The 111,577-nt window shown below is 38.4% G+C and overlaps 3 protein-coding genes across 9 annotated transcripts; all 3 read left to right on the forward strand.

Annotated features, from left to right (window-relative positions):
• Positions 1-1,155: 1,155 nt before the first annotated feature.
• Positions 1,156-36,774, forward strand: LOC126038061 (macrophage mannose receptor 1-like). Of its 3 annotated transcripts, XM_049799161.1 has the most exons (30): positions 1,156-1,301; positions 3,207-3,608; positions 4,785-4,958; positions 6,496-6,654; positions 7,522-7,635; positions 8,118-8,252; positions 9,090-9,272; positions 10,938-11,095; positions 11,758-11,871; positions 12,206-12,321; positions 12,623-12,771; positions 15,113-15,312; positions 16,645-16,772; positions 17,412-17,499; positions 18,725-18,869; positions 19,874-19,909; positions 20,029-20,204; positions 20,798-20,865; positions 22,484-22,584; positions 24,580-24,716; positions 25,765-25,879; positions 26,462-26,658; positions 27,895-27,985; positions 29,338-29,570; positions 30,397-30,562; positions 31,752-31,904; positions 32,349-32,465; positions 32,685-32,846; positions 35,191-35,223; positions 35,881-36,774. In XM_049799161.1, the coding sequence occupies exons 1-30, from the start codon at positions 1,244-1,246 to the stop codon at positions 36,009-36,011; spliced, it is 4,239 nt and encodes a 1,412-aa protein (XP_049655118.1). In that variant the 5' UTR covers positions 1,156-1,243; the 3' UTR covers positions 36,012-36,774. The 3 variants fall into 3 exon arrangements, with proteins under 3 accessions (XP_049655118.1, XP_049655120.1, XP_049655119.1); XM_049799163.1 differs by lacking the exons at positions 30,397-30,562; positions 32,349-32,465; positions 32,685-32,846; positions 35,191-35,223; positions 35,881-36,774 and having other exon boundaries at positions 31,752-31,833; XM_049799162.1 differs by lacking the exons at positions 31,752-31,904; positions 32,349-32,465; positions 32,685-32,846; positions 35,191-35,223; positions 35,881-36,774 and having other exon boundaries at positions 30,384-30,530.
• Positions 36,775-38,945: 2,171 nt separating this feature from the next.
• Positions 38,946-73,200, forward strand: LOC126038062 (macrophage mannose receptor 1-like). Its single transcript, XM_049799165.1, has 29 exons — positions 38,946-39,079; positions 40,283-40,456; positions 41,654-41,815; positions 42,769-42,882; positions 43,992-44,138; positions 45,360-45,542; positions 46,409-46,563; positions 47,820-47,933; positions 48,892-49,007; positions 49,919-50,067; positions 50,919-51,118; positions 52,429-52,556; positions 53,877-53,964; positions 54,571-54,715; positions 57,026-57,061; positions 57,162-57,325; positions 57,822-57,889; positions 58,783-58,883; positions 59,230-59,369; positions 60,542-60,656; positions 61,313-61,494; positions 62,150-62,252; positions 63,748-63,977; positions 65,954-66,119; positions 67,530-67,676; positions 68,705-68,821; positions 70,171-70,338; positions 71,841-71,870; positions 72,285-73,200. The coding sequence occupies exons 1-29, from the start codon at positions 39,019-39,021 to the stop codon at positions 72,527-72,529; spliced, it is 3,948 nt and encodes a 1,315-aa protein (XP_049655122.1). The 5' UTR covers positions 38,946-39,018; the 3' UTR covers positions 72,530-73,200.
• A 1,811-nt stretch (positions 73,201-75,011) lies between these two features.
• Positions 75,012-109,079, forward strand: LOC126038059 (macrophage mannose receptor 1-like). Of its 5 annotated transcripts, XM_049799156.1 has the most exons (30): positions 75,012-75,159; positions 77,506-77,904; positions 78,745-78,918; positions 81,059-81,217; positions 81,801-81,914; positions 84,195-84,341; positions 85,227-85,400; positions 85,938-86,095; positions 86,499-86,609; positions 87,778-87,893; positions 88,280-88,428; positions 89,477-89,676; positions 89,975-90,102; positions 90,720-90,807; positions 91,376-91,511; positions 93,634-93,672; positions 93,779-93,942; positions 95,068-95,135; positions 95,573-95,673; positions 96,327-96,469; positions 97,642-97,747; positions 98,561-98,757; positions 100,395-100,497; positions 101,181-101,413; positions 102,601-102,766; positions 104,351-104,503; positions 106,030-106,146; positions 106,414-106,581; positions 107,783-107,818; positions 108,171-109,079. In XM_049799156.1, the coding sequence occupies exons 1-30, from the start codon at positions 75,090-75,092 to the stop codon at positions 108,368-108,370; spliced, it is 4,317 nt and encodes a 1,438-aa protein (XP_049655113.1). In that variant the 5' UTR covers positions 75,012-75,089; the 3' UTR covers positions 108,371-109,079. The 5 variants fall into 5 exon arrangements, with proteins under 5 accessions (XP_049655113.1, XP_049655114.1, XP_049655117.1 ...); XM_049799158.1 differs by lacking the exons at positions 75,012-75,159; positions 77,506-77,904; positions 78,745-78,918 and adding an exon at positions 78,928-80,971; XM_049799157.1 differs by lacking the exons at positions 106,030-106,146; positions 106,414-106,581; positions 107,783-107,818; positions 108,171-109,079 and having other exon boundaries at positions 104,356-104,449.
• Positions 109,080-111,577: the final 2,498 nt, after the last annotated feature.

Consider the following 111,577-nt stretch of genomic DNA (forward strand, 5'->3'; position numbering starts at 1 on the left):
TTTATTATCATCTGAAAAAGAAAATTCAGTTAACTTTGCCCATAACTTCCTAACATCTGTATCTAGCATTTCCTTGTAATTTCTTGTTTCACAATTCAATTTCTCCTTTTTATTTTAATCCTGTAGACTTTCTCAGGGAACAAACTCTCTTTTTTGCATTGTCTTTCTGCTGAGCAGCCAAGTAGGAACAAATCCTGTACTTAGAAAATGCAGTCATCTTGGCAACAAACAGGAGATGATGCTAAATTTCCTTGCTATCACATTTTTGCTACAGGTGCTGAACAAATATGTTACTACACTTCAAATAATATTTTCACACCACAGACCTTTTTTTTCCATTCAGCAGTATTTCTAAACAAAACAAAATATTTCCATGGTAAAAATCTACTGTGATAAAGTCAGGCCTTTATAGGGACAGTCTATAGTAGTCAGGAGAAGACCACTGTTTCTTTCAGGTTTCCACCTATATGTTTGGAAAACAAACTCCTTGAGTGCTTGCTCTGTGATCTGGGAAAGAAGATATACGTGGCATTTCCTGAAATGTGACTGGCTCTTGCTATGACTGTCTGACAAGATTGACCTACTTCACAAGAAAAAGGGGGATTGTTTTTAAAATGAGCCTTTTTTCCAGGTAGCTTTGGGTGCTGGTCTCCTAGCTGCATTTACACAGAAATGAATGTCAGTAGGACAATGGCAATCTCATTTGGAAAGGAAGAAATTTTTATAATGTCCTGCAGAGTGAATTTCACTTAAATCTTCTAAAATTCAATCCTGCCTCATCTCACACATGAAAATATGAGACTGTTGTGTTTTCCTGATGGTACTTTTTCACTGTGTAATTAAGGTGTAAAATTTAAAAACTGTCTGAATTTCCTTCTTTGGTATTTCACTGTTGATTTGATCCCATGAGCTCCCCAGATGAATCTTCAGGAGAGATAGCAGGAAAGTATTGAGATATAACCTTCTGGGTATCACCTGCTTTCCCAAGGCAGCACGGTTTGCCCTCAGTGAGAAGTCATTCTTTTTTGAAGGCAAAATTTGTGGTGTGTGGTCTTGTTTTTTTGAAATGTGGCATGTGACAGAATATTTCCTTATTTAGCACTCAGAGCTTTCTATCCAACCATCCAGCCTTCAAAACTGAGGAGGACCGGTCACTGTCCTCTCTTCAGCAGGACTTTGTTGCCAGCAACTCTCATCACCCAGCTTTTGGTGAAGGGAAGAAAAGAAAACAGCCTGTACAATTATGTTCTTTGGGTTGTTGCTTGTTCTTTCTCTTGTTCACAGTGCTTTGCAGCTGGTGGGTAAGTGCCTCCTGCTTGTCTCCTGTGAAGGTGTCTGTGAAAGTGCCTCCATGTCCTGTGGCATTTCTGGCTGATTTCTGTTTCTGTGGCAGTGCCTATATGTATGTTATTAGTTTGGGACATATAGATGGGGAGCCTCTTGATGGCAGGCAAGAGGCAAGGACAGGACCTAACAGAAGAAAAAGAAATGGATAGAGAAGGAAGCAAAGACTGAATTCCTAATGGCTTTATTCATGTATAGTGGCACTATCATTTCAGCAACCCCAGAAGGTCAGACCCAAGAAAAGCATGAGATATATTTAAATGTCTTTTTGTTTGTTTGTTTTATTTTTTTACTCCTGTGTTCTGATTTTTGAGCTCTTGGTGTCTGGATAATGGTTAGCAAACTCAGGCAGGAAAAACTTAGGGAGTGGTGAAATGTGGAATTATTTGTAAGACATTAAGGTGTTCACAGATGATGGCTCCAGAGAGACTTAGTGCTTATAAAGAGGATTATTTTCATTCTTTGTTTTGAACAAACTCACTGAATTCACTGGCATAGATAAAAGGGATGAAGTAGAATTTTTGTGGAATAAAGTTGGGTTAAGTTTAGGAAAGTTTTTGTAGAATTGCAGTGACAATATTACTGCCATCCCTTTAGCTGCGCTTCTATTGTAGGTGTTAAATAGATGGCTTCTGGAGACCTGAATGTTTAAGGTTCAGTCCTTTTAGCTTTGTAACTCCTGAGTAAAACTGCTATGGATTGCCTCAGAGTATGTGGAGTTTTTTTTAATCGCCCATGGTATCACTGCAGGCCAGAATAATTAGTGTACTGTGTATTATCAACTAAATTGATTTCAACTTTTTGCAGGATTTTTATGAAATTTGCAGGATTTAATGAAATTTCTTTAGCTTTTAAAATACATTTTAATTAAATATGAAGCTCAGTGATCAAGAGATGTGTCAGGGACCAAAATTGATTATGAATCCCACAAGTTTTGGAGGGAAATAAAACCAGGTGGGTCACAAAGTACACCGCAAAGCAGCAGAACAAATTCACAGGCATGATTCACTACTGCTACTGACAAACTCGCTGTAGGACTGAAATTAGCTCAGCTACTTCCACTTCACACTGGAGCCAACATGGTAGACATGATCAGAGAAACTACCTGGAAAGCTAGGGACCTGATTTCTAGTACAGGTGGATCTTCTAACTTTCACCAGCCTTTCCACACTGCCAAGTAGTGGTCAGATGCCACTACTACCCAGTCCTTTCTGCTTTCTCAGACTGCGATTGGTTTCCCAATGTCGTTCCTAATTTTACATTGTAATGGCTCATGGTAGGTACTGCAGGTCTTGTAGGTCAGCAAGGCCAATTAGCCCAGAGTACCTACCCCCTGTGAGGCCCAGAGGTGTTCACCCACATTTATACAGTGAGAAGGGAAGGAAATGTGGATTTGGGAGCGTGGAGACAAATGGCTCGGCAAAAACGGCTGTGACCCCGCTAGGAGACCTGTAAAATCTGGCAGGGTGAGGAAAGCTTGTAGAGATCGGAGGTCTACAAGGCCATGCATCTGAGGACAGATGGAAACAGGGTAATGGTAATAGCAGTGTGGTTGAGGGAATTCATGTGACTGATGTAGATCAATCCAACAAGCTGTGCTCTGTTCTGCTGAAGCTGCTGACTGCCATTAATCCACCGTATGGTGACATATAATAATGAAATACATATCCTGTTGTCTACTTTATTGCTTTTTAATCAGTAAAATTGGTGTTCCACTGGACTCTGTTCAAGAACATCATGTTTTTGTCTGATACGAATGCAATAACTTTTTGTTCACGTGAATGGGAAGCAGAATCATGTCACATATGCACTATACATATATTCTGTATTAACCATTTACTATGCATTGTTTTGTTTTACAGACATTGAAACATTTTTAATATATAATAAAGTCAACAAGCTCTGTCTTCAGGCATCTATTGCACAGTCAGTTAGAACTGCCACTTGCCATCAAGACAATGAATTACAAAAATTCAGATGGATCACTGATCATCAGCTTATGAGTGTGAGACTGAATCTATGCCTGGGGGTGCCATTGAAGGAGGATCATGCTGTGATCACCCTGTATCCATGTAATCAAACAAGTGAGCTGCAGTGGTGGGAATGCAGAAATGAAAGCCTCCTTGCAATCCAAGGAGAAGATTTGTTTTTCAGTCCTGGCAATGAAGAACATGATAATGTTTTGTTAAAGAAGGGGCTGAGTGCAAAGAATAAGTGGAAGATCTATGGGGCCACGGATGTTTTATGTTCCCGGGGATATGAAGGTACAGAAAATTGATTCATTCATCTTTGCACTAATTTCTTTGTGAGTATTAGAGTGTTTTGGATCTTTGGCTCTGACTATTCTGATTTCTTCGGCGACCATCAGAGTTTTAGAAAATCGGTATACTGAGGGAGTTAGCCTTGAATTTAATGTCATATTTATGGCCAAGTATGTATTATATACATATTTTATATATATATTTATATATTATATAATACACACACTATTTTGGTGTATGTAGCATAGTATATTAGTATTACAAGTATTATAAGTATCACATATATTCTCTATTCTCTAAATATATATTATATATTAGTATATACATATATACATACTTACTTACTCTTACACTATATATATAAGTTTTCTCTGAAGTCACTATTTCTCACCATACTGTGTCACTACATTGTTAATAGAGATTATAAACACTGATAAGTTTCTTATACAGCAACATGGAAATGAAATTACATCCTCAAGAAAGAAGCACAATATGGGTGAGCTGAGAAAGGGCTGGAAGTACCAGTGTAGGCAGAGGAAGTGTGGCTTTTGTGGCTCAGCAGATGAGGATGCTCGTGGAATAATTATAATTACCAGTGCAATTACCTTTTATGATTAGCTGAAGTCTGATTGTTCTGAATGGCTTTCCCACATCCGAATGAATAGTCTAAAAACCACGTCACAGGATATTTGAAGTATTAAACTCTGAGCCTTGCATGTGGGAGCTGCTCCACTATATGTGAGATACTTAAATGGTCACTGGAATAAAAACACAGACAGATCGTCTAACCTGATGTTTACTTTTTCCAGGAAGTAGGACTTCTAAATATTAGTTCACTCTCTTGCACTTTTTGTATAAATCTTAACATTGTTTAAAATAGTAGTATCTTAGGGTAGAGATCTGGAGCCTTATTAAGTTTGTAAAAGCGTTTTGGTCAGAACAAAAACCTAGTTGTAGACTTCATCTGTGAAATATTACATTAGAATAGCACTGCTCTAAAATGTATGTCAGCAGCTTCAGTCTGAAAAAGTGTTGAAATTAATCTTGTTATGGTTATGGGAAAGGTAACATGGAAAGCACTTTGAGATGCAATTCGGCTATTAGCATAGGTTTCACGTTTTTTACAGTTTACACTCATTTATTATTTTCCGTACTATCTTTATCATTTTGCCTTCTCAGAGACCTTTACACTGCTAGGAAATGCCTTCGGGGCACCCTGTGTATTCCCTTTCATGTACAATAAGCAATGGTACGCTGAGTGCACAGATGCTGGCCGGTCAGATGGCTGGCTCTGGTGTGCAACCACTGCAGACTACGACACAGACCAGCGATATGGATTTTGCCCGTCAAAAGGTAAGTTACCTGTTCCCACACAGTTCCCCTCAGTGTGGTATTGGCCAACCAGCACTAGCAGAATATGGGTATCTTTATAATAACACATAGTTTACAAGAATGTATTTTAGTATATGATGCATTGCCACATCCTGCAGCTCTCTACACAAGAAAAAACCCACATTGCATAAAGATGTGGAGAAAAGCATGATTAAAGAGTAAAACAGCACGCGGTTCCCACCAATTGTGGGGGTGTTGCTGAGCAGCACGACAATTTCGAGCTCCTGGCTGTTTCCCAGCCAGGATGTGTGCTGTCATCGTTGTACAACCCTTCTCTGAGGACCCCCGATGTGATGGATGTGGGCACAAAAATGAGTGCTGTAGGAAGATTAATGATGAAGTTAACATTTCAGTCTGCATGATTCTCATATGAATATTTTTTTTTACTTAAGTGGAATGTGTCCTTTTATCCATACTATTAAGCCCTATTCATATTGCCTGGGAAGCTGCCTTTCCACCCTTTCTGACAGCTGCCTCCCATCCCTGTCATTTCTCTACAACTTCAATCAGTTTCTGAAAACCGTCTTCCAATTCTGTGGTCACTTCCCCCTCCATCTCCCTTTATGACCTTGTTCTTGACAGGGGAGGTTTGCATTCAAGGCGCTGAAGACTCCTCCTGACACTTCTCAGCTTTCCCCTATATTCCTCCCCATTGCTCCTGTTCAAAATTGTGTCTTATTATTAAAACGCCCCTTTATTCCAGTTGATTCAAAATGTGCTTTTGGTGTGGTTCAAATCCATAGTCAAATATGCTTTCCAGGTCCCTACAAAGATACCTAGGACACTGAGCCCAAAAAGCATGTGACATAGAGTGAATGAATAATTTTCAAATCTTTTGGAAGGCAGTCCCAGCTCTCTGTTCTTTTTTAAATTCAGCTTCATACTGACTTTTGGGAATGATCAAATACCTGATTCAATTCTGCGTTGTGCTTGATAAAGCATGTATAGATCTTTAACAGACAAAAGACACAAAGATAATCGGAAGAGGAGCACAGTGCAGCTTGGCACCATTGCAGTGCCCGGGCTCTGAAGCTGTGTGACAGGCACATCCAGGAGCTCTTTGCAATGGGGGGGGGGTGTGTGTGTGTGTTTATCTAAGAACTGGTTTGATGCTAAATTCAGGTCTAGAGCTGGTTCTCAGAGCTCTCAGTGAGAACAGCTGTCCAGAAAGAGGAGGAGATGTTGCGTATCTTTTTATAGACTTCACTAGGATTTCTGCCACAGCACTCCATGCAATATATATTTTTCTATGCAATCACTTCCCTTGTAGTAATTCCTGAATTATGTATCTTCATGGAACAGGAGGCAATATTTTCCAGCTCTACCTGTTTACAGGCCTTAACTTCATCCTTACCCATCCTGCTCATAACATTTTCAGTGCTCTTGAAAGAACAGCACAGGTGACATTTAACGAGAACGCCATGCATAATGAGAACCTGCAACTCATCTTTCTGTGCGTAAGTTACTATCACCCCCAATATAATTATTTTCTCCACAGATAAAGACACCACCTGGGCTATAGATCTGTTAACAAATGTCCACTACCAAATAAACTCTGAATCGGCTCTCACGTGGCACCAAGCCAGGAAGAGCTGTCAGCAGCAAAATGCAGAATTATTGAGTATCACGGACATTCATGAACAAACTTACCTTAAAGGTAAGGAAGTAAAGCAAACTCTGACTTACATTCAGGATCTGTTCAGTGCATCATCACAGCTAAGGAATATTTAGTATGGTTTTGGCTAATGTCTATGGACCTAAATATGCACAAGTAAGTACACAAAATCTTTTAGGATTTGCAAGTTCACATCAAAATCACTGCCAAGTTTAAGCAGAATTTAAGGTATTCCAGCATTCTGCAAGTGTAACAGTTTGACTTTCTATTTAAAAACCAAAAATCTGAAAGGTAAATGAAAGTTTCATCTTTGGTTAAAAGGAATCTTTAAAACAAATTGAAAATAAGAGAAAAGACATATCTTTGTGCCAAAAGAAAGATGTGTTTTGTGTCAAATGCAGCTTGACATCTGATTTTTTCATTCATTTCACAAACTGAAAAACATCAATAATTCATAGGTCCCAAATCATGGCTCTACCTACCCATGTATTGCGGGAGAAATGGTATGGAAGAATCTCTCTCCTGTTATTATTGATGATGAATGTAACTTCTAAGAGCTTTATTATTGTTTATACTTACACTGTACCAATATTTCTGCTTAAATAAATTATGTTGTACGGAATTTAGCCCATTCTACAGAAACACTTTCATTTTGGATACACTTTGTGGCATCTCATCTGTGCTTATTTTGCATTAGGTGATATGATTAGGTGATGGGGGGGTGGGGTGGTGTTTGTTTGCTTTTTACAGAAATCAAAAGCTTCAGCATATTTCAATTTATCAGGTATCTCAGACCTAAAGATATTTGTAGCTAGGTATTTAAGAACTGTAAGTCTTCCTAGAGGCATGACTAATGGCTATTGCTAATAAAAAAGTGATTTATCAAATCGTTTATCTTTTGTTTCTTAGAGTTAACAGAAGGTACAGATTCTGCACTGTGGATTGGACTCAACAGACTGGACTTGAGGAGTGGATGGCAGTGGATTGGAGGCAGCCCTTTCCAGTACTTAAACTGGGCTCCAGGTAGCTGTGACTTTGTTTGATTGTGTATTTCCAAAGAAAAAATATACATGCCTCAAATACTGCTTTAAATTCTATTATCAGATAGATATGCCGTGAGATACGTATTTTAGCTTTTCTTCTTTAGCTTTAGAAAAAGCTTTTTTGTCTATAGTAATATAAGCCTGAAACTTCTATGTATTGCAAAACTATTTTAGCTCTGAAAGCAGTACTGTCTTTCACAAAAATATACTGTCTGCCATTTGTTGTCTCTAGCAACAAAACCATGAGGGCGTTACATGTTCATATCCACATAAATTACACTACATTTCATACAGACAATCCCACTACCAGAGACCTACCTCAGTTCTTGCCAAAGCTGGGAAAGATGTGATCTTTGGGGGGGTCTCACTTCAGCCAGGAATCATTTCTCCTGTGCATTTTAGAGCTTAGAGCTGTATTTGTCTTTCAGAAAAGTTCACTTTTTTCCTGTACCTTTCCCAAAGGAAGCCCTTCTCCAGAATCTGGAAAACTCTGTGCAGTTTTGAATCCTGAAACAAAAGCTAAATGGCAAAATTGGGAATGTGATCAGAAACTCGGTTACATTTGTAAGAAAAGAAACTTTACTTTTGTTCCCTCAGGTATGTTGATATATGTTGCTAGTTAAAAGTAGAAGCTGTTAACTGAATTGCTTGGCATTCACATTGAGAAAGATGAGCAGGAGGATTTCATTAGAAATAAAGACTATTTCTTGTTTATCTGGTTTGCTTTCTACAACCATTGCACCCTTTCTAGGCCTATCTCCAGTCCCACAACACACGGAATGAAACAGGTAAAAGCAAAGAACATCCAACTGGTCCCATCTGTCTGTGTTTTGGTAGTCACCTCTCCCCTTTGAATACACACCCTGCTGAACATGAAAAGGGACAACAAACCAAAAATTATTTTTCTGAAGAGTGATGTCAGTAAAAATAAGTGAAAGGAAGAAAGATCGACACATTGCAAATATTAAAGATATTTTAAGTGTATAAAGATATCCCTGTTGGTGTTTTCCTATGTATATGTCTAGCTGTGAATCTGTCTAGATGACTTTTATTCTATCAATATACTTAATCTTTTAAAAATTCCTAAGCATTTTATGTTAGGTGCAGATAATTTCTGATTTCTGTTATCTGACAAATAAGTACTAAGTAATATAGAAGCTGTTAAAATTAATACATTAGTGTATTTGTTACAGACATTTGACTATAAAAAAACTTAGAATTTGCATTAAAGTTTTCCTTTTCCAAGCCAAAAAATCCAGATTTAGAATCATATTTATGTTTACTGTATTTTGTGTCCATCATTTCCTTATAATGAGAATTTCCAAAGAAAATTCTTAGTTTAGAACTTTTGCACAGAATAAGTGGAAATATTGTCAGTGTCATGTCCCTTGCATGGCATTTGAACTCCTCTAAAACACTGGTATTTGTTCCTAGGTGACACTGGGCCTGTTACTTGCCTAGAGGGATGGGTACTGTACATAGATCACTGTTACAAGATCTTCAGGGAGACCAAAGGATGGGAAGAAGCTTTGACCTCCTGTCAGAAGGAAGGGAGTCACCTGGCCAGCATCCAAAGCCTTGAGGAGCACAGCTTTCTGGTGTCTCAGCTTGGGTACAGTGAGTGTTTCGGGGGGGGGGGGGGGGGGGGGGGGGCTTTTGCCTTTGTCTGCATGTGAGAAGCACCAGCCAGTGCTGGTGAACTACAATTGAGGTGTAGTAATTGTATTAACATGAAACACTGCAGCCAAAGACGTGCAAAGAGCCAGAGGTCCAGTGGCGTTAGGCGGGTGCAGTGCTCTGCCTCCTGCTTCAAAACAGAGGCCACCTTCGGTGCTGCAACTTGCAGACTTAATCAACTCTCTTGACTTGTGCTTTGCTTTGCTGAGGGTAGAAGGACATCAGTCATCCCAGTGAGAAGCTTTCTTGGTGAAAGGATTATGAAATATAACTTCCACTTTGCAAGAGTGCTTTTTATGGAAAACCAACGTATTTGTACTGCTTTCTATGCATTTGGGGAACTTACAGTGTGGCTCTAAGCCGTCCTCCACATCTTGTGGTCAACCAGCACCCAGATCAGCAAGTTCACAGGTCTCTGCAGTAGTGATGGAAGGAACCTATTAAGGAAAAGTTTAGCTCTCTGCACTGCCAGACGGAAAAGATCAGCAAAGCTAGCCAAGGTGATTTCCAGGCAGCAAGGTATGGAATGGCCTGGGCTGCCTAAAGAATCGTACTCAGGTCACTGGATCTAACATGTCAGCATGGTCTTGCCTTTTTAATATCCCTGGCAGAAAAGTGAGGATTCTGTGGATATATTGTTACTTTTTGCCCCTGTTAACTATTTGCTTTTTTTTTCATGCTTAGAGGTAGTGAAAGCCTTAATTAACTATTGAAAAAGTGAAAGATAATCAAGACAGCAAAAATTCCTTCTTCAGAAAGAGTAATTTGTCTGCTTAGTGTCCAACCATGCAGGGAGATATTTTTTGTTTCTTATACTTTTTGATTCTGATATCGTATCCCAGTTTAGAGACTACTGAAGAAAAATTGTGAATATCCTTCCGTATCTTTTTCTTTCTTTCTTTCTCATTTTTGTGAATGGTGCCTAAATTTACCTTTCATTTTCCTTGCTTTCCTTTCGTTAAGAATGCTTAAAACCATAGGATAGTCTACTGGTTTAGGCCAGAAGGAACCCTGGAGGTCGTTTGGTCTAGCCCTGACTTGGAGCAGGGCCAGCCTCAAAGTTAGATCTGGTCGCTGACAGCCTTCCCCTTCTGAGTTTTGAATGTTGTCAAAACTCTGATTTTACATACTGCCTAAACAGTTACTAGGGCTGGGGAGCTGGGCTTAGGGGGTTTCTCTGTTTTTTCCATTTTGTTGAAAGAAGCTTAAAACATTCATGCTTCAAGTTACATGAAAACAGTATTTTAAAATCTGACCAGTGCAATAGAACCTAAAAAGTAATTATTGACACAGTTCTATCATACCAATATAGTGTTATAGCATTAGGCTGGTAATTTACTCTTCTCCCACTGCTATGAGGAAGAGAAGTAAAATTTTTTGATCCAGTGCAGGGATTACATTACAGCCTAGTTTTCCAAAGCATACTGTCTTTATGCTAATATTTATGTGAAAATATTAATTTATAAAATGATCATGCAATGCACTAAATACTTTTATGTTTTGTAAGTTTATGAAAGGGATTATATGTTCTAGAGCTTGAGGGTGCTGTGAAAAGGATGCAGTGGCATAAGAGGCCTTTTCTAGTCCTGTGTCTCCATGTTTTAGAGCCAACAGACAAGCTATGGATTGGACTGAATGATCATAAGGTTCAAATGTATTTTGAATGGAGCGATGGTATGCCAGTGACGTACACAAAATGGCACCTGGGAGAGCCATCCACTACAAGCAACAGGCCAGAAGATTGTGTACTTATCAAGGGCCAGGTAACATTATTCAATACATATTTTACTTTAATATTGAAACTAACTTCTTAATGAAAGAAAAATGTGCCCTGTTATTTCAGCAGCTGACCAGGGCCAGAAAAAGGGATGTGGGGACAAAGGATGAGATTAAATATTACCTTTCATTTATATAAAAAAAAAGAAAAATAAAATTAAGGAGTTACTGCATCACTGATGAAATTGTCTCTTTAAGTTCATCTGAAAGTCACCGATGAAATCATTAGGGCTATAAAACAGGTCTCTGAATGTAGTTTGAGTACATTCTCCTGCTCCTTTTTCTCTGGTGGTAATGGTGTCACGCGGGGCTCCCCACTGCCTCCTTTGTGCCTGCTTATTTGCCCATCCTTGCATGGCACAACTGCCTGTGCAGGGTCCTGCAGAAGGACCAGCTCCCTGCACCCTCAGCCCTTCTTATCACTGCCAGTCGTAGCTGTACTACTATAGCCCAGCCTCCTATTTCACTGGATGTGAGCAGATTTATTTTTGTTATCAACTAGGGGAATTGGATCAGGAAAAATAATATTTCTGTTTCAAAATGAAAGGAGAAAGAAAATGAACAGTTTTCATTATAAAGAAAGAGCTTATTCATTTTCTTTAGTATTCATCTTAATCTCATTGTTATTTCATTCTTTTTCCTGACACAGGATGGCTATTGGGCAGACGATGTCTGTGAGAAGAAAGCTGGCTACATTTGTAAAAGAAAAGCTATATCACAAATAGTTAGAGAAAAGGAAATTACTGATGTAGGTTGCAAAAAAGTAAGTATATAAGAATGGAACATCAATTTCCCAGATCAAATAAGTACCTTGTCTGACAATCATCTAGAATTATTTATATTCTTTATATTCTTTACATACAGGGGTTTTTTATTTTTATTTATTATGAAGTTTCTTTCTCTCTCAATTACTTAAAACTTTAGAAAGCCATTTACAGAAACTGCTCAGAAGGAATCTGTAATTTCACTGCAAATGTTTCTAATTCATAATGTTCATGATTATTGTGCTTCATTCATTTTGAAATGGCATAGCTCACTTAATACATGATATCACAATTATTTAAAAGTGATACTGAAATCCCAAAATCATGTTACAGGGCTGGAGAAGATATGGGACCTACTGCTATTTTATTGGACATGTTTCAGCAACATTTTCAGAAGCAAACACCACTTGTGAAGGAGAAAAAGGTTACTTAGCCACAGTTGAAAGTAGGTATGATAATAAAATTTCATTGTCCTTTAAATAGGTCAAGGTTGTATGTTCTGAAATATTTCTGGAAGTACAATTCTAACACAACATCAAACAGCAATTTAGCTGAGTTACGGATGAGGTCTCTGGTTGAACAATAAAAAAGGCTCGCTCTTGTTTGTTGATGAGTCAGAATCCTATTGTAAGACCCTCTCCCCTAGTCTGCGGGAAGGAAAAGGAGAAAAGGATTCATCATCAGATTAGACAAGTAGAATTTGGATAAATGACTTTGTTTTCACTTGCATCTTTATGATCCCTTTTACAGGTATGAACAAGCCTATCTGATCAGCCTTGTTGGGCTGAGGCCTGAGAAATATTTCTGGCTTGGTCTCTCTGATGTGGAGGACCAAGGCACTTTCAGGTGGGCCAACGGTGAAGCAGTCTCCTTCACGCACTGGGATGCAGCAATGCCTGGTAGGTGCCGTGACAGTGGATGGTAGGTGCTTTCTGAGGTCGTGGTCCCTATTTGCGTTTGCATTGGTGAAGTCCTCTGAGTTTTATGCTTTAAGCTTTCGGTATATTTTACAAGAACTGGCAGTTCTCAAACCCCATCTTTTAATTTCAAAAGGAACAATTTGAATTGCAGTTTTATATTAGGACATCTGACATATTTACCCATAAGATTAACCTTTTGGCTCATGTTCACAAAGAGATAAACAGGGGTTACAGGAAGTTCCTGAAACTATTCCACACTCATCTGTCTAGTGGAAAAGTTAGCCTGGGAGAAGAGTCTGAAACAGAGCAACTGTAATAAGGATTTTAAGTTAGAATTACAAAAATCACAGTATCAAAAATGATCATACCATTATTATTTTTACTTATGATGCTAAGAAAACTGCATTCATGGGAACCTATTGTGCAGAAGCACAGAAAACAAGATTTCAAAATGCCATGAGGGAATCTGCTCTCCCCATGATATACTATGTCCCTCCTAGTGATCATTTGTCTGAAAAGTTGCTCAAAAACATTCAGTGAGGTTACAAAATGTAAAATAAAATAAAAATAATAAAAAATTGTAAAAGACATAGCGTAATAAACCTTCTGTAAATGCCATGAGAAGAAAGCTTACCAGGGAGTCTATGGTGCCAGCAGATAATCAGAGTATAAAGGGAGCACTTGGAGATCAGTCTGGAACAGTGATGAAAAATTAGTTACCTTGCATCTGTGTCCACCGAGGAAGAAAATGGGCTTTCTGTGCTGGAAAGTTTCTTTGTGAGGGTATGATTGGAGAGTCTATTTCAAGCTGAAATACCAACAGAATAGATTATGGAACAAATAGATGACCTGAAGAATAGCGAGTCAGGACTAATCACAGCTGCAAAAGCATCCAAGAGCTGTAAAAGTTACATTAAGTGAACTGTTCACTTTAATGTGTAACTACCTGCTAAAACTGCCTTGACAGCTAAGGGGTGAAAAAAGGCAAACTTGGTGCCAGCATTTAAAATGTTTCCAGGGAGATGTGGGGAAATACAGACCAATGAGTCATTGGTAAATTAGCTGAATCTATAATAAAGAATTGAATAAAGAAGATATAGTGGGAAAGATATATAAAATCCCTTGTGTAAAGGGAGGTCATGCTCACAGATCTCCTGGAGCTCCCCACGGGACCCAAAAGCATATGAATAACGGAAATTTAGTTAGTGTGGTCTATCTCAATTACCAAAACCATTTCGGCTAATCTGACCTGACACAGGAAAGCTCTTACATGAATAAAAATTTTGATCAAAAGGCAGGGAATGGAAGGTAGTTGTTTTTATGGAGGATATTTTTCACTGGAGAAGAGAGTTCACAATCAGAGTCCCTTAATGGTCTGTGCCAATGCCCATGCTGTTCAACATATTTACAGACAATCCGGAAAAGGTGAAATAGTGAAGTGGCAAGATTTGCTCATGATGCTAAATTATTTCTGATAGTGAAGATGTGCCTGTGAGAAAACACAGGATGACCTCAGGAGAATAAGTGACTGAGCATGATCTGTAAAATAGTAGGTGAACTCTGATGCAGACAGGTGATGTTCACAGGAGTAAATATAGGTCTTGATTTGACAAAATGATGGACTTATAGCTGACCAATTCATTTCAGGAGTCAGTTCTTGGCACCATGGTAGACAGGTCCATTAAATATCAGGTCTGTGCTCAACAGGAATCAAAAAGCAAAGAAAATGTTAAGAACACTTAGGAAGTTAATAAAGAACACAAATAGGCCATTATATAAGCCCATTGTGTGCATGTGACTGCATCTTGTGTGATGTATGCACCTCTGGTTCCCTCTGAGAGAATACACTAAAATTACTGTAATTGTCATGGGATAAGCTTTATCACATCCGTTGAGGTTTCTGTGCCTGCCCTATGTATGCACCAAGGGTTTTGCTTCCATCTATATGAAAATTACTAGTGACCAAGGTTACGCTACCTGATATAAAACAGGCTTAATGTAAGTAAGAATGAGGTCCTCACTTGAAAACACAGGTTTTCACTGTAAAAAATCAAACAAACCACAAACCTTACTTTCTACCCATACAATTAATTATGCAGGACATTCAAAATAAAAAAAAATAGGATCCCAAACTGATCATGACCTCCTCTAACAGAAAATACTACTCTTTGCCTGTGTGAAAACCATCTAAAATATAACTCTGCTATTCAAGTGTTATTGTATGGCAAGAAGCGAATGTCCGCTGCTCAAAGATTTTAAGTAAGAATTAAACAATTTAGATTGTATAAAATATCCAACATCTTTTTTGTTTCTCATAAAGGAAGTAATCCAGGATGTGTAGCCATGACAACTGGGACTGCAGCTGGATTATGGAATGTTCTTGACTGTGAGACAAAGCAAAAATATATCTGTAAACAGTGGGCAAAGAGTGCAACAGCTCCACCTATTCCAACTACTACTCCAGTCCCCACATGCCCCGAAGGCTGGGTATCAAACAGCCATAGTAGTTCCTGTTTTAAAGTAAGTGCCTAAATAGTTAAAGAAGAAGAAAGGCTTTGAACTGCTTGGTTGGTGTCAGGGAGAAAGAAAAAGGGAGCGATATCTTCATTTTGCAATATCTGAGCTTGGAAAAACCAAACCCCAAATGTCTTGGGGAATTATCCGTAAGAGGGGAGAAACTAAGGAAGAAAGATAAGGTTGAAGAGATGGACACAAGGGGAGGGAGAAGGACACAGGAAAGAAAATGAGGAAGTTTGTGCTCCAAGGGTTGAATGAATTGGAGCAGAATATGGAAAAGAGAAAAAAAGAAGAAACAAGAAAAAACTTAATATTTGCAAAATTTTTGAGAGAACAATGTCAAAAAGCTGTATTAAACAGTAGGACCAGCAAAGCTTGGCTGTTAGCGTGGCTCTTTATATCAGCTGTGGTCACTAGGTTCTGCAAAGATCCCATATTTATCTGAGGTGTGAGAGAGTTCAGGGAACAAAGTAGAGAAACAGTGAAATGTATCCACAAGCAGCACAATGCCCAAGGCTGGACTTTGCTAAGATAGGCACATTACCCCCTAAAATAAAGCATAAGAAATCATATGCAAAGTTAATTAAACCAGTGTTTATGAAGGATATTTATTAGAGAGTTTCTGATGCAAAGCTACAGATAACTCGTATTTGAAGTACACTCAGTTATGTCTGAGCAGGCATACAAAAGGACTTTGAACAAGAGATGAGGGTAATGCGCAAACATTGATTTGGGATCACGTAGAATAGAAATGTGCTAAGTGTGAAGTGTTAATATTTCTTATCACTTTATTGAATTAATGAGTCCTTCTCTTTTTATTATGGGTTTTTTTCATTCCTTTCAAAGTCAGCTGGAATGTTATTTACTTGGGCTCCTTTATTCCCAAGTCATCAGTTTTAGCTGTGGTCAAACTTGCGCTTATTCTTTATTAAACTACCAAAACGTTAGACATCATGTTGCAAATGTAAAGTGAGAGCTGTAAACCACCATGAGGTCATTCTTTTGCCTGTATCTTCAGACCCCTCCCAGGCCACCTTGCCTCTCTACCACAAGTACTCTCCTTACCCTTCATCCAGAATGTGGCCTGGGCCCTCCTCCAGCTAAAACAAATTAAAGGGAATTGTATTCCCCTCTAGCAATTCCTTCCCTTTATCACTGCTAAGCTAACCAGCTAGACAACTCTAGTGCAAAAATTTTATGAACACAGTAATTAATTCTATTTCTTTTACAGACTTTTACTTGGCTTGTATGAAACCTCATTTATAGGTGACTGAGACTATGATTCTTTATTTTATTATAACACATATAATATGTTTTAAAGTGATTTCTCCATAGTGTTTTTACAGATCAAATATTAAAAAGAAGTCATGGCTTGAAGCTCGAGATTTTTGTAGACAAATAGGAGGGGATCTGGTCACCATTAACAGTAAAGAGGAGATACCATTACTAATAAAAGCAATGTAGTGAGTATCTGCTGTATGTCTATCTTAGCAGATTTAAGAGACATTTCCTATGAACAATTATGAATGTTCTTAGATGATTTCTGAAACATGGATTCCTCAAGAGCCAAAAAAATCTGCGATACTTCGAAATTTTGTCTACTCATGAATGTTTTTAACTGTTTCATGAAAAAAAGAGTTGTTTATATCCAGGAAATAAAAAACCCCAACAACCTTGTATCATGATTACTAGATATAATTTAGAAATACATGAAATTGTGGGGGGTGGTATTTTAGTAGGGTAGAAAATGTGACCAAGATATTTACTTTTGAGTCACCTTGAAGTAGGCAATGCTGAGACCATTTTCTGAATCTGTGAAGGCATTTTCTAAGAAAACAGAACATAGAGGAAATACAGGATCAATACCGCTAATAAGTCTGATAAATAAGCCATTGCCACTGAGCAATAGAAATATTAGATATTTCTATGAAGAACATATGCATCTGTATGCCCTTCACCTAAAGTAATAGGGTAATTGTTACAACTTCACTGAGCTTTACGATGCACTCTAGAAAGTTTAATGATGTGTTTCTGGATGTTTTTTGTGTTGCTGGTTTTTGTTTTGATGTTTATACACTGCTCTGCCTTGCAATTTTTGTTAGTGCCACTCGCTGTAGCTTTCAAAAAGTTTGGCTCGGTATATTTTCCTTGAATCCAGATGAAGGATTTGCCTGGAGTGATGGGTCTCCAGTAAGTATTTTAATTTTTCATCAAATTTGTTTGCTTACGATGTTATGGGGTTTGAACACGTACTTTTTGGGTTTTTACTGTTATCCTCATCAATGAAAACACTAATCCTGCAAACATTTACATGGCTGTTAACCTTTATTATCATGAGTAAAATCACAGCAACACATTTGAATACATGGAAATCATCTGTACCTCATCAGAATCTGTAGCCCTCTGCACAGCACTCTAACATATTTTCTTTTCCAAGAATATAATATGAACTCATAATGTCAGAACATATAAATTCATCATACTGGATCCTGTACCCTGTCTCTGGCAGTGGTCAGAAGCACCTTAAAAGCTAATCAAACAGCAAGCATATTTCCCAGTATACTCCTGCATCCCCCAGTAAGTGATGGCTCAGGGTCTTTCAGAACCTGAGCTCAGATCTATAATCTTAACTTATTTATTTCCATTAATTTATCCACTCATGTAAATGTGTAAATATCCACAGACGTGTGAAATGTTCTTGCAGGATCCCACTGCCTATTACCTTCCCTTTACTCCTACTCTCTATTCCCCTTTTTTTAACCCAAGTAAGGACTTTTCCTCTTATCCTGTTGCACATTAGTTTCCATAAAATTTTGGGGAAGCAATCTTATCAAGAACTTTTTGAAATTCTCGAGTTGGTTACATCAAATGGTTCTGCCCTCCCATTTGGATGTTAGTTTCTTCAGCAGAAACTCCACTAGGATTTTAGGAGCTCCCAATAGCCACACTCCCATCCTCATTAACCACAGGGAAGGGAGGGCATGAATGATGAATCAATGCACAATGTGGTCACTGCCACTGGACAGCTGTTAGAAAATGTAATTTTGAACCACGTCACAGGTGATGAAGTGAGAACTAACTTGTCTGCACATGATTAGCATGAGTGGAATGGGGGTGAACTTCATAGCTAGGTGAAGTTCATTAGCAATAGTCCATTTGCCTGTTTCTATTCTGGCTGTGTCTAGGGCTTGAGGTGCAAACAAGAGGAAAAACCCTCCACGGCAAGACATCGATTGTCCACTGACATCATTGACCCACTGTAAAAATTCTTATACCTATTGCTTTCCCCATATTTGCACCTCCTTTTAGTGACAGACAGAATCTTTCAGACAAAACCAGTTTGTTTCTGTTTGCCAATGGAGAGTATGTCTACTGAAACAGATGAAAAGAGTAACAAAGATGATTTCTTCTATAGGTTAGGTACACAAACTGGGACGATAGCCCAAGAAATTCAGGAGGACGCAAGTTCTGTGGCGTACTCAATGGTGGGAGTTATTCTGAGCGATGGTTTCTTTCAGTCTGTGAAGTACAGCTTGACTGGGTTTGTCAAATAAAAAAAGGTACATTTATTATTCTCTTTAAACAAAAAGCTTAAATAACTTTATAAATAGATGCTTTCTAATATAAGTTGCTGGAGAAAGACACAAAATTTCGAAGAACTACTTTTTCCAAATGGAGGTCAAGAGCATTGGGTAACATAATATAGACCAGGATTTTTCACTGACAGATGATGAAAATAAATAAATTTATTTCTTCATGTAAATAAGGATGTGTAAATAATCCATGTGTTTGCAAGGGTTTCATAGATTGCAAACTTTTTTAATATTAAGAAGCTTTTGCTTGCATTTTTGTAATGTAGGAAGTAAGGAGTTGTGAATTCCTTACAATACTGGTTTTTACACTAACACAGGTAAAGCTAAAAACCAAATACAATGTTTGTAGACCAAACACTTAGTGGTGCTCCAAGTTTTCCTTTAACATTATTCAGGACTCAACTGCTTTTGGAAAAGCAATGGTTCAAAGCAGTGGCATTTCTTCTTCTATCAGAACCAGAAATAACTCACAGTCAGTATATAAAGTCACATTTCCTTTTGCTTATGAATATTTGGGACAGAGAGAATTTTTTGATAGAGCTAAAGTAAATCTAGTGGAAATTTTCTCCCTCTTGATAAAACGACTCCTCTGGAGGATTATGGAATGTCTACTGATGGATCAGTAAAGAGGCTGTAAAACCAAAGTTTAAAGTGTTTCAGATAAATCTACTGTGACTTAGAGACTGGAAGAGCAATTTTTCCTTTCATTGCTCTGTGCAGGAATGTGATCCAGCCAAAGCTATGACTTCGCTGATGTGAAGCACAGCTTATGATACAAAATTATAAGTAGATGACCATGCATATTGCGTAATGTCTAACTGAAATGTGTGGTTAAGCCTGCCTTCTAGTCAATGGCAAAGGACTGCAGTGACCTGCTCTGTTCCTCACTCTGCTCCTTGCAGTTAGTCACAAGCTGCATCATAAAACACGCTACATGGATGTGCCACACCTTCTATTCTCTTGTTTTGCAGGAGTGCCATTAAAATCTGAACCAACTGACACGTATGGTAGGTTTTTGCATACATTTACTGATCTTGTTCATTATTTTTTATTAAAATCGTTATTCTGAAATAAGCTTTTGTGTTCTATGGATACAGAATTTAAGGCTACCTTATTTATCTTTCAGCATATAAAACCACTGCGGATGGATGGGTCATATATGAAGATAAGCTATACTACATCAGCAAAGAATATGTCTCCATGGAAAAAGCCCAAGAGTTTTGCAGGATGAATTCTGCAGACCTGGCTGTTGTTAATAGTAATAGTGAGAGAAGGTTCCTACAGAGAGCGCTAAAAGAAAATGTAAGAATCATTTTAAAGAGACAGCCTAAACTAGAAATGCTTTTGACAATCTGCTTGCAAAACTTGAATTGCCTCAGAAGTAGAGCCATCGGCATTTTCACTAACGAAATCCGCCCGAGCTGAGATCTATGAAATTTTCCCCAAACATGCCCTTTGGTCCCAAGGGATTTGGTCTCTCCTGCTCTGTGCTGCTGTGCTGAGGTGGTGAGGCAGGCCAGTGGGAAGAGTGATGTGGGAAGGTGCCAGGCTTGGGAAGTAGCTGGTGTGAGAGGGAGACTTGAGGTTGGCATTAGACGGTGCTGCAGTCCTCGAGGCACCATGAAAGACGTGTACCAGTTTCTGACTCAAGATCTGCTTTTCTTCTACCCCATCCTAAGGGCCCTCAGTGCTGCAGGACTCGGCGCTGATGGTCCAGATAAAACTAGGCTTCTGTGCCTGAGTGCGTAAACACATCGCTGTGCCTAACTGTAAGCATGTGCTTTACGGCTGTCAACTTCAGTGACTGCTCTGTGAACCTAATCAATGGCACATCCATTTGTGCTTGGTTTACCTCAAAGGTTTTTTTTAATTAAAATATTATTGTTCTCTTTTAGGAGGAATCCTGGAGTCAGTCAAGAGGATACTTCATTGGTCTAAAAGTGAGTCTTGATAAAAAGTTTAGGTAAGTTAAGATGATCGCTGCAGCTCCTAACGTGTAGAAACAAATACAGTATTTTATGTAGCTGGAGGTACTAAAAGTGTTGTTTTCAAGGACTGAAGGCAGTTCCACATAATGAGTGCAAAACAGAACAGAATAGTCCTAGAATATTCTAAAGTCCAATAGTTTTCCTCAAAAAGAAATAGGAAAAGAACATTTTTTTTCTTGAGCAAACCCTTACCCAAAGAAATGCTTGGCAGCTGTACTTTCCATAGACACTTTCTCAAGTTTCTTTCAAAGATTTGCCCCATAAATTGGAGTGATACTTTACTGTGTTGGATTTTATACCTATAAACACCCACACACACTCAGAATACGCTCTATACCATAAAGCCTAGCTTTGTTATGCTTTTATAACGTAGCTTCAGAGAGGCCCTCCAGAATTAGAAAGATGTGGACAATGCATACAAAAGCTGCTTCTGACAGAGATTTTTAAGGTAGCCTTTGCAAACTCCCATTCAAGGAGAAAAGTCAGCAGAAGTTTACAGTACAGTAAAATTAACAAGTATTGCGAAAAGACCAACACCCAAATAAACTCAAAACTAAAGTAAAAGATACTGAAGAGCATGATACTGACACTGCCTGCTTTCCCATCTGCTGGTTAGGACACGTCTGGGAGGTGAAAGATCATGCTTCTAATCTTGACCTGAAACAGGTTTTGAGGAGATTTGAATTTAACTTTTCTATTTTAATGCCACTGTTGAGTGTCTGTAAATCACTAACCTTGGAAAGGGCAGAGGAGGAGTGGGGAGAGACAAGTTGGTAGTCACTGAGTCAGTGCATGATTCTAACCTCCTGATTTAGGACACAAATTTGGGAGACAGGGCATTGCATGGGTCCAGTGAGCATCTCCTTTCTTTAGATCAAGTGTATCATCAGAAGCCAGAGAGAGATGAGGGAGCTGAACTTGGTTCCCACTTCAGGCTGAATGACCTAAATTCTGAAATATTGATTACAATGCAGTGTCAACTTCTTCTTCCTTCAATATCAATGTATTAAAGTAAAAAGCTCGTAAGCAAAAAGAAAAAATGTCAATTTTTATACTTTAGAAAGGGTGTTTTTAAAGCTGACAGAATGTCCATTAGTTTCCAGACACAAGACTTAATAGAAATAGCCTATGGAGATATTTATCTTCAGGGTAAAATCCACAGAAAAGTATTTTTTTCCTTGTTTGCATCTATGAAAACATCAGGAATGCTCAGACTGAGAAGAAGAATATGGACTAGGTGATACAATGAAATCAGTTAAGATAAATAAAACTTTTAATATTCTTCTCTGTATTACATGTTACGGCTCACGGAAAATATTTTATGTTATTAAATGATGTCTGATCACTCCTGCCCATCAATGGAAAATACTCTTCGTGTTTTCTTTTTCTATTTTGCAACCAGTAATATTTTACATAAATGTCTTCAAATTAGAATAATCAGGTGAGGAGAGGAAAATCTGTGTCAGTCCTTCCAGTTTTAGCCAGTTCTCATTAATGCTCATGGACCTTCTTAATTCTGAGAAGTTAATTAGGATTCTTATCTCACAGTTGAAGTGTATTGATTAATAACTCTTTGTATATCTTTTCTTTAAGCTGGATAGATGGGACTCCAGTAACCTATGTGGCCTGGGCTCCTAATGAACCCAACTTTGCAAATAATGATGAAAATTGTGTGGTAATGTTGTCAAAGCAAGGTAAGTAACAAGGCTAAACTATTAGATTTTACTTGTTTCTGCTTAGATTATAACTGATGCTGTCAAACTTCTGCTGTCAGCTGTCACACAGTCTTTTATGGCTGTTTTCTGCAATTCCTTTCCAGTGACAAGCCAGTAAGATGCAGTAAGTGGCGTAAACACCAGTCACAGAAGAGTCTATGTCCTTAGAATGGGGACATTTCAGTACCATGTGTAATTTAGTGCAGATGTCTCTATCTGGATTTATAAGATTGATATTGCACCTTTTTTTACAGGGCTTTTCACTACTTCTCTAAGTAAAAAGTTGAGTGGAGTCTGTCTTTGCTCCTATGAACTTAAGAAAACATTTATGACAGCTAGAGGAAATGGGGGTGTTAAAGGTACAAGCCAATGAGGAGAGGAGACAGACAAATACACCTAATGACCTAAGACTGTCTTACATGCTTATAAGTATGCTTAAATGTAAATATCTTGCAAATCCTAGAGCTATTTTTTCCTCTTGATTGTATTTCTGTCACTTAGCTGAGGCTAATGAGAATTCAGTAATGTAAGTATAAGGAAATCAATCTCTCGGTTTATGTTATATAAAGAATTCGCTTAGCAAACCCACCTGAAATTCTGCCTTTATATGAAGACACCAAGAAGAAGATTCGCTTTTTTAAACACAGGCATCTGGTCTGATTGAGGTGCATCCCTCCTTATTTAGTTGTTGATCCAGAAAGGGGCAGCTATTCCACCGGTCCCTGCTGTATCTATCAGCTCTGCATAAATGGCTCAGCATTCCTGAGCTTGTCTCGGATGATGCTAGAAGTTCACATGTGGGCAACTGAATTGGACCATAAGAGAAGCGTTAAGCTTGAGTTGACAACAAAATGTAGCTAATGTGAGCTAGACCTCTGAAGTCTCATTATGATCAAACGGAGATCTCACCTGCACAGCCAATGCTGCCTGAAGAGCAATTCAATTTACTCTAGTGCAGTATTCAGTTGCCTACATGTAGGTGACTGTAACCACATGCGATGTCCTAGAGTTAGCCCACCTGACTGTAAGTTTCCCACAGAAGCAGTGCCATATCTGTCAGCTCTCTGCAAGTACCTTGCACAGCCTCTCAAATGGCTCTAAGCACCCTGTTTAGACAAACAAATCCCTAGCTCTCTATTGACTATAACAGCAGCTTAGAAACCTAGTGTATATCTTGACAGCTGAAATGAGGTATTTTAATCTTCAAACTGAATCCCTAGATAACATTATATTAACTGGAGATGTTGGCTCCCAGGAGATGGCACATATTTCATAATGTGTGTTTGAACACTATACTGTACCCTTAGATTGATCTGGTATTTCCTATCTAATCCATTTCTGACCCATTCTCTTTTCAAATTTGCTTCCTGGTGTATTTCCCCTGCTGCCTGCAATGTGATGATGCCATAGCTTGAACAAATCACAAACAGGTACGCACACTGTGGAGAGACCTGGATGAGGAGCAGAAGGGTCAGGCAGTCCAAATTAAGCTCAAGGGGCTACTGCTGTGCTACTATTAGAGCTTCAACTGGCTCATTCAAAGCTACCATGGTTACTTTGCCTTCAGATCAAGCTGCAGCCTGAAATATAAAACAGAGAACATTGTGTTCTGCTAAAAATAAGAAGTTCATTTTTTTCCTCATACTCTTTGTCCTGTAATTCTCCTACTCAGAATCTTTGATGACAAAAGCATTTCTTCTGAGCCACCGGCCCTTTCTTCCCAGTCTTTTATTCTTTTTGTCAGTTGCTAGACGGTAGCCCAGTAACTAATAGTGCTGAGCAGCTAAAGTCCATAAATGTCTTCTGTTTGTAAAAAATAGTTGCGTGCATAAATGTGGTACATGGCCCTTTTACTCACTTTTACAGTCTGAACAGTAGAGATTAGCCTCTTTCTAACTCAAAATAAGAAGTGATAAATTATTGTTACAAATACTATAACATCTTCACTTGCTTATTCAATCTAAATATTTTTAGGCTTGTGGAATGATGTAAACTGTGGTTCCTCCAATAAATTTGTATGTGAAAAACATAACAGTTCTATTAATTCAACATTTGCTTCTCCATTGCCTCCTGGAGGATGTCCGGAAAGTTGGCTTTTCTTTAACAACAAGGTATGTCAACAAGTAGCTTCAGTAAATTGTGTAAAGCAGTGGTACTGAAAAAAAGAACTGCAAAAAATACGTTTTTTATGATTATAAAATAAATCTGGAGAGTAATTATCCAGTCAGAACATGCTGGCTGAATGGCTGGGCTTTTTTGGAGGTGACTATAGACATTTAACTTTGCAGAGAAATACAGCAAAAGTAGATGTATGCTGAATAAATGTCAGAGAATGTAGTTTGACAGGCTTAAAATACACTGTTACTGTTTGAGAAAACCCCTCCTCTGTCTGCTCCTCTCCTGTTTTATGTATTTATGTTAGAAACTGAAATTTGTAACAGTCAGTCTTGGAAAAAAAAGTCCTTCAGGTGGAATGATTTAGAGAGAATGTATTTGAGCAATGCCTTTGACTTGTACAGGGTTCCCAAAGCTTTGAGTTCAGAAAGATGATGCCAAAATACAGTTGTTTTGAATATAGTTTCACATTTAGACACGGTCTGGAAGTCCTCATTGCTGTAACAGAAGAATTTGTACCAATTTGAGTTGAAGCTCCATTTGCCAAAGTTTGTTTTGTCTACTTTATATACACTGTGCTACTGTTGCATCCTCAGAATATTAGGTGAATTTGTCAAAGGATATTTCATACACTTTGGGGAGATGAACAGTCTTTAACGACAGTCATTGGAAGCAGGACAAGGCACAGTAGAGATCATTCCCTGCAGCTGTGTCACCCAAAGCCACATTTTCTTGGTTTTAAATGATCCCTCTGTTATTGCAGGAAGCAGGCAGATGAAAATGTGAAAAGGGATTATGTACTTGACGTCATTACAATCGTTCACATGATACTAGACTCCTGGATTACACCTTGTGCAATGAGAGGGTCTAAGTATCTACCTGGGTAGACATACACACTTTCTATTCTTGAGCTCTGTCTGTCACTTATTTTAGCCCTGATTTCTTTTTCTGGAGATAGGTACATCCTACAGCTAATTGATATTAGTCACATAAAACAGCTCCCATCTTTGTGAGTTTGAATGACGTGCTTGCTTTTTTTCCCAGTGTTTCAAAATATTTGCTTCCAATATAACAAGAAAGCTCACGTGGCATGCTGCACGAGATGCTTGTATCGATTTGGGAGGAAACCTGGCTACCATACCAAATGAACAAGTGCAAGGTACATATATGGCCTTTACTGAAAGAAAAAAATATTAATCTCTCACTAAAGAAATTGCTACACTCTCTAAAATAGATTATGGGATTGTCTGCTGAAAATAGCTTATTAGCCAGCTCAGTTTATGCTTTGTTTTAACTCCGAAGTGTGAAACAATATCTAAATTATTGCATATAAAAAATAAATTGTGTGTTTCTAGTTCTTTCGGCTGCTCATTTCTCATGAAGCTTCCAGTCTCTTTTGAGTGTGGTTGCACACCTCCCTCAAACTGACAGACATCTGTATTTTCTGTCTCCCCCACTGGCAGTATGATTTGCTGAAACACTACGTGTGCATACGCATGGGGAAGGGGACTTTTCTAATTTGCTCCAGAGCTGTCTTTTCGGCAATTTTTTCAACCTGAATGCTTGTGTAACTTATATTCCTACAGATGCTTATCTAAACATTTAGTTAAAAGCAGATGGGCTCTGTAGTGGGAAATGTTATTCTTTTAACATGGCCCCAGTTCTGGGCTTTTACGTATTTTTCCTGTTTGGGTAAGTCATGATGAGCTTTCCTTAATGAGAAATTTTTGCTTCCCTCCAGCTTTCCTCTTCTACCATTTAAAGGATGCCACAACTAATGTTTGGATTGGGATGAATGATATCAACGAAGAGTCCACATTTCTTTGGACAGATGGAAGCACTGTTTTCTACACCAACTGGGTTAATGGTGCACCAGAACAGAAACAAAGCTACTTTGACTTCTATGACTATGAAAGGTTGACAGATATCACTGTGGAGGTACAGGAAACAGTAACCTGTGTATCTTAGGCAGCTAGATGATTTTCCTAAAAAGGGAAGTTACAGCAGCAATAACAAGGTGCTGAAACAAGTCCTTCTGTAAGCAGAATGGGGCTTAGCAAATTACCTGATAACAATTCCAAATACACCAAAAGTGTTCAGAAGAGGTTCTGAAGAAGAGGGACCTTGTGCTTTCCATCTGACCGATTGCAAAATACCAGTTCTGTAAAACAAGCACAGAGAGGCATATATTATATCAGTTTCCCCACAAACTGCAGTACCACAAACATTAAAATTACAACACCAAACATAGAAAAGTTATGATAAGCCAAAATTCAGGATGTTGGTGCAACATTAATTTGTCTATGTGTACGTCCCATTCCTGGCTGATGTGCTCCCACACTGCTTTACTCGTTTCTGATCGTACAAAAGGATATCTTCAATAAAAGGGCTATTTCTCTGCTGAAATTCAATCTCTTTTTCAAAGGAGGTAAACATGTAGTTTCTGAGGAAATAATAGGCAGCTAGTCACCTGAGATTTTTAACATCTACCATCAGTCAACTTGCTTATGACTAAAACTTGTTTGAATCGGCATAAGATAGGAGCTCTGGTGAAATGTTGAAAGGCAGTCATGGCCAGTCTTGAAATCAGGGGAGCCATGAAGAAATCTTGAAGCAATTAAACATAAGGAAGTAAAGGGAAAAATTGGTTGTCTAAAGACAACTAATGACTACAAACAACTGGTAAAGAGTACCTGCTTTCTGCAAGAAGTCTGCTTCAGTTAAGATAAATCCAGAATAGTGCTTTTAATAATAGTTCTTATATTGTTTTTCTCATTGGTGGAAATGTTTTGAAGCAGTTCTACATAATTCTAAATCAGAACTGAGAAGACATATTATAGGTACCCTAATCATTTCTGTAGTCATTAAAGAATTCTTAATAAAACTGGTAAGATTATTTTTTATAGACCAGACCTTTCTTTCAGATCTTGACTGGCACCGGTGGAAGCCTGTTTCAAATTTAAGGGGTCACTAATAAATACCAGGTCAAGCTATTTGTCAGAAACCTAGGAAATTTGAACTAATTACACAGGTGCTCAACGAGTTCTCCTCCCCCTCTCCCTCTTCCTCTCCTCTCCTGTCTGCCATCAGGCTTGCACTAGGAGTATAAGAGCTTCAGCTCAAGACCTCCTGATTGCCTTTTGTAACGGCTGTGTATCTTCCCCTCTCCTTCAGACAGATTGCGTCTTCATCATGAAGTCAGACGGGAAATGGAAGGATGATAGCTGTGACAATGAGAGAGGCTATATATGTCAGATGAATTCACGTGAGTTCTGTTTAACTCAGTCTCCTAAATAGAAAAAGCATCTCAGATAAGCTGAATATATAAACTGATGTTATTTCTTTCAGCTTTGAGTTTCTCAGGCTTTCAGAGCTCCACCAGTCTTAAGGCTGTACTATTTTTAAAGTACAATTTGTTCCACAGAAATTGCTGGAGAGGAACCACTATCTTAATTGGGGTTTTGTACTTAAATCATGAATAATACTAGAGAATAATAAATGGAAATGAATTTCTTCTTAGTGCAATAGGAGGCTTTTAGATATCCTTTTTAAGTACAGTGTAAAACCATGCTCCTGCAGTGATCCCTCCATACTCCTGGCTGTCTCTGAGCAGAGCATTTAATCCCTTCTTAACATTTCTACTGAATGCCATATGATGTCTATTAAATTGTACAGCCTCTTGGCTGTGTCTTTACTGTAGAATATTGATTTGATTTTTTTTTTGTCATCAAAATGAGTCATGAATGTTGACCGTCCTGCTGTAGAACTGTAATTATGCAAATCCCTGCTGCCCAGCCATATGATGGAGGTAGGGAAGGGAAAGCACAGATAACAAAACAGTTTTGCCTCACCTTTATCACAGCGCTAGTAGAAACTATTCCTCCCCACTTCAGTCAGCTCTTGCAGCCTGTTCACTCTCAGCGTAGCTAACTTTTTTGTAAGAACCCCCTCTACCTGCACAGCAAATATAGTTTTATGGAGGCATTTTTAGTTTGCTTAATCCCAGTTACAGCTCTTCTGAATACATTTAGAATCTCAAAGGTGGAAATATACGCTGCCTGACTCAAATGTGCAGGCCATGTTCAGGCAGCCCTTACAGATAGGCTAACAACTTTGAGTCAACAGCGAGCGGTGATCAATTAACATCAAGTATCAAAGTCTCAGGCTGTGACAACAGGGTACAAGAGTAAATGCCTTAAACGTGTAGCCCTAAGTCATCTCCACCAGTGATCTGAAATAGGTGTATACTCGGATATCCAGATTTAGACAAAATATCTTAAAACACCGGAACTCAAATATCCAATTATGAGTCTTAGTTTGCACTGGTCAGGCCTCTAGTAGGTATACTCTTTACTTCAGGGTGTCCAGGATTTCAGTCTGCTTTTTACATTAGCAAATTTGGTTCATGTTTTCCAACAAGTTTGTTTTGGGCTTTTTTGTTTTGGTTTTGGTTTGTTTTGTTTTTTGGGGTTTTTTTTGTTAACAAATTGTTCGTGAGCTTAAATGAAGATTTTGACTTATTCTTAATACTGGACTTTTTGACCTATTTTTTTATAGTTTCCATGGTAGAGATGAATGGTATGTTGTAAGTTCATGCATTCAGTTTTTCCTCCATAGTTACCATGCAGTTTGAAGTACCAACCACAAATCCATCCTCTGGCTTTGCTCGTTATGGTGATGGTAGCTATTCAATCATCTCATCTGAAATGCAATGGGAAGAGGCCAGAAAAAATTGTCAAGACAAATCCTCAGAACTTGCCAGCATTTCAGATGCTTACATTCATTCATTCTTGTGGATCCAGATGTTGAAATATGGAAAACCCGTATGGATCGGTCTTAACAGCAATATGGTAAGTGCCAGACAGGTGGGAGGTGCAGGTGCTTGGTGAGCTCTCCTGCTCTTTATAGACCTGCTGGATGCCCAATTTATAACAGTGCTGAAACAACTGTACTCTGAATGGCTTTACTGTGTATATGCATAGATTTCTAGCGGTCCTGTTAGAGTTACTCAAAGACTTTCATGCACCAAATGGAGTAAAGAGTCACAGAAAAGAGTCCTAAGCAGGAAGCAATAGGTGTAAGTACAAAGCTCTAGAAACAGTAAAAGAAATAGAGGTACAGACTGAAAGTCACAAGCCAGGACGTGCAGCTATCATGAAGCAACTGTTAGGTGTTCTGAAAGTCTAACTCCCTGCTATAGAGAGGGCTACTTATAACTATTATGTTAATAAAAGTTATTAGGAGTATTAGAGAGATATTTTAAGATTATTTTGACTGTTTGGTGTCAAGTAATCTTTACTTACCAAATAGCTCCCAGTTTTAATTTAAATAAAGCAGAGCAGAGGGGATGAATTCTCTGTAATTTCTTGTCTTGATATGGGATTTACTAAGTGACCTAAGATGGACTAATCTGAGTTTCTTGCGATGTAGAAGTTTGTGTTACTTCAGAAAAACCCTCCCAAAAGTGATGCACTGTTGAACACTGTTCATATGTAGTTCTTGTGTAACTCGGAGCACCCAGTGACATTACTTAGAACAGTGAATGGCGTTTAAAAAAACAGACCAGCACAGGGCTTTTTTTTCCCTGCAAAACTCAAACAAACATAAGACACTATATTTAGGTGTCAGAGCTTTTTATGTAAAAAAAACCCCTCTGTTACCAGAACTTGTTTTCAGACTGGCAGCTATTACAAATGGACCGATAACTTGAAGACCAGGTACACAAAATGGGCAGCAGGGGAACCAAAGGAGAAAAATGCTTGTGTCTACCTAGATCTTGATGGTACTTGGAAAACAGCATCCTGCAATGAAAGCTACTTTTCAGTTTGTAAGACATCAGATGGTAAGCAAATGAATGTAAAAATTTTAAAGACACATTCCTAATTCCATTAGCCTGCCTAACCCTAGAGACTTTGCTCTGGCTTGGGCTAAAACCCTCAGAGGAGTATGCTTCAGGATACCGTCTACCTCCCTGCAGAATCTGGAGGTTTGCTATAGCATAATATATGAATTCAGGCACATGAAACCCTCTTGTGCAAATGGATATGGCTGCGCTGCTTTCATCATAGTCGTAACTGTTTGCATAAGATGAAGATCTGCCTTCAAGGTCTTTTGCTTTTTCTGAGATGTAAGCATAAATCACACTTAAGATTGTGTGTAATATAAATAAGTGCTGGAAACGTGCACTGACTGTGTGGGCTCCAGCAACTGGGTAAGTTCACACACAGGTGTCACTGAGCCAAAATGCAGTCAAGAGTTTCACTCCCACTCACTATTGCTAGAGCTAAAGCGGTTCTGATGTACATGTAAAAGCCTTGGGAATGTGAATGCTACTTTAACTCTTCGTAGAGGTATGCAGAGGTATGTTTGCTTGTAGATTTTGTAGAACTGTGTCTTTTTCCCTCCTTGAGGTTTTAAGGCTACGTAATATAGTCTGTTCCTGATGTGAAATTCAAAATAGATTTTGCCACTTGAAGGTGCCTTCCAGGTTAAACTTTCCAGCTGTCCATTTGGTCCGCATTGGCAGTGCAAAAATTGCAGACCGATAGAAGTGAATTGGAGTTGCACACATGATCAGAAACAGAGACTAATTTGGCAGAGGCATGCTCCACTGATGGCTTCTTTGTATGAAGTGACAACATACAGAGACCAGGCAGCCATACAATATGGGACTGTGGTGTCAGTCATTCATTAGCCTACAACAGCTTTCTGTGTTGTGAGAATGCAAATTCAAGATCTGTATCATCCCTCAGGGTTTGCTTTCCTCACAGTACTGCCAAGGCAGCTAGTTAGGTGCTGCATGATGTGATTTGTTTCCTTGTCCTAAGAAATGTGATTGGAGAAATAAGATGTTTCACACTCTTGACTGCCTGGCTCTCCCCATTGTCTGAGCTGGGGACCTGGAACAGTCAGGAGTAGAGGTCCAGAGAGTTAAAGCTGGGTGAGAGAAATCCCACAGTATTTACACACATATCCTACCTCATAGGTTACTCATAACACAATACCGATTCCATACCATATGGCTTCTTTAGCTATAGCTCCTACTGACCCTGCTCAGCTGCCCGGAGACTGCCCTGAAGCAGCTGAACTCCAGGCTTGGATCCCTTACCGCGGCCACTGCTACTACCTCGAAGCATCAGCTGGGACAAGCTGGGCACTGGCCTCCCTCGAGTGTGCTCGGTTAGGTGAGAGCCTTCATTATCAACTGACAAGATTTGTATGCAAGTTTATACAAAACTCACCTAAAAATGTAAAAACATTGATTTAAAAAAAAATAATTATTAGAAATACTTTATTTATTTACCAAGCTATTCTGAATCTGGCACAGTGAAAATAAACCGACACAGCGACTTTGTGCAACCTTCTGTACTCCCAGGGGCTGCAGCCTTCCCAGGCATAGAGCTCCCCATCAGCTCCTGGCTTCTGGGGCACCATCCTAGGGGCAGCGGTGGGGGCCGCAGCCACTAAGCACCTCCAGTTCTCTGTCCTCCACAAGAAGCAATGGGGAAGCCAACAGAATAGCATGCATAGTACTTTCAAAAGTTATTGTTTGTACAGACTTGAAAGAGGAGGTCATTCCAGTAGTTGCTCATGTAGGTTATGGTTATTTGCTTGCTAATGCCTTTCAGGTGCTACCTTGGTTTCGGTAGAAAGCATGGATGAATCTGACTTTCTGATCCATACAATACAACCACTTGGAAATAAAGTAGGAGGCTTCTGGATAGGACTTTACCGAAATGTGGATGGTAATGTCTTACTTTCAATATTTAATTGAAAAATGCTTTGCTAATATGAGAAAATAGAGGATAAGCATATTTTTACAAAAAAATTACGTGGTCTTCTGCTGAAAAATGGGTTACAATTACATATTTTAAGTCCTTTGCTGAGCTAAGGAGTTAATATATCCATGAGATGATAGATACATTTTTAATTTTATTTTTTTCACTCTGTATGTTGCTCTTTAGGCCAGTGGTTGTGGCTAGATAATGCTGCGCTGGACTTTGTCAACTGGGATGAGAAAGAGTCCAGTGTGGAGCATCACTGTGTCGAAATGGCTGCACCATCTGGTTATTGGGACAACACTGACTGCTCTTCTGAAAAAGGATTTATCTGCAAAAAACCCAAAGGTAAGTCCTTAGTGACTCAGCCCTTAGTGACAGAGCAGATCTGTTTGCTAGTAACTGTTACAGCCCTCCACCCCATGTCTGGAAGTAATTTCTGACAGTTTCGTTTGGCACATCCCACTTTTCTAAACATTTGTAGTTGCCTGGTTTTGTAGACTGCGAGCTCTTCAGATCCCTGTCTGCACTCACATGGGAATGGGGTAATATGTGCTTTTTGCACCTTGGGTTGAGAACGAGGCTTTCAGAAAACTTTTGAATACCTAACACCGGCATTGGTACGGCATCTGTCAAACACTTATGCAAACTTATGACTTTTCCAGGAACTAAGTATTGTAACATTTATTATACTCTTGCAAGAAGGAATTAATGTGAACAATCAAGCTTCCTCTTCAAGCTTGTTATACTCAAAAACTATATTACTAGCCAATATAAAAAACTGGATTCATATTGGGCTTGATTCAACAATCTTTAATTCAGTAATTCCTCAGGGATACTAAAGGCCATCTGTTTGTGTTGCAGTAATAATATAAGTAGTACTTCCCTATTAAATGAAAACTTCAAGTCACTACAGAAGCTGTCTTATCAGTATTTCTAGAAAATTTCATGCAAGACTGTATATGCCAGACTAACGTTTCAGAGGTAAAACCCCCACATGTAGTATTCCCAAGTGGAGATACAAAACATATAATTATCTGAAGAAAGCATTATCGTTCCATTCCCTTAATTTAAGTGTTAAAAACAATCTTACCTAAAAAATGGTAGGTTGCCATCTTTAAAGCTTTGTACTTTCTTTTGTAGTAGCTGTGAGATCAGGTTTAATTTTCCAGCTTTTGCACTGTACATTGTCCCCAGTAAATCATGAGGAACAACTCTTTCCTATGCTGAAAACCTCGTTTCCAGTGTAAAACAATTTTTAAGATTCCTTTGTTTGGATGAAAAGTTGAAAGGATGTGATTTCAATACTAAAGACATGGCAAGACACTGTAGTTCTCAGAAAAATAATTGAAAATTTGGGGTTAGCTTTTAATAATTTTTCAAGTGTAGTCTTTAATTAAAAAAACAAACTGAAATGTTACAAAGAAACAGTCATCTCCCATGCACTGTTAATTTCCATGCTTAAATTAGCACGTCCATGGCAGTAAATCAGTTAATTCTCATTCAAGATTTACTAAGAACATCCAAATTATATTCCATCTCATACAGTACTAGAATAATAAGGAAGAACTAAAATCCATCCACTGAATCATAAGATGCTCTCATATCTTACTATTTCCTGCCTTAGTGGGGGTTACTGTTGCTTTGTACCTATTCATTTGTCTAGGATGAGAGGAAATGGCCTCAAGTTGCACCAGGGGAGGTTTAGATTGGATATTAGAAAAAATTTCTTTACTGAAAGGGTTGTCAGGCATTGGAACAGGCTGCCCAGGGAAGCGTTGGAGTCACTATCCCTGGAGGTACTCAAAAAACGCATAGATGAAGCACTTCAGGACATGGTTTAGTGGGCGTGGTGGTGTTGGTTTGACGTTTGGACTCGATGATCTTAAAGGTCTTTTCCAACCTAAATGATTCTATGACTCTATTTTACATTCTGCTCTGCTTTCATTTCATTTTACATTTTGCCTTTAGAACTTCTCCTCTGGGTAGCAAGTGTGTTTGCAAACTGTAATGCAAAAGAGCTAAGAGGAGAAATATTTTCTTGATAACTTAGGGAGTCTTGATTCAGAATAGTTTTTCTTACTTTATGAGAACATCCAATATGTTTAATTTTTTTTCTTTTCTGCGTGTCAAAAATTTTTTGTGCATCTTCAACAAAAAAGATTTTATAAAGGTCTTTTTTTCCTCTGTCTTTTTCTTATGCATAGGCAAATAGGAAGATTGCAGCCTTGATTCAAAGGTCATTTTCTAGGAAAGAAATTTAAGAATCTTAAACTTAATTGTAACATCAGCATTCTGCTGGACATGCAGAGCTTCCTAAAATGTGCTAAGTGAAATCAATCTCCAGAGTTGTACATCATGTTCTCAGTAAATTAAAATTAATATTTCACGAAAAATGTGAAAAGGTATTTTTGAGTGAACATAGAAAAGAGTCATTATTTGAATGTTGGTAGATATAAAAACAAAATAAAGTTTTAAATGAATGAATATTACAGTTTGGTAATGTTAAGTAGAAAGCTAAAACCTTAGTAATGTATTTTTTGCCTCACTTATGTTGCGTTTTGTAACAGACATATGTTATTAACGCAATGGTAATACTTCAGGTTTTTGTTCCTGTATAATTTTAGCAAAACAGTTAAATTTATGAATTCTAATGAAGTGTCATATTATTTCTCTCTGCTATTCATTGAAGTTGAGCCAAGTGGGAGTCCTCTACAGCAAAAAGGTAAGAGCTTTCAAAAGAAAATTAACAAAAATCTAAATACAAGAAGAACTTAAACTGAGTTTACCCAAATCACTCCCTTTTACAGAGCAAGTCCTGCTGACAGTTACTGGAATACATGGTTATAAATGACTCAGGGTAATCCCACAGTGCCTTTTTACATGCACACGAGCACCTGCATGTTCTTGGTCGACTGGACTGCTGCAGGGCTAACCATGAGCTGACAAGCTCAGCAGTGACCCGACTTGTGACTAACTTAGAGAACAGGCACAGAGAGCTTTAACCAGGCTGTTAAAACCTATGTAGATGTATATGCAATTTTCTTCCATAGATATGATTGTAAATAATGTAACATAAAAATATTGTAAAACTAATTTCCAAATAATTAGCATCCCATATCCATATCAAAAGCATGCACTTTCATTAAATTCTTACAAGCATCCACTGCATGCGTTGTATATCACTCTAATCCAGACTCACTAAAACCACCTTAGCTTTAGCACAGAGACCTGGCTACTGATCAGCAACAACCTAGGGCTTAGATTTTCACCAAACAGACTCCAAGTTCAGGCAAGAGAGAACATCTCCTCCATGTTTTTCATGTTGTATGTGGAATAAAAAATTAGTAAGGTTTCTCACAGTTATATGCATTCTTTTCAGGCAAGGAAAAGAATGAAGAGACTCACCCACCTGTTCATGTCTCCGTTTGGCCACTCATTTTCTTGGCTGTTCTCGCTCTTCTTGGAGCTGCCCTGTCAGTCTATTTCTACAAGAGAAAAAGACACCTCTAACTATCAACAGATTCTGGCAATGAAACACTTCTAAAATGATGTGTCAGTGACTGAGGAATTGGTGAGAAAGGGTTCTGTAGAATGTACCAATTCAGAGGAGCAAGTTACTTGCTGAAAATAAAGGCTGTATCTGTTAAAAGTCTCTAGTGAGGTTATCCGTAATCTTAAATTAAATCCCCTTTCTCTTTTTGCACTAGCAGATTCTTTTGTATCATGCATATTTTACAAAATTGGAATTAAGGATTAATGTTATAGTCTTGTAACTGTCAAGATGTTCTCAAGTGCCTTAGCAAAAGCACTAGTGTAAATAGCTTGTCAAGAACAAATAAACATAATGAAAAAGTACTATAAAAGTCAACTAGTGAGAACAAATGTTCAAGAAAGTGTGATTACTATTTAGAACTGTATTCCCATGAATTTGTGGACACTGCAAAGAACTCCAAAAATAAAATATGCCCAACTCTATGGCAATCTTGAACTTGTTTTGCTCCACAAAATTCACTCCATCAGACCAGCAATTTTATTGTTTCTTAAAGCTGTATCCTATTACACTTACTCATAAAATGGTGCTTCATATACTTACCTTGGATAACTTAGGGATAGAAAACCTTGCCATTTTCATTTTCTGCTATGGAAAAATACAGTTCATACCAGCAAAGGATATTAAGCTCACGTGTAGGTCTTGGTCTTTTTTCAATCTGATAATATGATTGTTAACTGTAGTATGTTCACTAACAGGAATTAAAATATTTTCACTCTTGCATTCTTCCTTCTTTTTGTAATGCTTTGAAATAAATAAAGTTTTTATTAATATAATTTTCAACTTCTGCCTTCCCTGTGAATCAAGTGAGAGAAAAGGGGAAGGGAGGTGCTCCTGTCTGCACAATAACTCTTTCGTCAATAACAAGGAGGGCTTCTCTCCCCACCACTTTGAATTCAGCTTGAATAAGCACCAACTTGCTGTTTTTAAACATGAGAAAAAGGAACTGAAAACTAAGGAATGCAGCAGATGATACTGTACTAGAAATCTGCAAGAAGTTTAAGATGTTAGAAAAACAGTGGAAAGCAGTACAAAATAGCACTTAGGTGAGCTGCAAATACAATTTAAGCACTGAACGCTTTATGGGGGAAAACTGCTTAGCAGATAGCCCTGGCAAACAACCTGCCTTCTCCAGGCTGCATAGTGTCTATACTGAGCAAGCTGGAAAGTTAAAAGAAATAATAATAAAAAGTAATGAAGTTTCTTTTCTAGGCACTGGACTCCTGTTTTCTTGGCATAAATACACTCAGGCATTTAGCACGCCGGTGAGAACAGGTTATTGCACAAGTGAAATGCAGCATGCAGGACACTGACCCCCAAAAGTCTGTAACCAGCATCAAGCTGGTTGGTCATGTGAAAGGGGCAGCTCTGAAGTGCGCAATTCTTCTTTTAGCTTACCCCAGTGTCTGCACTAATCTCCCCCCCCCCATCACTCTGTAGCCTTGGAGAGCTGAATCCTCACAAGCATCCATTTACACAAGTGGGTAACTAAAGCCCAGTTTGGGCCAGAATGCAGCTGGCACTTCGTGAGGCAGAGGAGAGAACTAGGCAGGAATTGCGTCCTCCAGGCATTTTCTCTTGGGATCCCCTCTGTCGGAGCCATTTCATTTTGTGATTTCAGCTGTACCCAAAACATGGTTCTATTCAGTAAACTCAGCTTCTATTTCTCTCCCACCCCACTGTTGAGCACCGCTCAGCTTTACGACTTTGGGCTACTCTTGCAAGTTTTGTTCACACTAAGCTGTCCCTAAATGTCACCTGCAAATAAAATAGTTATTATTAAACTATTTATTCAATTCCTAGTTTTACTGAAATCCAGACATTTTTCTCTGAAAATGTATTGCTTAGTGCTTAAGCCAGTTCTTGCAATAATTTTCCCTAACACGTTATGAATAAAAGCAAAGATAGTTCCTCCTCATGTGACATCTGTTCAGCTTCTATATATATCTTACTACTGACTAATTTCCTTCTCACTTTTTTCAATTTCATTATCACAACTTCTTTTAATTTCACTAATGTAAATAAACAGAAGGAACAGTAGGGCTTGTCTGCATGTGAATATTTGCCAAGACAGCTTTGCAGTGTAATTGTACAAGAATTGCCATGACAATATAAGTCTTCAGATGGGCACTTTGCTCACAGATTAAAAGGAGCATTTCCAATTTAGCTTACGTTTGGCTTTGTCCTGGAACATCCCCATTAGGAATTTCTCAGATAGATGAACACATTGTTTTGCTTGACAAAAGTATTCCAGGCAAAAGTTTCCCTCCTGTTACAGGGAAGCTTACCACTAGCATGGCACTGAATGAATTCACTTCTTTCAGATCTTCTACAAGTAGTTATAAACAGCACAGCCTCAAACTGTGACCAAAGTAAGCAGTGTAACACTGCAGAAAAAAAAGCAATTTTAGCCCTCAAAGTGAGCAATAATTCATAATGCACTGAATACTGCAGATCCTGTAACGTTTGCTCTCTTCTAGTTATGTAGAGCTGTGACTTTATAGCAATGTACTGAATCACTAGGGGTTTGTCTCCCTTTGTTTCTGAGATGTAAGGCTTGAAGAGTCTGAGTTTTTAATCAACAGTATTTCACTGCAGGTTTCTTGTCATCAGTTCTCAAGCTGCTTTTTTAGAGGTCTGTCCTGTGTAGCACCCCAACAACTGGCCTATATATAATACTAGCAAAGTCTCAGAAAAAGACAATGTCACCACCTCTAGTGACAAGGATGGAGACTTCAGTTTTGGAAGTGACTTGGTCATCAAAGCGAGCAGTGTTTGCAATGTGCACTCTAGTTATTTCAAAATACCATGTGACAGGATATTTCCTTATTTAGAGTACAGAGCTTTATCCATCAACCCCTTGACACAGAGAAGGACCTCTTACTATTCTGACTCAGAAGGATTTTATACACTGCCAATCTCATAGTCCAACATTTGGTAGAGGAATGAAAAGCAAGTACATTTGCAATGAGTTTCTCCAGGTTCCTAGTTTTTCTTTCCCTCGTACATGGTTCATTACAGTCACTGGGTAAGTTTCCTGTTGGTTTTGTGTTAAACTAGATAGGAAAATGCTTTTCCTTGGGCAGCTTTACAGTTTTAATGCATAGACTGATTATTTTGTGTTTGTTATCAGATTTGATACATGATCTAAACAGATGTTGGGTATTATCCTGGCAATTCTTGATTCACAGAATAAAAGAGGTGTGATGTAGGGATGTTGGGGGAAATGGAGGTAAGAAGAGCAGGATCTTTAAACTGGAATTTCTTTCTGTGGGAATATTAAATCAGATGGCACTGCATGAGAGATGAGGAAGCATGGAACTCTTTCCATTTACCCTCTTCATCACACCCATGGTGCAGTAATCAGTCAAAGGGTTTTAGAGCCATATTTTCATGATAGCTGTGCAAGTTTCTCTTTCTGCTACAAAACAGGAGGTATGAGAAGGAAGAACTGGCTCCTCCCCTCCAGTATGACCAAATAAGAAAAATAATTCTCATCTGAAGACGTATGTCATTCATTGGGTATAGCTATAGAGAGAAATGGTAAAGCAGTAATATATGCAGAACTGAGCAGATGAATGTATCTGCATGAATGTAAGATTGAGAGCGTATATCAGACATTTCAGGATAAAAGAACGCTCCCGCAATACTGTGATAGTTTAAAAAGATGAAGTATTATTAATCTTACAGAATCTGAGTTGAGGGTGAATCTGCAAGATGTCTCCAAGTGTAGAAATGTGCGATTGAAACCTAAAATTTTTACTGTGTAAATATGCTCATGACAACCTGATCTGTATTCTCACTGGTCAGCTACCCTTTTCCTTTAAACAATTAATGAAAAGATGGAGTGATAAAGCAAACCTACTTAGCCGTACAGAATACAACAATGTAGTGAACTCATTGTTGTCTGAGATCTACTTGTGGCTTTTCTGTCTTCAGGAACCACAACTTATCAGCAACTTATCATCACAGAATTTTATTTTTCTACAAGGTATATATATCAAACTCTAAACACAGTGCTTAAACCCCAGATTTTACTAAAACAACATTTTATTTAAAATCTCTAGCAACATGAGGGGTAAAAAATTATAAAAATTAATTAAAAAAAGATGGTGTGACCTCTTGGTTTAGATAGACAGATATACTGATAAGATAGATCCATTACTAGGAGGTCAGATTTATGATTTTATTATTATTTTCATATGTCCTCTTAACCCTTTCTTCCTCCTAGATACCTTTACATTACAAGGAAATGCCAATGGACAGCCATGTGTATTCCCTTTCAAATATGAAGGCAAACAGTACAACGAGTGCACAGATGCCGGTAGGTCAGATGGCTTGCTCTGGTGTGCGACAACAGCAGACTTTGATGCTGATAAACTGTATGGATTTTGCCCACTAATAAGTAAGTCCTGCATTTTATTTATTATCTTGTCATGAAATGTTATTGGGAAAACCATCTATTTAGCTACCAGGTCCTTCATTGGGTACCAGCTGCACACCCTCATGACAAACCTTGTCAGAGTAGCCCAAATGAAAATCATCTGATTGAACATTAGCCCCAGTAGCCCAGTGCTCCCTCTCCAGCAAGTGGAGAGGAAGAGGTGCCTCCAGAGTGTGGTTCAGCCCAGCCAGGTTCTGACTCAACTCCTGGAGGTGCCTGTTTCTCTTTGTGGGCCAGAGAGGTGAGGAGGCTCTTTGATAGCTCATTTTATGTGACTTAAGTACACAGCAAGACCAGCATGAATTTAGACTGATATCTTCCTTTCAAAAAATTCCCATTGCTCTTTATTCCTCAGCCGTGCCCTGTCGGTCAATTCTCACTTAAATTACTATATACTGGTTTTTGCCCTTAACATCCATTTCCTACCTTGTTCTTGTCTCCTATTGCCAGCCTACCCCAAAATGCCACTGCTAAAATTATCCTCCTCTCCCATCTTTGTACTATCTTCTGCACTGAACTTGCATTTGGATCCCTCCATCTCAGGACACAAACTGTTTTACTTTTCTCGCCACCTGCCTTCCCAATAACACAACAGTTTCACAGGGTTTTTTGAGTTGTTCTGCAAACAAAGACTGCAGCTGATTTGCACATTGGTGCTACACAGACTGTTTTTGTAGCTCCTCAGGCTGTCAAGGGCCAGGTTCTGCCATTTTTGAAAACACCGCTTCTCTTGATGGCGAGCTAAGAAGGAGTTCCTGCCCCACGACGATGAAGAACTTCCAGGGTCATAGTTCACCTACACACTTACTTTCCTCCTCTGATTTTACTCCAGAATCTCTTTTCTCAATCAACAGATACATCTGGTTTACCTAGTACTACATTTTGTGTAAAAGAAAATTTAAAAGCAAACATTGGAAAATTATTCACTCCCGTCTAAAAACTTAGAAATTTAAAATAATATTTTTAATTTCAAAAAAATTACACTTTTAAAAAATTGATGCCTAATCTGATTTCAATTTTTCTGGTGCTTTAAAATTGATGACAGCATACAGTTATTCCTGTGCATTTTTAGAGATTTTTGCATCATTACATACTTCATTTGCTTTTAGTTGGTGTAGTGTCAATCCTCTAACAGCATTATGTCACTCCTTCTTCAAGATGCCACAGAAAGATTCTGGACAGAAGATGTTTCAACTGGCATTCACTATCAGATAAACTCAGAATCAGCTCTAACATGGCACCAAGCAAGGAAAAGCTGTCAGCAGCAAAATGCAGAACTATTAAGCATCACAGAGATTCATGAGCAAGCATATATAGGAGGTAAAACGATAGAGAACAAGACCTTAAAAGATGCTGCGCCAGAGCTTTAGATGATGGAGTTGGCTGCCTTGTCTGCTGTCTCAGCGAAGAAGACAGGTTGTCAGGGGTGGTTCAGCAGCTGCCAAAAGGGAAATGGTCTGAACTGCCCTTCCACTAGCTGGTGGTTTTTTATGAAGGGGTGGTCTCAAATCTCCATAGGGGGAGAAATGGCCCCATCCCACCTTTGTGCTCCAGGTGGGAGCTACTGCATCGTCTGCAGCCTCTCCCAGGGGGAAGGTTTCCTCCGCTTGCCTTTGTGCCAGTGCGCTTGTTCCTGAACAGGGCTACAGCCTGGTCCTCAGATTTACTTTTTTCCTCCGTGTTTCAAGGATTATTAATCTTCCTAGGAGAACTTATGATGATGGCTAGATTGGTCCTAATATGGGTACATTTGCATACAGAAACTCCAAATAAATTCGGTGGATTTCAGATACAAGTATCATGGTATCAGTTTGATTATAAATGGTTTGAAGGAGACTTTGAAACCACTCACATCATAGAAAAAAATCTGGAAGCAACTAATTGAATTGGCACACTGTCTTTGTATTTTTGATGTGTTTACTCCATGAAATCGGTTACAGAAACATTTTAGCACAATTTCCTAATGAAAACAAGGTATATTTTACATCTCATGTTTTAGTGAAACAAAGACAGAGAAGTAAACTCTTATTTAAGTAGTGAAATAAGATGTTCATTTGCTCTTTTAACTACTGACATCTCTGCTACATCAGTATTTGTTCATTTACATATACTACTTTTCTAATCTGTGCACCTCAGTAATGCAGAAAGTACTGGTTTGGGGGTGGTTTAAACTAAGAAATATATATTTCTTACTTATAACTTTATTTCTTTTAGATGAACTTGCTAAGAATGAGAATAGGGAGATACAACTAACTTTTTTTTTTCTAATTTAGAGCTAACTAAAAAATTCAGTTTTGCATTCTGGATTGGATTGAACACTTTGAATTTCAACAGTGGATGGCAATGGGCGGGGGGCAGCCCTTTCAGATATTTAAACTGGGCTCCTGGTAAGAACTGTATCTATTTTGTAATCTTTGAATGGATTCTGATAAGACACCAACTAATAAAACCTTTCCTAACTACTTTTATTTCAGGAAAGCCATTCTGACTTAGAATAGCTGAAGATCTAGATCTTTATTTTAAGAAGTACACTTCCAAATTACAAAGTTCACTGTGGATATCAGCTATAGCAAGGTCTTTTGGTTTCTTACATAACCAAAGAGCTTGTTTATGAAAGCAGAGTATCATTTGGGGTGATATATAACCCTGCAGACCAGAGGTCAAAATTTTTCCATAACATGTTGCCGAAGAGTATAAATATAAACCAAACCTTCCAAAAGTAGCAAAATATTTAGAAAATAATGGTACTATGTTGTCTGGAGAAATTCTAAATATTACTGAAAGGCTTACAGAGCCAGCTCAAAATTCCTTAGCAATTTATGCAAAATTGCACTGGGCCACATCAAGGAAGGGAGACAGGGGTGGGTTTGTGGTGCTCCTCACACGTGGAAAGTTCTTCTGTTTGCTTGTTGGTTTGTTGGTACCATGTTTTCTTTGTGCCATAAGTATTTCAAGCCATCTCCTCTTCTGGAAGAGTTACAAGGTGGTAAAGGAATAATTAAACTCTTCTCTAAGTTTTCAAAAATTTTGTATCAGGCAATTTCTTTTGCTGCTTACAGAGGTTTTTAAACACTGCAACAGAAAAGTGAAAAGTTATTTTATAGGAAAGTAGAATTGTGCAATTCTTGAGATATACTGGAGGGATCGTATACTTTAAAACTGAATATTTTTAAAGAAGTTTTTGACACAGGACAACGGTCCAGCTTCAGCTGTTCTGTCTGTGAGCACCAGGATATCAGTATCAGGAACAGATCCAGAAATTTCCCAGTACTATCCTGACACAAAGTCAATGGAGGGTCATTACTTCACTCTGAATGCATAAACTAAAAGCAGTATCCTATAAACTACAACACCAGTTGTCCTATGGGAGAGGGCTTCTTCATATTAAGCATTGAAGAAATCAGAATAAGTTGATGTTTCTACTAATAATATGATGGTTTTGTTAATCTTTTTATTTATTTTCGCTGTGAGATTCTATTGTCTTTCTTACTCAAAGGAAGTCCTTTCCTGCTGCCTGGGAAAATCTGTGGAGTGATGAATCCCACAAAGAATGCTAAATGGGAAAACCAAGCGTGTAACCAGAGACTCGGCTACATTTGTAAAAAGAGAAACTTCCACTCCGATTCTGACATTATACCCAAAGGTAGGTTAGTCAAATAGAAAGAAAGATTTTTCTTTGACTTCTAGAAAGAGCAATCTGTAAAGATCTGCGAACGATAAAAGGTATGCAACATTATTTTTTCAACCAAGACATTAGAAACCTTTGAAAAACACAGCTATACATGCACACACAGACTTTTAGATATTGCTTTTGTCCTCCCATTGTGTATTAACCATTCATAGCAGAATATTACTAGTTTTGTTCCATCATTCTATCATTCATTCTTGCAAGACAGATAGAAGCTGCTCTGTCATGGTAACCAGTGCCAGCAATCAAATTTGCATAAATACAGTAGAAATTTTATGCTTCTCATTTTCTTCTCACTTGCTCCAAATGAGCTATTGCAGTTATTCTAACATTAATGCAAAAAATCCTCCTCTGATGACAACAGTACGCAATGCATTGGGTTCATATGAGCAGGGCATGAGGAGCAGCAGTATTCGCACAAGCTACATTTCATCCATGGGCCACCCCGACCTGAGCCTTCGATGACACAACGTGGCTACGAACATGCCACACGCAGGAGGGATCTGCGGGAGGCTGACATCTGGGAATGTTGTAAAAGCTACTTTTATAAAGAAGTAGTTATATTAAAGAAAGTAGAGAAATAATTTCAGAACCTTTATTCCCCTATCAATCTGAAAAAGAGATGCAGGACTCTATTTTTAAAACAAGCTTAAGGTAAGTTTTTAAAGATAATTAGGAATCTAAGTAATAATAAAGCCACTGAGTAAATATGAAGACAAAACGACCAACTCTGCACTAATTGCACCGTTTCCTGACAGGCAGTTACCAGAGACTTACTTCATGCTTTTCCACATCTGAAAATTATGTGAGTTTGCAAGAAGACGTTGAACAGGAGGTAGAGGCTAATGTCAGCCACCGCATGCAGCATGGGAGACCATGACATACTGACGGAACTGCTCCAGGGGGCAAAGAGCATTATTTCAAACTACATGTCTCACACGATGTGGGCATTTTTCATTGATTCTCTGCTTAAGGAGACATCATTCTATTTGCATATTTAACATACTGTGCCTTAATGATATTTGTTTTTCATTTGAATGTATTTGCATTTCTAACTACAGCTTTATGTTTATTCATATAGTCCTACTTTTGTAAAGAGTGCTCAAGAGACCTCATTCTAGTGTCCGTTATCTTCCACTTACAAAATTGCTCTGAAAAATTGTGCTTTAATTTTAGAAGAATTGAGACCTATGAAGTGCACAGACGGTTGGCGGCCATATGCAGGCCACTGCTACAGCATTCAGCGAGAACCCAAATTATGGAAAGATGCTCTGACTTCATGTAAGAAGCAAAACGGAGATTTGGCAAGTGTCCACAACATTGCTGAATACAGCTTTCTAGTGTCACAGCTTGGTTACAGTGAGTATATATGTAGGCCCATATTTTGTTTGCCCCATCTGTAACATAAAAGCTGGGCTTCCTATTAAATATTAATGCTTTTTTCCTGAAATGTCACAAGTTGAAGGCTAAATCTAACTTATGGTATTCTTTTCTGTTGTTGCTGTTGCATAAACATAGAAGTATATTTATATTTATCAAGACATAATCTACATTGTAAAACATAAAGCAGGAAAAGAAAAAAATAGACAGACATAAAGATCTCTAAAAATTACACTTTTGGCACCTTTATTCTATGTTCAATATCTTCAGCTCCAAACCTATAAGAAATTTAACTTCTTGCTGAGATTAAACCCTTTTGCTGAGGTTAACCCCTTGCTGTATATCCTTCTAAGAAAATAACATCTTGTCACTTCTGATTTTCCTTGGATATGTAGTAACCAGTCCTGCTGCTTGCTGGACTTGGTGAACACCCCTGATGGGCCATTACAATCCCTCTAATGCTTCCCCATGAAGGAGATGCATTGGCAGATGCCTTCATGGCTTGAGCTCAGTATGATTGCCTGAGAGGTGGGACGCTCACTGTCCTACCTTCCATGCTAGGGGCCATTCTGTTGTTCTGAATCACAGATACCCAGAAAGTTTGTAAAAATCTTCCATCAGCCATAAAGAGCCTTATGTTTATTAAACTCAGTATTTCTGGATGGAATCTGAGGCCTTTTAAGTACAAACCAAGACATCTCTTGCTGGAGAACTGAGAGGAAACCAGCATTTTTCTTAAAGCAGGAAGAACAACCTGTTTGGGCTCCCTGTTTGTTCCAGGTGTGAAAATGTTCACCATGTTGTATAGCGGCCCTTAAGCAAAACTATTTCTTTTCATGCTTCAGAGCCAACAGAAGAGCTATGGCTGGGTCTGAACGACCTGAAGGCTCACTTCTATTTTGAGTGGAGTGACGGGACTCCTGTGACGTTCACCAAATGGCAGCGCAGACATCCCACCTACACAGGCGGTCTGGAGGACTGCATTGTCATGAAGGGGCAGGTATAACCATGCAGTCATTTTACGGTAATGCAAACTAATAACTATGTTGGGCTGAAATCATTTGCCATTATATACTTATTCAGGAGTCATTTTTTTAAATTAACTTAAAATAGTTTTCCCAATAAACTTGGCATCAACCAGAAGAGATGTTTAGAGGACAGAAGAGATTAGAAGTAGAGAGGTAGCATTTTCTTAGTGCTGCCTTTTGAAATTTCTTATCTGGTGAAAAGTCCGATCCAGAAATTTTATATTAGATTCATTCTAATGCTGCAGCAATGCAAAAAGATAGCTCTGGGAGAGGAAAGGGAATGAACTAGTTAATACATTGTGTGGTTACCATAGATGCTATTTGCATACCTCATTTTCTGATCCGATAGACCAATATGTCCCTCAGTGTCACTTCATTGAGACATGGAGATCTGGCACTAGGGCATGTTTCTTCAGCCGTGACATCGAGAGAGCATTAACACCTGCCTGCCAAATACCTAACCTGAAATCCTATAGTATTTCTGACTGCTTAGCTCACAAACTTTATTTTCTTGCAAGACATGGTTGGTTGACACATTTACATGCATGTGCATGCACACACATACACGCACAAGAAGTGTCATGAATTTTAAAAGAAAGAGATTGAAAAGGCTGTTATGAAAGAAATGCTGTTATTGAAAGAACTGTTATGTCATAGAATAGTACTGATTTTTGTCAGTATTAGACATCAATAGAATTGATCCTAAGCCAGATTTTATGGGGGGGAAAAAGCTCCTATTTAAATTTTATTTTTTACATAATTCTTTTTTTAAAAGAAATCAGTAATTTTCAGAGTTTTCTCCTTGATGGATAAAATAGTTAGATTTACTGCAACACACTCAGATGTGCTTTATTTCAGTTTCATTGATCTTTTTTTCCAGAAGTATAGTGAAATAATCGTGCTCTAAATGCAGATCTATTAGCCCCAGATTAGATGTATCTTTACAAACCCTCTCATTAAATAGATAGTTATGATAGCAAGTAATGCTGAGACTTCAAGATATTATTTATTTCCTTCTTTCACCTCAAAACAGCATCAGATGGATCTTAAACCAATCCTGACAGATGTGTCTGGGTTTTCTTTCTAATAAATCCCCAGCAACAATCTTATAGCCTTCCTAGGTAACATATTTCAGTGGGCCTTGTAGTGAAGAAGGAGGAAAACACTGGTTTTCTTATATTTATGAATGCCACTTCTTTACATTTGTTTCTTCTCCCTGCTATTCTAGGATGGATACTGGGCAACTGATGTTTGTGATAAGCAACTTGGCTACATCTGTAAAAAGAAGGCTTCAGCACAATCCTCTGAAAAAGAGACAATCGAGGACCCAGGCTGCCAGAAAGTAAATACTGTCTCATAAATTAATTATGTGACAAAATTACATGTATCTTTAAAATCATAATTTCACCACTATTCTCTCTGTTTATGCTCTTAGCCTAACAATACATGTAAAATTACCAAAAGCCACATTGTCTGTTCTCTTAGGTCTGCTGTCTATTTCTTACTACATCAGAATGATAAAACAAAGAAAATAATTTCAAAACATTAAAGGATCAGCTTTCCTGTACCATATTACTACCGATGGACTACTTAGCTGGCCTTTGAGTTTTATCAGCAGGTTATTTTTTTCTAAACAAGTAATTTTTCCAGAGTTGACCTCTTCAGAAAATCATTATGTTTATATCAGTCAGCATAGCTCTCTCTAAGAGCAGGAAGAAGCAGGGGTGGGTGTTTTACTGATATTCCTCCTTTCTACCCTCCCCTCAAACAAGCACTGACTGGATTCCTCTTGGCTCAGAACATCTCCTCACCCCTTGCACTGAGGGCTGGCAGGGGCAGCTCTGGGGAACTGTGCTTGTATGTGAATTCATTTCCATATTGCAATGTTTTTGTGTTTCATTATGTCAGATCCCACAGCTCTGGAAGGCTGGAGCTGCATCTCCCCCCAAATGAATCACAGGCTCGTTACGGTGCAGTTTTGCACAATCTCAGCCTTACAGAGCCCTGGAAAGCAATAGCAAATAGCACAGTCACAATTTTCTTTGAAAAGTCACGTACATGTAAAAGAGATGGAAACTAAGATCTTGACGTCATCCATTAAACAAAAAAAGGCCTTCTGTAGGAGCAAACAGCAACAAAAAACCAGCTTTTGTTTATTAACAGATCAGCCCAGTCTCATCTTGTTTTTAAGCTTAGCTGCAACAAATTGAACATCAAATATTTATACACAAAACAGCAGAGCTAATTTCTATATTGAAGTCTCTTTCAATTTCACATTAAGAACCTTATGTTTGTCACAGGGTTGGAAAAGATATGGTTTTCACTGTTACTTGGTAGGCTCTGCACTTTTGACGTTCTCAGAAGCAAATAAGACTTGTGAACAGAGCAAAGCTTATCTAGCTACAGTGGAAAGCAGGTACGAAAATATCTTTCTTTATATTTCAAAATCAGTGCTTCTGATGGAGAAACTTGCAAAACTTGTCCATTTTTTTGAAGTCTTCAAAGTGCTTTATCAGCACTTTTCAAAAATTTTGTAGTAGTAAGCCAAATAAAATTATCTGTGCAGGAGGAAAAAAAAGACTCAATGATTTAGGGCTTTCTACTTAATCTATTATAACAGTTTTCAAATTTGGGGGGTTCTTGAGTTAAACAGTTTTATCTTTCAGTTCCTAATTAAAGCAACTTCTATGTGTTTGGTTTTTGGTGTTTTTTTTTTCCTCTTGGAAAATAGTTACTACAATTTTCATCTATTTACTGATGGGTGTTATCTCATTATGATAGCTTTAATAAAAGCTTTAATAAAAATATTTTCCTAAACTACCTTCTAAGCCAAATTCTGAACAAATGTAGGAAACCTTCCCCAGGACCTTTCCCACCACAGCCAGAATGTACCATCTCCAACCTACCCTTATCTCAGTCAGGCTTTGCAGACTTTGTGGCCTCTAAGGAACATGACTGCCTTCAGAGGGGATGGCCAGCAAAGCTGACAGTTTGGTCCTGACTAGGTGGTCTGTTTGTGGCACCTCGAAGATTTGGAAAGACAAGGAAAACAGTAAAATACAACTAGAATCCCACGTGAGTGGTGATTTGTGACATTTCACAGAACTTCTTGGAGAGCAGAGAAGATGCCTTCAGCTGAAAGGAGAAAGTTGTCCCTCACCAAATTCTTTTGACCACACTTAAAAGCCTGCTGAGGTTTTGCCCGAACTTCACTGAGGAGCTGTTGCCCTGCGGTCATGCTCGCATGATAGTGACACCTGTGTTTGTACCACTTAGATTAATCTTGCAAGGTAATAGGTTGTGAATGACCACTGTTTTCCACTTCAGAAATGAGCAAGCCTTCCTGATTAGTCTGACGGGGCTGAGGTCTGAAGAGTATTTCTGGATCGGTCTCTCTGACACAGAAGAACGAGGGAGTTTCAGGTGGACCAGTGGTGAAACTCCTCTCTTCACACACTGGAACACAGCGATGCCAGGTAAGCTCTGCACGGGCTCAACCCTTGTGATAGGAGTGCAGCTGCAATTCATGCAGCTTTCTGCTTTCCGTCCCCTGGTGTTAGAAATTAGAGTAGGCACTTTCTTCTGTGCTTGCATCTGTAAGTGGCCAACACCACCAGACCGTGTGTTTGATGCCAGTGCAACTAGCACTGTCACAGCTGAGTGTCAGGTCTTGCATAGGTCAACCTCCTGCGAAGTTGTATAGAAACACATATTTAATGCGTTAGACTGAAGGCAACACTATGCAGGAGTTAAAAAGGTCCATGGTCTCTTTTTTTTCCCAACTTTTTAACACCAGTTAACAACAACTCATCAGACTGAGAAAAACTATTACGAACAGTTTTTTGACCCACAAAGTGCACATGTGAGAAATGAGCAGTGAACGTCCAGCTTTTCTGCGTTTCAGCAAAAGAGATTAGCTTCTATGTGGGAACTCTTGCCTTCACACTAGCTAGTTATGCCTTCAAACAAACTTGTTGTACTTGATATCAGCCTTCTTGAAATTGAATTACCTGGATATTGAGAACCCCAAAGTAGTTGTCTGGCCATCTGCTGCATATGTAAATAAAATCAAATGCCATTTGTCCTGTGATTTCCCTGGAGTAGAAAGATAAGGAAGATTTCTATTCTAAAGCTGCAAGTCTCTGTTTTTGGCAAAGCTGTGTCTGTGAGACTCATTGGCCCATATCTTGGCTCTGGCCAGATATTTTAATCTGCATAATCTGCATCTTCCTTTTGATAATTTTCTATGAATAAAAGCAAAGGTCTCATTTCTTAGAGAGCAATTAAGACTGGGGGTTTTTTTTCATTTCTTTTCCACATCACAAAGGAAAAAAGCAAGGCTGTGTTGCCATGGGAACTGGAGTTGCAGCTGGATTATGGGATGTTGTTAGCTGTGAGAAGACAGCAAATTATCTTTGCAAACAGCAGGCAGCAGGAGTCCCATCTTCTGCTCCTCCGGTACGGATCCTTGCATCTCCCTGTGCCGAAGGCTGGGATGGAGCATTCCAGGCAGACTCGTGCTTCAAAGTAAGTGTGTGTCTACCTTCATGGCGAGCCTGAGCACAGGGGAGCCCAGCGGTCACTGTGGTACTCAGGGATCCAGGTGCTAGGTAATTTTGGGGGAATTATCTTCTCTATGGTATTCAAGGGCAAAAAACCATGAGAAAATCCATCAAATATAATGGAAGTCAACAATGGAAAACCTGAAACAATGAAAACAGAGTCCTAGAAATATGCTTTCTTTTATTTAAATGCCAGGTGAGAATCTCACCTAATTTATTTACTTCCAGAATTTGGGACTTCAGAAAAACATAGTATTGCATCTCAAGAGCTGGCAGTGTGACTTGCATAAGACAATGTTTGTGAGAGAAAACATAAGGAAACCTGGCCCTCTGCCACCCTTTTCTCACACAGCATGTGATACTTTTAGTGATACGTTTAGATCCGGGTTTAGTTTGATATTGGTGACTCTTCAGCAAGTAAAGGTTTTGGGCATTCTTTTGATTTAGCTAAAAATGCCTTAAAAAGCCTCCTTTTTGAAAAGAAGAAGAAAAAGTAAAGAGAAGGCAAAATAGATCAAGTAAAAGTAAATATGCAACATTGCTCTTCCAGATCTTTACATAAGTATCCTCATTTTCTTTCTTGAGACTCTTTGCCTCTTGGGAGGCCAGAGATGATTTTAGGCCCGTATTTGAAAGAGTCTAACTTCTATGTCACACTTAATTATTGTTACTAACATTATTGGTTCTGCCAATTACCAAATTGTTGATTATCCTCTCCCTAAAATGTGAAGCACCCAGTTCCTTACTTCACGAATGTACGTACTTCATAGCAGAAAGTGGAGCTATTTGTGTGCTTGCACCACCACACAAAATCCCTTTCTTGGCCAGGGTCAGCACCTTGCCAAATGGCTTTCTCCATCCATACTATCTTTTCTATTGATCTTCCTTCCACCTTCCATTCCTCAAAAATCTCCTACTTTCTACTGCAAAATACCGCAGCTGAGCTATTCCTTCTTTCCTTGAGCCTTTCAGTGGTCAAAGTTCCAATTAAGTTATAAAGTATTTTTTCTTCTCTGTACATTGTGATACCTTTTGCTCTCCTCAGACACCTATGCTACTCGCCTTATTTCAAAATAGAGGATGCTAAGAAAAAAATACTTACGCTTTATATTAACAAAGTTTAATATTACAGGTCCTGACAGACATTATGTTGTCTCACTCAAGAACAAAGGGGTGCTAAAGTGATACTAATTTTAATTACATAGGCAATTATGTATTTTTATATGCCAAACTTTGCACATTTAGTAATTTATTTTTACTTTTTTTTCTCAACAGTTTTTTGTGAGAGAGGGAAACCAGAAGAAGTCTTGGTTTGAGGCTGAAGAATTCTGTAGAGAGATAGGAGGAAATCTGGTCACAATCAATACAAGAGAAGATCAGATTTTATTATGGCAATTAGCATCGTAAGTACTTGCACAACAATTCTTTTTCATGTTCATGCTATTTTACGTAAGAATTCCTTCAAAATACATCTGGAGCTGGGCAAGTAAGTGAAAAAACACAATCAAATTTTAAATTAAAATAGAAATTTTTTATCTGGAAATATCATCCTGAAACATTGCTTTTAAAAATACTAATCTTGAATATTTCAAAGAGGCTTTGATATTTTTGAAATTTTCAGAACACGTTTTTATCAAGACTGTTCTCCAGATCTGATCAACTTTGTACATTTTAGTCCCTCTCCCAAAAGGGAGACAATAAAATGTTCAGCTCCAACTGTGCCTTTTTCTAACTGGCTGAAATTCATATTTTAATCAATGTGCCCAAAAAACCCCTTGAGTTAATGTGTAATGTAAACCAAAATGCAAGGAATTAATGTGGAAATTTCTGACCATAAACCGACGACTCCTGAAATCAAACAGGAATTAATTTTAATTAATTTTTGCTGGCACTGTAGATGCCATGTCTTGTCCACAATGTAGAAATTATGCCATTATTTCCCTCCCAAATTAGACCACTACATTCTGATTGTATTCTGTAATGTCAAGACATCCCAATGGTACGTAATATATAGCTATTTAGCTAAAACTGTTTCACATAGTGGTGAAACCAGGTTTAATTTCTCAAATAGAATTAAAATTGCCATATAGAAAAGTCTTTGTGATCTCACTCTTCCTCATTTTATTATTTTTCAGTATTGTGAGATGCTGAACATGTTTTTACTTCCCTGTTAAGTCTCTTTGCTTTAGACTATGAAATCTTCACAAGGGGAAATCTTCACGTTATGTAGAGAATGAAATAGGACTCTATGTTATCTGGTCCATAAGTACGATAAGATAAATAGTGTGAACTATTAAATAAACTACATAGGAAATGCCAAGAAGCAAATCAAATCTGTTGAAAAACAACTGCCATTATTTTTCATTAGTTAAATTGTGTTATAGCTCTCTACTGATGTTTTACTTTTGCTAAAGCCTCTGTCCGTGAACTCCTGCTACAGCGAAGAGCTGTGTTGCAGCCACAAGGATGGGAGCCTGAGCTAGCTCTCTGCCACATCACTTGTCCTTTAACTTACCTTCAAATATGGCAAGTCTCGTCCCACCGCAGAGCACTATCAAACCCCTTGACAGAGTGCAGGCGGTGAGCCTGGCTATGGGCCAACAGTGAAGGAGCAGCTACCAACTCAGATGTGACAGCAAGTGGCATGTTTCTATGCTTTCCAACACTTATATCATGGCCCCACTTTCTACACTCACGTGTCTATATTGTATGGATTATTTTAGGGATAAAGGACTACACACTCAGGCTTTCTGGATCGGTTTGTTTCTCTTAAATCCTGATGAAGGATTTGCCTGGATTGATGGTTCCCCTGTGAGTACTTATTTCCTGGATATTAATTGACTTTCTGCCCTTTAGAATATATAAATTTTCATCTTTTCATGCCTTTTTTCCCAATCTCTTTAAACCTTCGGCAGGTGCGTAGCAGTCCTTTATCCATCAGCTGAACAGCTGCAGTGGTCAGGGACAGTGCTGTCCTAACACACTAATGGAAGTCCAAAATTGCCTGTTTCATCCCTGGTACCATGTTATATCCCATCATCCACAGTCCATGCTCTTAGATCTTCACAGCATCCCAGACCAGGCACTGCTGTATGTCAGTACAGAGAAGTCAGGCCGCCATCTTTCATAAAGCGAGATAAATAGAACTCCCTCCACCCCATCAGTTTTTCCTCCATCAGACACATGCTTTTCTCTACTGTGTAATCTTTACACCTTCTCCAGGGAGCACTGGTGAAAGTGAGCTGGTCTGGTCAGTATGACTTTCACAGCTCTCTCAGACCTATCTGAACTCCTATTGATCCCATAAACAAGGTACTTGAGATGATGAGATCCTGAAATTGTGTTATGATGGCAATCATCTCAATTACTTCCACTCAGCTCAAATCACATAGTAATTGGGATGTATTTCCAACCCAGGTAATTTATGAGAACTGGGATGAAGATGAACCCAACAACCATGAAGAACTTGAACATTGTGTTATGTTTAATAGATCACCCCAAATGCGCTGGAACGACTTGCGCTGTGACCATTTACTTAATTGGATTTGTGAAACAAAAAAAGGTATGATTACTTCCCTATTTAATTGGACAGATAAATCCAAGTTCAAAACCAAATTGTATGGATTTGAACAAATTGAAAAGAAGAAAGATACTGGGAATTGTTCATTTTAAAACCAGCTGCAGTGAAGGCAACATATAAAGCAAGAGGAATGAATTGAGATCTTTCAATTGTACTCAGATGCAGGAAGTTAAAGAATTCCCTATTACTTCGTCTCTGGCTTTATCTCTTCTGCCATGGGTTGAATAAAATTGCAAGGCTAAAGTACTTATCTCCTCTCCTTTCACCCCCTCCCTGTATTTCTTACCTGCTCCAGGCTTACCCAGGAGAGCTGAGGATGCAGGACACTAGAGTTCTCTGTACAAAAAAGAAAAAAGCTTTGCTTCCTGCTGTGAAACGAATAATGGGAACCAAAGAGAGGGATCAGTTGCTATAGGAGCCAGCAACTCTGAAAAAGAGATCAAAAGTAAAGGCTGGTGTAGCCTTGAAGGAGCCCCGCACCCACCAGCTTTGCCTGGGAAGCAGGGCCTTAATGCCAGGTCTCCTGCACCTGGTGCCAGGGCATGAAACGGACCCGACAGACATGTTTTGGGGTGCCTGCCAGAGGGAAACAGGGCCTTCATGGGCTGAGGACCCTGAGCGACAACTGATAATGAATGGACTTTTTTTGCTTATTCGGCCTTACATTTTACATCCCTGCTGCCTGGATGTAAACTGAATACTTGTCTGCATCTCTGTGGATCAGGAGATTCTTAAAAGCTTCTTGAAATGAAAAGAAAGCTGGACACGCACAGGGAACTAGTAGCAGGCACAACAGGGAGGGGAGAAGCAGTTATAAAAAAAACCACTGAGTATATCTAATATTTGATGACTCTGCCGAAAAAAACATTACCCTGGAACACCGAATAAGGCACCATGCTAACATTGAAAAATTGCTTAACTGAAAAGGAAGAGTCACTGTTCCCTTGTGGGTAGATTAGTCATAAAAATGCACCATCAAAACACTGACTTCTGCATACCAGCTTGAAGCAGTACATCCTGTGCAGCCGTTTCTGGTGCGTTGGGCACGCCGCTATGTACAGATGTGGCTCTCTGCTCTTCGTGAGATTACCAAGTTCAGCGTTCAGAAACCAGGACATAAAGACTCTGATCAGTTTATCTTGATCCGAGGTGACCTTTCAAAAGTAAAAAAAAAAAAAAAAGAATTAGATGTTGTTATTGTGAATCTAGATTAGCTGATGATCAACCTGAGAGGAGAGATGTTCAGCTCTTAATTCCCTCATGTTCAGATGCATATTTACTTAAGATACTCCATTTTTTTTAAAAAACAAGGAATGTCATAGTTATGTTAGGATTAAAAAATAAAATCAAAATGAGGTGAATTATGTAACTTAATCATGAAGATATCTGAATGATTTTAGTTCTATTCTTCACTAAATACTTAAGAAGAAAATGTTTAAAAGCTCCCAACAGAAGAATTTTAATTGCTTTTTCATGTTTGCTTATTTCTCATCTAAACTGTTCCTGTCATTCCTTTAATAATGTGTTCCTCTCCATCAAACCACAGAAGAAATGGAGAAAGCTAAGAGCAGAATTAGTAGTCCTTGTGAAGAACAAAGTAACAGGCATCCAAATGAAAGCAGAGCTGCCTTTGAGGGGCTATAGCTGGTTCTGGGAATAGCAACAGATTAATTACTTCCTCCTGGTTCATCCTGTACTCAGAAACTTGGGTTTGGTATCTATTGGCTCTCCAGGACTCTCAAAAACAGATTTTCCTAGTAAAAGCCTAAGCCATTAAGATAGGAGGAATGCATCGAGACACTGGAAATGATGTGTGGTATTAACAAAAATACCAGCATTAACGCTTTCAGTACTTGTGAATGGTTTACTACTATGTAGGTAAGTCTGAGAACTTAATATATTAGCTGGATTATGTTGGTTGGCTCTTGTCCCATGAATATAAAAAAAAAATATTAATAGCATGCCAAGTAAAAATACTAAATAACTTTTCAAACTGATGTGAGTTTCATCTACAAAGTATTTACTGCACATCCTGGATTGTTTAATACAGTGCTTTTGGAGATATGTATATATGCTTTAAAGATATATATTTTCACTAGATAAATGTTTCTAAATTATACATATTTTTAAAATTAATCCATTGGTATGTACTCTAAAATATTGAAAATGCATTAGGTAATTCACAGTTCAGGGTTTTTTTCTTTATTATAGAAAGCATTTGCAACTACATAAAGCAAATCTCTCTGAATTTTTTTATATTTGGAATGTTGCTCATGATCTTTTGTTTTACAGGTACACTGCTAAAACCTGAACCAAACTACAAATTTGGTAGGATTTTTTCCTCTTTCAAAGAAAAGTTTACTATATAGTTTTCAGATTTTGTACAGACCAGATATGATTGTAATATATGTGATTCTTTATCTTTCAGAATATCAAGCCACCAATGATGGATGGATTGTGTATGAAGATAAGCAGTATTATTTCAGCAAAGAACGTGTCCATATGAAAGAAGCACGGAGAATTTGTCAGAAGAACTTTGCAGATCTTGTTGTCATTGAGAATGAAAGCAAAAGACAATTTCTATGGAAATATGTAAGCACTGAGCCTATTAATTATAATTGATTTCTGAAGCAGAGCAGCTGATAAAATAAAGGGAACAGCATATTTAGGCAGGCTATTGTCCTACATTACTTATTTATATAACAATATATTTGTTCAGAACCTGTAAAGAAATTACTATTGCTTTTAGTAGGTGGGGGATAAAGGCATGCAAATGTTTAATATGCAGCAAAGGACAGTTCAAGCCCAGGTTGCTTATCTCTTCCAAGATACATAGTGTTCAGCACAATGATTATTGCTTTCCTGTCCAGTGGGTTCCTCACTCCAGAATGTTCCCCATATCCCTGTTGCCTGCTTGAAACCTGGTCTGAACCTACAATGTTCTTGTCTGAGGCTCATATTGGGGGGTGGGGGGGGAGGGGGCGAGAAATGGAAAAAAAAAATCACAGGCATGGTTAATGGGTTTCCAGATTTTTGCTTGATGTTGAGGAACTGTTTAGTGCATAACTGTTAATCACTTTTGCTTTAGATTTACACAAAACTCAGAGTGGAATCATATTTCATTGGCTTAGTTGTCAGCTTTGATCGGAAATTCAGGTGAGTAAAGGAAAACTGGTAACGGACAACAAATGACGGTAATTTTGTTGTGCTCTATGGGAGCATTTCTGTGAGCTTTCATTTTACAAGTTAGTAACTGTTGTGCAACTGACCTCTGGATAGTTTTCAGGAGATGTCTCAGATCAGAAGTGTTAAGTTCTTCTATATTTAAGCGAGCAATGTGTTTTCCTTCCAAATCTGGGAGGGCAAGCCAATAGAAGTTCATGGCTAAGATTAATTTCACTTAATTTCACTTTCTCTCTCACACTGGAAGAACTGAGATAAACAACCAAGCAACCCTTCATAGGCAGTGAGGAGAAACAGCTAATTTTAGGATGTTATTCACCTGATTCACTTTAGACATCAAGCTTAGGATGAGATTAATGCTGCCCAGATCTCCAATGGCTACAGAGAAAGCCCAGGAGGTTTTGATAACATGTGGATGTGGTTCAAGTTATGGGAGCTGGAAGCAAGAAGTGTAAGCAACATCTCACCCAACAGCTTTCTGAAATTGCTGGTAGGGAACCTGTTTTAGAAATCTGGTTGCAGAAGGCTTCCAGGAGGACACCTTACTGGGATGAGAGGGAAGTCCGTGCACTGGTGAGATCTTGGGGTTTCAGTCTTGTCCAGACCATAAGAAGCCTTCCCTTCGAGTATGACATTGTTTATCCAAGCTCTGGCAAAATGAGACACTGATGAGACTTGAACGTGATAGTACTAAACAGATGAGAAGCAGCGGTAATGCTGTGGATATGTCCTCTCCAATATATGTAGAGCCCTTGCCTTCTGGTCACTGCTAATACCTTGCTCAGGCCTTTATCTAAACAGAGCTTGTAACTAAACGACTGCTGGAGACATCTGTCTGGCAGCCTCTGTCCTCTTGTTTCTTTCAGCTGGCTGGATAAGACCCCAGTGAACTATGTTGCCTGGGCTCCGAATGAACCCAATTTTGCAAATAATGATGAAAACTGTGTGATAATGTCAAAAGATTTTGGTGAGTAAAATAGCAACAAGAAATATTTGGTTAAAAAATCAGCATCAAAATCCAAAATGTTTGCTACATATTTAAATTTGAGGCTACCTTGCAAATAGGCGGTTGAACAATACTGACAGTTTTTCATACCAAGTACGCTGGGGTTTAAAACCACACCATCACTATATGGAGACAAATGTACCGCAGAGGAAGGGGGAGTGTATCTGGGTAAATGTGTACATGGCAGCTGTTTCACCTGCTTCTGGAAGGCTTCATTTGGGCTTTATGAATACTGTTTGGGGCTGACTGCTGTAATGGTGGTACGAGAGTTTCAGACAGTGATTCTCTGTATTCCACTTATTTACAGGCTTTTGGAAAGATACAAGCTGTGCTGTGAAAAATGCCTTCATCTGTGAAAGGCACAATTCAACTTACTCAGGATTTGCTCCTACTGTACTTCCACCTCTGGGAGGATGTCCTGAAACGTGGCTTTTGTTTAACAATAAGGTGCAGAAACAATCTCAGCCATATTTAGCAGATTTGCTATAGGTAGAGAAAACAACTATCCCTTTTATGTCACTAAATAATACACCAGTTTATTAAGTGGCATTCTAAATAGCAGAGTAGTTCAATTTTCATGTTGGCCAGTCCATATCTAAATCTCAGAAAAGGTGAATTTGAATGTTTTCAGTTAAAATTCTTGTAAATGTCCATGTGCCTTTAGCCATAGCTACTTTTTCAGTTTCTAGAGTTTTCTGTTTATTTTAGACATACTTACTGCAGGGAAATCCTGTTCCATTGTCCTTATCTGTAAGTGTAAGCCCCTTTTCTCAGTAACATGGAGTTGAAAAAATGAAAGGTCACACTTCTCATATGTAAACGGCTATCACAAGCAAAGGAACACACACAGCAATAAATGTCAAATCAAATATAGAAAACAAGCAAGCATTGTTTTTTTGCTAAGTTAAGCAAAAGTACACTTGGCCATATGAACTTAAAAAAACCCAGCCAGCAAATGAAAACCACAAATCAATCCCACAGTGCAATCAATAGGAAAGGTTTTTATGCATTTAAAAGGCATAAAAAGGGAGAAGCATCATATGCCAGTTAAAAACCACGCCTTTTGCCCCTCAGAACATACACAACCACAACAACAATTTTTTACACTGGTATTCAGGAAAAATCCCCGTGGGATATTAATACACGGTACAAAAGAACACTTCTTCCTGACGCTGTTCTGCTCATGCTGAGTGCTCACAAAAGCTCAGGCTTCAGCACTAAGTCTGTGGTATATAATTGAAAGAACTTGACCTGAGAGATGGCTGCCCCAAATTATGTTCCCAATGAGGAAACAGTTTCAGTCTCTCAAAAATTCTACTTTTCAGTAACGTGACCCGAAATCTCTATCCATGCACCTTGGATGTCTACTTAATTCGTCAAAAGCTCTTGGATGTTGCCCGCCCTTGCTTAGCACTAACCCTGGACAGCCCACAGGTTTGGAAGTGCTGCACACACATCCCCGTGGTTAGCTGGGTCTCCTTCTTGCTGGCTGAATGCATTCGCGTGTCACAGATCTGCTGGTGTTTATATGCAGGGACTAGAGCTGAATTAATCAAAACCAATGGTTTTAAGACTCTTTGACACCTGAAATTTTCTCTATTCCTTTACTCTCCCCGCAGTGTTATAAAATATTTGGATCCCGAGAAGAAGAGAGACTGACTTGGCACTCTGCAAGAAGTGCTTGTATAGAATTAGGGGGAAATTTGGCCTCGATACACAATGAGCAAGTGCAAGGTATGACATCTGAACCTTTTGGCACTAAGTATGAAGCCAGTGCATTTCCCCATCCAATGACAAGGCTGAACTAGCCTCCAGATCTAAATAGCATCACCTATGAAGGAAGACCTGGAGCTGCTTGATCCAGACAGAAGTCTGGAGTGAGATATTGTGACACTTCCCATGTCTTGGTAAAAGTGTCATGTGGAAGGAACAGAATAATCTGTTCTCCGTGGCCTTGGAAGATGGGATAAATAGTAATAGTCCATAGTAATGAAATGCCCACATATATTCAAGTTAGACAGTAAACACACATCCATCAGAAATGACGTGTGCAGTTGATGCTACCTTGGGGAAGACTGATTAAGCCTTTTGAAGTCCGTTCTAGCCCTAGCCTCTATAATATTTCCAGGAAGTCTATATAATTTTTATCTAAAAAACTTTTCTTTTTTTTTTTTTTTAATGAAATCAAACTGCTTCAGTACAATTACCCATTGTAATTTTTCTCTTTTACCATTAACTCATAGTCTAACAATACTGAACTTGATATTTCTAATATTTTTAAAAGTTGATTAGTTGTTTTATTTGGAATTTGGTTTACATGGAATTTGAAGAAAGGCAACTACTCAACTACTCTCTTTCTCTGATTCTTTTTTTGTTTTTTTCTTTAATAGCCTTCTTTACCTTCCACCTAAAGGATGTTGCCAGTGAAACATGGATTGGACTGAATGACATTAACAGTGAGGATACATATCTTTGGACAGATGGAAGTATTTTTGACTATTCGAAGTGGGCAAGACGTTTCCCATTTAGAGATAAATACATAGAAGTTGACTGGAAGTATATTACAATACAGGTAAACAGAAAAAAAAATTGGAAAATGTGTAACTTGGATAACATACTCAGGGTTAGAGTAACCAGCCTGACTTCTATCTCAGCTAGGATCCTATATTTCAATGCCTTAAAGCAGAAGGCGACCAAGTATTTCAGAGATCAAGTTTTTAAAGCTGAACCCAGAGATTAATAGGCCTGTTTAGAGCCTACAGCTACTGTCATTCCTTTGCAGAATTCTCAAACTGCAGAAAAGGAGTGCTGTATTATAATTACTGCTAGAATTAATTTGAATTATTAGAATTATTAGATTTTACTGAAAATATTCAGTATTACTAGCAATTTGTTATATTGTTTCTACTTGTACAGCATAAATCCAAATGAAAGTTCAACAAATTAAGTACAGATTACCATAAACTACATAGTAAAAATACCTTTGGTGCACTCCAAGAAATTTTAATAAACTGACAAAAGTTCTTGCAGTAATCTCCCATGGAAAGTACATTTGCTTAAGATATATAAAATAATATGTTTAATTTCCAAGAAACACGAAATGAAAAGAAGAGCCAGAAAATTAGAAAAGAAAGCTATTAACTTTGTCTCCTGAAACCTATTTCTATTATTTTGTCAGACATCTTGCACTTTATCAGCTATAATTTTCTTTTTTAAATTTTCCCCAGACTGACTGTATTGCAATGACGAAAAGATCCGTAGATGAAGCAGGGTACTGGGAAAACACTGACTGCCAGCATAAAAAAAGCTATATATGTCAGATGGACAGCAGTAAGTTTTATTTTTCACCTTCTTTGTTGGAAGATATTTAATGAACAATCTGACCATATGAGTCCTCAGTTGGCGGTGCCTGTAGCAGCCAGGGTGAGGGAAGCAGGGCTACTTTCCCAGCTCAGGAATTCCAGACACAAAACCCTCTCTGTGATAAGGATTATAGCAAAGTTTTGGCTTTACGTCCTCTCCCCTATCAGCATACCCACCAACACTCACAGAGGCTGACTTCACCTACCCTGCAGACATCTACACTTAAATAAGTTGCCTGCACATGGCAAGTAGACACTTTGAAGGCAGGACTCACCTGCCTCATAGTGAGGCAAATGCCCCAAACAGGTTGTTAGCAAAGCTGTGCCTTCCAAACGCTTTTTTTTCTCTATTGACAGAAAAGTTTCGCCATCTGTGCTTTATCCAACTAGCATAGATATAGGTATCTGAATCAGGTTATTCTGCAAATGCAAATACAAAGCATAAAGACAAATCCGTTGGTGACCTCGACCATAGGTGTATTAGCTAGACAGACAACACACTAAAGGATGCTTCCCCACCCTCACCCCCACATCTATCCCCGCCTCCCTAAAAACCCTCACACATACTCCACTGGGGAGTTGACTAAGGTCAGTCAAACTGGTTAGTTTGCTCATCAGTCTCTAGCAGTGCTTTTATATCACAAGACCAGCAATACTCAGAAGGGCAAAAGTTCTAGTTTTCATCGTGTGTCCTCAGGGTGGGAGACACATCCGGAGCACAGCTACACTGCAGAGTCCGCAGGAATAGAAACAGGGAACTGCTAAGCAGCAAGTAAATATACATGAAGAAGCCACAGCTGGGCCAGATGTTTCATGGCCTCATCCCGTGTGATTGCAGAAAGCTGCATGGGGGCATCACCAGCAAAAATAATTGCCAGGGTGTTCTCTACACTGACTGAACACAAAAGCAGTTTTTGTCCTTTTTTCTGTCCCCATCACTAGCTCTAGGTCTTTGTCTTCCACTTCTGCTTGTATCATTTAAGGTACAACTACAGTTTCCTTTTTCACTTCATCCTACATGGGAAAGAAGTAGCAGCAGAGTCACAAACTTTGCTTAGAATGAAATTCACCCCTATTTTGAGATTGAAGTGGTGTGGAGATCCCGCACTGTGCTTGTGCGTGGGAGGAATCTTACCCGCACTGTGGGAGCTAGAGAGCTCTGGGGGGAGGATCACCATGTGACCAGTATTCACACATTTCATCTGGTGCAGTATATACGTTTATAGGTGTGCACAGTTCATTCTCCTAATCTCTGAATACACTGTTTACACTATAGTTAAAAATAATCCCAAGTTACCGTTAAAATATGTCTCCTGTGTTTTAAATAAGAAATGTTTTTATTTGATGCTTGTGCTCCCACGCTATATTCATCTGTTACTCAAAAGTAATACTGCTATTCAGGTAGCTAGTAATTTTTCACTGTTTTCTCCCCTTCCTCTCAAAATTGTACCTCTTTCTTACAGAGCCTGAACTGCTTCATTCCACAACTGCTCCAGATTCTGATTTCATCCGTTACGGTAACAGCAGCTATTTAGTCATTCCTTCTAAAATGAATTGGGAGGAAGCAAGGAAAGCCTGCAAGGAGAAATCTTCAGAGCTTGCCAGCATTTTTGATTATTACAGTAATATATTCCTGCTGCTGCAGGCAGCACAATATGGAGAGCCCTTATGGATTGGGCTCAACAGCAATGTGGTAAGATTAATAAATTGATAGGTGGTGCAGTTAAATGCTATGATTGGATTACTATCAGCAGGGAGAATCATAGCATGAACAGATTTAGGAACCTGGGACTGGTGGACAGCACTCACTTCATTTAACTTTATCCATCTTAAATCATTAAACTCTATCTCAGGCAATGGAGAAGGATGGGAACCTCTGACGGTGCTGGCCTTTCTTTACTAACTCTATGGAAATCTTTGACAGTTAGGTCAAACTACCTGGTTAACTTTTAGATGGCCATTTTTAGGAGAGGTGAATTCTACTCAACGCGACCAACAGGGTCATTAAGGCTAGTGCCTCGTGATCATTGGCAGCTGTAGCTTTTTCATTACTTTTTGGTTCAGAAGGGTTCTCAGGATATACACCATGTGCCTCTGAACACCCTCCTTGTTACACCTGCTAAATCCCAAAGATTAAAAGCAGTAAAAGCTACACTGTACCAGAAGTGAATACAGAGATCCAGGTCCCCCACTGTGTAAGGGAAAACTCAAGTGAGCATCAGTCTTACTAGCTCTGTGACTGTGTCAAAATGAGCATCGGCTTCTAGTGAATATGCAGTTGCTCATTGCATTTAACTATCAAGTTTCTATTGCGTTGTTCTTTGAGCTGACTAAACTACCTTGACAATAAGAAAGTGCTCTTCAATCAGCAATCATCTTTTTAGCTAGTGACTGTTTTTACTAACTGTGATTCCACACCGATATATAACATAGCAAAACATATCTGAAATTCAGTATCCCGAGGGAGAACTTATAATAAATGTTGTGTAAAAATAGAATTTCTGATTATACGAAGCAGCAGCACTCTGATAAAGCCTCTTACAAGGCTACAACATCTGAGACAATGAACTTGTTGCTGAACAATACATATTTCCATGATTCTAACAGTGCCTCTCCCTACCAGACAAAATGCTTGGTCTTAGAATATGTAAGTGATTGGTAGTCACCAACCTTGACATGAATCCTCCCACTTGCACAAGTCCACGGGACATCTCTATACAAACCAACATAATAGTGTTTCAGTCCATTTGATATCAAAGTTAGTTGTTTTTACAGTCATAGAGACATGGTTTAGAAAGCAGGTAAAATTCCATTATGACCACGTTTGGATCACCAGACGTTCTCCTGGTCCTTGTAAATGACCCGGCCCTGCTGCTGCAGAGTGAAGCTCTGTGGTTCCTCCTGTTCCCCAGGCAGCGATCTTGCCCTGATGGTGCCGAGCTCAGGAGGGGTTTGCATACCTGGCCTCTTGACACATCTAGACACTAGAGTGGGATTGCATTTTATCCCTCAGTTCTTAATGTCAGCAATATACTGTCTGGGTTTGTTCCCTTTTGCTTGTAATGATTCTGATTCTTCCTGGAAAAAAAAAACAACCCACGTGGTGGTGGTGGGGAAGACTTAACGAAGCGAAGTCTCAAGACTTCCTGCTCCTCCATATTTCTATCTTGCTCCTAACAAACTAATAATTTTCTCAGATTTTTCATAGTGATAGCTGCAGTTTACTCCTGAATGGGTGTCCTCAAAACTCTACTTGAGCTTACGGCCCTTGTTTGACAGCCACCCTCTGAGACCCGCTTCCACCTGAGCTTTCTACAGGTTTCATGTTCCTGTGGTCATGCTGCTCTTCATGGTGACCTGACTCCTCTGGGACGGCAATTCCACCTCACAACGTTGCCTGACAAGGGACTGAGCACCAGCAGCACCCGGGAAGCACCATTTAGCCTTCAAAACACATTCATGGGCTGTTGCAGCATGGGAGGCATACTGCTGTGTCTTACTTTGATGGTGCTGAGCCCTGATTCAATTAATGTTTTAACAGTATTAGCACGGATATACAAACTGAGCCTTATATATCACTGTGAAAATGTGCATTTGTATAAACCCACTTACCTGAAACAGCAGACGAGAGTGTAGAAAAATTACATTAAATGTCTGTTTCAATTTCAGAGTTATGGCTATTACAGATGGACCGATAAAAGGAAATTAAACTTTTCTAAGTGGTACTATGGAGAACCAAAACAGAAAATAGCCTGTGTCTATCTAGAGCTCCATGGGACCTGGAAAACAGCACCTTGTAATGAAAAACATTTTCCTGTCTGCAAAAAATCTGACGGTAAGCTATGATGATGAGTTTCAGTTTTATGGCAGAAACCTTGCTGGATATGCTTTGACCAAAATACAAATTTCTGAGTATATATTAAGGAATAATAAGCTTGAGCATGTAATGTCAAAACCTTTATTTTATATGAACAATGTTTTATTTTGATGGAGTTGTCATTCACGAGCCAGGATACTGCCATTTCACTGGACTGGGGTGATAACTGCTGTAGGAGTTATCCTACGTCACAGGCAGACAGAACGTAGAGTCTGTGGGAGTACTAAACATTTCACTTTGAGTCTAGAAGGTGAAACTGTTTGCTGACAGGGATTTTATGGGAAGGGTTGTAATCAATAAAGTACACTGAGTATAAAATAAATTTTGTTCCTTCAACATAAGCAGTGTTCATAAAGTGGTTACAGCTTCACTGTTACCAGATTCTAAAAACTGGAGAAAGGAAGAAGTTTCTGGTTATTCATGCACCAGTCTGGTGGCTGCTGCTAATATATTATGGTGTTCGGAAAAAAAGAGTGTTATTGGCCCAAATAAAAGTTCATACTTCATAGTGATTCTATGGGTGCCTGAGGCATACTAAAAATTAAAAGCTACAGGCAAACTTTAGGATGGAACTGAACTTTTTTGCTTTCTCATTTGTATTAGAGCAATCGCTGTTAGCTCTAGTGACACCAAGTTAATGGAAATTCTGAGTTTCTTTTGATCTGTTTTTGTGTAGTTTTTCTTTAACTTCTTTGCCAGGCCATGCTCTGAACTTCAACTCCATTTTTTTACAACTTTTGTTTTAAAAATGCATGTACTAACTGACAATGTTACTGTTTCTTTCCATGATGTCATTGCTTGCAGGAAAATAAAAGGCTCCTACTCAAATATTCAATGCCCTTCAGATTATTCCACGCATTGTCAGAGTTAAAGCTGTTCAGAAATTTTATGTAAGGATTACTATCTTGAGGAAAATACTAAATGGGAAATTTCCACAGTAAACTATGATTTAGATGATATTTCATTTAAAATGCAATTATTATTTGAACCTCCTGAAGGTCTGGAAGTTTTCTGGGTTTTCTTTTTCTGCTTTTTACTGTATCTTTTATTTACACAGCTTTGTTGGTTATAACAAAATAAACTAGAACCAAAAAGCCTTGAACACTCAAATATCCTTGAGACAGTCCAAGATTGATTTAGTTGGTAGCACAGGCTCACATTTAATCATTCAGCTGTGACTGAGCAGCTCTGCTCCTCATTGTCACTCTTGACATAGTTACTGATAATTCTGGCACTGTATGCCATAGAATATTTTAAGTACTTTTAAGAAAGGTTGGGTTTGTTTTTTTTTTAAAAACCTTGATTTCATATCTGAAGACCTACAATCCCTACTGAATGAAAGCATCCATAATATCTCATTTCTTTTAGACATACTTCCTTCTGATCCACCACAGGATATTGGAAAATGTCCTGAATCTGATCACACATCTTGGATTCCTTTCCGAAGCCACTGCTATAATTTCAATGACAATGAAATGAGCTGGGCTCAGTCTGTGACTCAGTGCGTTCAATCAGGTAATTATTATTTTTACCCAAATATAGGATTTCAGTTTTGACATTAAAAAAAAAAAACACTTAGAAAAAGTCTTGCAAACTAATGCTGCAAAATCTACACATATCAAAAAAAGGAAATCAATGGCTCATTTTTCACCATTGATGCTGTTTGCTTTTCAGGTATGTTGAAATTAAGGTGATCGATTTTCTGTGTTTTATTTTTTCCAGCTGTGCTTTTTTCTTGTTATATTTCTTCATTCACAGACTTTCTCTTTTTAGTAAGATTTTAAAAAGGGTTAACTTCTTTCCAGCCTTATCCCTTCTTTTCCATATATGGGGTGTGTGGGCCGAGAGGGGCTGTGTTCTGCCTGAGAGTCCTCGCTCTGCCAGCGCGGCTCCCTGGCAGCCTGCAGAGCCAGGGGAGGGCAAATGCTTCCCTCCCCTGTCTTGGAGGCATCTGGTCCTGGCCAAGACCATGAGCTGCTCCTTGGCCCTCTTCCACCTATGCTGCTGAATCATCAGCTACCTCATCCATGCTTCAGGAGGCTGTGAAAGAGAAAGGGAAGCACTATACTGCCCAGAAGAAATGGGTCCTTTTGTTTCATATCTTTTTCGATCCTTTAGCCCTTTTGCTCCACGACCATTGACAGAAAAATTAATACTTAAGTTTGAATTGCAAATTCGTGTTTGCCGCGCAGTATTACATGCTATATAATATCCTGTCAAATCCATGAAGAATAAATAATCACCCATAATACCTTTAAAAAATATTATCCAATCACTTGAAAAGAATGTGCTCTTTGCTCAGTGTTTCAAAATCATCATCTTCACTGGGCTTTCCCACTTTTCGTTTCGGACAACATCACTCACAGTCTGAGCTGTTCCCCTGCAGCTAAACACTACTTTCTGGTCTCTTTTTAAATCCTTGCTTACTCTCTACCAGCAGGGGAGGTTTTATTATTAACCTTATCCTGTATCAAAGGCTCTAACTACCGCTGACTCCTAAGGCAAGGGATACCTCCCATCATCTTCTGTTCGTTTTCTTATAGGTGGTACATTGGCTTCTGTAGAAGATCTGGCTGAATCAAACTTTTTAGTAGAACATGCAGACTTATACACAAGCAAGACAAGTGGCTTCTGGATAGGAATATACAGAAATGTAAATGGTAACTATTTTAATTTCTCTATATAATCATAAATAAACTTCATTAAATGGACAGAAATATGATTAAGATACATTGTTGGTTTTAAGTAACTAATCAAAGTACAGTAGAAACTAGTTAAAAACAGAAAGATAGATTCATATAAAAATTCTTGGAATTTGATGGTTCTATCCAGTAGGTGTGAAAGGCTGTGGAAAAGAAATTTTCTTGGCTTCAGCTATGGGTCCACCAAAGGGATGCCAGCCTGGGGACTGCCTCAACTCAAATATCTTCTAGTTTATATCTGGTTCAGTAGCAGAAGCATCCAGAGGTGATAGGGATATGTCTTGAGAGGCACAACACAGAAGATACTGTTCTTTGAGAAAGCAGGATGTAACATGTAATTTCAGCTATCCATACCTGGGGCAATCATGGGGCCTCATTTCTAAATTCAGATGATCCAGGACTTGCTGTAATTGATGATAATTTTGCACAGCTGCTTACGGCTGAGCATAACCAAGACTTCACAGAGGACCAAAGCAAATGACATGTATCCATCCCTCTGACCTCAGCCCTCTCTGAGGACGTGTCTCATATTCCTGGTCTGTGAGAAAGCATACCACCACCACCACCACCACCACCACCCCCCCCCCCATTTGCTCTGTGCCCCAGTGGGAAACACGTCCTGGCTGGCTCTCATCTTCTCACGGCTGGGAAGCACCCGCGTGGGAGTTGTGGTTGTCCAGCCAGAGCCCACAATGTCGAGCTTCTCTATCTCTGTATGGAGAAAAATAGGCAGCTGGCTGCCAGAAAAAGACTCCAGTTGAAAACATGCATCTGGAAGAAAACAACACTAGTGTCGATCCACAATCCGTCAGAAAAGATTTTTTATTTATTTATTTTAACTCAATTCATTTTAACTTCAAATTTTTCATTTCAGACATTATGCAAAAAAGAGATGTTTTAATTTTAACTAAGTGTACGTTTAAGCTTTACAGTAAAAGTTTCTTGATTTTCAACGTGAAATAATAATTTAGAAAAGAAAAAAAACCAACCTAACTTTATTTGTTTTTCTGCTTGAAACTTTAGTCCCCTGGACAAAAATATGGGGATGTGCAAATTAAAACGAAGTTATGATTAGCGAATCTGCAAATCATAATTTGGAAAAGCAATTACATTGTTTTTAAGAAGAGATCCAAAAGAAATAAAATGCACTAGAAAATAACCACAGAGGGAATTTTTGAAGAAACTAGTATTGCTCTATTAGGCTAAAGTAAAAAAAAAAAAAAAAAAAAAAAAGAGAGAAAGGCTAATAGTAGGGAAAATTTTTGATGTGGAACTATTAGTATTGCTACTAACATTTGCAACATTAGGGCAGCTGCTTTGGCAAGACAACAGCGCCTTAGACTTTGTCAACTGGGGTGAAGGACAGCGCTGGGAGGATCAGCTTGATTACTGCGTGGAGTTGTCTGTGTTCTCTGGCTACTGGAGTATCCTTCCTTGCTCTTCCCAAAAGGGTTTTATTTGTAAGAAACCAAAGAGTAAGTGACTACTTTAATATTTGCTCTTGACGTTTATGGTTTTATTTCAGCAGTAATAACACAATAAGGTCATTACAAGAGACCAACATAAAATGCTGTATTTACAGACTTTTCCCTACCACCTGTTTCAGCATTCAGACAAAAATAATATGAATATATAGAGTTACCTTTTTTTTTTGTCTGCTCTGTTCATGTTTTATTGCTTCATAATGTCCAATTTTCTTGCATTCTGTGATGAATATTTAATTAATAACTAAAGATGACCAATATTTTCCGGAAAATTTTTAAACTCCTTTGTCATTTTGCTCCCTGCAATACACACACGTATTTTCCCGCTAACGTTCATATTGCCTTTCTATGGAACAAGAATTGTTGCATCAATAATGTGCTTTTCTTCCTCTTGCTGTACTATGAAACATGCTGTTTCAGTAAGGGATGGATGAAGCAATTCCATTTAAATAATAACAGGATGGAAGCATGATCCGGAGCGCGTATAGTGACCTTTGAAAATAGTAGAAGTGGTTTGGTTAGCTTTTTTTTTTTTTTTTAATATTGTGTTTCTGTGTAACTGAGCACCATCTGCTTTGGTCAGGAAGCAGAAATATCGGAATACTGTGAGCCAAGCAGCCATGTGGTATTTTGGAGTTTAGCTGTTAATGCTGCAAAAAAAAAAAAGTACGATTTCCTGCCCTGTTTCGCAACCCCAAGGCTCAGGATGTTTCCGAGGTTCTGGCCTTTCCCCTCGCAGCGCAAAGCTGCAGCTGGGGGGGGGGGGGGGGGGGGGGCGGGGAGCGGCGGGACACGGCCGTAGTGGCGTCAGAGCATTTTCCGAAAAGGAAAATTCTTCTTTTAGGGCGACTCCTCAGTTTCTTTGGGTGGTCAGAGCGATGGGTGAATGCTTCGTTGCCTGCGCTCCCGCTCCAGCCGCCCGGCCCCCGCCGCCGCGGTCCCCCCCGCGCGGCGTGGAGGAACCCGAGGTTGCGGACGGCGCCCTCTGCGCCCAGCCGGGGAAAACGGCGGGAGAAAGCTCGAGTTGACGGGCGTAATTAGCGGCGAATTAAAAATCCGCCGGCTCTGCGAGGAGCCGCCTGCGGTTCCGTAGAAGAAGGGGGGAAGCGCCCCCAGCGCTCGGGCGGGCTGTCCCCGGTGTCGGCAGCCCTGCAGACCCAGAGAAGAGGGCGAGAGTCGTGAACCGGGGGGCAGGGGGGAGTCCGGCCGAAACGGTCAGGAGCTAGCCGTGCTCGGAGGTTCCCCGGTTATTGAAAAGGGGGCGGGAAGGGGGCCTTAAGTGTGCACACCACCGCAGTTTTATTACACTGAACGTCAGGCTAAAAATCGATCACGCCTTTCCACCTCTGTTAATTTAGCAAATGTGTTTCCAGGAGAAGTGATGAGGCAACCTTGATGCACAGGTTACCAGACCTTTTGCTAACACGAACCTGTCAGGATGACAATGTGACCTTTTTAGATTTTGACTAAACATTTGTCTTTATCTTTGACAGCTGTTCTGCAAGCAGCTGCAAACGTGGAAGGTAGGATTTATTCTTCCTCCCCAATAGTTTCAAAGAGACATGAAAAGAAATACTTGGGTTTGGGTGGTTTTTTTTAATTAATTAGTATTTACTATTTATTTGCCTTTTCTATATTTATTTATATGAGCTTAATTTACTTAGCTGCCATTTAATTCATTCCCAGCACAATTTACCAGTACCTACGAAACGCTTTGGGCATCCCAGGACAGCTAAATGCTTTGGTAAATTGATCACCCCCTCTTCGCTCCTTCGTTTGCATGCTAAGATCTATGAGGGGGACTGACACAGAGACATTATGATAGATTTTTCCCCCTGGTAGTTAAGGGGGAAATTAGACCATTAGTTTTCAGTATTCTTCATATTTATTTATGGCTACGGTACACCCACTTCTATTTGCTTTTTATTTATTTACAGATGCCAAAAAGGACAAAGCTCATGGTCGCATGAATACGTGGATACTACTTACTCTAGTCCTCATCGTTTTATTAGGGATGGGCTTCACGATTTATTTCTTACTCAGGATCAAAGCTCAACGTGAGACTGAAAGAGAGGCGAGGCGGCGCAGCAGACTGCTAGAATACAGCCATGTCCTAACTGGAAGGGACGATGAAAATGATTCTACCAATGACAAAGAAAAAAATGAACGCAGTGTCGTCTAATGGGATAACACAGCCAAACTATATGGTTAAGCTTAAAAAAAAAATCTAGCTGGAACAAAGCAAATCTTAGCAAAAGTTACATGCACCTAATAGACACTATGAACTAAAATTGGCAATTATTCCTTTGGTAAGAATTAAGAGCTATTGCTCTATGCTCTTCAAGAAATAGTCTCAGGACCAAGACTCAGTACTGTATAGAATGGCTAATTAATCAGGCACAAAAAATAACAGAACTAGTGGGAATTTAGATTTAAAAGCTATGGAGTAACACCCTAGTGTTCTCTCTTTTTAGAGATCTGTGGCGGCAGCACATCCAGAGTCAAGTGCAGACACAGAGCGAGCACTCTCTTTGCAGAGCACTCAGCCCCAAAGCCCACACTTTGAGAATATATCTCACCATAACATACTGAAGCGTGCATACTGTTAGTCAAGTAAAATGGTGTTTGGAATAAAGACAGATATACATGAATTGTTTTTCCCCATTATTGCCCCTGTCTTACACTCTTTACACAAGTATCTTCCTTGCCATAGCATTATAAGTGAAACGCAAATACTTGTCCTTCATTCATGGCTTCAACTTGGATTTTGCAGAACAAGTAAATCTTTGCAAACACTCAGGCATATTCTGTCTTTGAATGGTTTGTATCAATTATGAATATGAGACTATATCAATAAAGGACCTATATATGACATAATAAGACTTCGGTGTTTAATTCGCATGCAGAGATGTTAAATGGTTTGGTGATCTAATGAGCCAATTATCTTAAGAGAGAGGCTAACAGGAGGAAACACAGAAATATGAACAAGGCATACGACTAAGAAGAAACATAAATAAATTATAAAATAAAGTGGATGCCAAATAAAGCTGGAAGAATCCATTTCTGGTTTTATTTCACTTGATTGCTCATTTTAGGACATCTTTTCATACTATCCTCCAACTCTCTGATAAATGGACTGACATCTGGGCACTGTATCCATGCTACAGGCCAGTAAGGCAGTGGGGCACGCCACACTGTCTTGGCAGTGAAATGCTACAGAGGTTTACTGTGCTGTTTAAGTTTTCTAGGGATTCTATGTTGTCTATGACAGGCTGAAGAAAGAAAAGAAAAAGATCTCTCAAGGATCTCTCGGAAAAACAGACCCGCAGTGCATAAGAACTGTACAGGAGAGATCATTGGGAAGGAGAGATTCATATGACATTGGATTGCTGGTTTGTAGATACTGCAATCAAACAAAACATATTGCAGAGGATAGGGAATGAAGGGCATTCTGTACTCAAACTACTTTTAATGACAATTCCCTTGATCTTACACCCTTTTTTTCCTTCATGTAAGTTACAACAATACCCATATTTATCTTTTTTGTAAATACTGACACTGAGTTGGATTCAGTGCTGTTTGATGACTAACAATAAAGGCAAGGCAAATCAAAAGAATAAACAGATGGAAAAAAACCATGAAATAGTATTATTTATAATATTGATGGTTGATATCGGTAACACAGCTTGAAGACCCTATACTCTATAACTGGGTTTCTTCTCTCACATTGTGATGTTTTGCCCTTGCAGAATATACTGTGAGATTTGTCTTCATAACAAAGCCATGAAAAATGAGAGAAAATTCTAAGGGCAATTTCTGCTGAATATCTTTTCTCCTTTTCCTTCAAAACAAATGAGGGATTTTGCATTATAGCTGAAGTTGATTTCCACTTACTAAAGGGCTGGAGCTCATTTGTACTGTTTGAAAATATTCCTCTTTCCTTGTCTCATTTACACTTGGTACAAGGAAAGAATTATTAAGTATTAAAATTCATTTGTACTTTAGGGATTAAATAATTTTGAAGGCAGTTTTGTTGTCAAAATCTCTCATTAACAGAAAGATATGTAGATTCTGCTAATTTGTATTGGTTCTCCTGAGATAAATTCACATGAAATAATAGCACAGTAGTTTTACCAGCTGATAAATCGGAGAAGATAAAAGCCAAGTGTATACATAGTGCCCAGTTTGTCAAGTTACTAAGCAAAATTAAATCATCCCACCTGGGTTAATTTTTCACACTGAAATAAGTCAACATTGTTCCTTGCATCAAATTAAATTAATATATCTTTTGTAGCAGTGAAGACCTATCTGGCCAAGAAATTAGCTTTTTTTTTTTTTTTTTTTTTTTTAGTTTCCCAGATAAGTATGTATGAGATTTAAAGTATATCCATTTAAAGTGTACTCCCTGCTTCTTTGTCTTTGAGGGCATGACTTTACAATCCTGGAGCAGAACCAAGAAAGTTAAAAATAATTCAGCGAAATGATGTTGAACGTTCAAACTTTGCCACTTGCATTTGAATGGATAGAAACTTCACTTTGAGATGCAAAGTTTGAATTTTGTAGTTGTTTATAGATTTCAAAATACCACATGTGACAGGATATTTCCTTATTTAGAGCCCAGAGTTTTCTCTTTCAACTAAAACTCTCCAAAACTGAGAAGGACCCAATGCCAACTGGTTCCTTAAGGACTTCTACTGCAGCAATTAATTTCAGCTCATCTCCTTGTGAATAAGAAGAAAGAAATGAAATACTTGATTTTTTCTACAGGTTTAGTTTTCCTCTCGTTCATTCACACTGCTTTTCAGACACTTGGTGAGTCTTTTTTTTTTTTTATCCTTTGCAAAAGTGGATGTGAAAGTGGGCATTTTTGTTTTCTTGCTTATTTCTCAGGCTCTTTAAGATTTTCACGCAGCTTGAATACCCTGCATTTCATATTCATCCTAACTGGAGTGGTCCACAGAAGTTTAAAAAAGATGCAGATACAGAGATGTTGGTTCACCTTTAAAGAAAGGGGAAGAGTTGAAATTGGGTAAACCTGGGAATCAGAAGTCAGGACAGGTTATGCATGCGGATAAAGATTTCCTTTTGGATACAACTTAATTATTGGTTATGTCTGCTCTGTGAAGTAGATGAAGTAGTGCACAGTATATGTGACTGAGTTACAAAAAAATGAAAAAGAGAAAGGAACTAAATAGGATGCTGTATGTGTATCTCCTAGCTTTAAGATGAGGTTGTGTGGGATGATAAGGAGCTTGTGGATTGATGTGACATGTAATACTGCGGCTGAACAGATGCCAGTGAAAAAAAAATTTAAAAGTTCAGAGTCAAGAAAAGCCCTGGAATAACCGCTATGGCTTTCAGAGTAAGGATGAGAAGCGTAGTTAAGGCTCTGAAGTTGACCAGGGACAGATCACAGCTCCCTTTTGATGTAAGAATGGTGATAAGGTCCAAGGACATTTTTCCTTTATCCTTCAATTCATTAGATTTGTGGAGGATTGGGGTATAAATTACGGCTTCTGAAAGCAGACACTGTGCCATGTGAGCTGTGCCAGCTCTAACCTGTGCAAAAAGGGGGTCTCCCCTCTGCTCTGAGAGCTGGGAACCAAACCCATGTGACAGTCCAAGCATAACCTCACCATTTCGAGCTAGAACTCCTATTATTAGACCCCAAAACACTGCGAGGGACAATAGCTGAAACTTAGGGCACTACACTAAGCACTTATTTAGTTGGCATTAAGAAATAAAAGATTTTAAAAGATTTAAAACTTTCTGCCTAAATGGACAAGGAAAGAAGAAACTAGGTCTTAGCTCCAAATTTAGATTTGAAGAAGTGAAACTTCCATAGATTACTAAACTGGTCAAAGCAATACAGGGCCTTCTTGGGAGAGATCTGGCATTAAATACAGATATCCTCACAAGAACTATTCTTCCTGTCAAAGCTTCCCAGAATTTCCCAGATACTTTCTGCTCTGCTCACTACTCAACACTGGCTGTGCCCTAACATCCTACCCTTGTCCTACAAATTTACTTTAGTGTTTGGAAGGGTATCTCACTGTACCTGATGTGGTTGGTTATTCTCTCAGACGGATACGGGGGTGATGCTGCACCTCGTTTCCAGGTGGGGATTTGAGGCGCAGAGAACTGAAGGGCAAAGCCTTGCCCTCCTGTCCCGTAGGTCCTAGAATATTCCCTGTAGTCCAAATTTCAGTCCCTCATGACCCAAAGCAAGTGGGAGCTGTACGCTACTTGACCTTTTGAAAAGCAGGCAGCTGTGTTCACAGAGCGATGCCCAGCACTGAACGACCTGCTTTATGTGTTGGCAGTACAACGGCAGTACTGGGTAGTCCTTCCCGGCAGGCCCTACTTGTCTCGACAGATTACTAAATTAGGCTGCCTATAATCCTTTGGGAATGTTAGCTAGCTTGTTGAGCATTCGCATACTGTCTTTCCATAACAAGGCACAGGCACGGACCTATAGTACCTTTACCTCTATATACTGCCTGGTGTTGGTTCTTCTGAGAATGTTTGTGATTTGATTGTGTGAATTACGTTGACTTCTTATGGTAGACATACTAATGAGAGGATACTGGAACACAGCAAGATAACAAGTCACCGTTCCACGTTTTTTCATAAAAAAACCTCCAAACCATAACAGAACATGCCAATTACAGAAAGAGCAAGAGTCACAGAAGGCTCACTCACTAACTATTAAGCACAAATGCAACCCTGTGGAGATCTATGTTAACATGGGCTAAATCTATAGTGCGTGAGGTGATGGCAAACTTCCAAATCTTCAGTAAGGTCTCTTTTGGAAATCTTGAAAGGAATGTGTATTTCAGGAGGGATTTAGAAAAATAAAATCCACTATACTCATGAAAATTCCATGATAGTGATGACATTTTTGAAACTGTCATAATATATTTTATGTGCTCTTATTCCTCTGTATTGTATTTACATGAGCTGCACTTATTTTTTCCTTCCCAGAAGGCAATAAAAGTCTTGAAAATGCTGTTTGATCTTTACAAAAGTGACTCAGATTTACAGTCTCCAGACATTAGTCAGATCAGCATAGAATCAACAGCACGTCTCTTTCCTCACAAGCTCCCCTCACCATGTGCTCACCATAAATACATTAATTCTGATTATTTTGTTTTACAGACAATGAAATATTGTTAATATACAATGAGGCTACTAAGCTCTGTTTAACTGCTCAGAGTTCTCATGCAGTGACCACAGCTTCTTGCAAGAAAAACACAGAGTTACAAAAATTCAGGTGGGTGTCTGCTCACCAGGTGATGAGCGTGGCGTTTGCGCAATGTTTGGGAGTGCCCTACAAGCAAAAGGAGGCTAAAATTTCTTTGTACCCATGCAACAATAAGAGTGAGTTCCAGAAATGGGAGTGTAGAAATGCGACCTTGGCAATCCAAGGGGAAGATTTATTTCTCAGTGCTGGCAAAAGAAAAGACGACAATATCGTGCTGAACACAGGATCAGCGATGATGAATAACTGGAAGATCTATGGAACCATGGATGATTTGTGTTCTCGAGGCCATGGAGGTAAAGTTTAAAGGTTAATCTTGATGGTGTATTGAACCCATGTGTTTGCCATCATGGATAGGGTCCTTTGATTTCTGCTCCCCTTAGTCTAACGTCAGCTGTTCTCCTTGAGGCAATGGTGGACCGGAGGATGATTAGTTCACATATTCGGGCCTGTATTCCTCCATCCTGGATATGGGCAGCTGCTTAGCTTCACACAGAATGCAGTATGTGCAAAAAAAGTGCATTTTTTTTCTTTACTTTTCAAGCAAAGGTGGATCTAGGCTATTTTTAATTGTTAGCTTTAATCAAAGTGCTTTATTTAATGGTATACTAGTACTAGTGAAATTGTATTAGTATTGTTGGATGAAAGGCAAAAATCTTTATGTTTAATATGCCAATACTAAATGTAAGAAAATAATTCCATGGACGCTACCATTCAATTCCTCTATGAGATTTCAGATGCCAAAAATGCCACAACATTTAACAATTGAATCAATGATGTATTTTTAATGAATGATGGGAAGTTAAGCTACATGATAAACAAGTACTGGTATTTTCAGAAAATTATATTTGAATACATGAGACAAAAATCACTACAGTTCTTTCAGAGCTGGCTACAGTATGAAGCTTCTCTATTTCCAGCTGTTACAGCTGGTGATATCGTAAGCAACTGGTGAATTGCAAGACCTACCCAGAACTTCCTTGGAAGACACTGCTGGTGACAGTAGGTGCCCAGTTACACTGCTGTAACACTTGTACTGCTTTGTCCACATAGCCTTATGGAGAGTACAGATATGCAGAGAACTGGGTCCCCCGGATTCCCATACCTATATTCTAATTTCTCTTTTGCCCCCTCAGATCTCTTCACACTGTTAGGAAATGCCAACGGAGCTGCGTGTGCCTTCCCCTTCCAGCTGAGCGGTAAATGGTACGCCGGGTGCACGGCTGCAGGCAGGTCGGACGGCTTGCTCTGGTGTGCAACGACTCCTGACTTCGATGCGGACCGTTTGTATGGGTTCTGTCCAACTGGCAGTAAGTCCCAAAAGCTGACATAGATGCTATAACACAACACTGATAGATAAATATATCAATACTGATATTGATATCAATATCGATATCAAAGCTTTAAATAGAACTGCATTCAGCATAAAATCATTTGAAAACGGAGATGCTACTCACAGCCTAATGCTCCTTGCCTCATTGCTACCTATAGTAACAGTAGTATAACCTTTTCTACCCATGCAAATCTCTGTTCTGTATAACAAGATTGGTCTACAGTCCACGGAGGATGTAGTTTGTTTTCTGAAAGACATAAAATAAGAAGATTGGCTCAAAGGTCTTACTGAAATAGCAGCATCATCAGCCTTTCCCTTGTAGTGTTTCAGATTCCATTACAAGATAATGTTATCTCAACAGATAAATGTATGTGCATCTGAGTGCAGGATGATGAACATCAAAATATGGTGTTAATGAAGATACTAAAAATGCTGCCTCAGACCTAATTTTTCAGTGCTATACCACAGACTCACTATTTGGCATTTTGATAGGAGTATTGCACTGAGAAACCAGGTTGAACTCATCATCAACCACCATCTACCAGCACCATTTTCACTGATATTACTGAAAATTATTTCCTGCTGCAATATTGCATGCAGTAGCTTCAAAAATCCCAGAACATCCTCACTATATAAACTGGCAAACATGAAGTATTTGACATTAAAGAATTGTTGGGACCATATCACTAAAACCTGAGTCTACAATTAAAAAAGAATGTTACAAGTTTGAACTGAATCGGCAATAAAGAAAAACACTAAAAATTAGAAAACATTTCATCTAATGACTCGTTCAAGAAATTCACTATCTTTTCCTCAACAAAAGAGGAAGTTAGGGGAAGTTGTAATCACAGTTTATTAGCACTTGCCCGGGGAACAATTTTGCTAACAGTGCGCTCTCAGAAGACAATTTCTAAATTCCAATTACCTAAAACATACAGAGTAGACATAAAGAATACATTTTTAAAAAATCATAGAATCGTAGAATCATTTAGGTTGAAAAGACCTTTAAGATCATTGAGTCCAACTGCCAAGCCCACCACTAAACCATGTCCCTAAGTGCCACATCTATGTGTCTTTTAAATACCTCCAGGGATGGTGACTCAGCCACTTCCCTGAGCAGCCTATTCCCATGCTTGACAACCCTTTCCATGAAGAAGTTTTTCCTAATATCCAACCTCAACCTCCCCTGGCGCAGCTTGAGGCCATTTCCTCTTGTCCTATCGCTTGTTACTTGGGAGAAGAGACAGACCCCCACCTCACTGCAACCTCCTTTCAGGTAGTTGCAGAGAGTGATAAAGTCTCCCCTCAGCCTTCTCTTCTCTAAACTAAACAGCCCCAGTTCCCTCAGCCACTACTCATAGGACTTGTTCTCTAGACCCTTCACCAACTTGGTTGCCCTTCTCTGGACACACTCCAGCACCTCAATGTCCTTCCTGTAGTGAGGGGCCCAAAACTGAACACAGGACTCGAGGTGCGGCCTCACCAGTGCCGAGTACAGGGGGACAATCACTTCCCTGCTCCTGCCGGCCACACTATTTCTGATACAGGCCAGGGTGCCGTTGGCCTTCTTGGCCACCTGGGCACACTGCTGGCTCATATTTAGCCAGCTGTCAGCCGGCACCCCCAGGTCTGCCAGGCAGCTTGCCAGCCACTCTTCCCCAAGCCTGTAGCATTGCAAGTGTAATTAATGATGGCATAGTTTGAAAAACAAACTTTCCATCATTGGAAATGTTTGCATTTCAGTAGTATTGCAGCCAAGAATTAATTCAGGCATAGCCTATGAGCTGCTGAACAGGTTTTCAGAGTAGATAATGACCAACGTGCAGTTTTGCTTTATTGATCTCTTGACACTATCTTATTTCACTTGGAGATTATCAGATTTGACAGGCGAAAATGAAAATAAAGGATGAAAGGCCCATCTCTGCTAACGTCAATGCCAAACCCTCTTTTACTTAAGAAAGAGCAAGCTAATGAAGGATTGTGGGTTTTGGGGGTCTAAGCCTTATTTGTTCCCGAATCTCATTTCACAAGTAAGCTTGCAGTTAAATTTTCTCATAACATTTTGTGTAAGATGTTTGTAACAAACTGCAATACTAAATCTTCTTTCTCTCACACAGACAATGACAGATTTTGGAGCGCAGATCCTTTGACAGGAACCTACTACCAGATAAACTACCAGTCAGCTCTCACGTGGCACCAAGCAAGGAAGAGCTGCCAGCAGCAGAACGCAGAATTATTAAGTGTCACAGAGATACATGAACAAATGTATCTAAGAGGTGAACTAATAAGCAAGACTCAGTAAAAAGAGGTTTTTTGACTAATTACAAATGTTTCAGTGCTTTAATCATGTTACAATGAACAGCTGATGTAAAAAGGGTATATGTAGTGCTAGAGAAATAGCACAATTAACAGTATAGTAAGGTTTTTACAGGTGGAACTTTAGTAAGTTGTGGAATTGCCATTTGAAATTATTTCTTTTTTTTTTTTTTTTTTTTTTTTCTCCAAAGGAAGTTAAGAATTCCCAGCTAATTAAGCAAAAGTTGGCTCAAGATCAGAAAACACCAGGAAGGACCCAGAAAGGGACCTCACAGAAGAAGTGGCATTATAGGAGGCAGTCATTAAAGAAATCATTATGCTTCACGTATATATAATGAAATAGATTTTTGGAAATACCATACAAATTTTATGCAAAACACTATTACCTTTAACTACAGAATAAACTCTCAGAGTTTATTACCAATAAACATGGATTCTGTACTGAATTTAGAAATCACTAAGCACTTCTCTTCCTCCAAGCTTTGAAAATGCAGAGCATTTCCTAACAAGTCTCATTAGAATTCACCAATTTTGGTTACCTAGATTTGATTGACAGCAAGAGATCCTCTCTCTGGATTGGGCTTAACAGTCTGAATCTCAAGAGTGGCTGGCAGTGGAGCGGTGGCATTCCCTTCAGATACTTTAACTGGGCACCAGGTAGGAATCGTTTTTTTAACAGTTTCTGGAATTAATATTTCCCACTAGTATGATGAATGCATATTAATTACAGTCCTGTAGTATTCCCCATGAACATGAAGAAATGGAGTTGAAAGGCTTATTGAGATATGTGAGATTAAAAAGCTGAGGATGATGCTTTTCTTCACTGGATATATCACAAGCAGCTTCAAGCGGAAGAGTTGAATAAACTCATCTCCTATCAGAAGTAGATAAAGTGAAAAGCACTAGTCGAGCTGTAGCATACCAGGAATGCCTTTAAGTCAATTAAAACCTCTGTATCTCTTCAACTCTCACAAGGGTTATCAGACCCTGCATCCTGCAAGGACTCAGCTGTCAGTGAGCATCAATCTTGCAAAACCTTCCCCTTCACTTTTTATGCTTTTCCTCTTCTCTCCTCTTTAACATTCAAGAGAGACTGTAAATAGAGTTCACAGCATTGGCAGTTTATCTTCGAAAGTCGCTTAATGATTGTCATGGCAACGGCTGGTTGCAGCAAATGCTGAATGTTTGCTTGCTGAATAAATGCACACGTGTTCCATCTTTTAGCCTTCCCAAAGTCTCAAAGGTGCCACCTGTTTCTTATCTAGCACAGAGGATGAAGAGAAAGCCCAGAGTTGCTGAGTCTGGTAGAGGGTGTTCTACCTTCTGCTGAGCTAGTCAAATTCCTTAAGTCAAGCAGCCCAAACCCTCGGAGTTCCTGTATCCCCACACGGTTGTTATTACGATGAGTTAATCTACAGATTTCCAGTTTGCTGCAAAATTTTTATAAGTTGTATCTTTCGGGGGGAGGAAAAAACCCCAGTCATCACACTGTGGAACTCTCCGACAAGAGGAAAACACTGCCCATTCCCCAAGGACAGTGGTCCTGGCAAACCTCCTGGAGGGCCGGTTGCAGAGGTAGGCAGAGGAGAGACACAGAGCAAGTGTGAAGGCATGTGAGGAGGCTCTCCTTGCAGCAAGGAGCAGATCTGCTGCCAAGTTGCTGAAGGGACATGCAGAAAGGACCTTTCTGCATAGGCCTGAGTGGAACTTTTTTGTTCCAGCACACCACTCAAAGCTGCTGGTCCAGAACCTGACATAGAAAGGAAAGACTGCCCTGCAAGGGCATTGTAGAAATGAGGAAATTTGTATTCACATGTGATTTGGTATACCTCATCCAAAAGGATGATGCCTTATATATTTTATTTTAGGAATTCCGTATTATTATTTTTGTGTTCTGCTAAACACAGCTCTAGAAACTAGAAGTCATTTAACATGCCCCCATAAAGAGGAAGCCTACTCCGTCAGGCTTTGTCCAATCTAGGTTCCCACCACTCCCTACTCAGCTGTGAGACAATGTAACCCACAGATCGGTGGCATTTTGCTTTTGTCTCATATGCTTAACAAATAATATTCATTCACTCTACAATGCAGAGCTAGAACTCTAATTTTCAGGTTTTGAAATTTCTTTTTATTCTTAGCAGCTGATGGTTCTTACTCTGAAGAACAATCTTCTTTCTTCACATCTGTAAAATTTCTTGCCTGAATATGAACTATGTTAAGATGCTACCTTACTGCATTCCTGCCCAAAAATATTAGCTCGAACTGCGTCCTCTGATTTCATGACTGTAACTGACTGGTTTAGGCTCATCATGTAGTCCTATTAGCATAATTGGGTCCTGACAAATTGTGTATATAAAACTAGATGTTTCATGAGTTGTGAAACTATGAACTCTGGTTTCCTACAGCCTGTGCACAGCACTGCAACTGTAACGGCACCAGGTACCCCTTCAATGTCTGGACTCTTCAGTCCAGCATCTACTGACTGGGCAACAACATAACTTGTTCTGCAACTGGTTGTAAACTACATGTTCCTTCGTGGCTGTATGGCTGGCCCCTATGCACAGCCTGATTAAAGGGCAGGGTGGGGACAAGGAAAGGACTTGCTGCAGCCTTTCCATCAGTGCAGGCTCAAAGTTTAGTCTCTCTTCTGTGCAAGCCAACAATTTTCACAGAACTTACAGGAATGTCTTATTTTTGAGACAGCCATTCTGCAATCAAATATGGCAGAAAGTGTGAATTATGCAACAAGCATCTGAAAAAATGTTTTGATGGGTACTTTTAAATTACATTTACTTATCTCCGGTAGAAAAATAACTGTAGCAGTGAAGTCATGAGTCCATAATTGACACAGGAAAAGGCTGGAAGTAAATTGTTCTTTCAGCTGCTGACATAAAACCTGTGCTACATAAAAAAGAATTTGTTTTTTTTTCTATGAAGGAAGCCCTGAGCCTGAGCCTGAGAAACTGTGTGCAGTACTAAATCCCAGAAGAGATGCTAAATGGGAAAACCAGCCATGTGAGCTGAAAGTTGGCTATATCTGTAAAAAAGAAAACTCCACACTGGATCCTTTCATTCTTCCATCAGGTATGTTTGATAAAGACAGAATTTGTGTCACTAAAATTAAATTTCATGGCTATTTAAAATTAAAAAAAAGCACTGTCATTTGTTCTGCTTTGAGGAGTGGCACAGAACAAAGCATACTGTTATTTCTTTAACTAAATATATGTAAATACTGGAAATGTTCCGGGAACCCAGTAACCACACAAGCAATTTTTATTTCATGTTTTTATTCGCAATTCCAGAGGCACTGGTCTAAGCCATAAACTATCACAGAAGTATCATGGACTGCATGGACGTGAAAATAAACTTAGAAATGCCTCACCCTTCCTGCAGTGCATTCTAATGAAAACATGGAGGCTCATCACTGAAGGCTTGAAAAGATGTCACCAATAGGCTCAAACCACCTCATCGGTGGGGTTGCCTGTGACCTAGAAAGATGGCAAAAAAGAGCAAGCTCCTTCAGATGGCTTTCCTCTGATTTATTTAATAAGACTTAGTATGGGAAGCCATGTATGCAGAGAATTACTTCTGCTGCAGTAATAATGCCTTTATGAAATATGCAAAACATAATTGGGTGGGGTATATTGTGTGAAAACACTATATATGGAATTCCAAAATATTCCTCTGTCCAAAAGCGAATATTTCACACTAGTGAAGCCCAGTAACCACTGGCTCCATTATTTTCCTTTTTTGTTTAAATGCAGTGTGTATTCTGTAAAAGTACAGTGTGCAACAGCAAACAGACTAAAATGTTTTATATGTATGAGGAATGAATAGAAGCACTGCTTATTTATAAGCACTCAATTTTCATTCTAATTAGTTAATTAACTGATTTCAAATGTAATTGTCGTTATTCTAGACTAGACTGTTTAAAAACTTGAAATATCTATTGATTTTGACGGAATGCAGAGCCTGTTAAATGCCCAGAAGGATGGTTGCCCTATGGAGATCACTGTTTCATGGTTCATAGAGACCCCAGAGTATGGAGAGAAGCCCTAATTTCCTGCAATGAGAGCAACGGCAATCTGGCCAGTATCCACAACCCTGAGGAGCATAGCTTCATACTGTCTCAGCTTGGCTACAGTGAGTATTTCTACAGGGCAGTTTGGTAGAAATGGAGAATTATATTAGTGGAAACCGTACAGGATTAAAAAAACCCAAACTTGTTTGATGTGAATATTTATAGGGAAAGCCCACAGATAGATTAAAAACAAAACCACCAAAAAAACACAAGAGGAATCATTAGTGCTTTCTTCATTTTCTTTTTCATTCTTTTCATTTTGATTTTCATTTGTTTTTCACTGCATGAAATCACTTGAAGGAAATAACTGCTCTGTTTACTGCAGTATTTGGGTTTATCATCTGCCTCAGGCACCTTGTAGCTGCAGACACAGTAATGGACTTTTACTGATAAAGCTGAGGAATCTCATTTCCTGCTGGTATCTCATTTTTTAACTTCTTGAAAGAAGAATGTGAATTAGATCTTAAAATAAGCTCCACTGTCATTTAATCTAGATGAATTTGTATTGTAACATGGCAATTTCAGCTCATCTCCACAAAATCTTGCTCCTATGGACTGTTTTAACTTGGGTACTAACATAGGTGATTTTCTGTTCTTAGAAGCTGTGGATGAGCTGTGGATTGGTCTGAATGACCTCAACACTCAAATGTACTTTGAGTGGAGTGATGGGACGGCTGTGACATATACCAAATGGTTGCCTGGAGAACCAACCCATGCAATCAATGGGCAAGAAGATTGTGTCATTATGGCAGGAGAGGTAGAATCATTCCACATTCGTGTAGCACTATACTATTTGAATTTTGTTTCTATTTTTAGGGTTTCTTTGAATGCAACTTTGAAAAAAATCAGAGAATGGCATCTTTAGTCACTCAGAAAGATGGTTGTTCTAAATTGAATTTAAAGTTAGAGATAACTAGATAAATGTTCATATCTGATGGTGGGTGTACATTATATGCCAAGCAAACCTTAACAGTCTGTCTGTGACACTTAGCTTAACATAACCTCACAGTTAAGCACAAATACTTGGAATTCATTAAAAAGTACAGATCTGTATTCTCCCACTGAAACAATATTTAAAAAAAAATATTAAAATCAGTATTGTTTCTAAAGGAAACAGGTTCTGCCTTACTACTTTTCACCTCTTCCCAAACTGCATTTAGGATGGATACTGGGCAGACAGTGCCTGTGATAGAAAGTTAGGTTACATCTGCAGAAGAGACCCACTACAAGGAGCTTCTGGGGCAGCAAAGACTGATCCTGCCTGCCTGAAGGTAAGAAGAAAGTGTAACCAAGAATCTGGTGAGCAAAAATCCATTTTTTTTTTCACAAGCTCCACTTGACATTGAAACTATGGGGTTTTTTTTACCCCTAACAAGTGTGACTGTACATCAAATTCAGGGTGATAATTTTCACTACATTCCCTAATTTAAAAGAAAGTTATTTTGAAATTTTTTTTGTCAATGTCAGGTCCATTATCTCTCAGAACTGTCTGTGAAAGAGCCTAAAGCCATTACTGAGGTTTTCTGCATATTTGTTATATTGTTCTACAACCATCTGTGGTTATCTAAGACATAGCAGAGACCGGGAACCATTTCTGGACTATGTGACATGATGCAAGATGATGACAAATCTCACTATTGAAGCCAAATCAAAACAATCAAACTGCTTTTATGAGTGAATTTGTTTTGAACAAGTTATTTTACCCTACTGGGGTTTTTTTCTTCTTTTTCTCTCTTTTTACTTTCCTATTTACTACTGTTCTATATTTAGTAACATATCCCACAAACCCATATGGGGACAGAGCTGAGACTCATTGTGCTAGATGGAACTAGGCAGCAGTCAAATACTGAACACAGATTTTATTTACCTTCTTTGGTTGCAGCAAGCAAATCTTGAGCTGGTATAGAAGGGAAAAGTGGCTTGGAATTAGCTGTAAAATTTTGAGGATTTTGCTTTTCAATAATTTTTATGCTACCTCTTCAGTCAGACATTTTAGGTGAGCTGATAAGTTAAATCAATTAATTAGTCTTGTTCCTGTTCTTTTAGCCTAGAAGCATCAGGAAACTTGAGTCAGCATCTCACTATAACACAGACTACTATCTTCAGTTCTGAGCAAGGAAGTATTTTATTCACCAGCTTCTGAATACAGTTTCCATTCTGTGTGCCTCTGACTTTTTTATCTGTTAAAATTTATCAGTTACTAATTGTCAAAAAAGGGGGACTCATATGTATTAAATCTCTTCCTTCTGGATGTTTACTAAGCTTAAATTTCCATTGGTCCACCGTAATTCAAATGGATACATTATAACATTAGGTTATATTAAAATATGTTGATTTAAGGGTGTACGTTGAAGTTCAAGCACTATAACATATGCTCTTTTTACTGCTTTTTTTTTTAACTTATTTTTTTTACTTTTACATTTCACATGTTCTTGACAGGGCTGGGAAAGACATGGTTTCTACTGCTACCTGGTTGGCCATACCTCTGTAACTTTTTCAGAAGCAAAGAAAACCTGTGAAAGGAGCAGTGGTTATTTAACAAGTATAAGAGACAGGTACAAAAAGAGTTTTAAAACTGTATATCTGATGCAGTAATATTGGAATTTTATAAAATAGTTGAGAACCTTTTGGGAAAAAATGCAAAACCAGAAAAACAGAATATCATTTTTCTGAGAAAAAAAATAATCAATAAATACAGTACTTTACTCTGAAAGAATAGACTACAGCTGCTTCCGTTCTGAAAGGAGCAGTTTTTCAGTACAGCACAGCTTCACCTGCTATTGAAGCTCGTCCATCTGGTACCCAGTTAAGTAACATATTTCTATCTAAAAGGAACCTAATGGAGACTCCATTCATTCTACTCTTGTGTGTTTAGGATGCTGAGAAATGGCACACAAAGGCAAAGCTAGACTTAATCCCCATCTGATTCTTGTTATTTCAGATATGAGCAAGCCTACCTGACCAGCCTTGTTGGCCTGAGCTCTGAGAAGTATTTTTGGATTGGTCTCTCAGACACAGAAGAGCAAGGGATGTTCAAGTGGGTGACTGGTGAAGGTGTTCTGTACACAAACTGGAATGCAGCAATGCCTGGTACTCTGCCATCGGATTAAATTTATGCTACTAAGGAACTTTCTGTGTTGTCATTCTAAACTGTTTCCCAACTTTGCTAAAACACATACATGATGACACATAGGAATATTCTGCCTTTGAAACAGGAGCGTCTTTTGATACGTGTACTCGGCACCGGTGAGGCCGCACCTCGAGTGCTGTGTTCAGTTTTGGGCCCCTCACTGCAGGAAAGACATTGAGGTGCTGGAGCGTGTCCAGAGAAGGGCAACCAAGTTGGTGAGGGGCCTGGGGCACAAGTCTGATGAGGAGCAGCTGAGGGAGCTGGGGCTGTTTAGTTTAGAGAAGAGAAGGCTGAGGGGAGACTTTATCGCTCTCTACAACTACCTGAAAGGAGGTTGCAGTGAGGTGGGGGTCTGTCTCTTCTCCCAAGTAACAAGCGATAGGACAAGAGGAAATGGCCTCAAGTTGCGCCAGGGGAGGTTGAGGTTGGATATTAGGAAAAACTTCTTCATGGAAAGGGTTGTCAAGCATTGGAACAGGCTGCCCAGGGAAGTGGTTGAGTCACTATCCCTGGAGGTATTTAAAAGACACATAGATGTGGCACTTAGGGACATGGTTTCGTGGTGGACTTGGCAGTGTTAGGTTAACAGCTGGACTCAATGATCTTAAAGGTCTTTTCAACTTAAATGATTCTATGATTCTAGGATTTTCTATGATGCCATGAAAATATTTCTTTTCTGCCTCCTCATTGCTTATAAGAGCAAAATCAAACTGAGCGGAAAGGGTGAAATCCCTTCCAGCCTGGGCAACGGGCTGCCAAATCCTTGCAGTGAGTGGCATAGGGAAGCGGCATGCAAGGGGTTGTTCATGCGCTTGTAAAGCTTTTCATCGGGGAGGGAAGATGATGAAGGACTCCGCTTGCTGGTCTCCTCTTTTTGCAGTTCCTCCTTTAAGCAGACACTATACTTAATATTTCAGTAAGTCTTTTGTAAATGAATGACATGAGCTGTAAAAATGCCAAAGGAACCACTTTAAAACACATTCCAACTTTCTTTTATATCTCACAAAGGGAATGAAGCTGGTTGTGTTGCCCTAAGGACTGGAAATGCAGCTGGACTATGGGATGTTCAGAACTGTGAAATAAAGGCAAAATTTCTCTGCAAAAAACTAGCTGAAAAAATCACTCTTCCTCTTGCTCCTGAAACTGTTTCTGATTCCAAATGTCCTTTGGGTTGGGATACAAGCAATAGCACTAATTCATGCTTTAGAGTAAGTATTATTTTTTCCAGTAATCCTACTCATGAGACAGAACAGCACCAAACAGATAGGGCGTCTAAGCTTCAGAGAATGGCACGTTATTGCACAAATGTAGTAAGCTTTTACACAACTATTCATGGAAATCACTGCAGTTATCGCTCTATGAGTGATATGTAAAGTTATCCAATTAGCATATTCTTTAATTCATATTATATATGTAATGGAATGTTTTCCTATTTTGTTTGTACAAGGCAGTCAGCAGATTTATTTTTAATATGCTGTAAAGATAGTGTTCTACCTGTGTCTATAGGCTTTTGTGAGAGAAGAAAACCAAAAGAAAACATGGCTTGAAGCCCGAGATTTCTGCAGAGAAATAGGAGGAGATCTGGCTGCCATTAGAAGTGAAGAAGAGCAAACAGTGATAGAAAACTTAATAATGTAAGTAAACAAAATATCTAATAATTGAAATTTTGGTGTAACAATAATTTATATATGAATAATGATAATATTCTTGAGTTGCTCCTGAGATAATTAGTTGAAAATTAGTTTATCATCATAGTCATAAGAAAAAGAACTGAGAAAGTGTGTCATATGGGTACCATTTTCAAAGACATTTTTGGAGTTCCTAAAATTTGTCATCAACTGCAATTTTTTTTAAATTAAAAAACCCCACACCCAACAACCAAATTGGTTGAATGCTTCTCCTTCAGATCCATTTCTAAGTTTGTTCACTGAACCATTTTGAAACTAAATTGTGACTTCCAGCAAACCTGAACATTTCATTTCTCAAAGAACACTATAATCACAACATCAATGAAGAAAAAAGATGTGATCTGTTTTTAACACAACTATTTGCAAAGTAGAAAATTTTAAGGCATGAACTTCACTTACTTGCTAATGGGATTTTGCTCGCCAACAGCATTTCATTATTTTAAAAATTTCTACTCTATATGAAGTCTTCAGTGTGAGAGTTATTGTCCCACGTAACTTGCAAAATGTAGCAGAGCTAACAACATACATTCTCTTCTTCCATGATACATTTTTTCACACTCTAGAAAAAAATCCCCATCACCTCAGCCTTTCTGGATAGGCTTGCAGTGTTTGGATCCTGATGGCGGGCTTTCCTGGAGTGATGGATCACCGGTGAGTGTTTGACCTTGCCAGTTTCTTTCTGTTCTGACTTTTTTGCTGTTGTAGCTGTTTCCATGACTTGCGTGGATGCAAGCTGCATAAGAATTCCCCAAAATGTCTACCTTGCCACTGGGTAGTTCTAAATCATTATTCTTCATAGTGGTTTGGAAGAGAAAAAGGCCAACAAACCCCGAGGTTATACCATCACAACAGTAGTAACATGGAGTACTAGTTACAGCTACAGAGATGATTATCTAAGCAGCAACTATATGAGAAAGGTCTCTCCTGATTTTTATTGGTCTCTGGTGATATATTGCCATGTTCCTTTCCCCTGCTATTGATTTATAACCTCATTTGATTCCAGTTTTCATGGGACTTCTAGAGTCTGTTAAATGCTGCGTAAACCCATCTTTTTTTCTTGCAGTGACTGTATTAATTTAATAGCCCACATAAGCTGCACAGCCATAGGAGGAAAGTAAGGAGCGGTTTGAAACTTCAGTGCTACTTCTCTTTCCTTCCAGAGTACAACTTTTTCCCCTGTATGAAAAGAATAAAAACCAAAGCTATGTTTCTTCTGTAGGTGAATTATAAGAAAAATGGTTATTTTTACAATAATGCGTTTGAATATTGTGGAGCAATCAGTGAAGAGTCTTCCATGTCATGGATTGAGGTGCACTGTGAATACAGTCATAACTGGATTTGTGAAATAAAGAAAGGTAGGTTACTTTTTACTCTAAACTCACATTAGGAAGAAATTTAAACTGAATCCCATTCTATCAAAACAGGAAATTCTGCAAGTCACATGCTGGTAGAAGATCTGGTTGATTCCACAGGAATTTTGCAGAAGGAAAAACAGGTCAAGACATATAAATACTTTCAGAATACAACATTTCAACTGTTAATGATAAACCTTTTTCTGTTTTATTAAAAAAAGTATATTATAGGATAAGCTTTACTGAAAATATACTTGTTTATGTAATTATAGAATCATAGAAAATAAGGTGAAAGCAACCTCAACGGCTTATCTGGTAAACTCCACCGCCCTGCACAAAAGCAGATTTTTGTCAAAAGTGAAGCTTTGACTGACATGAAACTGTACGTTCCTTGCAACTTTTACTTGAAGGGAATTTCCAGGTTGGGGGCAAAGGGGGCAAAGAGGAAGAATGAGAGGATTACAATTTTGAAAAAAAAAAAAAAGGATTACTTTAAATTTCCATATGTTTTCTGAAGTGAAACTTTACTCCTCCACTCGGAGCTAGAATGCGACACAAGGACACATTAGTCACCTAGTCTAATTTAAAAAAGACTACCAGCATACTGGAATCATTCTCTTTGTAAGATGGCATGTAAAGAAACTCCTGTGACAACAGGCTTGCTATAATGAAAAGATGGTAATCCAAGCTTCAGAATTTATATACTTTAAGACAATAGGCAGGCTTACATCTTCCTCTCATACTAATAGCAAAATCTTCTATGTTTATATACTTCTTGGTTTGTTTGTTGGGTTTTTTTTACCCAAATGTAACTACCATTGAGAAAGATATTCAGCAAAATAAGAGACGAATCAATTATAGCAATGTATTGACTTGCACATTGTACTTCTAAGACTAACAGAAGCGTTGCTTTGATGGCTCCCTGGGCTCCTTCACACAAGTGCTAAGGGTTAATGTTTAAAGTGATATTTTTCTAAATAAGATAATTTCTGTGCTGGTTTATCACTCAAAATAATCTGATTCTAATGAAGGCATGTTGTCTCAGCTTCTTATACTTAAAAAGTAATAGTCATAGACATCTATCTCAAAGAGAAGTTGAGAAGATACCTTTCCTGGCAACTTCCTTTGTAAGTCCTCACCTGCATGATCACCACAACTAAAAATCATTAGCAAAAGTGTCAACAGTAGCATACTGTTAATTATTGTTAGTGTATGAATGGCAGAAATTATAGCCTGAAGAAATTACCATCATTAGTCAGCAGGGCATAATGTCATAACGAAAGATGCTGAAACAGTCATAATACTTTGTACTTCCAGAACAGACATATATTTTTTTCTTTTAAATCTTTTAAACCAATCACACAAGAGATTATTTTTAAAAGGTGACATGACTTTTTTTTTTTTTTTCCACAAGCATGCGTGTCACACACTTAATTTAACGTAATTACACTTACAGCAACACAAACATTACCATGAATTCCTGTGGAAAAAAATTATAAAGGTGACATTTGTTTTACACTTTTATAGCTCTTGTCCTTGCATGTCCAATATCCCACTCCTTGTGATGTGGAAATTTTTAATTTAAATTATTTGTCAGAAGCTGGTGGATTTTCAGTCAAATGTGATTCTTCATAAAGTAGTTTCACAGAGAAAAAAAGTTTCATAAACAAATGAATACTAATAAAATTTAAAATCCTCTGAAGAAAAAAATTGTTTAGAATTTGAATTTCTTATTCAGATACAAGACAATGTCCATGAAGAATCTCTTATTATTGTGCAAAGTATACCAACACTGAAGTAAAGTATTTTCACTTAGTTTTCCTTCAGAAACAAGTACTCATTCAGACTAACTTCAGTCATCTAATTTAGGCAACATTCAGGATGTAAAAGATGCACTTACCAAAAATCTACCAAGACAGAGATGTAGGCCTGTGATGCATCTGTTACTCCCTGAACATCCTTTTTTTTCTCTGCACCAAAGATACTATATAAATATATTCTGCATTGAATATGTAACCTATGAAAAATTGATAGATGCTAAGATAATTTCCACTAATTGAACACTTATACTGGCTCAACATTTGGAAACGTTTTACATCTTCATTGTTTTCCTATTTCATTACAGGAACACCTTTGAAACCAGAACCTCAGGGTCCTTCTGCCGGTAAGCTTCTACTTGTTTTCTCTTATCTAAAGGGTGGTATCATGTAACAACACCAGCTTTGTGTAAGAACTGTGAAGAATACAGAGATTCCTCTTCTGCGTTGCAGAGTATGAAGTCACAGAAGATGGCTGGATTATAAAAGGAGACAAACAATATTTTTTCAGCACAGAAAAGACCTCTATGGAAAAAGCCAGAACATTTTGCAAAAACAATCATGGAGATCTTGCTACTATTGGAAGTAATAGTGAAAGAAAATTTTTGTGGAAACGTGTAAGAGGAAATTTGGCTATGTTATACAATATATGGCCTATATATCCTGCTGCATATGCTTGTGAAGTACAGGGGAATGTGCTTGTTGCATAATATCACTACCTTTTATTAAGAGAAGATTTAAATGTTCAATGATAAAATATTTATTCTACAGAGCAGAGCTCCTCTTTAGGAAAATAAATACAAAAGAATTCACCATTTACTAGGGTGGGTATATTCTTGTATATTTTAATCTAGAGTTCTGTCCATGACCAAATATATGTAAGGAGCAATGAACAGGCAGATTAGATGTATACTGAGAAAACCATCCTTTTGACAGGGCGGTTACTTTTCATCTGAATATCATATTGTAGAATACAGTGTTACATGTAGATGTGAGGCTACTGCCAGTGTAGCTCTGATGGTCGCATACCACATCATGTTGCTGAACAAAACAACTTTTCAAAGAAAGGTTTAGCCTGGTCCACGTCAAGGCCTGATGAACTAGGACCTTCGTGAATTAGTTTTCCTGCAACAGGTATCAAAACTATTCATGTATTTCAAAGGCACTGCCCACATGCTGCCTGAGACAGTTCTGATGGGCACATGCCAAAGCTGTGGCAGGGGCATACTAACAATTTAATAGCATGGTTGTTGCCTCAAACCTCTGCCATAACCCTGTTTGGTTTACGAATACCAAAGCAGCCACACAACCTCCTTTCTGTTTCACACTATTAGATGCTTGCTTTTATTATGTGGGCAAGAATACGAAAGGAGGAGAGGACAGACAGCTTTGAGGCACAGGAATTACATGGCTGCTTAAGAACAGGAAAGTACGAAAAAAAAATTATGCTAAAATTTTTCTCAAGTCTTCCTTGTTTCTTTTTAAATTGAGAACACAACTTTGAAAGCTTTGATCATACCAGTAATGCAGGCAAAACTGGGAAAGCAGCAATAAAGATAATAAATCAAAAGTATGTGTTTTATGGTATTTACTTCAACAGGGGTCCTCTGTGGTGACTACACATGATCATTTATACAATGTGTATTCATGTTTGCTTCCCTAGCACAAAATTTACACTTTTTCATGTTAGATAACTACTAAATATTAGAAAGCACTAACTAAAAGTACATTTTTCTTTTTAGATCTTAAAAAATGGCAAATTGAAGTCATATCTCATAGGATTAATTCAGAATGCTGATCAACAGTTTAGGTAGGTAAACAAGCTACATCAAGATTCATAAAAAGTGGCTGTAGAAATTTTGTACTGCCAGAGTTCCTTCTGGAGGGACCACTGCAAAGGAGTTAAACGCAGATTCAGAGAGCTATATTGCATGTTGAAATGTGTGCTCTCCTTTTTTTTAACTACATTGTAAAACCACTGTTTTACATGGCATTTTTATGGAGAATATACATGCTATGAATACATAGATAATGTCTGTTAAAAATAAAGGTATTTTTAGTCTTTGACTTGATGTGCAGGGATTTCATTATCTAAGGTCTTTTAATCCTAATGGAAACTCAATTTACAGACAGAATCAGCTGTAATTTTTTAAAAAATATTTTTAGCATGTTAAGGTAGATTTTTCTGTACTGTTCCATGAACATTGTCTGAGTAACCACTACGGTTTTGTTGCTGGTTTTTTTCAGTTGGATGGATGGAAGCCCGGTGCACTATGCAGCTTGGGCACAGGGTGAGCCCAACTTTGCAGATGCTCAAGAAAATTGTGTGGTCCTAAACAAAAATGATGGTGAGTTACACAACTTTTTTTAAAAAGTATTTTTATGGGTAATGCTTTTTTCCATTTGTTAAAAATGTCTCGCCAACTTTAATCCATTATTTACCAGAAATTTGGTAAAATATGCATAATAAAATATAGTCATTATATCTGAGGTTTCTTCAGGAGCAATATTAGCCATTAAAGTAGAATATAAGAAATTGATTTCAATGGGGAATGCAGGGACAATTTGATCACTGATTTTTCAGCTGCACAAACAATATGTTCTACTCAAATCAAGGGCAAATTTGTCTTTCAAAAATAATTAGATAATAGTTAGCAAAGAAATAGAACATATATGGAGTTCCACATTTTACAGTGTTTTCACTCATAAAGTATTACTTTACACTTGCATGTTTCAGTGCAACAAAGCTCTTTGGGTGAGTTCTACTCAGAGGTCAGAGTTGCCGTATCAGCCATCTCGTATGGCCACTACTCCCACAGTCACAGCAGGACCAAAGTCCTCTTGTAAGCAGTGATGATGGGACATAGAGCAGAGCTGAAGCATGTTTTCTCACATTCCCAAGCAGATTGCTTTTGAACCTACAAGCACAGAAGCCAGTTCACTTTCCCACAAATTTCAACCTTATTCAATGTCTTATTACCTATATTTAAATTGATTTCAGGCTTGTGGAATGATGTCAGCTGTGGTTTTTCACATGGCTATATCTGTGAGAGGCACAGAAGTTTTATAAATGCAACACTTCCTTCAGCGGTACCTTCACCTCCTGGAGGATGTCCTGAAGATTGGCTTTTATTTAAAAATCAGGTATGGTAACTTCCATCTAAGTACAATGCTATTAGTCCTTGAGAAGGTACTTAAAGATATACAAGCAGCATCTTGTCTCTCAGCTATCTTTTGACAGTGATTATCCAAAGTTGCGTTAAAAACTGAACCAGTTGCCTAACTCTTGCAAAATGGCGGTTTTACAGATTTTTAATTGTTTTCCTGAGAAGTGGTCATCTGAGATACATTGGAAAAACTGCTCTATTGTCTATACTTTCAAAAAAATTGAACTGAATTCAACTGAAAGCACCAACTATAGCATAAAATCAGTCATTTGAGCTGGAACAAATCAGAAATAAGGCCAAATTTTTCCAAACAGGCTTCAATGTAATGCTTGCCTCTTCCCAAAAGGGACAAACTAGATCTACTTATTAAGCAGTTAACCAAGGGTTCTATTTTCTAATATAAACAATATTGTTATGAAAGCACCCATGGATATTCACACCAGTTGACTTTATGCCAGTATGCTTTTTTTGCATTTTTGTTACAGTCATCAGAACTGTTATTTTCCACAAACTAGGAAACATAATTCTCTGACGGTGCTACTGGCGTGCCACAGAGCAGAGGATGAGCTTAAACATGGAGAGGGCACACTAGGCACACTCATCATTACCCAAAACATTTCAGGGTGAATGTGTATTGGTAATGTGATGACTACGTGCTTTTTAAGAAATCAAGTGTCATATACTTCCATTAATAAAAGAGCTGTAAAATGAAAAAGGCTGAGTACACACATGAGAGCACACTGACCATAGGCTCTAGGTCAAAAATGTTTTTCAGAAAGTTCAGATGATTCCACATGAAACCCTGGGCTCGGCTTTTCTTATAGTCAGCACTTCTTTGTCTTTAACTAATGATGGAGTATCACTTCTCAAAATCTCTGAGTCAGTTAACACATTAGATTCTCATCAGGCTGTGGCTTATAAATGGTTGTTTGAGTTTTGTTGTGACTTTCTCAAACCCTCACAGAAAGACACAGAGTAAATTTCAGATTTGTGAATGGTTTTGACTTGGTTCCAGAGCTGAGTTCTTATTAACTTTGGAAAATCATTTTGTGGATCCGAATTAGGCTAATTTCTACTTAAACTGGTGTAATTCCAACCTAAATTTCTTTTGCTGTCACCCACTAACAGTCTACACTCATTTTTCCCTAGTGTTACAAATTTTTTGGCTCTTCCTATGAATACTGGCATACTGCAAGAAGAAATTGTATGAGCCTTGGAGGAAACCTGGCGAGCATACATAATGAACAAGTACAAGGTATAGTGCAACAGCCCTTTAGGTAATAGATGGCATTTGCTCTGTATACAGTGGTCATTTCCCACAAAGAACATGGCAAAAAGAGATAGTATGTAAATGTATGTATTTTACAATATGTATACTGAACATGGATTATATGGCCATGGCATGAAACATTTTTGGAAGAACTGGAACCATCTGTCTAGGGCATGCTAGTGATGCTAAGGGTTGCTTCCTCCTGTTCTATGCAAACTGCTTTACATTATTTATAGGGTATGAATAAACATAGAATAACAAATCCAGATGTGGTATTTATAGTTTTAGACACAGAGAAAGAAAAGGAATCCATGGTCTGTTTCTGTCAGAAACAGAAAGGGATATATTACTATACCTCTCTGAAATGACTGCCTAAATTCTGCAACTTAATTCATCAGCAGAATGTCAGAGGAAGGCACATTTTCACCTTGCCTATGTTCCTGGGCTTCCATTTGCAGCTGTATACAGCTACACACTTCCATCAGTCAATCAGCTCATCCTGAGTGTTGAAATAAGTTAACTCATTAGGTAACATGGTGGTCAGGCAGGTTTTTTGCATCTGTCCTCTTTCCAATCTTGCTTCATAGTTCCAAATACTTTCACTCTTTGAGACTTTGCACAGGCAAAGGCTTGGCATAACCTCAAAATAATAAACTTGGGTAAATTTCTGATCAAATGCTAATTAAAATGTATTTACAAGACGTTGACAAACAGAATAGTTAAGGATTTGTTTATGAGCTGATGTCTTGACTGATGACATGACATGTTCATCCTCTTTTCTGTTGGTTTTTTTTCCAGCTTTTCTCACTTACCATTTGAAGGATGTTTCCAATGATCCCTGGATTGGCTTGAATGATATACTCAGTGAACTCAACTTTGTTTGGACTGATGGAAGTGCTGTCTCCTATACAAACTGGGCTCCAGATTCCCCAAAACTTGTAGAACCCGTTTTGTATCCCAGTCTACATCCAGAAGACGGCCACAATCTGCAACAGGTAAATACCACTTAGTGTCTACCATCAAGTCAAATCTGAGGAGCAGTATCACTTCAAGTAAACAGCTCACTTTGCTACAGACGTTGCCTCAGCCTTCTCCCCAAGTTGTTCATCTATCTTTACACCGAGATTGGTGATTAAATGTTTCAATGATTGAGTATTCTAGTTATCTCAGAGCACAAAATGGCATTGCTGCAATTTGGCAAAATTGCAGCAATGGGCAGATTGAATAAAGATTGCTTAGATTGAATAAAGTTTTCTTTTTCATAGTAATTTGCTGCTCATTTTGCAGAGAATATAAATGCAACATTAGAATTTTAGAAGTCAACACATGTTGGCAATGTTTTCACGTTTGACAAGTTAACTCATGCTTGAAAAGGAAGGAGAGGTTGCAAGAGGAAAGAGTTCAATTTTTTCTACTTCTTCCCTATTTAATACTGTAATTGAATTGCTAAGTGCCAATAGATTTCAACTACTTTCTAAACCAGCCAAACTCTCTCCACTGCTAGCACTGAAATTAAACCTCAGAATGCTGTAAATAAAATAGCATTCTACATGTTCAGAGCAATACAGACTAATTTGCACACCTACATTGCCTTTCTTCCATTTATTTCCATATCTTGCTTTCAGAACTTGCCCTTCACACTATGTCATTCCACTCACTGTCCATCCTCCCTTCATTTTGGTATCCACACCTCCAGAGAACCCAGAAATCACACTTTTAGACAACCAGCTTAATCTGCACCTGAGCCAATTCATTCTGCTCTTGCCTATCTAGCCATTGGCCAAGGCATGCAGGAAGACACATGAGATACAGCACAATACACAGCCCTACTTTACTGCAGCTCTCATAACCCTCCTGGGAAATATCAAAAGCGGGGAAAAAAAATAATATGCAAAGGTGCCTTCTACTTTTCTCCTTCACCTTCAAGATACTAACAGCTATCTTCTTCAGAGGAGCCTTTTCAAAGGAGTCAATTAACATCAAAAAGTTACTCAAGCTTAAGAAACTAGAGTCAAGAGCCACTAAAACAGGTGTTCCTAAAATTTCTGCATGGCAGCTTAGGAGGCCATTGCAGATTATAATAAACTTGAAGTTCCAGCTTCTTAGGCACTCTGTACCTGATCTAGTGTAGCTGAAAGACAAATTCTAAGAACTAGAGCTGATGATAACTCTGTCAAGGATCATCATTTAGATGATTCTGTCAAGGACAACCACTATTTAAGTTGGCTTTGCAAGCCAAATACAAAGCATGACCTCCATTTATTTTTATTTCATTCTTATTCAAAAAACTTGCTGATAGTCGCTCATTAGTCAAGACAGAAGGTGTGACAGAAAGCTCTTGAAAATAATAGTGCCTCTCAAGTACGTCTCCTCAAAAATAACCAAATGAACAAGCAGGCTGAGCCAAAGATTACAAAGGTTTTCAAGACAGTACCAAGGTGGAGCTGGCCACCACAGAGGAGGACAGAAAGGACAGAAAAAGATAAAAGAAAGGTGTTTCTAGAGTTATAATACAAACTCTACAATATCAGAATTCAAAGAAAAAAGGAGTGAAACTACCCAGGGGGTTATAGTACTTTGTTTTATAATTTCTAATATCAATGTACTTATATTATTTTCTTTACTCCAACAGTTTGATTGTGTTTCTCTGAAGAGAGGTCATGCTGATGACACAGGAAAATGGAACAATGAGGAGTGTTTTAAGTCCAGAGGGTATATATGCCAGAAGACTAGTGGTGAGTTCTGTATTGGTAATCTTAAAATTTGTAACACAAGGATTAAAATTACTTTTCTTGTTTAACATGCTTTAGATTAGTTATATTTTTTTTTTATTTTTTTATTTAGGTAAAAGATCAGTAAAACCTAAGGGCCCATCTTGCATCTCAGTGTTACTTAGCAATGTTTTGGAGAAAGGAACGATAAATAAAATATCAGAATTTAGGAAAGCAAAATTATTTTATTTTAAAAAGTGTATAAATAGCTAAAACCCCCAAACATTTTCATTACATAAGTTCATAATGATCTATAGATGATCATAACTGTTAAGTTTTACATGTATGCAAATAAACCTGACTGACAGTCACAAAGCTGCTAAGCTGCAAAGAGTATTTTGAAAACATGCAGGGTAGGTGTGTTATTTTTGACTGATTGCATGAATTTACCTCTGCGATATAAGATACCGTGAATTTACTGATTCAAAATTCTCAGAGACTGAAAATGTATTTCTTTCATCCAGAAAGTTCACTGTTGTTTTGAAGTTATCTGTTACTTATAAACAACTAATGAGAAGGTGTTCAATTCCACTAACAATTTTCTACTAGGTTTGTAAATAATGAAGATGTTGTTCAGTCACTCAAGTCAATATGTGGCCTCCAGATTTAACTGTTCTTAGGGTGTTTTTTTTTCCATATTCCTACAGATCCTGAACTCTTTAACTCATCAGCAACACTGCTGGACTTCACTTTGTACCATTCAGGTGGCATTAGCTATTCTGTCACCCCTTCCAAAATGAACTGGGAGGAAGCACAGAAAAACTGCAATAACAATGCCTCAGAACTTGCCAGCATTTTAGACCCATATAGCCAGGCACTGTTGTTCTTACTTGCACAGGAATATGGAGACCCTCTGTGGATTGGTCTTAACAGCAACGTGGTAAGAAAATATATGTAACATACTGGTAGTCAAGCTCATGCTGGACCTGATCTTTATGCTCTCATCTTGTAATCTATAGGAATTTCTGCCCATATAGTGTTGAAAACACCATGTTACATCAGTACAGTAGCCATTTACAGTGGAGTTCTTTGAATAAGACTCAGACAGTGGAGATTTTCATGAACCAAGAACTCTTACATGCATTAGCACAAGGAAATGCTCCTGCAAACCAGTATATAACAATGCTATGTGTTGTTTGGAGTCATTTAAAGGGTCTCGAATACAAATTGTAAAATCTCCCACATTTTGAGTTTCTTTTAATCTAAAAGACATTCCAGGAAAAACATGCATCCTGCCCTCCTGCCATGTTTTATGTATCTCAGTGATCAGTAACATGATATCTCAGGTCGCACATTTGAGACTTGTGAAGGAATGGTTTTCACATGTGTTTTTATGCTCACACATTCCATTAGGGAAGTCTTATTTATGGTAGCAGTAGCAAAATATAGTTGTGGACAAAAACAGGGGTAAAAATTAGTTAAAGGAATCTGAAGGCTGTATGATGGCGGTACAATGGATATATTTCTTCATTTGAAAAAGTAATTGGTGTAATTGCTCCCATTAAGAAGTTAGAATACTATGGAAAAAAAATCCATTCTGTTTGTGAGATGTCTACATCCGTTGCATGACAGGGGAGGGCAAACATTTGGATGGTAGGTGTGTTTTGACATGCTACACTCTTCCCCATGAATCACAGTCACGATAACTACAACAAAAGCGATGGCAATCAGTGCTGCTTATTAAGAACACTCCCACCCACAATACCATTTTCCATGCAGACCTTTGGGTGGTCATAACAACATGACGTTTTATCTGACTCCCAGTTTATGCCTTCTCTCATGCCCCCTTTCTTTTTTCCCTTCCATTTCCAATTGCTTGAAAAATGTTCTGAATTAATGTTAGACACTATCTGGAGGGCAGAAAAAAAAAAAAAGTAATTCTGCATTCCCATTTGTGGATAACAGACATTGTACGTTCTGTTTCAGTTAGCATTTACAAGCACAGAAAGGGGGCATTAGTAAGCATATGATTCCATACTGGTTACATGAGAGTCCTCTTGAGGATCCTGTGCAGTAGCTATCTCACTCTCAACAACCTTGAAATTATCGTATAGATTTTGCTTCCAGACCAATGGCAAGTATCAATGGATTGACAGATGGAGATTAGTTTACAGCAAGTGGTCCAGCGGGGAACCAAAACAGACATTAGCATGTGTCTACCTAGATACTGATGGCACCTGGAAAACAGCTTCTTGCACGGAAAACCTCTTTTCTGTCTGTAAAAAATCAGATGGTAAGCAATGGGATATAAGTGTTTTAACTATAGGGTGTGTAGATTTATCAACTGTGCTAAATAAAACAAGCCACTGGAAAAATATTTGTTCTATACACTAGTATACAGGAAGACAGGAGTAGCTAACTGACTAGATGTAAATATTGTCATGAATTCTTCCCAGAAGTAAATCAATTCGTAACAATAATTACCAAAGGCCTAAGAAACAAAAAGGACTGAATACTCATTAATACCTTAACTATTCATTCTAATAGGAAAAGTAATCCACTTGCAATGAGATCTGTTTTGATTAGGCATCAGATGAAATTCCACATCCAGTTTGAGGCACCCAAGTTTGAAAAAGCTCTCAGTCAACTAGCATTTTCAGATGACTGGGAAACAAGAATTAAAAGGAAAGATTATAAGTGGAGTTGGACAAAAGACTAAGAAACAAAAGACTCAGAGAAACCAGATTATCAATTTTAAATATTCAAAGCCCTAAGGAATGGAATTAAATTCTTCCCTATGTCTTATATGAGTTGGAAAGGAGTAACAGACTTAAATACGGCAAGGAAAACCTTCTAATTTTATTGGTACAGAAACCTTTAATAAATACTTTGGACAGGTCAGGGAATCTCCATCACTACAGGTTATTAAGAACAGACAGGACAAACATCTGTTAGAAATGATACAATTAAAAAACAACAACAACTTCATGTCACCTGTGAGCAAAAAGATGAAGTAAATAACCCCTTGATGAGCCTTCCAAGCACAAACTTCTACAATTTCTATGGAAATAAGTATAAATATGATTTCACAATTTATCTATATTCTTGGTTTTGTCAACATTATGGAAGCTCTTGAATCATTAGAAAATTTAAAACTGCATGTCAAATTACATGCTAAGATGCTGTAATTTGACAAAAATCCTCAGATTTGATATATAATGTCTGTTTCCACTTTAATATTCTGGAAATCTAATTTGAGAGCTGAATGTTCCTTAATAGGGCAAGAAATAGACTGTAGAAGACTCATAGGAAGAAAACGTAATTTGGCAGAACATTTAATTTTTGTTCCATCTGCATTTATCTTCTCATCCAAAATCTTCCTATTATATCAATCACTATGGAATTTATTCAGGATGCAGTTTAACAAAAAATCCTGCAACCTATGTTTAGTTATACCAACACTTTCATTCACAATCACAGTTTCTGCTATAAGGTTTTGATCCTGTCAAAAAATGAGACTGAAGTGTCAGAAGACATTTTAAAAATAGCAGTTTTAACTAGTTAGGCAGATATTTATGCCAGAAAACCAGCTGGATATTTTACTGACTGCAGTAATTACAAAAATAATCATTAGACAGAATCTATACTTCTTATAGGTTAGTGTATCTTCCTAATCACCTTGATAAATAAATAAATATGAAGCAAAATATGCTCTTAAACACAAAATCAAAGCCATATTCAAGCTCTTTTTAGAACATGCTTCATTTCTTCTATGATGACAAACCTAACATAGTCTGTTTAGTTTTGTCTTACTAGTATAATGGGAAAAACAAATTTTATAAAATAACTGGATTCCAACTACCTGATCTCTTATCAGTAAAGGCCCCTACTGAGCCCCCACAACTTCCTGGAAAATGCCCTGAAACAAGAGGACACAAATCTTGGATACCTTTCCATCGTCACTGCTATTACTTTGAGGCCTCCAAGAAAAGAAGCTGGTCTCAAGCTCATCAGGAATGTGCCCGATTAGGTGAGTGTTTTGGTTTAGAAAGATTGAAGATGTAATTAAACACATAAAATAATGGATGATACCGCAAAGCAAATCTTAAATTACTTTAAAACTTCAAACTTAATTTTTTAGCTTGCTTTTCTGAGCATGCTTTTTCATAATAAAACTAAACTTTGTCAGAGAGAGGCATCTGATATCTCAAACACCAGGTGAAATATGAATATCCCCAAAATATGAAATTCCTACTAGTTTCATGGAAATCAGTAATTGGGTAGGGAGATAAACACTTTTAGAGTCCCACTAAGGCACAGACTCCAGGGTCAGCTTTCCCTTCCCCAAACAAGAGGGCATCCACACTCAGTGTAAACCTGGGAGACAGAAACTCATGGGAAAGGTGTCTTTGTTAGTTCCAGGGCACAGTTTATTAACTGGATCTCACTGGCTGGACAACACAAGAGATGGAGGAATCATTTAGCTTTCAGGAACCAGTAAAACACACCCAGCCATGCAGCTCCTGCTCCGCAACAGCCTCCACTGCTGTCTACGAGCTGGAAAGAAGAGCTGTATATGGATCAGGGGATCCATATACATTATACTCCACATATCCATATACTCCACATTTCTGATTTCTCCTGACTGTTCATTGAGAATTGCTGTGATGGAGCATACACTTCAGTGTGAGTAAGAATAGGAAACACCCTATACATTAGCACTCTATGTCTGAGTGATAGTCTTTTAAGGTTAAGAGAGAATACAAGGATTTCTAGCAGCACTTCCTCATATGTATGAAAACACTGACCTATGACTGAGTAAACAGAAAAAGGAGCTTTGCAAAGGCATTTTACTTTACAGCTGTGTGACAACAGAATTCCTGAAATGGTTCTGTAATAAGATACATCACATAATTACTAGAAAACGTATATATTACACTAATAAGCAGAATGAAAGGACGCTGGTCCATGTTCTGAATTGTTAAGATGTTACATGTTACCCACTGGCCAGGCCAGGAAGGCGATCATTTCCTGATGACCTCAATGCAGCTTTGTGTATTTGTAATGCTAGGGCAGATGGCAATTATAAATCAACTTCTGGACATCTTCTGGAGCACAACCTCTAGCTGCTTACGCATCCTATCTAGCCTTGCAGTAATAGCATCAACCACTGCCAAATATCCTGCCCAGCCACTGGTGGGTGACGGAGCTGTAGTGGCAACATGCATGGTGCTGACTACATCACATGTACCACTTTCAGCGTACTTGCATCACATTCTGGGGTGTGGTTGGACCTGTCCAAAAAGGATTGCAGGAGACCAATTTTTCTTCTCTAAAATACCAAAGGCTAAACAAAAATCTATGTCTTCATGCTGATTTGTGTCCATACAGCTCACAGTCATGCTCAAAATACAATATAGCGATATAATAAATAACCATAATGAGACTAGTGAATATTATGTGCAAGAATCAGTGTCTTTTATATCTTTTTGCATATCTTTTATGTGTTTATTGACTTAAGCTGTAAGAAAATGAGACATTGTGATACTTTTTCAGCTGCTAATTTGGTATCAGTAGGAGACTATACTGAAGCAAACTTTCTGTCAGACACCATTAAGATACTCCATGGAAAATCACCGAACTTTTGGATAGGGCTAAAGAAAAATGACAAAGGTAATATCTTCATTATTTAATCATACATTATGATATCGTACAAAATTATGTTCTATTAAAAAGAAAGCAACTTTGTATACTTGAAAGTACACATATATAAAAAATATACAGTTTATTTCAAAGCATGCTTACATATGCTTAGAAATGTAACTGAAACATTCAACTACCTATTCATGTTATAAATTTTTGTTTTCCCCAACACAACTTATTCTGTCTAAACTCCTGTATTTTATACATATATATTTACATGCTCATTTTAAATATTAGGACAATGGGTATGGACAGACAAATCTGCAATGGATTTTGTCAACTGGCAAATGGGAGAACCTTCAAACAAAAGGCATAAAGAGTGTGGAGAAGTATACGCTTCGTCTGGCTACTGGAACACCAATGTCTGTTCTTTCAAAAAAGGATATATCTGTAAAAAACCAAAAAGTAAGTAATATTTCTAATGCATTAAGGTTAATAATGCCTGATAAAGTATTTTTGTTGTATAACATGAAAATGTAAAACATTGTAAGTTTGTGTGTGTGCAAAACCAATAGACCCTAATAGCAGGATATGGGTGCCTAAATACTGAGGAGCCCCACATGGCTTCTGACTGCCTCCTCAGAAGGCTGCATCTCCCCGAAGTCCTGTAAAATTACCATCAGCCCCATGCAGCCATCATGAATACTTCAGACCCCTATGTTTAGACAAAAGAATAGTTAAAGACCACTCATTTTTAATAAAAAGCCAGTTTTCAGTGGAATTTTCCCTCAAATATCATACAATTTAAGCTCTAAAGAAAAGTTTTGTTTAATTTCAGCTGAATGTATTTTCAAAAAACCCCAACTTGTTCTGATGAGTGCAATGAAAACTCTGTCTTGTAGAAAAGCTGGAATTGGTGATTCCTTTCATTACTGTCCTCTGAGGTGATGGATTAGAGGAATATGATAACATACATTCTTGTGGCACTCTTTTATCTACAGTATGATAGAATGACATTTAATAAAATGCTGGTACTATTCTGATAGCAAAATTATCATCTGCAAGAAAATGCATGAGTCAACTACCAACTGAGATTAAATGAAAGCAGTCCAGAACATGAGCATTTTGTTTGGTTATATTTCATATTTCTGTTCACCTTTCCCTTACCTGCGAAGTTTAGGAAGTGCAATTACCACAGGAACCACATCCACATGGAATGGCTGTCTCTGACAGAAGGGGCTAAACTCACAGAAGATCCTTTTCAGCTCAAGTAAAATGCTCATGATACATCTCTAACACTAAAGACCTCCATTCAGGAAATTTTTACTGTTTCAGAAAACACCTTAAAAGGATTAAGGATCTTGTGGTCAGTTTCTCAGAAACAAACATATCTGAAAACACTTTTAGAAATAACAGAAATCTGACTCTAATTTCATGTCTTGTTGGGTATCTCAACTGAGGAGGTCAGATGCTCTTGGAATGAAAGAGCCAGTCATCCTACTAGAGGTTTACACATGCTTAGGTCTATCTCTCTGGGAGAGCAATTGTCACCAGCAAGTGGATTTAGAGGCAATTGTCAGGAGCATCTGGCCTTAGGAAATTTAAAATGCCTCAGGGTGTTTTTTTTTAAGCATTCAGAATAAACATTTTGTTTTCCTTCCAAAAGCTCCTGAAAACACAGAGATGTCAACAGAAAATACAGGTAAGCATACTTCCTTTTAAGCAGAATTATAAGCACATGCTCAAATACAAGAATATAATTACATAGTTCCTAGGTATTAATTTTGAGAGTATTTAAAAATAAAAAGTCCATAAACTTCACCTGTATCTAGATATAGGAAATAGAGGTTATTCTGAAGTAAATTGGCTTTTGATCAGATCCAATTATATTTTGTTTGGTTTTATTAGTTAAAGAAAACCCCCAACCCCTGTTGAACTGAAAATCTACATCCATATTGCACTTGTCTGATTTCTGGTTAAAGAAATCCCATTTATCACTAGATTCTGAAATCTCTTAAGATCAGAGGTGTTGATTTCATTTCATCCATTTACAGAAGGGAAAATGGAGAAAGTACATTCCACCAGCATCATTTGGCTGTTCGCTCTTCTAGCCCTTACTATAGTTGGAGCTGGAATTATAATTTATTTCTACTTGAGGAGGAAAAGACAAAACCTGCTACATATCTCAACCAGAATGAGTGGACCAGAAGCAACAGTGGATAGCCAAGAAAAAGATGCACATACCGACATGTAGTCTGACAAAATGCCCATATGTTCCAACTAACAAAAACCCGCCTATGGATCAGTGAAATCTTATGCCAGCTTTGCATTTTCCTACCCAGATAATAGTCTCCTCCCTTCACAAATATAAAGTTCATGGATTTATACAAATACACACTCATATATACTCCCTCCAAAATTCCCTCCAAAGTGTTACGGAGTTTCTTTTGTTTAGTTTGGGGAGTACACAGATACATTTTTCACATAAATGAACATGGCTGAAAAGCTGGCTCCAGAGGTGTTACAGGAAAACTCTGACAGGTATTTACTATGTGAAATTATTTTATTTAACTCAATGTAGAAATTCTCCTTTATACACAGGGGAAATCATTACTCATATCTTTACATTATTTTTTCCTGCTGTATTACTTCAGTGTTATCTACACTATGATAGGAAACACTGCTCATTTCAGATTTTCAGCTTCACAGTTTATGATACTATCTTTTTATTCATGTAAAACCTGTTACAATACCTGCATCTGTGAATTAAATATTATTTCCTTACCAAAAAATAGAAGGAAAGATGGAAAAAAATTGAAGAGACTCCTTTATTCCTACTTCCAGTCTGAATTTCAGGAATAATTATGCCATTTCCTATAGTCTTGCACTTTTCTATTATTCTATAAACATCAACATTTTCCTTCCAGGTTCAAATTAATAATAAAAATACAACAGTAGATGACCTTTCCATTGGGTTTTATTTCAGTACTGATGCTTTCAGTATGCAGAGATGCCCCTTTTTAAATCCAAGCATGTATAATAAATGGCTATCTTATACTACATTATATAACTCTCTGGTTTAAAGAAATCAAATCACTGATGTACTTTTTGAAAATAAATTCTTCCATTTTTGGTTGTAATTTCATTTGATAATGTACTGCCTGGACCCCCTTTCAGCTTTTCTTCAATTGTACACAGTAGCAGCATTTGCCTCAGGGGGCAGTTTTTCATTCTGTGTATTTTAAGACATGCATCATCCCTCCTGAGTTATGAAAACACCTTTCTCCAAGCCATGGGAGGACACCTGGCACTAACAGGCCTCAGAGAAGAAGCATATGGAGAAACAGAGCTAAAGCAGAGGAGCTTGTACCAAATGTCTGTAATGGGAAACAGATTCTTTGGCCCTTCTGTGAGAACTGTAGTCAGAATTTCTTACTTTCTCCCCATGCTTAAGGTCCCTGACTGACAAAAAGATGATGCCATACTAAAGATCTTTTTAACAGAGAAGAGAATATCTGGAATAAGTGGAATAGGTTTCTGCACCAGGACAACTGTGCCTATGCCTGAGCCACTTGAGATCACACTTTTATTACCTCCAGTATTTACCTTTTTTCTAGATATACAGTAAACAATAAAGGTTCCTAAGTAAAAATGTTATTGATAGCTACATAGAATGGCAGTACCCCCTTCCTTTAGGAATACTTACTTCAATTGTTTCATCAAGGGCTATCTTAAAACATGTGGCAGCCTGCTAACATGTTTCCTCCTGAGCTTTCAATTTTTAACCCTATACTCCTTTGCTGGATAGACACACATTATTCTACACCTTTGGGTAAGTTTGTAAAGAAGTTTCACCAATCACAGATATAGAAAGATGTCTAAAGATTGTATGGCTTCTCCCTTTCTGGTATGTCTGTATGACATTACTTAACCAAGAGACCTGGTAAAAAAAAACAAAACCAACACCCCCCACCCCACCCAGGTTATTCAAAATAGAGTTAAAAATTAAGTAAAGCAAAAATAAATTTTACAATTAATGTCCTTTGAACACTTTGTAAAGCCCAGAGATAAAAGCCCTTAGATAAAAAGAAATTCCTTATATTCCTATAATAAGTCCTGTAATACCAGCTCCTGTGATAAAGAAACAGTCACTGCTATGTTCGGGAGGAAATAGGAAATAGCTGAGAGAACTTTGCACAAAACTGCGCAAACGAAAAAAACACCACCTGCTTCCCATGAGATGACTAGAGAGAAAATTATTTCCTGGTATGTGCTACAGGAATCTGGGAATACATAGTTACACTTGCCTTTTGGATGAGTAAATAGTGAAAGTGCTTTTCCTGTTCCATACTTACAAACAGTAGGGACTACTGGATTCTACCATATACATGCCCAGCTTAGTAAATCTGAAAAATTAAAATTACCTTTCCCAAAAGAAAAAAGGAAACATACAATAGACTAATTTTTTTTTTAAGTTATTTGTAAGTTAACTGTAAAAATTGGGAGCTCATAACAGAGGTATCCTGGTGACCAAATTCAGCACAGCCTAGGACCTCCAGAGGAGGAGCCTGGCTGGTAACACCACCATGCAGGAAGCGCACGCTAGCTATCTGTGTTATCGTATGAAAATCTTCTGATGTACGTACATTTTTATATACAGCTATTTTGTAGTTAAATCATGACTGAGCACGAAATGGACGTAAGGTATGCTGCTGATCCTCCTGCAAGGTACTGAGACACCGCAAAGGCTGATCCAAAGTGCCTCTTACAGAAACAGGAAAGACAGAGCGCACTGTGGTGAGAACAGCAGTGAAATAGGTGCAGGCGGAGCGAGCCAGTGCAGCAGGGCTTGCTCCTGAGAAAAGGCCAAGACGAGGGCCACAGCCCTGACCAGACCTGCTCGCGTCAGGCAGGCACCATCGTCACCCACTGCTTGCAGCGCAGGACAGCACTGCCATAGCAAGGACGGGTTATTCAATCTACTGAGTCTCAAACAACCGAACAGCCACTAGGGCAGAGACCAATGCATCTGAACACTCTGACTCCTCTGTATTTGTCTTTTGGAGTTGCTGTTGGATATGACTAAGACATTGGCCACACACCTCATGCATTGGTCAGACAAAGAAGAGGGCTGGGTTGCACTTGGTTAAACTGCATAGGGCAGAGGAGATCCTTACCCCTCTAAATGCTTAATCCCCAATCCCAGTGTTATTGCACAGATCTGTTGTGTGCATGTTTCTCTTTTCTCTTCAAAAAGTCCTGTATACTTAAAAACACTGTCAGTTCAGTGCTTCGGATAAGAAAAACACTGCTTATTATGAATGCATCCATTTAAATTACCTTCAGAATGGAGAAGACACCCAGCACTGTTGTCAAATGTGTTTATACTGATGTGTGCGTATGGGTTTGTGTAGGATTTTTCCTCTCATTTTCATAGATAAATGCTGCCTGATTTTCCTCA

The sequence above is a fragment of the Accipiter gentilis genome, chromosome 4, assembly GCF_929443795.1.
Source record: "Accipiter gentilis chromosome 4, bAccGen1.1, whole genome shotgun sequence".
NCBI lineage: Eukaryota > Metazoa > Chordata > Aves > Accipitriformes > Accipitridae > Astur > Astur gentilis.

Bases quoted from the DNA above. Each gene is read 5' to 3' on its own strand.
- LOC126038061 (XM_049799161.1), top strand. From the start codon at position 1,244: ATGTTCTTTGGGTTGTTGCTTGTTCTTTCTCTTGTTCACAGTGCTTTG. The intron at 11,872-12,205 runs GTAAGTATATAA...ATCATGTTACAG, and splicing joins CTGATGTAGGTTGCAAAAAA to GGCTGGAGAAGATATGGGAC. The intron at 18,870-19,873 runs GTACATTTATTA...CTTGTTTTGCAG, and splicing joins GGTTTGTCAAATAAAAAAAG to GAGTGCCATTAAAATCTGAA.
- LOC126038059 (XM_049799156.1), top strand. From the start codon at position 75,090: ATGAAATACTTGATTTTTTCTACAGGTTTAGTTTTCCTCTCGTTCATT. The intron at 90,103-90,719 runs GTAAGTAAACAA...TTCACACTCTAG, and splicing joins GTGATAGAAAACTTAATAAT to AAAAAAATCCCCATCACCTC. The intron at 93,943-95,067 runs GTAAGAGGAAAT...TTTTCTTTTTAG, and splicing joins GAAAATTTTTGTGGAAACGT to ATCTTAAAAAATGGCAAATT.
- LOC126038062 (XM_049799165.1), top strand. From the start codon at position 39,019: ATGAGTTTCTCCAGGTTCCTAGTTTTTCTTTCCCTCGTACATGGTTCA. The intron at 44,139-45,359 runs GTAGGTTAGTCA...CTTTAATTTTAG, and splicing joins TTCTGACATTATACCCAAAG to AAGAATTGAGACCTATGAAG. The intron at 63,978-65,953 runs GTAAGATTAATA...TTTCAATTTCAG, and splicing joins TTGGGCTCAACAGCAATGTG to AGTTATGGCTATTACAGATG.